General features: G+C 49.6%; 3 protein-coding genes, 1 long non-coding RNA gene and 1 pseudogene across 6 annotated transcripts in view; 3 read left to right on the forward strand and 2 right to left on the reverse strand.

The window, feature by feature from the left end:
* Positions 1-1682: 1682 nt before the first annotated feature.
* Positions 1683-43156, forward strand: LOC144173111 (uncharacterized). Of its 2 annotated transcripts, none has more exons than XM_077701618.1 (2): positions 1683-1977; positions 40072-43156. In XM_077701618.1, the coding sequence occupies exons 1-2, from the start codon at positions 1921-1923 to the stop codon at positions 40450-40452; spliced, it is 438 nt and encodes a 145-aa protein (XP_077557744.1). In that variant the 5' UTR covers positions 1683-1920; the 3' UTR covers positions 40453-43156. The 2 variants fall into 2 exon arrangements, with proteins under 2 accessions (XP_077557744.1, XP_077557745.1); XM_077701619.1 differs by lacking the exon at positions 1683-1977 and adding an exon at positions 16403-16537.
* A 6577-nt stretch (positions 43157-49733) lies between these two features.
* Positions 49734-97467, forward strand: LOC144173087 (uncharacterized). Of its 2 annotated transcripts, none has more exons than XM_077701601.1 (9): positions 49734-49881; positions 50359-50497; positions 52619-52761; positions 61522-61621; positions 63785-63942; positions 67767-67911; positions 69586-69725; positions 77784-77904; positions 97252-97467. In XM_077701601.1, the coding sequence occupies exons 1-9, from the start codon at positions 49812-49814 to the stop codon at positions 97412-97414; spliced, it is 1179 nt and encodes a 392-aa protein (XP_077557727.1). In that variant the 5' UTR covers positions 49734-49811; the 3' UTR covers positions 97415-97467. The 2 variants fall into 2 exon arrangements, with proteins under 2 accessions (XP_077557727.1, XP_077557729.1); XM_077701603.1 differs by having other exon boundaries at positions 49739-49881; positions 50362-50497.
* An 8150-nt stretch (positions 97468-105617) lies between these two features.
* LOC144173088 (uncharacterized) lies at positions 105618-106257 on the reverse strand (annotated as a pseudogene).
* Positions 106258-130386: 24129 nt separating this feature from the next.
* LOC144173089 (uncharacterized) lies at positions 130387-131731 on the reverse strand. The gene has a single exon (XM_077701604.1). The coding sequence runs from the start codon at positions 131697-131699 to the stop codon at positions 130572-130574; it is 1128 nt and encodes a 375-aa protein (XP_077557730.1). The 5' UTR covers positions 131700-131731; the 3' UTR covers positions 130387-130571.
* An 11542-nt stretch (positions 131732-143273) lies between these two features.
* The window catches only part of LOC144173090 (uncharacterized), a 3082-nt gene continuing 2760 nt past the window's right edge, over positions 143274-143595 (forward strand). Inside the window, exon 1 of the long non-coding RNA XR_013323151.1 lies at positions 143274-143595. This exon is cut by the window's right edge and continues 50 nt beyond it. This is a non-coding gene — a long non-coding RNA (uncharacterized LOC144173090).

Raw genomic sequence — 143595 nt, forward strand, 5'->3', positions numbered from 1 at the left:
GTCCAACAGAGGCTTCGAAAGCCAAGCGGTTTATACAGTAACTGTGTTGAAAACTCGCGAACCGCTGGCGCTTGTCATACATCTCCCCGTTGTTTAGCGCAAAGAAAACTGCAAACACATTTGAGGCAAAATATACGTGATTAACCGGCTGCGCCCGCGTTCTTGAAGTCAGGAACGCTCGTTGAGTTGGTTTTCTAATTTACAATAGTAAGCGAAAGAAAGGTGGCAGTGCAACGCCGGCGCGTGCGGGAGGAAAAGCAAGCACAAAAAGAACAGAACTCCCGCTAGAGCAGTTTCAGGCAGGAGGCGCGCGAGCACCGCAAAGGCGGAAAATTTGAATTGCATTGGGTGGTAGCAGTGAGCGGATAACGGCGCTACAGCCCATAATGGCGAATCACTGCTCTCTATGCACTTCTGTCAGCTTTTACGTTCAGTGGAACGGCTTTAATTTTTCCTCCCCCTTCCGCCTCCTGTAACACTTGGGTTCCGTGCACTGTTGCTGTGCGTATGCAAAAACGCCTTGCGGGAAAGTCAACATTACCGTGAACGCTGACCAAACAGTGGCTATAGCTAATATTTTATCAATACTTCGCCATAAACCATTGATGCCATTTGGCCGCTAAGATGACTTCATCATTTCTCTTAGTTCCGTTTGCTTTTCATAATTATTCCCAGTAAAGTTGTACACGCTACAGAATTCCCGTCTGCTGGCAATATATCGGGAAATATGGGAGGAGTACGCTTACAATAAACGGCTGTAACCCTTGTTTTATCGAAACTATCTTGGAACAGGCTTGGTAAAAACTCGCCGCTAAGACGCCTCTATTATTACGCCGAATTTCATTTAGTTGTCACAAGTAATTAATTTACTGTAACGTTGTTAACGGCGTCGGCTTTCAATACATAGCCTTCGACAGGAGAAAAACGCTCAGTTCCACGTTTCTGCTCTAGGATAAAACTTTAGTCCTTTCAAATTTCATCAGGTAGCAACAAAGCCGTAGTCACTAGCATTACGAAATGATAAAAAAATAGGTACGTGTTCATCCCCTAATATGTCAGTGATGTGCATTTTATGCAGCGTAGCTGGTCGTTCACCTTCCAAGATAGGAATGACTTCTTTGTTTGTCCAGAAATTTAATGTCATAATTGTGGACGGCGTCACGGTGTGCGTCACGGATAAAAATGGAGGCCTCCGCAGCAAAACCACCCACATGTTTACGGTCTCATCTGCTCGCGTAGTAAAATTCCATTACAGTGGAAGTCCTTCGCCACCGGCGCTTTCTTCTGGAGAAACAAAGGGAAAATCACGTTATCATACTATCGGTCCCGTTCGGGGTGAGCGCAAGGCGATGCGGCCGCGAGCGTCTTGAAAATACCAACGACGCGATAAGGAGCGCGTCGGCTGACTGTACTACTGCAGTACGCGTGCATACATTCCCGCAAAACAAAGATGCACGCCAAGCACTGTAAAGCGCGGCCGCGACCGACAAAGATTTCCACAGCCTTATCTGTTCAACCTTGCCTGTAAAGTACGGAAGCCAACAAAGACGGCAAACTCTCTCCCCACGGGTTCGACTCTGAACGAAGGCATCGTGTTTCCAGCGTAAGCTATTTTCAGGGGGCGTGCAACCAGGCTCGCTGAAGCGATAAAGAAAAATATTTGCGAGGCCCGCCAGTCTGCTGCGAGCAGAAATAAAGCGAGGCAATCCACCGCGATTTCAGTGTCAGAGCTTTTCCGGAAAAGAAAAAAAAAATGAATACCCAGCTGCGCTGGCGTGTCGTCGCCCGAAGTTGTTGATAAACCGGCGGCTCGCTGCAGATCTTTGCCTGCACTGCTAGTAGCACACAGCGCGCTAGGGTCCATGGGAGTGCGAGTGCCGTACAGTGCTCAGAGTATTGTAACCCCGGAGACATCCAACGATGGGTCGCTACTCCTACCGTTTGTCCCACAACGTCAGTGGGTATGCCGTGCAACAGGTAAGCGAATTAAATCAATAGATTTCAAAACATTTTTAATTTACATTTAAGGGACAGTTCCCGGCCCCTGATATTGTACGGTTGTTTGAGAGGCCGGAGGAGCTTATATTGAGACCACAGGCACGGAAAAGTTTACGCCTGCGTCGACAGTACGGTAAATGCCGCTGTCAGTGTCGAACAGTGCTAAGTTCCGGCTGTATTTTTACCGGATCTTGGCACTCAAACCCCAGTCAACGGTCAAAAAGAGATATTCCAGCTTACTCACAGCGCAGAGTGTCAAACGCAGCGACCAGGCAACTAAACTGTGGGCTATAGCAACTACAGGCAGTTAGTCGGTGTCAATCACGGAATATCGTGCGAGAGTACCACATATCCCCTGTTATAAACCGTTGCCCAACGACCCGCTGCGAGTAGTTGTGACTGACTGAATGATTGATTAATTGATTGCTTTTGTAAGTTTAAGGCACCGAATCTACACCTGGGCCATGATGCGCTCAGCATTAAGGCTCCGCATTAATTTCGACCACCTGGGGATCTATAACCTGGGCCAAATTCTCGACACACAGCAATGTTTGTTTTTCACATCCCTAAGAAAAGCAGCCGCCGTGTCCTGGATTGAACCCACGTCCTTGGGCTCAGCAGCACAACGCCCTAGCCACTGAGCCACCGCGGCGGCTAGTATACTGCGAAATTGTGGGTGATTTGCGACACTTTAGTAGGCTCCAGAGTTTCCAACGTTCTAGCCTTCATTTTTGCCAAAACGCCGTTGATGACAATGATGCCCTCGTTGGGCATTTTATCACTTCCTCTCGGATAGCATGTCTCTTGGCGTGTGACACACAGTAAACAGCGTGCAGGGCACGTCTCTTCACGAGGAGCGAATCTCCGGCGTTGATAGGATGGGAAAGAACAGAGGTCTGGCTGAAAGGATGGCCTGGTTAAACCGGCTTGCTCCAGATGGACTATCTTCGGAAATAGAACGGGTTTCAGCGCCGCATAGCTAAACGTGCCACGTGCGAAGTGCTCACGCTAAAATAGGCGGAATTTCTGCGTACCAGCAGTCGCGGCCACGGCCTGCTTTCTATGGAGGTAAGGCATGTTGAAACATTGTTCGGAAACAATTATAGTGGGGCTGTCAGCTTGGACGTTCGTACATGCAGGGAGTTTTAATTCAATTTTTATTATATTTCTTTTTGGCGCACTGGTTACACTGGCTCTGATTTTGATTACCAGTATCAAGCCGAGTGTCTATTTTTGTGGGCTCTTCATAGAATCCGCGTGCTCGCTTTGCCTGCCACGGATGTTATTGCATTGCTACTCTCAGTTTTTTTTTTTTTTTTTAGCGTGGTCTCGTCGGTAGGCAGTCGTAGCGCGGCACGTGTTCTACGCGCAACTATGAATCTTTGCTACTGTACGGAAAAATGAAACACGAACACGAAGATGTGAACTGGAACACGCAAAATTGAGGAATACTGTTCGGGGAGGCCCAATGACGTCGCGCTATTAATACATTTGGAAAGCCACATCTCCCAGATTTGTTTTCGTAACTAAACCAGGCGTTATTTGGACTTGCGTGGAGCGAAATCGCGCTATTTGTGGGTTGTGGTGCATATTTTCGTGTTCTCATTTCATTTCTGCATGACTGTACATAATAGTGTGCCCTCTATGTTTCGTTGTTGCGTCCCGATCTGAAATACCTGCAGCCGCACTTCGTACAGGCGCCGTCATAAGTAATTGGAACAAGGATTTGGTAATATCGCGAAATATCTGTCTTAATGGCTTTATGACAGCCAGTACTGATTTACGCGAAGCTTCGTCTAATAGGGAAGACTCCTTTAAGCGCACATCAATGGAGCCAGGAAGTTACGGGTAGAAGAGATTCCTGTAAATTTACAAGACCATGGTTCAATTACTTTTGACGGCACCTGTACATAATTTTCTTTCACGAACTTCCCGTTACTTGTAGCGAGTATTTACTGAATAAGAAACCTTATGAGCGTCCTCGACCAAACTGCTACAAGCGTAGCTCTTGTTTTAATTAAAAGGCCGCAGCTGCTTCCGGAACTTGTGTCTATGGTCCTCCCTTCTCTGAAAAAAAGAAACCTGCTTTTGCGCGGAATCCATGGGACTGCCACCCATGGAATGACCGTGTTTTACGTGTTTGTGCACAAACTCACAATTCCCTTAGTACCGCATCTCTCACGTGGATTGGTGGAGCTGCAAGCAAAAAGGAGCTCCCCAACGTAAGGGCTTAGATATTTGAGACAGATTTTTTATTCGCGAATGAACAGAAGTGGTCAGAAATAAAACAGGCTATTCAGGCAGATGGACGTATTACCATCCCGGTTTATTCATGCACATTGTACGTACAGCTAAGGCTCCGGTCTAGACTAACTGGTTAGCGCCCTGTGCCAGCATTCTCAGATCTCACTGCGAGAAAAGTGAAGCTGGCGCTATTGAGAGCTTAATGTAAGGCCATAAAACTATATGCGCCGTTTATACCCAACATTTTTTGCGCCTCTGTCTCAAATAGACTGTAGCTTCTTGAGCGCGTCGCTATACACAAAGAAAATAATCTATAAACGTGCGGTTCGGTCAGTTAGTCGCCCTCACCAACTCATACATGCTAACCCGCTCGAGCCCGTAAGCCCACAAAATTTGCTAGCGGAGCGTGTACTCCTGCGTCATAGGGAATCCGATGTCGCTGTTGTGGGGGAGTGTGTTGCAAGAGATGTTAAGGCAAGAATACATCTCCCCGGCCACTGCACGTCACACCTTCATCGAGGTGTGATGCTGCAGCATTAGAGAAATTCAGGATGGAGACAGCGTGGCAAATCATAAAGTAGCCCCCAAACGAATTTACGAACAGACACGTTCCGACCTTTGTAATGCTGGGCGCCAACACGCGTCGGTAGATATAGCGTCCTTTTTTTACCGTTTGTTTACTCCTGACCCGGACTCATAAAAATTACATGTACAACTGCTGCTACCGATCCAGAAGGGTACGTTGAAACACAAAAAGGATTCATTCACAGAATTATTGAAATAACTGGAGCCAACACAACACAAGAAGACTTCTTCTCTTTAGGCATCCCCTTGTCAATATAAAATATCCCAGCTGCATGTCTTAGAAATCCAATCCCAGATCCACATTCCGCACTCAAAATTGTTGAGAGGGTGCCAGCTGGGATACCGTACCGGGAGGCGGTTGCATTTACTTGCTTGTCTTAAAAAGAGAAAATGCTTCATTTTCTGGCGGCAGAACTCATCAAAGACGAACCAACACCACAAACAGCAGTGGAGACGCGCGACTAGACGCCTACGGTCAGCCTAGCACCTGAAAAAATGTGTCGAACTGACACCGCGCTGAGATGTGAGAACGCACGGTCGTTTGCGGTGACGGCGAAAAAAGCGAAGCGTAACTGTCCTTGCGAAGTGGTGTCGCGCCACACAAGCGAAACCTCAAGTGGGTGTTACGTTAGCCATCGGACGGCGCTGGCCGCTCCGTACATCATCATCATCACAACAAATTTTGTTTTTAGGGATCCCAGACGTTTTTGTAGCTTCTTGTTCCTTAAAGTAGTGCTAGTCTATATACGGTGGTTAGTGCGTTTCGCCAGCCAATTTTTTCATGAAAAGTTCAAAAAGCAATGACTGATCAGCTTAGCGAGTTCGTTACGTCTAGGTTAACCACCGGAACGCCTTCGCTATATGGAGGTCGTAAGCACATGGGCTTCAATGGGGGTGGAAATGGGGAATTGAACAATTTCCTTAAATCCAGGAATTCGTTACACAGACGTTCGTTACATCCAGGTTTAACTGTACTACAGTACTAGCTCAGGCAGGTGACCCTTTTGGCTCGACGTTGTTGCCTAAGGTTTGTTAAGAGGGTTACGTGGCCTTCCTTATTTTGAGAATATTTGTTGGATTTATCGTCCGTGGTGTAACACTTCGCACCAGAAGGACGCCGTTTGAGATCGTGTGGAAGATGTTGGAAATGATAACAAACCTGTGCAGAGTCCGTACCATCGATAGTCAGTTGTTGCGGAAATGGGGCCAATATCACTTCACCAAAAACAGGACCAGAAAGGGGTAAAAAAACACGCGAACCGTAGTCATGCCATCTCTGCTCCTAACGAGTCAGGATAGTCAAGAAGATGACGCCGCAACAAGGACTCCATAATATTACTGCAGGCACTTTAGTTAAGACAAAAGAGACAGCACTTGTCATGCGATGCTGTGGTCTTGTGAAGCTTTAATTAATACGAAAAGCTTGTGAATAAATGTGGCGTGTTGATATGCGCCTGTGTCCAGGCTATAAGTAGCCGGATCACGTTACTCAACCCGCTATCCCCTTTAAAACACGAGAACAGGCTGCCATCCAGGCACGTCACGCCGCAAGAGTAGTTGTGGGGGATTTCCACATTTCGTTGCGGCTGCACTTACAACGTCTGACAACACGCGCATCGTAATGTCGCTGAAGAAGACAGTTTTCAGAGACGCTCACGAGGATCGAGTTGCGCAGTCGCAGAGGACATACAACAGCAGACGCAACTACAGCGCCTTCGCGTGCTTTGCTTTATTTTCTCTTCGCGTAGCCTAAAAAGTGCCGGCTTGCCCTCTGTGGGAAAACAGCGCCATGTTCTGCACTGATGTGTTCCGAAACGCTGCTTCCCGTTATGACGAGTGGTAATGTCAAGTGAAACGTGTTGTATGCCCGATAACTTACTTCATAACTTGAAAATTTATACTGCTTTGTTTACAAGGCGAGTTAACCGGACATCAATACAATCGCAGAGAATGCTAATGTTGCGCTGAAAATTTGACTTGGGCAAACACAGAACCATGTTTTATTACCATTACCCGCGAGCGCGATTTGGAGATTACAAAATGTATGAGTGTCACCCAGGAGGCTGTACAAAAGGTCCCAAATGGCTGAAGGCCAAGGGACACGTCGAGTGTCATTGTCACGTTCACGTGCTGCGACTCCGGGACATGCCGGATCGCGTTATCGTGACGGCCGTAAACTGTCTGGGGCGCGCTATATGGGTCACAGGTTATCCTAACTGGCAAGTGTAACATGGGAGTACAGCCGCTGAAGAGAATATTTGCATTGTGACGTGATGGTTCTCGGAGGCTTGCACGGAATGATGGAGATCAGGATTTCCATTATTGGCTTAAACATTTCCCCAACCCAAGGGACTGCATCTGACCCTACGGGTGTAGAAAAGAGTTACGAGGGCACCTGCAGCACTCTGTGTCATGCACATAGCGAAAATGTTAGTTTCCAGTTGCGGAACCTGTCCTCTAATTATTATATTATAATTTTCGTCTCTTTTGAAGCGAAACTTTCTGTGGTCGCGCCATAGATCGTAACTCTAAAGTGGACTGCAGAAAACCCAACTTGGGCTTCCACAAAGGGCACATGGTGAACATAATGATGATGATAAAACGGGAAGCGCCTCAAGAAAAAAGCGCTTCCCGTGGTCGGAGTCGAACATGGTTCCCTAAGTGTTATGAAGCAGACGTCTCTCCGATGGCGCCATTCCGACACTGTCGAAGCAGTTTGGATGTTCGACTTAGACTCAGGTTGCGTGGCCTGGACTTGGACTCAAGCCATGCCTGCAGCGATCACCTAGAGTGCCCTCCGACGGGCTCCGAATATTTAAGACTAGGATAGCACCTCCAAAGCGTCTATTGGGGTGGAGCAGTTATGCGGCGCAAAGTGACACACCAGAATGGCTGCATCTGTTGGACGCGTGCGCCTGCTTGCCGGAGTTTTGACGGACGGCTTATTTAAACTGCAGTAAATTGCATCTTCTTGGATGACTGATAGTTTTTGTAGGCTGTAATAAGGGCAGTTTACCATGCAGTAAAGAAAAAAAAAGTCATTGAAACTTCCTGATCCCAGGGGCCGTGGTTCGAGACAGGATTTTGTCTCGTTTTTTTTTTTTCATCTTTAAATTGAACTAAAATTTTTATGGCTTAGGTTTGTTTTTGGCGTTTTAAATTACTTCTTTGTGTGCGTTAGGCCATGTTATGTTAGGTTATGTTAATGTTTAGGTTAGGTTGCCTAGCTTTACGTTATCTAGAGCAATGTAGGGCCTGACGCGGCAGTTGTGTTGCAAAACACCAGTGGACGCCGATATAGTGGAGTGCTTATATTACCGATGGACGTCAGTCTATACACAGCCTATTACGAATCTTGTTTGATTTTTTTCTTCTTCCCACCGTTACTACGACTCCCGTTACTATAACTCTTGATATATCCGTGTTTGAATCGACAAGCCAAAAGGACGTTTGGCGGGAACGCATCTTACTAATAGCCTAATTGGTCGTTTTGCAATTATCATGCTCAACATACTGATATACGTCTCGGTGCATTCTTTTATATCCCCTTTAATCTCAAGTTCCCAGTACTTATAGCAAGGTTTTTTTACATTTCATTTTGTTTCACGATACGTTTTTCTATTAAAAATACCGTCTAGCAATTTATTTCAACACGTTTTTCAGTAAGGTCGCGATGGCTTTGTTCTAGCTTTTCCGTCACATCGCTTCTGTCTGCACGGCCGTCACAGCTACACAGTAAACGTACTTCGTGGAATTCGTGAAAACACGTTGCTCTTCATATTTGGATCCCACAGCTTCCCCGCCGAAGGACGTTACCCTTCCTGTTATGTTAGGATATTCCGTGAGCGCGCTGGAACGGCCTAGGCTTACGTCAAAGAACATTTCGCAACACCTGTGCTGTTATTCGCATCAAGGCACCGGGCTCGCACGTGTTACAACACGAGGCCAAGCAGCTGCAGTGTTCAACCCCCTCCGCCCCTTCATCCGGGCTGTAATTCAGAGTGGCCTCGCACAATGCACAGTCTGGTATAGCTTCCCGATCACACGGATTTCACAGGAACCATTCGTACCAAGCAAAAAATTTGAATTTTGGGGATTTTACACACCGAAGTTACACCTGGGGTATTTTTTTTGCGTGTGCGAAGGATTGCCCTACGGCATAAGAAAATATTGTCATATCTACAACACTGCACCCGTAGCACGCAAAAATTCAAGAAGAGACTGGTGCTGGGGCCCCCATATCCAGCGCTTTAGATCTGAGGGTCTGCAAGGATGGAGCCCTGTGCCTGAGACGCGCTTTATTGGAGGACTCTGGGTTAATTTTGACCACCGGTAGCTTTTTAACGAGCTTATTAATCTCGCTCCACTGGCGTTTTTGTTTTTAGTCTTCATCAGGAAAAAAAGACCATTGCGGCGGGGATTAATTCAGCGTGCTTAGGCTCAGCAACACAGCGTTTTGCCACCGAGGAATCGCGGCAGGTCAAAAGAAGCACTTACTATGTAAAAAGAGCACCTAAACTGCGCGCTTTATGTTCTCCTTTGTGTTGTTATGCGGGGTCAAATTTAACGACATTGTAGTTATAACAAATGGACCTATATAATGTAGTTATTTGGTGAAAATGGAACATACAGACTATCCTCCTGGCGAAAACACTTAAATGTACGAGGTATCCACCATTGGATGGATTGATACATTTCTTTTATTTAAGAGGAGCACCGGAGGTCCCTGGTGATTTAAGAGCGGAACAGGGAACAGGGAACCCACTCAGTTTCTCGCGCCAGGCCGCTAGCAACGCCGAAGTGGGCTTATGTGCCAAGATGATGAGATTTTATGGCCTTATGCACAACCTGAAAATCAGGATGTTGAAAAATATTACGGTCAGGTCAAAAAGGATCAAACGGGGGGCAGATCCGGATGAGGCGTTGCATGTTCGCTTTCCACACCAAGTGACAGAAGGTGCATATTCGCGAGGCACATGTGTCAATGCCCGTTTTAAGCTCACCGAGGAGACCCGCCGCGGTGGCTCAGTAACTAAGGCGTTGCGCTGCTGAGCACGAGGTCGCGGGCTCGATTCCCGGCTGCGGCGTCTTCTGTTCTGATGGTGGCGGAAACCCAAACGCCCGTGTGTACGAGATTTCGGCACACGTTAAAGATACCCAGGTGGTCAAAATTAATCCGGAGCCCTCCACTACGGCGCGCCTCATCGCCGGCGTTCCGTCGGTGCATTAAATCCTACAATCAATCAAGCTCAGCGAGGGCTTCCTATTCGTGGACTGGGTAAGGTTTAGTGGCCGTGTTGGCAAGTACCTCGTTGACAAACATTTCCAGCAATCGTCTGAATGGTCAGAACTTAAACACGTATGGAGGGGAGATCGTTTCATTCTCTCGTTGTGTATAGGAAAAGTGTCAAAGTAAGCGTGCAAGAGCTGAAGCACTTGTAAATCAAGCCCAGTCTTGAAGGGAGCACTTCCCTTTAACAATGCAGGCAACGTACAGACACACTGCCAGCGGGAGTGCTTCAAGCATGCGCAGACCTGAGCGCTTGTGGTAACGACCGCATCACGTGTTTAGAACGAATGAATGCGAAATTGTTCAAAAGTATATAGAAATAAAGTATATTTTTAAAATAAAAGCTTATAGAAATAAATAGTTCCAATGGCTGCCTAATTCTCCCAAGTCGGTGAGCGGTTATTATGCCCCCTCATTGGAAGGCTACGGAGACATTCAGACCACCAGGGCATAGTTGACATTACTCGGCTTTGTGCATCGGGGCATTTTCACTACTCAACCTCCATCGAAAATAATAATGTCGGGCGGCAGGAGGGTCCTAAGTGCGGCGCAGGTCTCCAGTATTCAAGAGGAAGACGTCTCCGAGCTTGCCGCATCTTCCGCACCAAGATCAAGGACATTGTAATTATCAAGGACAAGTGTGAAAGGACATTCCGCGCTCGTTTCGTCTAGTTTGCAGAGGCTATAGTGTGCAGCGGCCGTAAAAAATCAAACAATCGAAACTGCTCAACACCTTTCCCACCTTTTGTGATGTTCGCTATTCTTAGCCCGCTCGTATGGTCTAATCACGTTCATCCACACGAACTACGAGTTCTGTCAATTTAGGCAGGGAAGAAAATGGGTGACCATCTTTCCTCCGAACTGTTTGCCTACACCTAGGCAACAGGGCCGCAGTGTCACGACGATGCGGCACTGGGATCAACTGGGCAAACATTTTCCGGCATGGAGGTCATTTTCGTGTCGCTCTGTCGAGCGATAGAAGAACAAAGAACGCAGAGTAGAGACAACGCAGGAAGAACCTTCGGATAGCTGGCCGCGTTGCCATAGAGACAGGTAGAAACGCGGAACGCCAACTGCCGGTTCCTCGACGGGTTTTGCAGTTCCCGCAACCGCTTGTGCCCGTCAAGAACGAGCGTGCGGCAAGTGGGGAGGAAAAAGGGAAGGGATGGGAAGGATGGGGACGAAATTCCGACACTGGTGGATGGCAAAAGGAAGCAGCAGGCAACCAATGGTACTGCTATCCACTGAGACGGTTAGAGCGCAAAGCACGGTTGGCATGGTGTACGAGGGACGAGCTAGAAACCTCGAGCTGCGGACTCGTGAAGCTGGAGCAAGGCGTCAGCTCAGGTAGAACATCAATGGGTCGTCAGCGCCTTGTGTCGTCGTTTCCTTGCCCCGTCTTTTTGCGCTGTTTTGAATTTCAGTATGCACCAACTAGCCGAAGCCACCGTTCTAACGCACACTCCAACCATAAGGTCATTATACTTGGGGACTTCAACACCCCCGGTATTCGCTGGAACAGTCTTTCTTTAAGTACAAAAACCATTATGTAGCACAGAAATGCAGCATCTTATTATATTTTCAATCTTTCACCTCCATGCAGCAGTTTTGCCGCATAGAAAACTCTTGTGGTAATGTTCTAGATGTATGCTTCTAAAACTTAAAAAACGTACAAGTGTGTGCCTCTGAAATTTCTCTTGTACACCCTGACAAGTTTCACCCCCTTCTTATTGACTCTGTCTCGGTCGCTGTGTCTCGGTTGTGTTACCACTGTGTCTCGGTTGTGTTAAGCAGCATGCAGATGATAGAAAAATACCTTGCCAGGGCGAAAGTCTCCCCGTTGGGGCTCAATACACCGTACGAATGGGAAAGCTGCGTTCAGAAATATCCGCGTCCGTGCTTCAGCACGCTACTGTGCGGTCCATTATGGGAAACCGGCGTGGAAAACTAACTTCCACGCGGGCAGGTTGGCTGCAGTGCCGGCGTACCGAGCGCTATATGCCAACTGTGCTGTTATGCCACCACTTCGTCGTAAATTGTTCCGTGGCTTTGCAACAGCGAAAACGGGATCGTACTTTGACGTCGTCCTGCAAATCTATTATTTTTATAGGTCGTTCGTCGCGCACCACCCGACCGCTGAAGATGTACATCGACCGAAGGAAGCAGTCGAGGCAAAACACGTGGCAGAGCACATGTGCAGGGAGCAACTTAATGCCATTCGCGATGGCCTGCAGGCTCTTGCATCGACTTTGACTACTGGGTACAAGCTGGAACTTTATACTGACTCAACGGCAGCGATTCGGGATTTGCGTCGCGTTGCGCGTTGTAAAAGCCTGGCCGCACGCATTCACGAGATTATGGACACTTATCCATGCCCTGTCCGCGTTTTGTGGATTGGCCGGGACATGCTTCCTGCCCACACAGCGGCGGATCGCTCCTGGCACAGGCACCTCCCACGGACACTACCACTCCTTCCGGTATCTACCATAGAAGAACTGCTGGTGGAAAAGGAAACCCTCCGTCGCGCCGCGCGTGCTTCACTTTCACCGAGTGAAACTGGCGTCCCCAGTGGGCTCGCTCGTTGGGAGGAGGTCGTGCTGCGGAGGCTTCGGGTTGGGGCGGCGAGCTTGGTCTGCCCGATATCACGTGCCGCTTCAACGCATATTTTAACTGTTAAAGATGCAATGGTGAAGTATCTTGCTTAACCCCAGACGGCAGAATAATCTCTACTGCGCACATGCGTGTTTGTGTATGCATGATATACAATAAATTTTCAATCCAGCTGTCCGTGGAACGCCAATTCAGTCCACGTGTGCACGCTTGGCACATAATTCCACAAGAACATTTCAAAGGGGCCCTGCAACACTTTTGATAAACGCTTTCACTCTTCCCTTCACGTCTGGAAACACTGCGAAAGCCACCCTTATCACCAGCACGGACCGGCACTGCGTGATTTGCTCGTCGCACCAGATATGCCTTCCGTTTCTGCTTTGTTTTTGTTATTTTATTTTTGAAGTTGCTATCGAAAAGCTTTCATTGCTGCAACTGAAGGAAAACCGGCCAACAGCCGCTACGTGGCTCCGGTGACGTCATTCGGGCCGTCGAAGAACGTCAAGACCGGGAAAGAGAGAAAAATCTTTTGAGCGAGTTTCCATGTTATCTGATGGGCATAGAGCAGTAGTTTTTGGCTGAGCTACTTTGCGACCCCCTAATCTAAGTACTGGATGTGTTGGGTGACTACGTTCTGCAAGCATTTAAGATTTCAAAAAAGTTGAAAAAAGTGTTGTAGGGTGCATTTCATAGATGAGTTAGCCTTTCATTCAGGCAGAAGAAGTTCGTACTACCAGCTTGTAAGTTTTCCGCTTGTGATGAACAGAAAATAACTATGTAAAGGAGCTGGTAAATAGAGATAGAGTTCTTACTCTCTTAAAGGTATTTAAAATGAAAAAAATAATTACACTCTTTGGCACACTAAAGCTCTAGCATGCGTACGCACGTGCGCACATGTGCACAAGTTGCCGAGCGCCCAGCGAGACGTTCGAAACATGTGTTCAGCAGTGGAACCATCCAAAAAGAGTAAAAGCCTTTGTCCCTACATGTGGGTGGCACATCCGCTATGCGTGTGTAAGCGCCCGCGTATGGCCGGGGGATACACGCACGCGTTAACATTTCACTAACCTTGAGGAACGCACAAAAGACACACATACAAAGCAATGAAACGAACACTCAGTGCTCCCGTTCTAATCCCGCGTGACGCAGTGCGTAGCGTACGGCACGTCCCGCTGCTAAAAATATGTTCACTGAATTTTAATGAGTAGCGTCAGAGTATGCGCTTATATCACCAAATCGGCAGCAGCTGATCCCCAATTCCAGGAAAGATAGTAAAACTCGTGGGAAACACTCATGCTTTTTTTAATTTTAACGTCCCTTCCCCACTAACCGAATTCGTTGTTTTTCGCATTTTTTGTTGTGTTTTTTGCCTCATTTCTAATAAAATCAGTTTTCGTGCACCGTCTTCAGGACAAAGTGAATGTGTTTTGTGTCCGTTATTGTGAACAGTCTCCAGCGCAACTTTTTTGAAATGATGTTCCAATAACTATATATATCTATAGCCTGAAAAAAATTGCTGTATTTAAGTTTATTGTTCATTCTTTTTTTATGCACGTCGAAATAGCCTCACCGCGAAATACGCCATAGTTATACCTCACATCACCCCCCCCCCTTTCCACGTGTTACGGGTTGTAAGGCACGACAACGGAAATACAGCCTGGGAGGAGATCACTTGTTTTTACACATTCCCACATGTTACGGGTTGTAAGGCACAACAGCGGAAACACAGCCTGGGAGAAGATCACTAGTGTTTACATAGAGCGCGAGGAGATAGCGAGCCATATTCTTACTCATGTGGCTCTCAAAAGTTGAAGGTAAATGTCGTTGCAGATACAGAAATACCTACAACATCGAAGCGATCGAGCTGGCGGATACGGCCTAGGTTGCAGCATTTGCGGGAGTTGCGACGTTACCCCGTTATAACATTGGGAAAATCTGCATTTTAGAGCAAGGGTTGTATAGCTAACCGTCTCGTGAGACATGGCCCCGGAAGTGGCTTTCGAGGTGCAGTTGGATACGTGAAGGGGAAAGCGGTATGGAAAGCGCGAGCGTCGTCGTGAAGAACCGGCATGCTGTCTTGGACCGGTTCTTCAAGAACCGCCGGTTCTTGAAGAACCGGCCTAAGACAGCGTTGAGCGAACGGGACCGAATATCCTCACACTACGCAGTACCCGATCCCCAACACCTGAATGCTACAAAGAGACTGACTGCACTCCGTAGTGATCTATCACACCTTCTTAGTGGAATATGAACGGCAGGCTATATATATGCGATATGAATCAAGGCGGCAAGTACTTGCTGCGATAGTTTCTGCATTGCTTTGAAGTAGACAAGGCAAATAAGACGAGGAATGGAAGCTCAGTAAAGACGCCTTTTTAACCAACCTCTGTGTGACATTGAAGTCGTTAGTAACACTAGTGCAGCAAACTAATCAAAAATTATATATGCCCCAGAACTGCCGGCGCGTGTTATTAGCCCTATTATCCCGTGAGGTAATCGCGTTACGCTGCTGCAACAAAACCGTATTTCGAAAGCGGGTTCACCGTTCTTGCACCATTATTTCTTGCTATCTGAATATCCTCTGGAGTGAAGGTGAACATTTTGACAGACTTCTGTCTGGTTGGGAAGTTACTAAACTGAAATTTAATTAGGCTCCAGTCTCTTCTGGAGTGATGTTCTATAGAAATCCCGTTAGCACAAGAGGGAGACTTAAGTCGTAGACCTTAACCGGCAGAAGCTGTGTGGCGCAGCGCCCTTTAAAAGTTTTCATCCGGTTCATCAGCAGGTCCTGATCTTGAAGCAAACGGCCATAGCGCATTTATGCAAGAGTTTAAATTCGTCCACTGATATAATTAGGGCAAAACCATCGACTCCCCGTTTCTTCTCAAACAGGGCGCAAGCTGGCGATGCGCACCTTTAGTCACGGCATCCGATTGGAGAGAGAGGGACAGAAACATTTATTGAAAAAAAGGGTTGCTGCCATTACTTCTTTCAATTTCAAGTATTAAGGCGTAGCATTCCTTGCCGAGTACCCCGACAGCCAGGACCGTGTAACGCCCTGCATTTCCACAAAAATGCAGATATCGCGGAAGTTCCACCAGTACTCGTTAAACTGTAGTAAACCGAGATAATTGGTTGCACGAAATATTGAAAAAATAGAAATACAAAAGAAAATACAGGAACTTGTGAACCGTGTAACGCCCTGCATTTCTACAATATTGCAGATTTCGCGATAGTTCCAAATTTAATCGTTATAATAGTGTAAATGGAGATAATTGCTCGGACAGGATTTAGAAAAACCAAAAATTGGCTGTAAAGAATTTACACTCTAGACAAGCGGAACAAGAATGATACGCATTATCAGACAATTCTCTGAATTTCTGCAGAATGTTTTGAATTTCAAACAATTACTTGCGTTCAAAATATTGTTCTTCTTGGCGTTCTACGGACCCTTCACTGGCGTTTTTTCAACGCAGCAGAGCAAATAGCGCTGAAGCTACGACTCCGCGATCTCTGCGCGGAGTAGAACCTGTACACTTCAGAAAGTGATTCCCCAGTGAACGCCCACGCGTTTAGCAGGTGCAAGGCAGGTGGGAACGCCAAGCGACGCTGCTGCAGTTCTTTTCGCTGACCTCAGCGCCAGTTTGTTCCGCGAGATGCTAGTGCAAACGAGCGAGCGGGAGCTCTGTGCGGTAGCTTTTTATGGGGGCACAATGGCATCGCCTTCCGCCTGTATCGCTTCGAGTCGTCGAGGAACTGGGTTTCGGTGCCTCCTCGTCCAATTGCGGCTAGATGAGTACAAGTCTGAGGGTAAGTCGCCCACCTTTTTAGCGCGTGATTACGTTTTACTGAATTTCTTTCGCCCTTCAGCCGTCGTGTCTGACAAGAATGGATAAAACAGCGCGAAGTGGACGGGACGAGACGGAGTTATAAAAGGACGACACACGTATTAACGGGAATGAAACAATGTCGGGCAACATCGTGCGTACTTATTCCAAACATTACAGCGCGATAAACACGACGACACGGGCAAATCATGACGGGACAAGCGCTCCGGTCACCTTTTTTTTTAACTTCGAGTTTTTGCCGCGCGGCATATGAGAGGCGGTAAAATATGGGAGGAGGGAAGAAAGTAGGAAGGAAAGACGAAGAGAAGAAAATAGGGACAGAGGGGCTTCCAAGAGCACAGAAGGTCACGAAACCGACAGGTTTTCAAGTCTACAGGTACGCATGCTGTACCGTCGAGCTTTGTCTATGTCGCCGTGCTTATCGCGCCCTACTTTTTAGAACCAACGTGCACCACTATTCCCCGTCTTTTGTCAAGGATGCTAGAAAAACAAACCAGCCTTCGTGTTGGTTAAGAGTGAAAAAGCCTCGGGGCTTGCAGCAATGTAATGACGAGTTTTATGCAGCATTTCTATATTGAGAGAGATAGCTTGTTCCAGGAGGCCGCGTTTATTAGATCGCTGGCTCACAACGAAGGTTCCGCGAAGGCAGACCGCACGCTGAGGAAGATTATACACAGATGATAATGACGATGGGCGGCTGGCTATGAGTGAACGAGGAGCGTACCCATTGGTTGCCACTACGGATATGCTAATGATGATGCCGTATTTACACGGAAATACCCCGAAAGCACATCGCTGATGCTCACAGTATCATAAAAACTCGCTGGCACGTTCGTGTTTGTGATAATATTACGGAGAACTGATCCATAAAGACAGTGCTTAGCGGTAAAAATACGCTGTTATGAGAGAGGGACAACTGTCAGCGCTCCTGTTGCCCGTACTTGCACGCATGTAGAGCGAAACCACAAAAATTTATCAGCAAATTAAGCCTTCTTACGCGATTTGAAGTTTTAATGCAGCAATTGCGAAAGACTCTGTTGCTGCTACATCGTTGGTTGGTGCCAATAAATCAATGGCGCGTACCCTTTCTGGGGGATTGACCAAGTCAGATGTGGTAAAAAGGTTAAGAATTCAAACTAAGGGGGAAATACAACTGAGGAGAATGTGAGGAACGTGATATTAACAATTTTGAGAACCAATGAAAACCAAAATAACTAAAGATACTGAATAATAATAGATACTACACGCACCTGAAAAAGAAAGTACGAGATGTGTTCTATTAACAGGGTAACCGACCTTACTCCGGAATAAAAGCGTGAAAGGCGCGACAAACAACCCCGTGGCAGAAACTTAACCCCGATGCCCCGAATGACAGTAAATTCTAAATAGACAAGGAAAGATCCAGGCGCCGGATGGGACCCTCCAGGTATCGTTTTCGTAGAGAGAAGAACCGCCGGCAACAAAGCAGGAAATGTTCAATTGTCTCCTCCTCTTGACAGAAATCACATAGGGCTGGACGGCTATTCGTGTGCGGTGAAGGTATAAATTCAAATTGGGCACTCGGCAGCGAAAGCTAGTCAGTGTGACCTCGCACAATCGAGACTACGCAACGTAAACGCTTCCAAGAGTACCGTAGGTGCCCAATTTCGGGGCAGTCTGAGATACTGTCTGGTGGAAAGCTGTCCAGCGAACTATACCTTCGAAACCCAGATGCAACAACTTGGGCTAAGGGGGGCGCAGCATCAACCAGCGAGGTTTCTTCAGTTTCGTTTCTTTGTCTTTCGACGCGAATTACTCCGACAGGCAGAGTGGCCGCAATTCACGTGGCAGCTTCCCCACATTCAGGTAGATTGTTGTTGTTGTTGTTCCTCGTCCTAGAGCGCATGCCCACGCGGGGGATTGGCCAGGAATCGGTCATGAATGGTGCTAATGCGCCCGCTTACAGCAACTGAAAAGTACACAACTAACCATTTACATCCAGAAACAGCACGTGATTTCAAGAGAAAATTGGTTAAAAATTGAAAGATGAGGTTCAATTTGGGAACACGTACACGTAATAATAAAACCTAACAGGGCAGACGCCTCGCCTCGGACATGTATGCATGAATGGCTGTAGCCACCACTCTGTGACAACATCCCAGTGATGTGGCTCCAAGCGAAAGCAGCACTGGCATTGAAATAGGAAATCCAATCCGTTGTAATGGCCTGGCAAGGTGACGTTGTCTGACCATTGAAAAACCACGATGATGTAATAGGAAGTGCTCTAGAATCTCGTGTTCACCGCAAATAGCCTATAGGGCGGAGGAGGCCCTACGTGCTATTTTCAATTAGGCTTTGAATGAGTGTGCTCTTCCAAATTTGTGATGACCCCTTACTGCGTTCTCGTTAGGCGTTGATACCTACGGAACTTTGCTCCTGCTACAATAACCGGAACAGGGCAAAAGTCAACTGCAGGACCATCCCAAGACGATCGCGCCAAGGGGTCAGCCTCTTCATTAAGGAGTAAACCTTTGGGCCCGGGAACCCTAATGAGGCAGATGTCCCTCAAATGGGAAGGCACCAGAAAGTTGAATGCACGGATCAGGGGTGAATTTTTGGATGATTTGAAAGCGGATCAGACCGATAGTGAGTCAGTTATTATAGCTATATTCAAATGCTGCGGATGTACTTCTTCTAAGGCCAGTACTACCGCTAGAAATTCGGCATGAACTTTTGGAGGGAAATCAGCTCCCCTTCACGTGCGCACTTGTAGAGTCACGTGTACCTGTCACGCGCAGGCGCCCGGCTAATCCTTATTGTATTCTGCCATGGTGGCGGTTTAGTCCACTTTCCATCTGCACCGATGACCCAAATTCAAATCCCAGGCGAACTCCAATGCGTTTTTTCAATACGGCAGTCTTCCTTGGGCTACTTAAACGCAAAACTTTCTAGGACTACTTAAACAGCGCCTCTTGAGTTAGGTGACATGTTCTTGTGCCCTGTCATTGACGCAACTGCAACCTCACTAATGACAACGTCATCCAGTCACCTTACATTTCATTGCTGCACTTGCCCCGATTTCACCGCGCGCATCACGAAATCGATGTTCTTTGGAAAAAACGGAATCGCCTCTTACGTGTAATTGTCGAGGAAGTGGCTATCGTCAAGAAATGTTCCACGTGCGTCAGCACAGCTTCTGTGGCTTTGAAAAAAAACAAAACAAATGGGCCTCTTTGGGGATCATCGTGCGCACTGATCTCGCAGGATGAAACAGTGCCACGCTTTGTCAACGTTGTGCAATGTTTCATGTATATATGTGCGATTTTTCATAAGTAAATTAGCAAACTCAGTAAAGAGTCAGCATTATGTCCGTGCTTCCTTCTAAAGGCCTGCTTTTTTCCTTCAAACTAAAGTATGCAGTCGAGTGTATTCTGGCTGATCAGTGCCCCATACAAGTCTTTTCCCATAAAAATCATTGGTCACTTATGCCAGTTTTTTGTTTGTTTGTTCGTAGTATGTACGCGTGTACGTACACAATTGAAGTAAATCAATGTAAACAACGATTGACAGCAAATCTAAACTTGGTGGAATGTTTCCGAAGGATTAATCCACGTATACTGGGTCTTACTGGGTACACTCCGTATACTGGGCATACTGCGTATACTGCGTATGCCGGGTCATTTTCGTTTGGCGGATGTATTGCACGCACCAACCACTGTGCATTTGAAATAGGTGCCTAATGGGGCTCGTTCAGTGTTTCTCTGCTCTGGTCTCGTCTACTGTGCTGTTTAAGTATGAAATGAGCCTTAGCTGGAGTTCGATGCTAGTCTAATATCAATCATATATGTGTACACTGACTCAATCATAGTATGGTTCAGTGATTCCGGCAAAACAAAAATTTCAGCTTAGTTCGGAATGGTTGTCTTAATCGAATCCTTTTGAATGAGGTGAAGAAACTGGGTGGGCAAAATTATAATATTATGCGGAAAGGCTTAAATAGGACAAATAATGTACTGTGTGTGGAGAACCATGTACATGAGCACGTGGGAACTGAGAAAAAACCTCCAGCACACATATTCGTGAGCCAAGAGTAGATGCCATCAAAATACCAGTTGTATGCTGTGAAGCCTGACAGCAGGTGAACTCCTGGTCATGCTACTACATACGAACCCGTACAGCTGGATACACGACCAACTTTTCTCAGTGTACTGCTTTTCAACTATAAAATCGAATTCATCCCAGGCCGTTCCGAAATACCGAAACTGGTGTGTAACGACTTCTTGGTATATTACAGTAGCTGCCCGGGTTATTTCCTTCTTGTACCGTCTTTGAACCAAATTTTCTCGCCGTTGATACATAGCGTGCACTGACGCCACTCTAGCTGCCATGTTGGTGAAAAGCGTGCACAGTTAAAGGCAGTAAACTTATCTGGCCGTTTAACTCGCGCATCGCTGACAAAACTGAGAGCAGTGCACCAGAAAGGGTGGTGATGACGTCGTGTGCAAGCCAAAAATATAGCAAAGTGCAAGTACAAATATATGGGCATCATAGCAAAGTGCAGCTAGAAATATATGGGCATCAAGCTGGTCGGGCATCGTGGCCTAGAACGAGAATACTTATCAGCTAAAATCGAACCGTTCCATCGAGATTTACTCATAACCCCAGGAGAAACGCCTGTTTCTACCTTTGCATAGGTATCAATAGAAAGGCTGCCCTTACGTCTAATCTATGCGTGCCGCGTACATTCTCTGTGATTGTCGCTGCAGTCCTTGGCCCACATGATAAGAGGGGACACCATTCCGAGAGCGTTTGGTGACACAGCATCTACCCTCCACTCTATTTCTGAGATAGTGAAAGGCGGTGGAAGATACGAGCATATACTACGCGGTGGCCGTACACTGGGCCCATTGTAGTAAAACGTGACAGATTCGCGGAAGCCTGACGATAAGATCGTGTATCACATGCTGAAGGTACAGTGTGTGTTCATCAACAAAGCGGGTGTGTTGTGCGGCTTGGGTATCTACGGGCCACAAGGGAACTGCTTATGGCGAAGACTATATTCAAAGGGTGTCATAGCTCCAAAGGGATATGCTGACTGCTTTCCGACAGAAGAATCGATTGGTCACGGGGAACATCTTGCTACCGCCTCCCCTTTGCTGTCTAAAACACGCCCACTCCAGCTGCTGAAATGCAGCTGGATCAAACACGACGGCAAACAAGAGGAAACGTTTGTTGTTGTTGTTCCTCTTGTAGTGGCACATACCCACGTGGGGGATTGGCCAAGAAACGGGGTGGCTTTTTGGGGCTAAAATGCCCACCTCATAGCCCTCACCACGTCAACAATCCGTTTCCAACAACTCGGGGTTCACAACACCCTTGAGGAGCTCATCGAGGCGCATCTCACCAGCCAAAAAGAACGCCTCCTCCTGACAGCCACCGGTCGCTCAATATTAAGTCGTCTCGGCTATCCGCTCCCCCACCGTAACATACTCTTCAACGCATTCCACCAGCTATCCGTCGTCACATCACTGTCTCCCCTATACCCCGCCATATGCACCCAACGTATAACCAAGGCCGCCGCAAGGCGCGGGCTGCCCACCTCTACGTCAAGTACGGATCTCGGGACGACACTCGATACGTGGATGCCTCTCCATACTCCTCTCACTCAGCCCACACGTCAGCCGTTGTCGACTCCACAGGAAGTCTTGTGAACTCAGCTACCACCCCTACCAACAACATAACAACAGCAGAAGAAATTGCAATCGCCTTGGCCGCCCACACCGATCTAGAGTACGTGACGATCCTGACAGACTCCCAGACCGCTTGCCGCCACTACCAAGCTGGACGAATCTCGGCCCTTGCCCTCCGCATTCTTACCCAACGATCAGCGCCAATTCCCGATATCCGCATCGTGTGGACACCGGGTTACACGGCTCTCCCTGGGAATGAGGCGGCCCACGCCTCTGCCCGCGCCCTCATACCCCGGGCACCCACGGGAGCCGACGACCCAAGTGCTTCTCCGCCCATACCCCTCCGCTACGCTGACATCTTTGCCCATTTACGCCGACAACGCCAGCACTTCTCTCCACCCCATCCGAACCTTCCCAAGACCGACGAGTGCATCTTACGACGGCTGCAAACCAACACCTTTCCCCATGGCAAACGCCTTCATGCTATGTATCCTGCACAGTACTCTCCAAAGTGCAAACACTGCCCATCCCCATGCACCCTATACCACATGGTGTGGGAGTGCCACCTAACCCCAACTCTACTCCCCCTTCCCAACCCAACCCCTGAGCAGTGGGAGGGCCAGCTGGCTAGCGGCGACCTGGGTGACCAGCAACAGCTGATATCCCGGGCGCAACTGGCCGCACGTGCCCAGGGCCTCCTGGACTGAGGACGCCCCCCACAAGAGAGGAACGGCTCAACTAACTCCGTTCCAGCTCAATAAAACGTTTTCACCACCACCATAGCCTTATATAGTCAGCCTGTAGGAATTGGGGAAATGATTACCGAATTATATAATAGATGTAGGGCAGAATCAGTGAATGGTGCCATTTTTGGGAGAAAAGGCTAAAAAAATTTGACCGGGTTTGTCGAAGAGGCGCGTGAACGATTAATACCAGCTCTGGTTCACGTTGGTATGGAAACATAGATGTGTTGATAGTGCTACAGTCACAGTGGCGGTAGTATGGTTCGTGATTCGCTAACACATCCTATTCTGCGTGAGTAGAGTAGCAGCTCGTGTTAGACGACGAAGGTCCGAGCGAAGTCTCATGCACGCACGAGCCGTTCGTGCGAAGTATGCCGACGCACATTGTACCCACTGTTCCGCTGCTTCGTAAAGTATGCTTGGCTTCTTTTTGTGGCGCATACTTCGCGAACCCCATAAGAATTTTTGTGGTTTGCTTTTGCCGTTGCCTTTTTTTAAAGCCGTTTCGGCGCCTATAGCGAAATCATATCTGCCATACAAACCATAAAGAACGTCAAGTGCATATATTTAACAATTTATTGAATTTAAAATTCCGGGGGCTTCTTGCAATGCACCCGCAGCCACAGCTGCGGCTCAGTGGCTAAGGCGTTATGGGGCTGAACCTAAAAACACGGATTCAATCGCGACTGAGGTAACTACATTTCAGATTGAGAAGAAAAGGTAAAACGCCCGTCTGTCGAGATTTCAAAGCACATTATTGACCATCAGGTGGTCCCAATTACTCTGTAGGCCTCCACTACGGGGCTCCTAGAGAGAGAGAGAAAGAGAAACATTTATTGCCCACTGACCGACCTAAGTCCAGGTGAGCTGAACGATGGAGGCTGAGGCGTCACGGTCTTCAAAGTGGTCCAGAATGTCCTCGGAGATCTTCTGGACTTGAAGGCAGAGAGCCTCCTGGGTGGCCCGAACGTCGCTTTCGAGCGGGGGAGCCGGCCAAGTGTCCTATGAGGTGATGCGGCAGAGGGAGGGGGGCAGCTCCAAGGGGTGCCAGTCCCAGTAGGAGTGGGGGATAGAGGGGTATGCGCTGCAAGAAGGGCAGGTTGGGGGACCGGCGCACCTACGAATGCGTTGTAGAATGTAGTGTTGCGGAGTTACCATTCCGGAATTGGAATGACTCCGGATTCATTCCACCTTTTCGAGATGCCGGAATGGAATGGGAATGGAATGAGGACAACGCTCGGAGGAATGGAATGGGAATGGAATTAGGCTCCTTTTGCCCGGAATGGAATGTGAATGGAATGGTGATTTTCAGACGACGGTGTTACCATCGCTGGAGCCTTCTGGCTACTTAAGTAGTCTGTGGCGACGACTGCGTTGGTATATCTCAAAGGGAGCAACGGCGACGAAAACGAGAACGCATACCCGGCATCTAAAAAAACTGAATCCGCGCAGCCTGCCTCACGCGTTTGAAAATGAACTTGCGAATCGCGCAAGTATAGTGCCTAGAAGTATATTTTAGGCACTATAGCGCAAGCGCGCATGGCCGGTGGCTCCGCTAGGTCGGCTCTTCGTGCTTCGGAAGGTTTTTTGAGGCATAGCTTTCTCTTTACAACACTCCGTGGCGCCAATGGCAGACCGGCCTCTCATTGGCAGGCGCACTGTGGCCAGGCCAGTAGGCGGGGAATAGCATCCAGAAGCAGAAGCCGCGGTGTTTCTCACCGCAAGCTGATGCTGCGAAATCCTGGAGCTAACAATACAAAGCGTTCGCGTATGAAACATGAAACAGCGAGTCTGCTTGGCGTTCTCCTTCCACCCTCCGTACCCAGCGCGCAGTGAGTAGCATTGCAGCTTGCAAGCCGACCTGGTAGGCATGTCGCGGGAATACGGGCCAAATTGTCGCCCGTCTGTCCGTGTGTTGCAATGGGGTCCCGGGGCTCCAGCAAATCAAAATAAATGCAGAAAAAAGTTGTGCGTGATGAATTTCCGTGTCCGGCACCAGCCAATGTGAACGTAAGAAGCGGGCTTCGGATATGTTACTGAGCTTTCTACCTCCAAGCTCTGGTAGTGGGCAGCTGGGATATACCACTACACTAGATATTTTTAGACAATGCATTGATTGATTGATTGATTGATTGATTGATTGATTGATTGATTGATTGATTGATTGATTGATTGATTGATTGATTGATTGATTGATTGATTGATTGATTGATTGATTGATTGATTGATTGATTGATTGATTGATTGATTGATTGTCAGGTTTAACGCGCTGACGCAACGCACGCGATGAGGCGCGCCGTAGCGGAGGGCTCCGGATTAATTTTGACCACCTGGGGATCTTCAACGTTTTCCGAAATCTCGTACACACGCGTGCGTTTTTGCTTTTCGCCTGCACCAGAAAACGGTCACCGCGGCCAGGAATCGAACCCGCGTCCTGGTGCTATAAGGCAATGCAGAACACACAGCTGCCGAAAGGCGTTTGTTTGAAATAGTTGCGGCTCCAATAGCGCCCCTATTTGCGAGTGCTTTGCCAGCTCTCAGCAGTGCAACACCGTGGTTTGCTTCAAAAGCAATGTGCGGCCCTCTCCTCCAGTCGTGCCAAACTTATTCATGGTTTGGTTGTTGTCCTTCTGTGCCCGTGCCCTTTACGCCTGGGTACAAACATACCTGATTACAGAAGCCTTAGTCGTCGGCTTGAAAGTTTGAGCATCACCACTATTTAGGCAGGACGATCTCATTTCAAAATTTTGATCAGGTCCTCGTGCATATTGGTTCCGCTTTCATGGACACAAACTGCCTGACTAGACTTCTTTATTTGACAGGGCTCCCGTCACGGTGTGGTTCACTCCCTTTAAATGAGGGGGTCATAAATAATGTCCCGTTTTGAGCGCATTGGTCTGAGATAGTTCAAGGACAATAAACAAGCGCAGTGGAGGTGAACGTGGAAGCGGTCGCGACTTTCGTACGGTGATTGCAAGAACTGTTAACGGTGTTCCGTGCCGCTGCCCTCCCGTCTCTCGCGTTGGTACAGTAGCATTAGTGCTCAAGGCTGTAAATTCACTTGAAATCATTCAAGTAAGCACTTTGAAAGAGTGTACATGTGAGCAAGCTCCGCGCAACATGACTGTGAGTTATCCCCAGCAGCGTTGCGCTGTTGAGCACGAGGTCGCGGGTTCAATTCCCGGCCGCGGCGGCCGCTTTTCTGGTGGAGTCGAAAAGCAAGAACGCCCGTGTGTACGAGATTTCTGGGCACGTTAAAGATCCCCAGGTGGTCAAAATTAATACGGAGCCCTACACTACGGCGCGCCTCATCGCCTGCGTTGCGTCGGCGCGTTAAACCCTACAATCAATCAGTTATCCACAGCATACTAATTACGCTGGTATGACGGTACGCAATGCACATAGCAAGATAGCACGCCAGAGACTGTGCAAGAAAACGCAAGATAACGTCCCGCAAGAACAAACCCTTAAAACATGCTAACATGCGAATACTATAATAAGTAGTGAGATCCCCGTTCTTATTATGCAAAAAGGAGCAGTGTGACACTACCCCTTTTTAAACCTACAGCTTTTTTAGTGGGGCAGATCGCATTCGGTCGGAAAACTTAATTCATTACCCTTTAGACTGGTTGCGCGACCGAAAAGCACTGACAAGGTCTCTGCACACACAGCGCGTGCGTGAAACCGGGGGCCACAGATTTAGTCTCTCTCTCGCTCTCGCTCAGAAAGTGTGCTTGCATTGTGTCAAAGTACTAACTTTAAAATCGCATAAACGAATGGTTCTAAATAAGACAACACATGCGTCGATCATGAAGGAGTATAAGAGTAATCCCTTATCTCATAAACCACGTAACGGTGTGCATTTAGATCGTTCGTAGCCGCGTTTACTTAGTGCGCAAAAAATCGTTGCATGGGTTCGTTCTTCGCTTGCGGTTTGGGTGTCTGATGATTTGACAATCGGTTAGGCGCACTTTCAGTGAAAGTTGGACGCACTTTTAGCTTTCGCGCTTCTCTCTGCTTTCGTTAGGAAGGGGCGCTAATTTTTTGCATTGGGTAGTTGTTCTGCACGAGATATGTAACCAACCTGCTACCACCTCTAAACTTCGGCGACAAGCGACACATTTTGCATACTTTTGCGGTATTCTACCCGTATGATAACATTAGATTCATGTTGCGTTCCTCTGCAGCTCGACAGAGCACCTGAGGTAGTTTTTACGTTGAGGAATTAAAGGAATGGAATTGAACTTCCTGTCAATTCCAGGAATGGGAATGGGGTAACTTCTGTCATTCCGAGGAATTAAAAAGAATGGAATTAAGAAAAGTTCTAATTCCTCGGAATGGAATTGGAATGGAATGGGGACGCCCATTCCGCAACACTGGTAGAATGTGATGAGATGGGACAGAGCGGGTATTATCCTGGCGGAGAAGAACGGTGTGGGCGCGAGTGAGCAGCGGGTATGGAGAAGGGTAGGCTTGGAGGGAGAGCCGATAGGAGGGTAAAGTGCATTTACGGGCCGCGCGACCGTGGGGACGAGTGAAAGGAGGATGGTATGAGGCTGGCCAGATCATATACGGATCCGGGGATAGATCTCATGAAAGCGTGTTTACTCTTGCGTTGCCATCCATGTTAGCGTGGTCAGGTGCCCATACCAGGACAAAGAGGGGAGAAGGATGACTGTTGAGAGTGTCAGTCACTAGGTTAGAAGAAAAGTGGTTGACGGTAAAACATAAATAATTTCTGATGGCGGATTGCGAATCTGTGAAGTGGGGTGTTCGGTGGAGGTTGTGAGAGCTGCGTGCTCTATGACAAGAGCGATGGAATGCTCCTCTAGGAAGGTGGCATCTGGCGGGAAGAGAAATGGCGTTTGTGCGGAAACCAGCGACGAGTGGCGTAAAAAGGCTGCGGTTCCTGTTTGCGATATAGAGGGAAAATGACTGCGTGTGTAAAATATACCACCGATCCCTGCTTTCCTAGCAAGGAGACACATTTGGTGAGTGCTTTGCAGCGTAGAAGGCGGTGGGTGGCATGCCTGGAAGGGGTCATATTCTTAGGCAGAGGTTCTATGCAAATACGAGGACAGTGGCGTAGACTTCTTATTCGTCCGGGGGGGGGCAGACCTGGAGTGCGTCTCGAAGCGGCGAAGGGAAGGGGGAGGAAGCAGTGGGGGGGGGGGTCCCTATGAGATGACACGTAATCACCCCACAACCCAGAGGCTACCACTAATCATCATCATCATCATCATCATCATAAGGGGCACCTGCAGCAGTGAGGGCCTTTTTTACATTGAGTCGGCTAACTACGAGGTGCCCCCAAATAAGACGTCCCGCAAATCTATGAACCGTGAACTTCAGTGGTTTGACGCATCCAGTAGAAATTTCTTTGCATACGTGTTTTACTGGTCACATTTATTCAAAAATATTGCATGACTGAACCATCAGCACAAAAAAAACGAGTCGATTTGTTTTTCTTTTAATGGGCAGTTCAGGGGTAAAAAGAAAGGGACACGAGAAAGGGACACGACAGGGGCGCTACGCGCTGCTATGTTCATTTCCGTTAAGAGCCCCCGAAACGGGTCTGACATTGACCACTCACTTTTGTATTCGTGTGTGTGTTGTGCCAGAGCGCCCGACACAAATTCGCTGCACCTGGCGGATGGCGGGGTTGATTCGGGCCTAGGTCAAACCACCCGCGTCAGACGTGCCGCGACTTGGCGGGAAAGGCGCTGCCGAGTCTGCTCTTCCTTTCCCATCGCGACGGTTGGACCAAATCATGCCTGGGACGAACTAATCGCCGCCGACACGCAGCAAGTAGCGCCTGGAGACTCCGCCGCAGAGTCGCCTTCCCTTTCCCGGTCGTGGCGGCTCGGCTGACGCAATCGCTTTGCCTCCATTTTCCAGATTCATAATGCAGCCAGTAATAGCTCCGACTGGAGACATTGGAACTGCACGCGGGTGCAACGGAACCCTGGAAGTATAAAACCAGCCCGGAAGCAGCGGTGGTGCGGCGGCATCTCATCGAAGGCCTTGAGTTGAGAAGTGCTATCGCGCTTGTCTTAGCCATGTAACGCTCTTGCTACCTTTGCATATATTGTATATAAATGCTGCTTCAAATAACCGTCATCTCGGGTACTTCGTCGCTATGGTCTGCGCCGCGTCGATAGCAGACTTGGCAGGGCAACGTCGCAACAGTAGTGACTGAGCTGGGATGGCCCAGTCTCAACAGTGTATGTGTATGTGTTTTGGAGGCTTGGAGCGGGTATCGCTCGCAGTCGACGGCCGCAGTGCACCCAGTTGCTGCCGGTGCTTGGCAGCCGTTACAGCACTGCCCTACTGCTCTGGCGTGCTTTGTTACCTAGAAAACAAAGATTGCAGACAAGCTTTTCGAAGGCGTGATAGCTTGCACTGACGTCACTGTATTCCCGTGTTGGTGCGTTGGTTGCACGGTGGAAATCTGCAGCTCTTGGTTCCAGAAGCGCTGATGAAGCTGAGAGCTATCGATAAAAAAGTGCGGTGGCATCGTTGTGGCCAAGCAACATGTTTTATGAAACGTTCCAAGAGCTAACGCTAAAAACCCAACGTCTGGCGTTGGCGTTCATCATATAAAACGGCCCTTTCACGAGGCCTTCCACAGTGCGAGCTTAAACTCGGCACAAGTTGCTGGCGAGGAGTGGTCGCCCCGCCAGTAAACAGCAGATGAAGGTAGGGGAAGAACAACCACCGAAATTCACCATCGTCGTCAGCTTCATCATTACACGGTGGCATAAACGAGAAGCAGCGCATCGGGTTGCCATTCGAAAGCAAAACGCTCCTCTAGCAGCAAGATGTCAGCGCTGTTCGACAAAATATGCGAGGCGAAACAAGGCGTCACACGCGTTCGACTGGGCATTACGATGACCGATTAACAACCCACAACCTGCATGGTGGGGCTATATTCTCACTTGTAAATGGACAGCACGAGGACATAGTCCTACGAAACCTGAGCAAAAAGTTTCAAAACGGGAGCCTAATAAAACCTTGTGGTTGATACAAACCGTGCAGTCAATTTGACGCGAATCACGTAAACTAACCGCGACTGTTTAAATAGGCGGTTCCGCTTACGAAACGACTCCAGAGCATGACATGCATCTATGAAAACTGCTTAAGAGCGGAAAAGAGCGACATCGGTGCGCGTAGTGTACGCATTGTGAGCAGCCAGCCCCCACCGCTTCCACTAAAACAATTTGAATGAAGCAAGCGGAACGAAACAGCTACGCGTTTCCCCGCATTTGTAAACAAAAATAACTGCTCCAATCAACAGGTACCGTAGAAACACAGCAACTGTGGCCGCGCTACTTACAGGGACCTGACCCCCTCGTGTTTCCCTTTTCACCGCGACCCCTTAGCGAGCGACCGCCGAAAAACGCTAACAGCGCCGAACAAGGACAGGCAAAGGAGGGAGGTGCAGTTTTCGTTGCCTGATTTTACCATCCTTGAGAGTTAAGCAGCACAGCGCCACCGCTAAATGTCTGAAACTCGTACACGTGTGTCCAGACTTCAGTTTGTGAGTGTTTTTTCACTGCTGTACTCACGAGTGCATGTACTCACGAGTGCAAGCACTCGAAAATACAATATTCTTGAGTATTGTAATCATTAATACTGTGTACTCATGAGTACCATACTCACCAGTTCTCATATTCATGAGTAGTGTACTCATGAGTTCTGTGCTCACGAGTAGTGGACTTACCCCTGTACTCAGTCGTCATCATACTCACTTTTTTAATCTGGGTGTGTACTCACTCATCATCGTACTCACTCGTGAGTTTGAGTACAAATGAGTACAAATGAGTGTACTCACGAGTGAGTGCGCCGACCTATGCTCCCGACAAAATGTCAATTTGCTGGCGTGCTGCTGAAGCCAAGCTATGGTGGCTAGAAGGGCCACCCTTCTAGCCACCATAGTTAAGCGCAGCGCTACATTGTTGTCAACAATCCGCACACTGAGCACATCTAACTCACCGTGAAGAAAAGCGACACGGCCCTGCGTTTCCCCCTGCCCATCGGGAGGACGGAACTGTCTTTCAAGATCCCAACCCCTATTGTAAACAATAGTTGGCAGACAGGACGGCCAACAGTCCGATGTCAGCGGGCGCAGCTAGAGCCGAGCCAAGCCCTTAAAAACATCCTCAGCCGGGGCCGGAGGGGGCTCTGCCCCCCCGTAAAGCCGTCCGGTGGGGGCACGAGCCCCACTGCCCCCCCGTAGTTGGCGCTTCTGCGAGGGAACGTGGTCCAAGGAGGGAGAGTTTTAGGGATTGGGGGAAGCGACATAGCAGGGAAGGTTATCGTCTGCAAAAGTGCCCGACCCTCGGGAGATGTCTAAAGGCGCTGATATTGGGCTTGTTTATGTGTCTGAATACGTTCTTCGATGGTGTTATATGTTCCGATCTCGATAAAATTGGTAGCATGAACGTAGTGGGGCACGCCGAGGGATATGTGGCAAGGCTTACGGAGAGATGTTTGGTTAATTGGGTGAGCGTGGGATGCAGTGTATACAGTATGCGGGTCATGGTAAGGGCATCTATAATGCATAGGAGGTATTGTTCGTGTAAGCCAGACTGGCGATTGGTGACGCGCTGCAGAAGATGAGTCATTTGCTCGATTTTAGAGTGTATAGTTCGAAGTGTAGGGTAGGAACTACCGGAGTAGCGATAAGACCGAGAATTTTTAGTGAGTCTGTTTTGGGAATCGGGGTGTTGTCAATGGAGATGTTGATGAGGTCACGATCAGGGTCTCTGCCTTTTTTGTTCACTATGATCATGAGGGCCGATTTGGAAGGGACGATAGAGAGACCTATGGGGCGAACATGGTTGTTTAATAATAACAACACATGCTTGTCGAACAGTTTCTTCGAGTTGGGCTTGGCTACCATTGGAGGTCCCCATTGAAATATCATCGGCGTAGATGGAGTAGGAGAGGTGGGGGATTGAGTCAAGGAGGGGAGGCAGTTGGGTCAGTACCAGGTTGAAAAGGGTTGGAGATAGGATTGAGCCCTGTGGGGTATCAGAGGTTAGATAAAAAGATGGATCCGACTATCCCGGAATGCATAAAGAGGCTGTGCGGTCTGGGAGAAAGGATTTGATATTGTTGTACATTCGGCTCCCTCAGTTTGTTTGGGCAAAGTTAGCGACGATGGCCTCGTGTGAAAATGCTTTGTGAATGTCGAGGGCGAGCGGGCCGCGAAGTTTGGAGGAGCTCGGGAATTCTTAAAGATCGAGAGAGATACGGAGCAGTATGTCATGAGTCGAAATGTCGTGACGGAAGCCGGTTTGTGTGTAGGGGAGGGGGCAGTGGTGTCCCATGTGCCATTCGAGGCAACGAGGCTACTCTCCAAGGTGAAGGCGTGTCTCCAGGGGGTGCTGTGGGCAGTCGCCGCCTTCCTGACAAGCCGTGGCCTGCAGCTGTCCGAGACGAAAACGCAGGCCATGATCTTCCACTCGAGGGGCTACAGAGCACGCAAGACGACACCGCCGCTCACCTTGAATGGTCAGACTCTTCCGTGGTGCACCAGCGCCAAGTATCTGGGGCTCCTGGTCGACTGCCAGTTGTCCTGGCTACCTGCGGTGAAGGCGCTTCGGAAACGCACAACGAGGGTCCACCAGGGCGTGCGGAGATTGCTGGCGCATGGACAGGGCTGCACACACACCGTGGCCCTGAAGGTGTTCCACGGGATGGCATCGTCCGCCGTCCTCTATGCTCTGCCTTTAGTGCAACTCAAGCCGCGCCGGTGGGAGGAGCTGGAGGTGGATCAGCGCCGGGCTATCCGCTTCTGCTTGGGCCTTCCGAGCACATCTCCGGTGGCGGCGACATACACGGAGGCAGGCTTCTGGCCCATCCAGATGCGGGCCCTGCATGTGGGTCTCCACCACATCCACCGCCTGCAGGGCACACCGGACGGCGCGGCGCTCCTCCAGCTCTACCGTAGCCGGTGCAACTCACGCATGGGCAATGCTGCTTTGTACCTACGAGAGCCACATCGCGTTACCGCAGCGGCCACGCCTGGAGCCACCACCCCCAGGCACGGGGCAGGCTCTACGCATTGTCACCACATTGCCGGGGGTCCGTAGTAAGAAGTCGACTCCACCCCAGGCCGTCCACCAAGAGGTGGCTGCCCTGCTGCAGGGCGACGCTGCCGGACATCTGCAAGTGTACACGGATGGATCTGTACAACAGCCGATGGGCAGAGCCGGAGCCGCCTGCACGGCCCTAGAACTCGGCACCAGCCAGGTGTGCAGCCTGCCCTTCCCTGCCTCATCCACCCACGCAGAGCTGGCTGGACTCCACTTGGCTGCAGATCTTCTTCTCAAGCAGGGCACCCAGGCCCGGGGGGCCATCATCCTGACTGACTCACGGTCTGCACTCCTCCGTCTGCGTGCCGCCGACCAGCCAGCCAGCTCTAGCGGCTACGTTGAGCGGTCGCTGGCGGCCAAGCTTCATGCGGTGGAAGCGCAGGGGTGTCCACTGCGACTTCACTGGCTGCCATCGCACGTGAACATCACGGGCAACGAGGTTGCAGACGCCTTGGCCAAAGGTGCTGCTCGCCAGGCAGGGGTTCCAGCCTCCCGGGATGTGGTGTCATTTGACGCTGCAAGGACTATCCTGGCACGAGTGGTGGAGGCCATGCATCCAGATGCCCGAGTAGTCAGTGGCCAGGCCCCACGGGTCTTGCCCGGACGCATTAGCAGAGACGCCCGGTCGCTCCTTCTTCGCCTGCGGCTCAATTGCTGCAACGTGGGAGCGCGCTTGCACCACCAAGGCCGCCGAGCATCCCCCACCTGCGCCGACTGCCCAGAGCCCGAGACGCTAGAGCACTTGCTCTGCTCTTGCCCGCAGCACGACACCGCAAGGGCACAACTCCGGGCCGAACTCCAGCGACTCGGTGCCCCAAGCCACAAGCTAGAAGACTTCCTGTTCCCCACGGGACCGGACGCCATCCAACGGGAGGTCTCCCAGCACCGAGTCAACTTCCTTGTTACAACAGGACTAGCGCTGCGTTTGTAGCCATCGAGTCATGGACTAAACGAACGCGATATAGACTATCTCCCACTCTCCTACCGCTTTTCTCTTCCCCCTTCTCTCTTCCTATTCTTTGAAGCCCCAATCCCCTCCCCTGGACTGGGTCGTATGAGGGTGAACTCCCCGTTGAGTTCAACAATATCCCCAGGCCTTTTCTCTTCCCTCCTTTGTTAATAAATCACCACCACCCGAGGCGGGTAAGCGCCATGCGCTCTTAAGAAGTTTACCTACGCACGAGGTAAGATCAATTGGTCTATGATTGTCTTTAGATTCGGGTTTTTCGGGTTTAGGGATAAGAACGATGTCAGAACGCTCCCAGGATGAGGGGATCGTGCCAGCGTTCAAGACATGGTTAAAGAGAATGAGAAGAGATAGTTGAGAGTCTAAGTTAAGATTTCTCAGGATCTTGTACGTGGTTTATCTTGTACGTGGTTTTATCCGGGGGTGGTGTTGCGGTGCAGAGAGTCTAATGCTCTTTGTAGCTCCTGAAAAGGGAAGGCAGTGTCCATGGGCGACGCTGGGAACGACTGCTCGTGAAGTCTGCTTGTAGGGTGATCTGCATTATTGCGGAAATAGTTGGCGAGATCGGCAGGGGGCTCCTATGTGGTAAGAGCTTCGGAATCGGATTCTGGCGTTGTGTTGGCTGAATGAGAGTTTTAAGGAGGGACGATTTGTGCTCATATGGGCGTTTAGTGAATCCCAGTGTCCAACAGTGCTTGCTGGCCTATCGATTAGCATATTCCTCTGTCTCCTGAGTGAGTAGGTTTATGCGGTGCCCAAGTAGGGGCATGGTTTTATTTCGGCGCCAGCACTGAATAAGAGATCGGTGAGAGTCCCATATGTGAAGTAAATGTGAGTCTACGTAGGGGGCTGCGAGTGAGGCGGGCAATGAGTTTACTGTTTTTTATAGTTTTCACGAAGGGAAGACAGCCAAGCGTCATGATTTTTGGGGTCAAAGGTGGAAGTGTCTTCGTCACGAAAATTTATCCAGTCAGTGAGCGAAATGCGGGCTTGTGAACGCGAGGCTGACTTATGAGAGGTGAGGGTGATTGAAACTATTGCACGGTCGCTCCCGAGGTTTTCATGTAAGTGCCCCCATATGGGTGTGAGAGTGCCCTGATAAAATGCAAGGTCAGGGTTTCTATCACACTCGAAAGAGTTGCCTATACGCGTAGGATAGGATGTGTCGTTGAGTCTAGAGTAGCTGCTAGGAAAAATGCGACTGAGCTTTCGACCCTGGCGGAGTATGGATGAGTAGCCACAAGAAATAGAAGGTGTTAAAATTTGAGGTGTCAAATGCCGTGTACGTGAGGTGTTTGGCTATTAAAGTGATAAGATGAAGGGAATGCCGGTCTTCAGAGTCACCTCTGTGATACGTGTTGTAGCCTGATACAGCGGGGCCGTGAAAGGCTTCCTGAGGGAGGAGGATTTCAGGGGTTTATCGTCAGCTTTGATATACGCTTTGAGGGAGTTAAGTTTCTTGCGGAGGCCGCGACAGTTCCATTGACAGATTATTAAAGGATTCCGCGTGTTCATGGTTTGTGCGATGTACAGGAGGAGCTTGCATTGCGAGCGCAGGGCCTCGCTGATAGGGAATGGGCGCGTTTGTTAGGGTTGCGGAAGGAGTGACCTTCTGCTTCTTCTATTGTGGCAACTCGGCGTTCGAAAGCATATAATTTGGTACTTATATAAAGGAAGAGATCCTGAATGGTGGGGGGGGATTGGTGCAGTGGGTTGGTTAGTTGTATTTGTCGCTAGACGTGGGGCAAGCCCATCGCGGTATGAAGCTGATGCAGTGATAGGAGTAGAGGCAGGATTCAGGCCTCGGGGAGGAGGCGTGGGGGAGAATGGCTGGCTCACGGCTTGACGTCGTGGGGCCTGTGCTGCTGGTGAATGCGCTGCGTCTTGGCGTTGGGTATAAGCCTGATCTTGTTGTTCTTCAGATTTTGTAATTAATGGTGGAATTTGATAGTGGGGCTTGGATGGCGATGGTGAGACCTGGATCTGGAACGATGGTTGTCGGGTGCTTGCGAAGCAGGAGATGCTTCTGTTTTGCGGGAAGCGAGTCATCAGCGGTACGCTTGTTGGGCGACCTTGGCGTCGGCTTTAGGTTTCTCGGGCACTCTATCCAGGTGCTGCGATGAGAGCCCTTGCAGTTGCGGCCGGTGGCGTAACAGTCATGCTCTTGGCCGGGCGAGCTTGGTAAGGTCTTGGAAGCACGTCTGGCATAGTTCCGTAGAAGGGAGCAAAGTGCAGACATCCTTGCGGTAGCCTATCTTATGGCACCGTTGGCAGAATTGAGCTTTCGGGCGTTCTGGGTGGCACCAGTATTTGGCCTGGTTGTACAGGATGTAGCGGTGGTGAAGGATCCAACGAAAGTGACTAGGGCTGTTTCCGTAGTGCCCATCGCGCGAGCCTTGATGGTTGCAGTCCCAGTGGAGATTAGATGAGATTCCATGAGTGGGATCAGCGGGGAGGTTGCAGCTGGGACGCCGTGAATGACACAAGACACCCCGGCAGGAGTCTGTGGGAGCCGCTTCGTACGTTGTGAAACGGACTTCTGTTGAGGCAAGGAGGAAGGAGCGAATGGCTAGGAGGTTCTATTGAGCTGATGGGCGGAATTTTTTGACGGCAATCAAATTTTTTAGTGGTCTTGGTTGAATAATTGAGTCGGTAATTTCACTTTAGATCATGCGGGCGGCGACCGCAAGGGCTTGCAAGAGTTCAGTGGATTTGATCTTCGCAAGTGGGATGCCCGAAGGGTGGATTATAATTGTTGCGAGGTTTTGGGTGTGTCGGCAGGAGTAGTATACGGTTTGCCAGCGCGAATCGGTCTCAGAGGACATGGCTGGTTGTTGTGGGAGGGCTGGGTGATCAAGCCAGGCGCACGCTACCGTTGCCATGGTGCTCGGTTCGCCGAAGCGTCGGTTGGGCCTTGCAGGCCGTGCCGGCGAGGTCGATGTTTGGGGTGACGTTCGTGAAAAACGGGGACTCACCGGAGGTTGAAACTTGGGCTGGAGGGTCCCTGCGGGTTTTGGTTTCGGTGGTCGTTCCTGTATTATTGCTGAGGGGTGAAGTGACGGTTGTAGAACACCATAGTTCAGCGGAGGTGCTACCATCGGCGTTAGAAGAGGCACGTGCTCGGGCGCTCCTAGTCAGTTCGGTACACTCGGCTCGTAAATGCCGAGAGAGAGAAACTTTATTAGTAACAGACGGGTTAAGGAGGCGGGGTCGCCACCAGACTGGTGGCGACTAAAGCCGCTCGTTCAACCAAGAGATCTTGGGTGGCCAGGTCGGAGCTGCCTAGCGCCTCCTCCCACTGCCCGCTGCTAGTGATTGGGGGAAAATATCTTGAGGGAGTTCCCACATGACATGGTTAAGTGATGCATACGCACCACAAAGGGGGCATTCAGGAGAGGGGAATTCTGATGGGTGAATGTGATGGAGAAGGGATCTGGCTCCCGTTTGAAGGAGTATGCATATTCGCATTTTGTGTTGTGGAAGAGATGCATGGGCTGGTGGGTAGAGACGACGGGAAAGACGGTAGTGCTTTGCGATATCGTAAAAAGTTATCAGCTTGTCTCTGGTGGACCTGGCACTGTGGTGGGAGAAGGGGCTTCATGCCGACCCGGTGTGTAAGCACTCGGGCCGCCATGTGTGCCACCTCATTCCCCTCTAGCCCTGCATGGGCAGGGGCCCAGACGAGTTCCACAGAGATGGTGGGTGGATTTTGTTAGAGAATTTGGAGCGCATCCGCGAAGATATTACCTCCTGCAAAATTTTGAATGGTCAGTTTTGAATCTGAGATTATGGTTCTAGGTTTTGGCCGAAAAGTAAGCGCCAGAGCGATTGCGTTCTTTGTCGCCGTAGTTGGGGAATCAACGCGGACGGTAGTAGGATTAACTGGGTTGAGTGCGGATGGTTGATAACTGCCACCGCGTAGGCATTTTGATGCATGAATTCTGCGGCATCTGCGTAGACGATATCGGATCGGATGGGTAGCTGTCGGGCGAGGGCTCGAGCCCTTGAGAGCCGTCGTGGTGCGTTGTAAACCGGATGCATACGCCTGGGAAGAGGCCGAAGGATAAGATGATCTCGGATATTTGTCGGGATGGAACATGCCTCCTGCACCAGGTCTGAGACAGGGATATTCTGCGCCTTAAGTATTTCTCGACCTGGTGGTGAGTGCTCTAGGCGTTCCCCCTGTGACGAGAGGTGCGCCTCGATGAGCTCCTCGGCAGTACTGTAGACCCCAAGATTATTAAGCCGGGCAGTAGAAGCATGCTGAGGTAGCTACAGAGACGCCCTATGTGCTTTCCGAATAAGAAAGTTGATTTTAGTGAGCTCCGTTTTGCTTGCGCGAACATAGGGCAAGGTATAAAGGAGCCTACTAATGAAAAATGCCAGCACGAGGCTCAGTCTGTCTTTGTCGCCCAGACCTCAGTTTCGATTGGACACCCTTCTGATGAGTGCTATCAGCTGGTCTACTTGGAAACTTAATTGCCTTACGAGTTCCGAATTCGTTCGATTTTGTTGAATAATGAGGCCTAACACCTTGAGTTTTGGGAGTTGAGGAACGGGGTGACCCGGTACCAGAATTTCGAACTTAGAGGATGCAGAGGCTGTCCTTTTGGGAGGGAAAATCAGAAACTCTGATGTTTTTGGGAGAGCACATGAGACCTGACTTAATAGCCCGAGTTGAGACCACGCCTGCGCCAGCCTGAAGGGTGCTTTTAATGTGCGCGTCGCTGCACCCCGTGACCCAGATGGTAATGTCGTCAGCTTACTAACTAAAACTGAGATTTTGAATTTGTTTCAATACGTGCTGAAGTTGGACTGTTTTATGGAACAGAAAGAACCCGAACTAAACATTTGGCGTATTCTAGTTTGCATGCTATACTGTTGTCACTTTTCGACGATGGATGGACATCGCTGTAGAAAAGCGCACCAAAACAAGACACGACGAGGAGAGAGAAAGAGCATAAACGTTTATTTAAATCAACAGGGGGATTGTACTGAAGCTTGAAGGAGGTGTCCTCAGTCCAGGATGCCTTGAGCGCGGGCAGCATCGACAGCCTTTTGAGCCAGCCGCAGCTGGTCGTCCAGGATGGTGCTTGCCAAGGCGCTCTCCTCGACAGTAGAAAGTTGCAGGTTGGGAGGAATCAGTGGGGATTGGTCACACCATCTGACAATATGGCGTAGCGTTCCGGGTTCTCCGCAAAATCGGCAAAGCGGGGAATCCTGTCGACTGAAAAGGTGAAGCAGGATAGGATGGGGGAATGTATTCGTATGGAGAGCACGAAAATGACGTTCTTGCTCTCGGGGAAGAGATTTCGGGGGGGGGGGCGAATGTCTGACGCAACAGCCTGTAGTGCTGCGTGATCTCTGCGTAAGAGGTCAAGGGCTGCATGCGCTCGGGTTAGGCAACGCTGCTCTCGGCGCCCGCTCGGTGGGTCAGTTCTCGAGCGATGGCGTTCGCCGCTTCGTTTCCAGGGATACCGTTATGGGCCGGAGCCCATAAAATCCTGGTTAGCCACTTCAGGGGCTCCTGCTGGATGATGCGTAGAGTTGTGTGCAGACAACCCCTAGCGAAATCCCGACAAGCCTGCTGCGAGTCCGTGACAATGACCGCTGCATTAGTTTGTATGACGGCGAGGGCGATTGCCACTTCATCTGCTTGTGTAGTATTGTCGTCGGAAAGCGAAAGGCAGGAAGATTGGCAACACAGGAGTGAATCTGGGTCGTGATTCCCCATCATTGTGTCCTGTTTTTAGCGCTCTTTTCTACAAGCTGTAATGAACCAACTACCGCAACATCACATTTTTATTTTTTTAAAAAGACAGCTGTCTGGGCTTTGCGTGAACAACCTAACAGATAGTACTGGCGTCAGTAAACTGCGCATTGGATTGTCATACTAGTTGAAGAAAATATTAAAGATGACCATAGTTTCGAACAGTGGAACCTAAATAAAAAACGCCCATTTTTTCTGTCGTTAAAACCTGTCTCACTTCACTGCCTGCGCCCTTTATTCCCAGGTTTACGTCAGAGACGGGGCAGCGATGACCAAGAGCCCGCCACTGCCGTCCGAGGTGGTCTTAGACTGTCGGTCGCTGCAGCAGCGGCCACAACAACACGGTAAAGACCAACCAGTGCTGCTGAAGGCGCTCTCCGATGACGGATACGCGCCCAGGAACCGCATGGTGGGCTGGTCGTACATCTTCCTGGCGATAGGCTGCTTCTTGGTGGGCAGCGGAAGCACCATGCTGGTGCTGGCGCTCACGCGGGAGGTCAACATGGTCGTGCTGACCGGCTTCTACAACATGCACACAACGCTGCTAGGTGCCGGACTGCTGGGATTAGGACTTGGCTGCTTCCTCTTCGCCCTCGTCAAGTGGCATCGGCACGGACACCCGTAACAAGAGAGTCTGAGAAGGGCTCGCTATCTGATCACAAAAGATGAATTTGGTGCTTGACCACGAAGCGGCGCCGCCCTAAGGATTGCGGACAGCAGGTCTTAACCAAGTGATATTTGAACAGAAGCTCGCGATCCTAGAACAATGCTCTAACGCAAAGGATTGTTGTGCAGAAGTGTCTAAAGGAACGGCTTAGTATATTTCAATCCTGTCCCGTACAAATTTGAGCTCCAACATTTCCAGTGGTTTTAAGTGGAGGCTGACGTTAATAGGAATTGACTAGGTGATCCTGTGGTAACGTGATATGAGGAGGAAATGTGGTAAGCACATCGAGCAACCGTGCAAAACTATAATTCACGTCCATTACACCCCATTAGCATTCTACCCCCAGTGTTACCATGTTTATCGCCCATGACTTTCAGTCCTACAATGCTTACCTCCATTACAAATGTTCTCCATATCTTGCCGCATGCTTCTCGCCGAATGTAACAGGCCTGTGAGGAGCTGTTTTGAAAGGGATACGGGAGACCTAAAAGCCCACCTTTCAGTAATTTCTAAAAAGAATGGGACAATCATGAACGTGACGCATCAAATATGTGTAGCAGTGTCATCACTCCATTCTACGCACATCAACGCTACACATTCCATATCACCGGCCGTGGTGGCTCACGTGGCTAGGGCGTTGTGCTGCTGAGCCTAAGGACGCGGGTTCGATTCCTGCTAGCGGTGGCCGCTTTTCTGAAGGAGGCGAAAAGCGAGAACGCCCGTGTGTCAGAAATTTCGGCGCATGTTAAAGATCCCCAGGTGGTCAAAATTAATTCGGAGCCCTCCCCTGCGGCGCGCCTTATCGCCTGTGTAGCGTCAGTGCTTTAAACCTCATAATCAATCGCACATTTCGTATCTTCAAGCATCTCGATGCAGCGACGGCTGAATGCCTGCAACGCTGTGAGCGTGATGAGCACATGCAAGGACATAGAGCACAAAGCGATGAATGGCCGTCTGACCTCGTCAGTTCGCCATACGGTTGAGATGTAATTAGTGTGGTGCTTTGTGTCCCGACAGCTCTGACGGAATTAGCCTCCTAGAGTCACAATATGCGGTCCGCGGCCTTTAGCCCATTTCTGGAACCGAGAGCCTGTGGTTGGTAGTTTCCCTTTCCTGAAGAGTTCATCATAGCACAACCAATGTATTTTTACAGGCTTTGTATTGCATATTTTCGCGCGTGAAAGACATGAGACGTCAGATGTACCCTTATGAAATCATGCTCATCGAGATTAAAAATTGGCTTTCTGTGGTGATCTGCCCAAAAAGCCACAAACATCAACGCCATTCTATGTCTTATTCTTGTGTCTGAATTCCGTTACACTCCTTGCCCTTTGAAGGCTCTTAAGAACAACGCAGTCCATTCAGGTGTAGCAGACTTGCAAATGTGTTTTAAATTAGTGACTTCTAAGACTCCAGCATTTTTCTGCACAAGCCTTTCGTCGAAGAATCCGACATGTGGCTTCGACTGCTCTGGTAATCTGCCCCATGATGCTCCTCAAAACCACGTGCTTCTTCGATGCGGTAAACCTTACTTTCCAGAAAGCGCCCAAACTTACAAGTTTCTTCCGTATTTCAGGCGCCGAGCTGTCTTTTACATGCTTTAAAAGATAAAAGCAGGCTGCACCGACACACGTTTGTTCAACGCAAGGTTGATGCACCGCGTGAAAGCAGAGCAAAAGCATTAGTGAAATACACGTACTCGAAAATGCCCAGCTTGTGTCGCATGTCGAACCTTTTCATCTTTTCTGCGCCCACAAAAGCAGCTGTTCAATGACTACAAGAAATTAAGTCAAGGTCGACTGTACTATACGCATAAATTGGCAGAGACAAGCTCCACTACACAAAAGAGACGGCATTTTCGTGGCTGCCAAAGTCCACGTGCAGGATAAATGTGCGTGGTGTACCTTGTGTGGCCATCTCTACCTGTAAATAGGTTAATTTCATGCCAACGGGAATTCTATCGCAAATGCAAAAAAGAGCGATAACTGACATATGCCTATCGTGACTATAGTCAAGCGCGTGTAAAACGGTGAAAATGCAGACGCAAAACATTCGAGCTTCAGCCACGTGCCCTTGACGTGTCGGAAGTCCGCAGCTGTCAGAGTGCACGTGTAGGGACAATATGCGGGCTGTGTTCTGCGTACTAGGCATCCTTCGTGAAATACACGTCCTCTGAATGCCCAGTTTCGAGCATAGACGAAACACCTTTGCATATTTTTAGCGCTCGAAAAACGCAATGCTTTGAAACTACAGGAAGCGAAGCCAAGGTTGCCAGCACTGGACGCATGAAGTTGGCAGACAGGAGCTACACGATACAAAATGCATTGCATGTTCGTAGCTGTCAAAGTGCACATTCAGAGAAGATGTGCGAGGTGCATTTTGTGTACTGAGAAGGGTTTGTGAAGCACACATACTCGAACATGCCCAGCTTGTGTCGAGTAGAAAGGAAACGCCTTGGCACGTTTTCTGCCCCTAGAAAAGCAGGTGTTGAGTAACTACGAGAAACAAAGTCAAGCTCGACTGTACTATACGCATAAATTGGAAGAAAAAAGCTACACCATACAGAGACGGCATGTTCGCAGCTGCCAAAGTCCCCGTGCAAGGGGGATGTGCGTGGTGTACCTTGTGTGCAACATTCTTGAAATACACGTGCTCAGTAATGCCCCCGTTTTCGTCGACTGCAAAGGAAACATTTTTGCATGTTTTTATCTCTTAAAAAACGAACTGCTTTGAAAATACAGGAAGCGAAGCCAAGGTTGTCAGCACTAGACGCATGAAGTTCGCATAAACAAACAAAATAGATCACATGTTCATATTGGCAGGCAATCCAACTTGTTTTGAAGCGTACAGCCTGTGTGGGGGGAAATTTTTGTGGGAAACGTTTTTTTAAAAGCTAGAGGTCACTGACTGCTCTTTCCGGTATGACAGGTGTGCCGTGATGTCGACAACAGATGTCACTGAACACAGCCCTAAACCCGCTTGGGAAAAAGGAAGGAGGGGTTCATCAGAGCGTTGCAGAAAGTGTGCGAAACTTATTTAATCACGTAAAATGTACTAACGGAGAAGGTGTTTTTTCGTTCTCTCTATATAAGCGGAATCTTTATGGTTCAGTTGCAAGTAGTGTAATTCCTAATCTTCTTTTGCACCTTTTTCTTCTTTTGCACCATCAGCCTCTTTTTATTCTTTTGCACCGAGCACATAGATGCGACATTCCCGGCAAAAAATGAGTGCCGTTTTAAAATGTCGAAAGTGGAATCTGTAACCGCGTGGGCCGAGTGACAACTTGCTACGTGCGTGTCTACGTGAATAAAAAAATTTTATTCACGTGCGTGAAGAAAAAAAGATGATCAGCGACGTTTTGGTGCGTTACGTTAGAGTCGTGTCAGCGCCTAATTGTCATATAGTTGGTTTAGGTATAGTTTCCACAAAACAACGGTTACAGACGTTTTCTGTGACAATGTTCCTTCTGTATATGGTCATGCACTGACAGTATAAAGTAAATATGTAACAGTTGCAACTTCAGTGTGAAATAATTATGACAAGTAATTAAAACTCGGCGCAACGGTAGCGTCATCTTAGCGGGTAATTTTAATATAATTTGTTTCAGGATACTTTCGACAATACAAGAGGGCTGTTGTCTCTAATCATACTCCCTTCTAGGTGGTCATGATTCACTGTGCAAAACGCAATGTTGAAAAGCCAGCTTACTAAGACCAACCTTACACCGATTCGCTTAAATTAGGCTTCACCTGCGAGTACAAATGCAATGCTGAGAAAACATTCTTTCAAGGGCAATATACGCTGCCCTATATGAACATATGGAAGTTCTTCGACTTTGCTTATTTTTTGCCGATATTTTTCATACTGCGAACCGGTTTTTGCGTGTCGGAAACACCTGCTCCAGAGAAAGCCTGGCACGAACCAGCAGAGATAGTCGTCAGGACCAGCCCTAGACCAGCTCCGCAGTTAGAACTCCACGAGGTAGGTGCAGTTTCTTAAACGTACAGTGAGGTCAGTTCATCGAAGGCCTTTTTGTTGCTGCATTGTGCAATTCAGCCCATGTACTCCACAATTCAGGGATATTCTAGAGGCAAAATTTAGCTGTAATGAACGGTAGAAGAGAAAACACCGTGTACCATTGGTAGCCGCCGCTCCAGCTACCGTAATAAAGTTTCCCTAATTCGCGATGCGTTCCCATGCTGCAGAGTAATTCGCAGTTTGATTTTCACACATTTTACAGTTAATATCCACTGTTCATTTTTCCAAGCACAGGTTTTAGTGGCTAAACCGCAAGCCATCCGCTGAACGCAACCTAGCGGATGTTTCAGTGTTTTGTACAAGCGGAAGAAACGCCACTTAAAAAAGCGCGACCATCGTACAAGGGTCGGGAAGACAAAATACGACCTTTTTCTGTTTCAAACAACTACCCTTGGTAACCCACTCGGCTCTAATCCAGCTACGAAATTAATTTTCTCACTGAAAAAAACAAGACCCCGAGTAACACCGAAAAACTCAAACTTACATTTCTCGTTACACGACGTCAGCGGTGACGTAATAAAGGAAACACTATAAAGATATTTACAAGTGCGTGGACTGCACGTTATCATTTATGTGACACTATAAAACGAAACCAGAGGCCTTTTTACACTTGCCAGTCACGTTTCTCAGGCGTGGTTGTGGCGCGGGGCCGTAAATCCCACGAACAAAATTCCGTGGCGTCATAGAGGTCTCGGCAGAAAGCGGCTGTGGAGTCGCCACTGCTTCGCCTGTTTTATTGATTGTCTAGGTTATTCGTTTGAAGTTTCTGATAAAATATGTGTCATTGTTGCTGAACAAAGCAGTCTTTTCAATGAACCAAACTTTCATTTTGTCGTCTCGGCCTAGGAATCACATCACATCACCACATTAATACCTTTAAAACATTAGGTACATAAGACAGAGAGGAGGAGCAGGAGGAAAATCTTTATTAAACAACAGGTGCAGTTAGGGCACCCGCCCGGTGGAGGGGATCCCTAGTCCGGGTTCCCTGGCTGCGGCTGGCTGCGCGGGCCCTTTGCACCAGGTCAAGCTGGAACGTGGGGTCCTTGCTGGTCAACCGCGCCGTCCACTGTTGTATCGAGGGGTTGGGAATTGGGTGCAGGTCCGGTGTCTTTTGGCACTCCCACACCTGATGGTATAGGGTACCGGGCGCTGGGCAGTAGTGGTAGGTGGCTGGATAGTCTGTCGGATAAATGGCATGAAGAAGGGTACGGTGTGGATACGTGTTAGTTTGAAGTCGTCTGAACGTTGTTGCTTCATCCCTTGTGAGTTGGTGGTGTGGAATGGGGAAAATTTGCCGTTTGTGTCGGTAGAAAGAGAACAAGCTTTAATGAAACTGGCGATGTCAGCCGAGCTAAGCTGCCTGTCTACGCCAGATGAATGCGATGACGATGACGATTATGATGATGGAGAGGAATACATATGATTTTAACTATTTACAACGTCTGATTAAGACATGTGTCTTTTAAGTACGCCAATAAGGCTTTAGTAGCACGATCTGCACGTTTAGAGGAGTTCCAAGGACCTAATACGTCCCTCAGTGCTAGTCCTACGGAGAGCGTCCGGTCCAGGGACACTGCGAGAAACACTCTTTGTGTACTAAAGCGGTAAAGACATAAGGTAAGGGCAGAAGGTAAAGACATAAGGTATTACATAAGGGTCATTACATAAGGAGTGGGAAGCAGATACAACAGATTCAATACATAGGCAGAGTAAAGTTTGGTTCGTTGGTGAAAGGTGGTTGGTGTCGTCGTGGAGGGTGGTGAAGGGCCCGAGGACGAGACGAGGCCAGTAAGTGATGAAGAAAAAGAAGTCTATTTCCACGTATTTACAAGCGACGACAAAGCATAACATAAGACAAGGAAAACTGGATTAAAATTAAAAGGCGCCGCAGCGCGCAAGGGGGTATCGCGGCACGATCCCTCGTGGGGGCCCGGAGGCCAAAAAGGTGCCAAACCACCGCACGGTTGGCTGGAAAGATGCGTGGGGTTCTGGCGCCCAGAAACCGCCACGGGAGCGAGTCTTCGTGCGACCGCTTGCAGTCGCAGCTCTCGACAAACTCGTCGAAGCATGCGCAAGCAGGGCGCGAGCAATGCCGCCTCCGCAACAGCAGCGAACATGCCAACAAGGGTTTTGACCTCCGCTCCCCCCCTGGCCGTCCCCGAAGGTCAGGATGAAAGGAAAGCCTACCCCGACGCCGCGTAAAAGCCGCCGGCGAGGCCCATACAAAGGGTTGCGACTGGCTGGCGTCGGCGGAGGCCGCCCCAACATTCCGCCACCGGATGGGGAGACACAACAATGCCCAGGGAAGGGAGGGGGGTCATCGTCAAGACGGGGTTCATCGGCGCTGCAATCATTACAGGCAGGATAGGTACAAATTGAAACAGGGACTATAACTTAGTGTGCGAAAAAGAGGAAAGCGAGAAAAAAAACATTGTGTAACTGCTGGTACGAACATGATGGTACAACTCAAGTACAAATGTTATGCTATGCACAAGGAGGACAAAAACACGCTTGAGTATTCAATGTTAAAAGAAACACGTGACATTTTGTGTAAATGTTGAGTAGCACATGATGGTGGCAAACTCAGCGGAAAAGGCATTCCAGTGGGAGGCTGCGCGAAAAAAGAATGAGGCGGCAGATGTCGCGGTATGGGCACGTGGCCGGGCGACTTGAAAAGAATGAGCGGTGCGGCGAGATACTCGTGCAGGAGGCGAGGTATCGGGTGGGCGACCGAGTGCACTGCGATAGAACTTGTGAAACAAAATGAGGCTGGCGATTTGGCGACGAGTATTAAGGCTTCAAAGACCAGATTGTTTTTTGAGGGGTAAAACCCTGACGTTGTACGAATATTAGGAATGAATTAATCTAGCTGCTCGATTCTGGACGGAATGGAAGGATTTAGACTATGACTTGCGTACTCTGATTTATTCTCGTTCGATAAAAATGCGAAGTTCGCAATCCACTTGAGTGCAACTTCAAACAATTTTTTCTGCGCATTTAGTTTTTCGAGTTGTCAGCGTTTATATACATAGCTTGTACATGACGTCATCACAGCTCTTGCTTGTGACGCACTTCCACCTTTTTAAAGTTCCCAGAGATAAGAGCATCACATAAACTCTGCAGGGGGGTCACAAACATAGCAGCTATGGTGACATCAGTGAAAGCCATCTGATGATGAATATTTGTACAACTCCAAGTTAGCCCAGCTGGTGTTCATTCGGCCTAATACAGCAGTCTGAAACACAACCGGACAGTAGAAAATGAGGCCAACTAGCCCACCTTCGCTCACTAGTGCTAGTACATAAAACTTCCCAAGGAATGTTTAGGGCAAAAGCCCTAAGTGCCCATTCTGCGAAAAATCGTCGTCGTTGTTGCCCGCTCAAGAAAGTGGCCGCCGGTGTAAAAGTAAATAAACAAAAAAACGTTTGATACGATGGGGTTTGAACCCGTGTTTCCACACTATCAGCCCAATTATCTACCACTGCGCAATCTGAGATGTTTTGCTTATTGCCTGCTTAGACATTTTTTTACAAAACCTAACAAGTCAGTGCGCAATGTTCCGCACGCTGTCAGCGGGGCAACAATATTTGTCGCTGTTCCTTTTTTCTTCCAATAAACCCAATTATGGATTGGCCAGGAATCGGGAGCCCTGGGGGTCTAATGTTCCCGCTTGACAAAATTCGCATAAATATGAATTGCAAAATTCAATGTTGTACAAAACTTCGCGTCGTAACACCTGACGTGATGCCGCGTGAGCAGAACAGGTGCACAGCAGCGGCACAGAACCCTGATTCTAGAAAACTGCGGTGCGTGCCAGTATCTTGATGACGTAGTTCGCACAAAGGCGAAGAAACGAAACAGTATAAAGAGACGCAAACAGGATGAAGCAGAAATAGAACCGATCGAAATAGCAGAATGGCTCTAGGCCGTGCTATTTTGTACATCGTCAATGGGGATCAGCCTGAATAAAAACGAACGCAAAGAGGGAGACACAGCAGTGTGTCGTGTATCTCCCTCTTCCTTTGTGTTCGTTTTTATTGAGGCTGATTTCCATCGACGATTAAAATAATTCGCGCGAAAAGACAAGAAACGATATCTAAGAAAAAGGTGCAAATACAAGGCAGCAGTCAAGAATTTGTAAATAAGTATCAACAGACTTTCGCCTTCTATGCAGGAGCATGCTTTAGTGTCCGAACGATTTTTTTTCTTGCTATGGACGTAGCATGAGGTGCTTGTGAAGACTGCGCTTCATGAAGAGGCTGACCAGGGTTCCTCTCCCCAACGAAGGCTTAGTAGTCCAGAGGAGGTAATCGCCCGACCACTGGAACCGAGTGACCATGTCGATGATGATGCGGCGTCACGTGTCTACTTCCGGACAAGGACAAATCTTTGCCTGCAGTCAGGCCTAGATCAGACTATTCTACATGAACACTATGCTTGCAAGGATGGGCGCAGGGTCCACTCATCGACAGTGATGATGGTGATGATGATGATTGTGAACCCAGGCGTTTGGTGATATCTAACGCCAGGTTGTTGGACGCTCTGAAGACGACGTGTCATGACCCAAAGTCAAATTCTTTGACTGACGAACAGCCCTCCGGAACACCGTAGGGTGATTTCAAATCACATCGAGCATGGCCTACTTTTCCGGCAGGTTCTAATTTGCCTCATGTTTTTATCTTTCAGGGTGGAGTACATGCGTAGACGCACTGAATACAAGTCATGGCTGTGCAGACTGAACTATTATATCGCTACGCACCGGCATTTCGATCTGTTAAGTTTCGTAGTCGTTTGGTTTCAAACGTTTCCTATCGTTACCTGACCCGCAGGTGATGATTTCGGGCGGACTCACGCTACCTCATATCTCGAACTAAGGTCAGTCCAGTTTGGATAGCCACAATTTTTGTCTGTTTTTGCCTCTGTAATTAATCCCAAACGTTGGATTTTTCCAAAAGCAAAAACGCTGTGCCATAAAATGATGCGCTACTGGAGCTGTGTACCTGCACTAAGTAATATGCTCATATTCTTCAGAACGTTTTAGAAATGAACAATATTCGGGCGGTCTTCGCTCTACTCAAGCTCCAAGCCTGTCTAGCGGTTTATTTGGAAAAGCTCTGGCTCTTTTTTATCTAATCTTCGCTAATTTATCTAATCGAGTATTCCGCCAAGCCATGTGATTCCACGCATGCAAGTTCAGATACGCGATATAATTCAATGGGCCAGATAAGCTTCCCCAGCAGGCTGTATTGAAAGCATGTCTAACTGACCGGGTTTGGATGGACGTCGGCAACAACATGCTGCACACCGGGCTGCCCCTACTCATCGTTCTCCTGGTAATCGTTACCGGTAAGCCTTCCTACTCCACCGTCACTCACAAAAGCCACGGCTGATAACGATGGTTCGTTCGAAATACCTTAATTCAAGTGCTTCAATTTTAGCGCTATCAAATTTAAACCGATTAATGTGAATAGAGAGCTGATGAGCCGATCCACTTACGGCGATGAAGTGCGATTCGCCTAATGTTTACCGCCCCTGAGCTTTGGGCATGTCCACTATGGAGACGAGTGCACTTCGGACCGATTGTACTCTTGGTAACACGTAGTGCTGCTTGTTCATGATTCCGATTTCGCTGTGGAGCCGGCCACAAGGCGAACAAGTCCTTCGTCGAGGATAGTGCTTAGCACTGAGCACGGCCGCTCGACGAATTGTGCACTGAGTAACGGTACCTGCTGTCAACGTGTGCGTCACCAGGCTCTCTCTCTCTCTCTCTCTCTCTCTCTCTCTCTCTCTCTCTCTCTCTCTCTCTCTCTCTCTCTCTCTCAGCAGTGGATTCAGCGGCGGCCGGGAAAGGAGTCTGCAATGTGGCGGAGGTGCAGCGCTGCTACCGGGACATCTTCGACAGCGTGCCTGCCTTCTTCTCTGCCAACGCCGAGAACTCGGATCCCGCGGGCGCCTTCTGCAGGTATACTACGCGCACGCGCCGCCATTTCGGTGAAGCATATTAAAGACTCAACGACGAGAGTTGTAAGACGAAGTCGGCCCGCAGCACTACTTTATCGGCCTTCGCTAAGCTTTAAATCAACCCCACGATCCGCAATATCCTCTTTTCAAACGAAATGTATTTTTTGGAGCAGGGGTCGTGAACTTACATCAGTGGGCGGGCCGCAGTCACGAAATATAGTCCCGCAGGAACCGAGACAGCGAAGAAGGCGTTGAAATGAAGAGGTGAGAGTAACAAAATCTCGGCTAACGGCGCCATTTCAAAGAAACGGGTCCTATCCCACATCTTGTAAATATAATGGGTCACTTCTGCATGGAATTTGGCGTCAGCATTGGAGAAACATGTCGATACCGATCTGGAGGATGACTAGAAACTGGACCCCGACTCTGAAATATAAAATATCTGTTCCACGGTGATGCTTCAACACATGGTGACCGCATTGAGTGATCTCTAAACCAACAAATTAAAATAAATAAACCAAGACATTCATGAGCGGGCCAGGCCGCAATCGAAAGGTCCGCGGGCCGCGTGTTTGAGACCTCTGCTTTAGAGCTTCGTTGTGTTTCCGTTGGCAGATTTTATAAAACGCTAGAAACCGTGTGCCTGCAGAAAAGTTTAAGCGGATATTTTAGTCATGGTGTGAACGTTTCAAAGCGTATTCTTGCGTTTGTAAGCCCGCTTATTTGTCTAGGATTCTGTGTATTTTGGTGTCCGCGTACAAAACATATCTACGCTTTACGTGTCCTTGAAGCGCGAGGCCTTCTGTAACGCCAGAGGTTTAAAAACGAACACTGAGGTTTTTGTGATTTTAACACGCGACCACCGCGAAATTAGCACGCCGTTCGAAACAGGCTTTGAATCGCGAGATTGTACGCCTCGTGACTTAAAAAGGCACTAAATGGTGAATTAAATTTTGTTTTAACTGAAAGATCATACCTTTCGTAGCTCTCTCGGCTTTTGTTCGACCAGCAACTATGCGTTTTTTGCTGGGAAATAAACCAACAAAGCAGGCATTTCTCTCACCCGCTTCCCTTTAATTTTTCAGTGACGTCGCCATTGCGTCACAAACCATGAGCGAACAAGCGTGAGGGAAGCGGCCTGTCTCGCATTGTATAAAACTTGTAGTCTGCGTTTTTAAAATTACGTCAGCTAACGGGAAGCCTTAATTTACATTTCTTTCGCGTGTTCAACCACTTCGGAACTACTTATTTTAGCCAAAACATCTGTAGATGCTTCTCCAATCAGCTCTCGGCGTGCACAAATATTGTGATGTCACAAACCGTAGTACCCGAAAGCGTGCGGGGCGTCGGCCCCTGTTTTCACGTTTATGGCACTTTGTGCCTTATTAAACAACTGCTAGTTGCGAGAATTGAGAATTTGGTTTCTCGGCACCTTATTCTATCGATACAGGCGAACTTCTTTCCACCCTTTAGTGTCCCTTTAAGTAAGCATTTTGAGTACATTATTTAAAAAATAGCAGTATCCTCAAGAACAGGGAAGACAAAATAAAAGTGCGCGCGTTATGTGTGCGTCTTCCTTAGGAATGATCGCCGTCGACATTCAAGAGGAATAAATATTGCTAATAACTTCCACCTAGATTGTTAGTTACCTCTATGCCGCATTCCAAAAGGTTTCGCTAGTCATCCACCGTTATAGAGTGGAATGGCTCACAGTTTTGTTCCTTTCGAATGGTTCGGTCTTTTTCTTACCTTGCTGACTGCTGCACATACCGCCACGGGCTGCCTTCCGGTTGCTTCTTCACATCTACGGGGACAAGAAACGACAACAAGTTATCCACGTACTCTTTCAGGCGATGCTTCGTGGCGCAGTACTCTTCGTACACTCATTAAAATAAGTTAGCATCGCTCGGTCAGCTTAGCCGTTTCCTACGATTTAAAACAGCCTTCTGATGTGTCTTCACCGGCTACTGATGAAACATAACCCTGAACGAAAGTTGCGCTGTCGAAGGCGCAATTTTTTTTCTGTGTGAGCCCTAATTCATGGCTCCAGTCAGTGGGGAAATCGCGTGCTGCACAGCGATTGGGCTGAGATGACCTTAGGGGCGCTTTCATGTATACGCAGGCAGTACTGGGAGTACTCGTCATGCGCAGGCAAGGCTGCGACCAAGGCCTGTCGAGGAGAGGAACTGGTGGAGAGAATGGAGGGCTTCTACAAGGAAGTCAGCGCGGAGCTCTGCGGTGACCCTCAGCTGAGACTGCTCAAAAGTAAGCACGTTATGCAGTTTCCCCCCCAAAAATATCCTCGAGGCTCCAAAAAATGTCAGCACGGGCCGGCCGAGCGGGGCCAGCAAAACACTTAGCAATCATTAGCTCGTTGTTGTTGTTGTTGTTGTCGTTGTCGTTGTTGTTGTTGGTGATGATGATGAGGTTGTTGATGATGTTGTTGTTGTAGGTGGTGGTGGTGGTGGGGGTTTAACTGGTTTATTGAGTGGACAGGTTGGAAGCGGATCTGCTCCCGGCTACTCCATTTCACCAATTCAGGGTCATAGACCCGGCTATACTACTCCACTGTGCACCACACTTTCGTGAGTACTAAGAGTTGTCTGGGTGGTGGTGATGGTGGTGGTGTCGTTGTTTCTGTTGCTGCTGTTGTTGGTGTTGTTATTGTTGGTGGTGGTGTTGCTGCTGTTGCTGGTGGTGTTGCTGTTGAGGGCGTCAAAGCATTCGGGTTGCTATTTTCTGCCTGAATGTGTTCCTCGCGAAACACATTTTACAACGGACCACAACTTCACTTTTTTGCATGCGAAGCAAACCTCACAGAACCATCTAATCTTACGTTCTGTCTTTCTTTGAGGCGTGTGGCCCGATTTTCTCGACCGCTTTAAATTATTGGTACATAACAGGTACTTTGGAATCCACAATACTATGTGTTGCCGCATTGGGAACACAGTACGTGTACAAGTTGCACATGGATATATGTTTACTAAGTGCATCGTGTATGAAGTTGTAAGCCGTTTCGTCCGCTTTCTGTTTCAAACTTATGAACCTCTAGGTCTATAATATGTCTTTCAAAATAGTTGAAAACCCCGCTACAAGACAAAAAATGTCATGTCGGGCGAACAAGCGGCTCTAGAACTTCACGGAGTGCAGTGTGCTTTTCGATAAATGTCGGCTCGTAACTCAAAGCGACAAAACATAAGTACGGGACAAGCATGAGGATATGACATTAGAGATTAGCTGTAATTGTTTTGCAAATTGGTACCTTTGCAGCACACGGCTATGCGTTCTTTTCCGCGTGCTACGTCACCTTATTGCGCCCATGAATAGCTACATGAACTTGGCGTCGAGGATCTTCGCGATGAAACCTTTTCCTCGAATCAGGGGCCGTGAAGACAAAATTGAAGCTGATTCCTTGAACGGAATTTCGCGTGGCTACAATAGCCGCGCCAATTTTAACGCAAGCTTGCAACCTCTTGAGCTTGATAACAAGAAAAAAATCCCAGGCGATCTCCACTTGCGTTAAGCTTGGGGAAAGACGAAGCATGCAGTGCATAAGGGTACTCTTGGAGTATTAGCATTTTTGCCCACGGAGATGAACCCATGTGGGGTAGAGGTGTAGAGCTTTGCTGTATAGGTCTCGTGTCTTTGAAGCACGAGGCGGTCTAGCGTGAGGCGTTGGGAAACGAGTGTCCCGCTGAGTTCTTTTAGTACGCGGTACGTTGTAGCGCGAGGCATTGGAAAACGAGTATCCCGGTGTTTTAGTGCCATGACTACATGATACGACAACGACGACTACAGGAGACGCCGACAGCCCGAGCCCCTCAGGGGCTTCGCCCCTAAAACACCAAGGCAGCGGTGACTCACTAGCCATTCGCAAGCATTGCCCCTATGTCATCAACTGGCCTGGTTTGTGCGATTGGAGGCCACTGACAAAAGATTCCGCGAAAACACATTATAACGCGGTTTTACTGGTACATCTGGTTTTAGTAATGGCGCTGTTTGAAGGGCAGCATAAAGTTGGCCCACAAATTTCAATGTTTCAGCGCCTCCGCCAATGGCACCAGTGCTGAAGTTATGTAGCGGGGCTTTGAAAGTTTGTCAATGTTGGTTCTCTTCAGGGAAAACAACGTCCTCCGGGAATGGACTTGAGGTGAGGGGCTTATCGGAGGCTAGATCTAGCAAATGTCTTCATGATTCCCGATTACGGCTATGCTGCCTCTGCCTCACGAACGCTCCGCCGCTGCTGCAACGCGGCTCTCTTATTCGGTCTGCCGCAACTTGCATCGCGCAGGCATCACAGCTATCTTCGGGTACAAGTTGCATGTTGTGTATCCTTAAAGGAGCCATGAAGAGAAAACCTAAGTTTGTTTTATTCGAAAGATTAGGTGTTTCATAGTACCCCAAGCGCTTTCCCGGAAGCAAATGATGCTTTATTCACTGAGAAATAAGGCAATTTAAGCCAAAATTTTAAATCTCCCGCTAAAATTGCACATTTGGTGACGTGAACAATGGCGTTATACGAGCCGGTCCATGAAACAGATACTTAGTATGTCGACTCCATATAGCACCCACACGCGGGAGTCAGACAGGAACCGAAACTCGTGCCGAAACCGAGACAGCGGCCATTTTAAAAATACTAGTAAAACCTAGTGCACCCGCAGCCCTAGTCATGGAATCGCCTGATCCGGAGAACAAAACACTCGCCGAGGAGCTAAGGCTTGCATTTAACAACCTCACACCACTTGAACGCTCAATGCTTCTAAGTGCACGAGCGGCAGGAGTTGTGGGATACGCGGTGGACGGGAAAGCGACCATTCCGCGATAGCCACAACAGACGAACGCCCTGCCGTCGGCACCGTTGCCTCGTCAGCCCCGTCGCGAAGGACGAATACAGACTGGTACGTATGTGCCGTATTTTTATTACGGTTAATAATAGTTCAATTTCAGTAGCAGTATCGCTTATGCCAGTTGGCCGGTGCCGTGTATGGAAAGCCGTTCACGCGAGCTCTCTGCTCCGACCAGAAAGATACGAGCGTCAATGCGCGCGGTGTGTACGGCATTTTTCCCCCAAGGTCAGAGCGCTTTGACGGCGATTTGACGAAGTCGGCGACGAGCGCCAGCATGTCCCAGGAGTGAGCTAACGTAAGGGTCCCTGCCGTAATCACTTCGTCGGAAATGAAGCGAGCACACTCGTACTTCCTTTAGCTCCCTTTCTCCTCCGTTTGCAAAGTTCACAAAACGTAGCCACTTGCTTCGCCACGGTTCGTCGTTTGGCAGCACATGAAAGGAGATCTTTTCACCGGCGGGGATGTCGCACTCCCTCGACTATTTGCCCGTACTACATGGGCATTTCAAAACGCAGCAACGAAATTTCGTTGTAAAGTACTCGAACAAACTGAAGTTTTCAGTGGTTGTAAACTGGAAACGAGCTCGTAACGACAGCAGCAAGCCAACACCATTCGAAACTTATGCGACGACTGGCACTATCTCGTCGCTTCTTGCTGTTCCTTACTCCCCTCGTTTCTATTTTTACCTTTGCTGGTTGGCGATATGACGGCCAACCTCCTGTCAAGGGATTAAGATACCAACCAAGGTCGCGGCTGTACAGCCGGTAAAACGCTTGTCTATAACAGCGATTTCAACTTCAACCAACTACATTCGAAAACTGCTGAAACATACTCGTTCCAAACATGTCGGAGGCAAAAGCGAAGGGCTAAGACTTCAGAATTCCGCAGTAGTTTTATTCATATCCCGCTCCGGCGGGGCAGGATAGGGCTGAGAGTACGAACGCTGTGTTATAGACAAGCCTTTTACCGGCTGTACGTGCTGGAGCGGTTCGTTGGCCCCTAAGAGCTTCGAACCGAAAATTCGTCTGCGCGACGGCGAGATGTCGAGCTCAGCCGGCGGTAGTTTCGTACGCATTGGCGCACACGCTTGCGTGTTCGTTCGGAACTTCAACCGTTTACTCCACCGTTCTTTGTCATAAAAAGAATGTGCAGTATGTTTCACGGGCATGTAGATCGCTATGCAAACTGTAAGCCCTGCCTAACATGCGTTTGCTTTTGCCGGCCTCCGCCAATCGCAGAGCATTCTCGAGTGACATCATAGGTTCTGTTGCGGAAAATGAGCTGATGAGTCGCATGGTCATTTCCTTTTTTCCTAATTATGTAGCTTATTTGAGCGAAGTTTGCGTTATAAGTGGTGTCGTTATGGTTCTAACGAGGCAACATTTCGAATGAACCAAACTTGTGTTTTCTCTTCATGGCTCCTTTAAGTAAAGAAGAAAACGTGGCGCAAACTAGACGTGGACGAAGAAAAGAAGGTAAGACACGGGCGCCAACTTCCAACTGTTTATTCATAGGAAACCACATGAATTTATTCAAAACGTATCTAAACAGAAACAACAGCATAAAATAACAACCAAGGTATACTCATGCTGACAACTGTAGAAGGTAGTGATAATAGCTACAATGAATAAGTACAACACCCCTGGAAGTATGAGAACACATCTACTTGCACCTTGGGACCTTGCACCCCTACCGCCAATCGAAAACATCCTCAGAAGCGCTTAGTCATCATTGGACAACCGACTGCACATTACAACACAGGGCCAAGACACCTTGCTTTGGGACATCCGACGCGTCTGTACACAAGCCCGGGTTACTCCAGGAAAAACAACATCCTTGAGTTTCTCTACCCTGAACCCCTCCAAGACTAACGCGCCCCCCGAAAATGGACCCACTTCAACCAGGGCGCACGTCTCTAATAGGCACAATCAGCACAACGTCAATGCAGTATTTACTGACGCCGCTGTCGATGGATTTCGCCTGGCCTTGGCCTGGTACAAGCCCTCGACTAGAGAAGCCAGTCGTTACGTCTGCACACTGGACCACGCAACACCTGCACAAGCAGAACGTTTGGCTATCTGGACGGCTCTAAGGGTCAACACCAGGCCTTGCGTCATATATAGACTTATTTGAAGCACTAGATAGCATTGAGGACCCAAAAACAGAGGAATACACTGCTCAACGCATCCTACAGATACTCCAGCACAAGCAGAGGAACGACGTTGACGCTAGGGTCACCTGGACGCCGGGGCACGTCGGGGATCGCGGGAGTGGTAACGAGGTGGCACATGGTCTTGCCACCTCACACCTGTTCATCTCCAGCCTCTCCTTCTCGGATCTCCCGACCTCCGCGACCACCCGTCCGCGGACTCGCTGCCAGGCGGTCACTTCGAAATGGCGTGAGCACGACGGTACGTCCGGTTTCTTCACCGCGCTAAATTAAAAGAATCACCCCTCCCCACATCTTTACCCCTTAGCCGATCTCAAGAAATATTTATCAACAAAGTACTTGCCAACACGGCCGCTACACCTCATATCGTCCATAAATAAAGTACTTGCCAACACGGCCGCTACACCTCATATCGTCCATAAATAGCCGACACTTTCTGACCGGAAGAAGGGCATTAGCATCTTCATAGACTAAACCATAGTGTCGAAATTTAGATGTACAAGCATTGCATAGGGACATACTTGAACATCCTCAACACCTGGTGCCTTAGCCCAGTCTTGCGTTGCCAGTGGCCTGGCGAGCGTGATTTAGTGGACGTCTACCTCCCTCCCTATTCCCCCTCTTCCCCCTCCAGCGACCTTCGGTCCTCCCATTCCTAAAATAAAAGAATTTATCATCATCATACCTGGATGCAACCTTCTTGACGTTCTGCGAAAGCCTGTGGATGTACGGTATTACGTGCGTTTTCATTTTGTATTTCTCCTCCTGCACTTTTTTACCGTTTTTTATCTTCTGCAGGATGCTTTCACACACACTTGTGATAACGGTGGGAGTAAATCGGGTTGCTTAAAAAGGCTGATCCGATTGCTAAAACTTTCAATCAGATTGTGCTCGCAAGATTTCGTTAAAGCCGAATTAAGGCATGTTGTTGATTTTCCCCTGTTTATCAGCTTGGAATGCGCGCTGTCGTATGGAAAAAGCTTTTTTCGTTCTTGGGTTGTACATCCAACACGTATGGTCCTTTGCGAAGGTGAGTTTGAGGTCCAAAAATTGTAACGAATTCCCCTGAGGCACCTCCCAGGTGAACTCTCGTTCGCCAGATTCAGACAAAAAGGTATTAGTCCTATCTGCCACTGTGACGTCAAGGTTAGAATTAGTCAAGTTTAAAAGCACAAGGTAGTCGCCCATATATCTAAGAATTCTAACCACATTAAAATTGGCGACTTTTTGCGTCAATGCTCTTGTCAATGTATGCTAGGTAAATGTCACACAAAACCGAGGCTACAGAGGAACCAATGTAAATACCATCTTTTTGAACATAGAATGAATCGTTAAAACACACGATGGTGGACTTGAGGTACGCACTTATAAAATCTCTAAAACTGCTCTGTCATCATGCCAGCATTGTTCTGGAACTCAACTTCATCCGACGCCTCTATTTCACGCACAGCTCTAAACAAGCCCTGCTGGGGTACAGAATAAAATAGATCTTGCACATCAATCGAAAAAAATATTATTTGCAGACGCCAACTCGCCTTCTGAAGGAGCTTCCACAAATTCGGTCGAGCTACGTACCAATAAAATGTCCTGCAGGGTAAGCTCGCTGATAATGCGCTGAATATACGTGCTGACCTCGTTTTGCCAGGAACCTCTCTCAGATAGAATCACTCTCAGTGGGCACCCTGGCTTATGCGTCTTGCCCGTAAAGAAAACTACCAGATTACTCTACTTTGCCTTTCGGAGTTGCTCTCGGTTTTTTAGCAAACGGAGGACCCCAGCCTCTTGCTTCTTCGGTATGTCGTGGGGGGATTTGAAGTTCTTCTGTATCGCCTCGTTGGCCTTAGCAACTGCGGCATTACCACAACCCTCCCTCCCCCCCCCTACCTTGTCGGCTTCAACAATAGATAACCCAAGCTAACAATTTTCTTCTTTCTTCTACCAACTAGCTCTGCAACAAGTTTTGTTGTGTATCCCTCCGCAGGAGCAATACGGCGGTAACGTCAACTCGGCCCACTTTTGAAAGGCGATTGTGCTTAGTGAGTGACACATGGGGCTTTTCTCGCTAAATTTACCGGTAAGAATTTATTCTCCCAAGAAAAGGAGGTTCACTGGTTTTCTACTTTTGCTCTTCGCAAAATACTGTGGACACAATACGGTTACTTCCACCTCCTCTGCGCGAAATACTCACCGTAACGATCTCTGCCCCGTACGGAGGAACAGCTGGTACGCTGATAAGGCGCAGGGGTAACTTCCGTTGTCGTTCTAAGCACGAGGACACGGGTTCGATTCCCGGCCGCGGCGGCCGCTTTTCTGATGGAGGCGAAAAGCAAAAACGCTCCTGTGTACAAGATTTCGGCGCACGTTAAAGATCCCCAGCTGGTCAAAATTATTCCGCAGCCCTCCACTACGGCGCGCCTAATGCCTGCGTTGCGTCGGTGCGTTATATAAACCCTACAATCAATCAACCATCAATCGATTGTCGTTTTTAACTTGTGAAGGCGTATAGTGTGGCAGGGATTGGCAGGATGTTTTCTGCTCACGAGACATGCCCTTTTTTCTTATTTATTTATCGGCCGCGGTGGCTCAGTGGCTGAGGCGTTGTGCTGCTGAGCACAAGGACATGGGTGCGATTCCCGGCCGCGGCGCCCGCTTTTCTGATGGAGGCGAAAAGCGAAAGCGCCCGCGTGTTCTAGATTGCGGAACACGTTACAGATTCCCAGGTGATAAAAATTAATCCGGAGCCCTCCACTACGGCGCGCCTCTTCGCCTGTGTAGCGTCGGCGCGTTGAACACCACAATCAATCAATCTTTTGCTTACTTGTAGCGTGCCACTATAGTGTATAGTACCATTTCAACAGATGGCGTTAATGAATGGTGCAGCTGGTGCAGCTGGTGCAGCTGGTGCATTCGGGGCAGCTGGTGCGACGCAAACCGATTTGGACTGGCCGTCTCTTGGTCACTTGGCGAGCAAGAAATGACGGTATATAAGTGGTGGGCATTAGGAAACGTGCACCTTACCACTCGCAACTGTCAAACGCTCGGGAGTGCCCCGCCCCTTGTTGTGCTCTTGTAAATGAATTGGCTTTTGGTGGAGCAGATGCCATGAAACGGCCGCCACAATAGCTTTTTGTGTTGAAGCCCTTATCGGTCAAGACTTTATGGTATTTCAGATACTGGTAAAAGCTGCAAGAAACAGTACGGTGGTCTTTAACACACCCAATCGTGTCGGTACTTGTGAATGTACAATTAATTACGCTCTTAGGCTGTTTTAGCAGACGGGCGTAGGGTTGGTTTACTCAGTCGAATGATATGAGGCATTCGATACCTGTAGCTGGGGGCGTTGTTTATTTCAAACAGCTTCGTCGGTACTGTTAGGTTTTGTGCGTGCGTACGTGTGTATGTGTGTGTGGGGGGGGGGGGTGGAAAGGCGGCGGGGCAGAAGCAGGCCATTTCCGATGCATGTGTGTAGTAGGCAGCTTGTAGGGATCTTATAACCTACAGGCACAGTGGTCGCTTACCAGCTATCTCAGCCGTCGTGTCCTATTATACTGGGGGCGACTTAAGAACGACAACGGAAGTGGCCCCTGCGCCTCGCCAGAGCAGTCAGCTGTTGCTCCGCGCGGTGAAAAAAAATGCCTTACTGCGAGTATTTAGAACGCGACGCGAGTCATTTCCGTGATTTCACGCCCTTAATCTGCTTGTAAACTATTGCAGCGACGACGAAAAAAAACTCGGTGAGAAAAAGCAGATGTTACGCATTACGCACAGTCGCTGTTCAAAACGCGCGCCTGCGTTGACATCCGGGTCCGTCGCTTCGGCGGAGTGATACACTACGTGAGCTATTGCCGTTCTTAACTTGTACCTGAGTATAGCATCTCATGGCTCTCATAAAAAAATGCGTATAAACTCCCACAAGTCTGCAGGTGCACCGGCGCAGTCAGTGGACGCAGCAAAGAATCAACCTCACACATGCGAAGAATCAGGACTCATGGCGCCTCCTTTTTGCAGGTTTCGCCGTTGTCGACGACTGCAGCCCCCTGGATAGGATCTGGCAGTGCATGGCGCGCCCACTGAGGACGTTCAGAACAGGCACTGAGGAAGGTTGTAGGTGAGCCACGAAATCGCAGCGTCCTTCGACGTGAGCGCTTCACACACGGTGGTAGCGAAAATGTAGTTATCTGAAAAAAAAGTGAAGCGCCTGTCATGTGACAAGGCCAGCGCCCCGTGTGGCTAATGCCTGTGAAAGAGTTCGCTGATCGGCGCTTACACGTTGTCTTGGAAGGAAACAACGCATTAAAATCAATAACATTTATTGGGGTCAACATGAAAAGTTGGCACGGATTAAAATACACAGGCACGTTTTGAACTCAAACTCAGTTGGGCGGTTCCCTCTATAGCTTACCCGACCGCATTCTTTTCTTTCACCCGCTTCTGCTGGAATAGAGTACAAGAAGAGACAACTCCTGAGTACATTCAGCAAACCCGAGAAAGAGAGAGAACTTTATTTATACAGGGTCCTCTCAGGCAAGGCGGCTTTCCAGCAGCGGCTGCTGCTCAGCGGCTTGGACTGCTCTGTCCGTCAAGGTTTGTTCCGCCGCCAGGTCAGAGCAGCCCAGCGCCGCCTCCTACACTCTAAAAAAAGGTTGTGACATTTACTAACAGAACACTACCAATTATCTTGTCCCAGTATACACTAGGTACTTAGTAACTGGAGGTAGTAAATGCAGCACTAGTCAGGGTTACTTATTGATGCAGGCAGTAAGCACCACTACCTTCACTAGTAAAGTCGCAGCGATAACAGCCTCCTGAGCTACACGCGTTTACTAACTGGCCATGCATAATCAAGTCATAAGCACGACCATTATCTAGTGTATACTACTTCCTCCACCCAGCTCAGAAGGGTGTTATCGCTGCGACTTTATCAGTGAAGGTAGTGGTGCTTACTGCCTGCATCAGTAAGTAACCCTGACTAGTGCTGCATTTACTACCTCCAGTTACTAAGTACCTAGTGTATACTGGGACAAGATAATTGGTAGTGTTCCGTTAGTAAATGTCACATGGATAGGAAATAAACTGTAATAAGGTAATAATGGATAATGGATAGGAAAAAAACTTACTACCCCGCTGTACGGTACGTATACGTACCGTACAGCGGGGTAGTAAGGTTCGTAAGGACTTAGTAAATACGGCCGTTACTACCATTTTACCTTTTGGTTAAGAGTTGAAGTTGAAGTTGAAGTTTATTAGAAATTTGCAAGTAATACAGTACAGCCGGTAAAACGCTTGTCTATAACAGCGATTTCAACTTCAACCAGCTACATCCGAAAACTGCCGAAACATACTCGTTCCAAACATGTCGGAGGCAAAAGTGAAGGGCTAAGACTTCTGAATTCCGCAGTAGTTTTACTCAAATCCCGCTCCGGCGGGGCAGGACAGGGCTGAGAGTACGAACGCTGTGTTATAGACAAGCCTTTTACCGGCTGTACATACCTTGATAAAGAATACAGAAACAGGCACCATAGTTAATCACTGTGGGGGGACCTCTCGTTAAAAAGTACATAAAGAATAAGTCAGAATAGTCAGACGGAATAAGCAGAAATATAATGTATATTTATACACAAATGAATTGGACACGGAAGATGAACAAAGTGCGATGATCGTTCAATACTGATTACGCCAAAAATTCAGAGTGGTCGTTAAAAAAAACAGACTGGTCACTGGCATCAACAATATCGAAATATAGAACAAAAGAGTTTAATTGCAGCATAATAGCCTTGGCTGATTTGTTTCACCACACCTGAGTGTAGCTCCGGTGTCGTAATTGGGGGTAGGGGGCTGTCGGGCAGGCCCACATGTGGTGCTGTACGGTGGCCTTCATGCCGTGTGATGTGCAGTTGGGAGAGGAGCAACCTTGAATAATAAAATTTCTTTCCTCAATTGAGGGGAAAAACGAAGCACCGCCAGCTGTTTCGGCGGCGTTATCTTTAGTAGCCTCCTCAATTAAAATTGACGACTCCCACGCATCGGTGGGAATCGACGTGAGTCCATGCTTCTTTAATTCGTCCTTCACAAAGTGCTTTTCGAAGCGTCTCTCTGGGCCAACAAATGACACCCGCTGCTCTCGCAAGGCCTCTAGACGCTTCCGTCAGCCTTACGACACCGCACGAAGTGCTCTTTGACCTTGGGTGCTCTTAAAAGTCAGAGGTACGCTACCAGGCGTCTTCTGGTTTGTATGTGGACTAACAACCTTCGCTGCAAACTTGCACCGCAGCACACTGGAACGGGACCTGAGACGCTGCCTGTCCGACCCGGCTAGCATATGCAGCAGTCCTGTTGACCATGCTGGGCTAGCCAAGCGTTCGACAGCAGCGTTTCTCAAGTGGCATGGCTGCCAAACTACGACGTCAACTCCAACCACCGCCCGACCCCGTAAGTATCAGTTAACTTTTTTCAGTCCGTGGAGGGCCTTGAAACGTCTTCACAAGGTATCTACGGGAGGGGGGGGGGGGGGGGGGGGGGGGGGTATGTGTGACTATATCCACTTGTTTTGGTCGAATGCAAATATTTTTAAAGGTGCAACTTATCGTTCTAGGTGCTTCTATCAGCATTGTTTAAAAGTGAACATTTACGTACCTGCTACCGTTCGAAACTGGACGAGCGATGAGGCTTGCTGGTCTTACCGATGAGGCGAGAAGTGACCTAATTATTGGTTTTCATGCCTTCTCGTTTACGATCGACTTTAGTCGTGCCACATGTGCAGTGGGAGAAATGGGCATATAGACATACGCAAAACGTTACAAAGCGTGATACTGCAAATTTCGGTAAATTTCTTTTCTGCAAGAGTTCAGCCCATTGATTGCTTTTGTTGTTGTTGTTGCTGTTGTTGTTGTTGCGTGAGATAGGCTATTTAAATCGTAAATCCTGTGAGGAACATCCCCAATACTTCCCGGGCAGACATGTATGAGAAACATTGCCAAAATAACAGTTGTGTTCCCTGACATTCACATGCTCATGCACGTGAGATGTTGTGTGTAAAAAGAAGAAAGGAAAGAACGAAATATGACATAAACCGCTGACGTCTGGCCGGAACAACCTGCTGTGGTTCGCAGATTTATGCGACTGTTCGGAACTATTTATCCTGCTAATTACAGAAGATGCGACGCTGACGGCTTGCAGTTTTTTGCATTGTTGCTTTTTCCGTTCTTTTGTGCGACACATTTTAATCGATTGTTCTACAGTGTTATGCCCACTAATCGGGTGGTACTGCGAGAGTGTATTGGTCACCACAAAGATAATCCTACTTCGAAACGTGTAGGTATTGTTTGCGAAGTCACAGTTTTGCTAGTTTGCGAGCGTGTGCAGTTCAGCGAGTTGACCAACCAAGCGCTCAACTTCTTTCTTGTTTCGCGTGTTTCAAACTAATGCACAATACGCGTCGTTCACCGAAGGGCTGCGCCATCTTTTTTTAAAGGTTCAGCCGCTTCATGGATTTGTGTTATTGAGTTATGAAAGTAAGTACGATAACAACGCCCAGGCTTCTGCCGAGGCATGTAGCCGGTGAAGGGGAGGAGGAGTAATACGCATTAAGCCCGGCTACTTGCCGGGTTTGGCTAGATAGGACTGGTGTGGCATCTTGGCGAAAAATTACACCATCTTCCCGTGAGGAACCATGGGAAGGATGCGAAGCATCATAGGGGTTCCGTGTAGGTTCCATTGTGTTGCCGTTATGTTGTTTCATTTATCGAAGCACGAATGGGAACGTAGTGTGAACCCCCATATAGAGACAGAGAAGTGTAGAGAAACGTGGAGACAGCGCAAAGACCAACACCGGCGTTACCTGATCGAACACCTCCTGGTTCTCGTCTTTCTTTATTGCGTGCTCACGCTCCTACCCCGCTGACCGCCCTCTCCGTCCTCTTCTCTGGTTGAGCTACAAGGCGCGTGGCGCTTCCCGCCACAGCTTTCCCATGGGAAATTCAACATCCTCCTCTAAAGTTTCCAGTTCGTCGTTTCCCTTGACGTTCAGCTTCGCGTGCCTTTGTTGCATCAGTAGCTTCTTGGCGTAGTTTGAATGAGTCAAGGACATAAGGCGCGTTCGTAGCACTTGCTTCTGTCTCGATTTTGTAGCGCAGTGGGAAGAGCGCCAAGTACCTCCCGTTGCGGCCAGAAAGTCGTGGGATCGAAATCAGGCACCGCTAACTATATCTTTTTTATAGTGTAGGGGGAGAGGTGTGGACGCCGGACGATGGAGGGTCGACTAAGAGATGCTTTGCATCTAAAAAAATGTCAAAAGAGCAATGGGGCAAACCTTATACACATAGGTCGCCTTGGCTCCGCATAAAGGGGAATTCACTGCTGCTGCTGCTACATTATCAACACAAGACGATGTGCAGGCATGATGGTAGCAGATGAACGATAGCCAGGCAGCCTTGCCTTTGTCGCGAATCACATCGCCCTCTACTGATAAGGCCCCGTTCTGTTCGCGAAGTTTCCCTCCCCTCTGTATTTGGCAGCGAGATCGCACTTCGCCCGATTGTTACAACATGTCTTAAAAGTGTGCACACGCATCCTTAGCTCAATCACAGCTTGATATCGGCATTTCCTGCCTGCCTATATACGGGCGTACCTGGCGCCAACATTGTGCTTAGTGTATCAAGGTTCGCTTGTAGCCAAAAGAGGTTCAACACGCCACAAGTTGCGTGTCCTGCACAGCGTATGTCCTCGTTACGTCGATGACCTCCCGACTTCGCAAAACATACCTTAGTTTGTTATTTTGCAGCGTTTTTTTTGTAGGAGTTTTGCAGATATCAGGTTGCCTTCGTGCGTAAACGCTTCGCTGTCAAAAGCGCTATCATTTAGTCGAAATGATGAAAGCACAGGGATCAGCAGTACTAATATACTGCGGGAAAAGCGGTATTTTTTTTTTTGCTACTGACGTCAGCGTTCAACTCGCACAACAGACCCACCTTTGTTGCTCAGTGACTAAGCTTGGGGATGACAACTCAGAAATGGCGCGAGTCAACATTTATGTACGACAACCTACTCAGGCAGCAGAATGAGCATTGTTGAAGCTATTAAAAATTAAATACATAATAAGCCATAAAAACGGAAAACTGCATAAAAATCAATTTGTGGAGTCACGGTAAGTGAAGACGAACACTGCTGGAAGGTGGTAAGCATATTTATTGGCTTGGTGTTTACGGAGAGGAATGCGGCGGGGGCACGTGAACGGCGGCTCTCAAAATATGGCTCATTGATCATGCGCATGAGCGCCGAGGGACGATCTCTGGCTCCGTTGTTTCCGGCCTATCGGCTATCCACGATACAAGGCACGCACACCTCACTGGGAGATTGCTCAAAGCACGGAGAGGAGTGGTAGCAGTGGTACCACCACGGCGGCGCACAAGCCCTTTCAGAAGGCCAAACAAAGACGTTTTGATGCAATAGTACTATATATACCTGCGTTCATCAAAAATCTGGCATTCGTAGCACAGTAAATGGCTTACGAATGGGTCATGAAATGATCGACTGCTGAAAGATTAACAAGCGGGTCACAAATGCCTGAAGTGACGCCACGTTTCTCAGAGAAACTCTTATAAACAAAGTAATTTGAGTTAGAAAGTAAATTTGGTAATATTTTGCGCTGGGTAACATTCGGACCCGGGTCCACCGCATTGTGAGGAGAGCTGTACCCTGTGCCACCGTAGGTCTACAATTCTGGTTGACTAGAGCTGAATCTAGTGAATGGGCTGTGGCTTTCGATTTAAAAACGTTGGTTTACCGCTAAGCAGAACTTTGAGCATGTTAGTTACACGAGTAGTAATTAGGTGATTACCAAAGCATGATTCCGCAAATACAGTGAATATACAGGGCTACCAAAGGCGACTGGCCAAGCGTCTCGGTCATAGTAACCGAAAGAGAAAAATTAACTTCGCAAAGGGAAAAGGATGATGATAATGAATAAAAGTGCATGCACATTACTGGACACGCGCCACTGTAGGCAGCACGCCGCAGAATCAAAGTGCTGCATTCCACGGCACATTTGTTCCACAAATTTTATCGGTGCGCTTTATACGGCCATGGACTCGGAACCGTCTATATTGACAGCAGCTGTGCAACATGGTGGCACGCTCAATATCGGAAAGACTATTGCACAATTCAACACTAATATGCTTTCGTATTCACTGGATTATGAGTGTTTAGGTGTCCAACAATCTAGTTTCTCCCCTCTCCCTTTCCGGTCTGCTGTGAAGGACCAGTGGACCCGTTCCTGGAAGAGTGCCCCTTCCAGCTGCACGAGATGTGCCTGCAGCAGAGCGTGGACACCATGCGGGCCACTCTCATTGCGTACGGCAGGACCAAAGGGCGCATTCACCGCTTCTACAAGGATTACTGCGAGTAAGTATGCGGTGCGCTTCCCTTTATGGTTCCAACAGGAGCTTCGAACAATGAACTGACACTCGCGGCCTTTTAAAGATTGGAATATCAAGGTTAGCTCAACAGTAACGGGAGGTCACCATTGAGCTGAGCATTCTGGTGATCACTTGAGTAAATAAACCATCGCCCAAAAAAGAAAAATAAGTTATGGAGAAAGTTATTTTATTCGTTGATGCTCCTTGCGTTGTTTGATAACGCAGCGTAACGGATCTACCACGTAGTGTTGCAAGGAGGCAATTAAATTTCTTGAACGTTTAAAGAACATGCTTTCGGCATAGGATTGTGATTTATTCTGGAACAAAATAGTTATTATAAACTGCAGAGATAAGTCAGTACGAAATATGTTTCTGAAAGGTTTCATTCACACGCAATAAGTTACTTGATTCGCGCCAATGTTAATATATGCTTGTTTTGGGAAGCGCTGCTTTCTATTCAGCCGTATTCAGCACCGCCCCTTCCTATCATTCAAATTCTGAAAAAAGGAACAATTCAAAGTTTTCTTACCCAATGTCTGCAAACTACCGCTTGGACGTCAATTAAATACCTTAACGCAACACTTTCTCTTTCTTGGCATGTGCATCACTATAACATGCATCCTGAGCCTGTACAAATATAAAATTTCCCCTTATAGCCTTAGTAATTTCCAATCGTTAAAATCGCTTTCGCCAATGAAGCAAACACGCCCGTGCGAGTGCTGGGGGTTGGCGTCGCAAGATATCGACGCTGTTAAGCGCTAATTACTTAGAGTGGCAGGGGGCCTACTACTTATTTCGGCACCGCCGCTCCCCCTCCGCGGAAGCGACGGTGTAAACACAAGCGTCCGCAGCGAGCGTCACTGCGGCGAAGACAGCGGGGACAAATAAGCCCGCTCGGTCTTGAACACACAAAATGAACAGAAAAAGAAGACAGACCCTCAGGCTGCACTCTGTAAACGGTGGGTTTACAGGTCTAGTATTAAAACAAAGTGAGTGCTCTGCACCATGCAGTACTCGTCAGTTGTCTTGGTCTGTTCCCAGATGCGGCTGCTCAAGATTGTGTCGGCGTGTATGAACAGCGGTAATCTTTAAACTTAAAAACCTCATTTGGACAGGTAGGACCAGTGATATTTCCGCCATTGTCTGGTTTCCAGGCATTTCTTACATATACATAAGCATTGCTACCAGTCAGTGCATGCTTGCCCCTTACCCCACAGGCGTTCACTCACTTTTCCTTTCATTTCTTTTTTACAACTGCTTTGTAGCATTTGGTAATGCTCGGTCTGGGTCACCCTCTAGTCGAGGCAATGCTTTCAACATTTGAGGCGAATTTGCGCGTAACGGATGGTCTTGGGTAGTGTTGCATGGAAATTGGTTTATCCAAATCACACAATCGAAATCAAGTTTCATAATTAATGGTTCGATGCTCTTAGAGCACAAAGCGGCGATTTCATGTGGGCCTTTTCACTGAATGGGGCAGTTTCTTCACTGTCGATTCAAAGCCTCCGGTAGCAGCTTTCACCTGGAAACTTCAGCTTGCGGGTAAAAAAACCAAGGATAGTAGAAAAGAAAACACGGGCACGGTGCGGGTCGTCATTTCCAGCCTACGAACCAACCCGCCCAATCCAAAGCAGTTTCTCTTCCGCTTTCCCGAATGCAGCACCGCCGTCGAGCCGTGCCGTCCGGAGGACAGCCTGGACAAATGTACGACGCAGCAGCGAGACACGATGCAGCGCTTCCACCAGGCCACGGCGGCCGCTCAGCAGACTCTTTGCGCCGCCCAGCCAGAGCTGCTGGCCAGTGAGTGGTTTCTTCACATTTCGCGGACGCCGCAAGGACGACCCTATGCGTGGAATACCGCCTGTTTTTTTTTTTTTTTTCTTTTTTTCAGCGAAGTTGTTGACCTCTCGTTGATGCAAAAATTTCGTGTCGTAAACAAAAAGCCCAGGCAGGACCGAGCAGTTCTCGCCCAAGACGCCGAGCGCATGCCTCAGTCTTATCAGGCGTGCAACATAGAGCTCAGTATTCGTGGACAGAAAGAAACCACAAAACAAGCCTCGAAACCGCATGATGCGTGATAAGGCGACACTGAACAATGGCACCTTCGTCCTCCCCATCCCGTGTATTCTGGTAAAGATTAAGTTTGCAGCTGCTCTCGAAAGAAGAGGGGGTTAACGTCCTTCGATGGCTAGCACATGGGTCAGGCTACCTATAGGCAGGACCCAGCATTTTCGGCCAGAGAAGCCAAGTGCAAGCGACAATCCCGCCCAGACAACGAGGAGCATTTCATACCCTCCCCATCAGCATGTGTATTGGTTCCCAACAGCTTCACTGGACATCCACTTTCGCAGGACGGGATGGAGCCCTTTTTCTTCGAGCAGCCATGCTTGCCGTTTGAAGTGTTGCTTCCAGTTAGGCTTGCCCTCTGGCACGCAGCTCCGCGTTAGAGACCATGAGTCCGCCGTGCAGTTGTTGGCGCGCTGTTCTTTTTAGATGCGACTGCATCTCATTCACTCGCCTTGTCCCTCCATACGGCGTTGTTGTTGTCCGTCCACACCCTTCCCCATTCTCCTCGTCGCGCGACCTGCGCTCTCCGCCGCTCACCTCCTCTCCTCTCCGATAGCGAACACTCTCTCGCGAGGGGCATTGGATTGGATTCGATTGGATTGGCTTGGCTTGGCTTGGATTTGGATGGGATTGGATTAAAGTGGATTGTGTTGGATTGTGTTGCGTCATAGCCGCGGCAGGGGGTTCACGGCACGTTTCACGCGATGGGACAATCAACCTAACGGAAACAACAGCGGAACCCCCTATGCGTCGCATCTACAAAGGGGTTCCCGCGAGGGGAGGTGGGAGTAATTTTTATATATTTATTGGTTATACCTCAAAAGTTATTGACACTTCTTTGTCGCCTCCGGCCTCTACCTTTCACGCCCGCCGCGGTGCTTCATTGGCTAAGGTGTTGTGCTGTTGAGCGCAAGGACGCGGGTTCGATTACGGCCGCGGTGGCTGCTTTTCTGATGGAGGCGAAAACTGAAAACGCCCGTGTGTTGAGATTTCGGCACACGTTGAACATTCCCAGGTGGTCAAAACAAATACAGCCCTCCAATACGGTTCGCCTCACAGCCCAAATGTTGCTTCGGCGCCGCTAAACCGCCAAAATGTGAACAAAAATACACTTTTGACATTAAATAGGCATACCTCAGGGCATACACAGTTAAATTTCGCCTCTCCATCTTCTTGGCGAACTGATGGAGGCGAAATAGGGATGTTCTTTTGATGCGCGAGCCGAGAGGACGATCTCGACTCGCTCCGATGACCGACGACCGATGCTTGGAGCGGGTGAGGGATGAGGACTGCCTTCCTTGCTCGATACTAGGTTTATTTACATTATTTACATTACTCCAACTTTACAACAGGTCAGAGTGACGGTTACATTGTCACTCTGACAGCAGCAGCCTGTTCGGCCGAGATCTATACTGAACTAGATCCCCTCTCGACCGACCCCCGACAAAACCCAACACTCCGGTTTTGATAGCAAAAACCCCGCCTCCAAAAAGGGGGCGTTCAAGAAAGAGAGAAAAACCTTTCAAAACAATTATTACAAACCATTGATTGGCCACAGTAACCAGCCAATCACACACATGTCCTCACCTGCGGTCACGTGACCTAACCCTCTCTCTTATGCACTCAAAGTGCGTTTCCTACGCCCGCTGTTACACCCGGCCAGAAAGTACAGGACATCTGCGGCCTTAAGTGAACCATCCATTACGTTAAGCGGGCGGCCTCTGCACAAACAACAGCCAAGCCGAGGGCCCGAAGCGGTCCTCGCGCGGCGCCTCCCGCGACACCCCCATTGTCCCGCGACGCGCGGGCAATGAGGGTTGCTAATTCCCTCCCAGACGAAGGGGCGCCGCCGCCCACCTGGACAGACCACGGGGAGAGACGCTGCCAGCCGAGGCGACCATGGTCGAGGCGAACGACCCGTCGACGAAGAGCGCCCGCCGCCGGAGTCGAAGATTTTCCAAACTTACACGGCGCGCGCTTTCAACACTAAGAGATACGATCATCTGGCCTCCCGTCAGCTTGTTATGCCGAATGACCCAGCCACCTCCGGCGCGACAGAGGTACTCAGGCTAAGCACCCCCGTCCTTTGACACACAAAAGGACGGGCACAACACACGCTCTCCGCGGCTCCGAACTTGGCGTCCGTGCGGCTACATGAAAGGGACACGGGAAAGTAGCTACCAGCGGAGGCGACGCCAATACATGGGCCACCGGCGGCCTTCATTAATTACATGCGGAGCCCGAACTTAACACCTCCGCACTAAGAATGTTGTCCGTACACTAGCTGTACGTACAACATTAACTCTCACTATTTGTTATGTCTTGCTGCAGAGCAAGAACTAAACAAAACGCGCTCAAGCCGTTACGCGAGTACACTACAAAATACAATACAATACAACAATAAAAAAATTAACCCGGTACACACCAACCCAACCAGCACAACGCGCCGGCCAACTGCACCAAAAACGGACACAACACGGCATACTCAGTGCCTTTGCCTAGCCATGGCTTGCGCGACATCAAACAATAAACGAAGACGCTCAACTACAGGGCCCGTGAGAACAAACTCGTGGCACCCTCTACCATTAAAGGCAACAAACCCCCACGAAGGGTATAAATGTTCGAACTTGACAACTGAATGAATGACACCATCCATTCTTAAACGTTAAGCGCATGCAGGAACATTCTTTCCCTCTAAGGAAAGAAACATACACCCAAACAAACCCAAACACAAAAAAAATGAGGGTAGTCCTGTACCGATAACAAAACGTAAGTTCAGCGTTTCTTCACGCACTCGCGGACGCCGGTTCTTTCGGAATGCGACACAGATTGTTCGTCCCGGTTGCGGTTCACTCGCTGTCCACATGCGATGTACTGAAAGTTCACTTTTCAGTACTTCAGACACTAGTTCGCACACAAGCGCCACAAGTGGGCCCTACCTGCACATTCCATGGCCCACCATGACCACATGCCAACGAGCGCAAGTAAAGAAAGGCACTCGCCATTGTACCCAGAGGTAAACTCCCTACCGTGCTGTAACAGCGGCTCTAGTCCTCAAGAAGACAGTTAAACCCGCCAAGCTGCGCTACCCGTAAATCACACGCCTTACGACAGCTGAACACAACCAACACATGCTCAAAAAAAAAACTAACAACAAGGGGAAGAATACAATACAGGTAAAACTAACAATAACGCTCGTCTGGGCGAACCTTACACATAAAAAAAAACAACAGAAAAAAAACGCAAAACGTTAACAACTAAGTGTGCGGCAAACAACGCTGAACTGTTCTATCTAGCACTGTACACTATTCAGCGCAAACGCCCCTTTCCACGGCGGCACACACCGACCGTCGCACGGAAGCTGGTTCCGTTTCATGCACCACCAGCTGATTCTAAGCAAACCCTGGTGTGGCTCGCCGTGTCCCGTGCTCCCGGGAGAAAAGGAACAGCCTACGCGGCGGTAACGCGTACGACGTTGTCGCACCTGCGCCGTCACACCTGCCGCCGCCTTCCGCGTTCTCGGGCCTGTCGGAATCGACCTACGCGCACGACGCCGCGGACCGCCTGCGCATTCATGCTTCCCACACGCAAGCTCCATAATTAGGCGCGCCTTGCATGGCCCCTGCACTTCCTCTGACTCCTCTGAGATTAGCATGCTTTCTGCAGCTTCTCTCGATCTGTGCACTGGCTCATCCACGCGGGGCTCCTCGCGGTCGGCCGCGGAATCTATGTCAGCGCATGGGGCGGTGCTACTCTCGACACCTCCCTGCGCGGCCACGGCAACATTGCCCGCCGCCACAGAAAGAATCGCTGCAGCTAAGACATTTGTCTCACGCGATTCCAAGATCTCATCTACAACAGTGGGAACGCCAACGTGTTGCCCAACAACTGGGGTGGCTTCTGCCACCTCCACGACATTCCCACTCTCCTTCTCCCGTGGCGCTCGAAGCGCCCACGAGGGAACAAACACCGTGAAAAGATTGGCGTCCTCTTCGAGTTCGCCGATCCTGCGGAGCTTCGCTTTCTCGTAAGCGATCTCCGCCCTCCCTTGGGCTAGTTGAGCACTGAGCTCCTCAGCCGTCCATACGGACGGGCTATCCGCGCCCCGGCTACCCGCTAGCCTAGCTTTTTCCAAAGCGTGCTGGGCATTTTTGAGAGCTAATTCAGCTCTCAACTCCTCGATCTCGAGCACAATGGCACTAACCTTCCGGTCGGTGCCGCGACATCCCGTTAGCATAGTGGCCATGGTGAACCCGGAGAAAACAAATCAGGGCCCACCTGTGCTCGCTCCGGGTTCGGTCGGGTCGCAGTATCGCTGGCGCAGCAGCTCGTGGACCCGATGCGCCGCTCTCGCCGCTGGGATGGGGCCGTGCTCCCTGGGCCAGAGCCCACGAGGCCTCCCGCTGAGGTGTCGCCCCGTTGAACCGCGGCTTACGCCGCCCTGGGCCGAAGCCCCCGAGGCCTCCCGCTGAGGTGTCGCCCCGTTGAACCGCGGCTTACGCCGCCCTGGGCCGAAGCCCCCGAGGCCTCCCGCTGAGGTGTCGCCCCGTTGAACCGCGGCTTACGCCGCCCTGGGCCGAAGCCCCCGAGGCCTCCCGCTGAGGTGTCGCCCCGTTGAACCGCGGCTTACGCCGCCCTGGGCCAGAGCCCACGAGGCCTCCCGCTGAGGTGTCGCCCCGTTGAACCGCGGCTTACGCCGCCCTGGGCCGAAGCCCCCGAGGCCTCCCGCTGAGGTGTCGCCCCGTTGCCGTTGAATCGCGGCTGCTGCCGCACTGAGCCGAAACTCACGAGGCCTCCCGCTGAGGTGTCGCCCCGTCGATGCTTGGAGTCTGGCTCGTCGCTGGTCGGAGCCGAACCTTGCGTTGAAGGAGTCTCTCCGCAATTCCCCACCAGCTCCAGCCGATGGTCGTGGTCATCCTGCCGACTGCGCCAGTTAAATTTCGCCTCTCCATCTTCTTGGCGAACTGATGGAGGCGAAATAGGGATGTTCTTTTGATGCGCGAGCCGAGAGGACGATCTCGACTCGCTCCGATGACCGACGACCGATGCTTGGAGCGGGTGAGGGATGAGGACTGCCTTCCTTGCTCGATACTAGGTTTATTTACATTATTTACATTACTCCAACTTTACAACAGGTCAGAGTGACGGTTACATTGTCACTCTGACAGCAGCAGCCTGTTCGGCCGAGATCTATACTGAACTAGATCCCCTCTCGACCGACCCTCGACAAAACCCAACACTCCGGTTTTGATACGAAAAACCCCGCCTCCAAGAAGGGGGCGTACAAGAAAGAGAGAAAAAACCTTTCAAATAATTAAAAGAAACCATTGATTGGCCAGAGGAACCAGCCAATCACACACATGTCCCCACCTGCGGTCACGTGACCTAACACTCTCTCTTACACACTCATAGTGCGTTTCCTACGCACGCTGTTGCACCCGGCCAGAAAATACAGGCCATCTGCGGCCTAAAGTGAACCATCCATTACGTTCAGCCGGCGGCATCCGCACAAACAACAGCCAAGCCGAGGGCCCGGAGCGGTCCCCGCGCGGCTGACCTCCCTCCGTGCGACGCCTCCCACGACGTGGGGCGTCTGCACGCGCGGCGTGACAATGAGGATTGCTAATTCCCTCCCAGACTAAAGGGGCGCCGCCGGCCACCTGAACAGACCACGGGGAGAGACGCTGCCAGCCGAGGCGACCATCGTCGAGGCGAACGACCCGTCGACGAAGAGCGCCCGCCGCCGGAGTCGAAGATTTTCCAAACTTACACCGCGCGCGCTTCCAACACTAAGAGATACGATCATCTGGCCGCCCGTCAGCTTGTTATGCCGAATGATCCTGCCACCCTCGACGCGACAGAGGCACTCAGGCTAATCGCCCCCATCCTTTGACACACAAAAGGACGGGCACAACAGCTCTCCGCGGCTCCGAACTTGGCGTCCGCGCGGCTACATGAAAGGGGCACGGGAAAGTAGCCACCAGCGGAGGCGACGCCAATACATGGGCCACCGGCGGCCTTCATTAATTACATGCGGAGCCCGAACTTAACATACACTTCAACAACATTTTAGCTAGCGTGGAAGCGTTTCTAGGCTATTTTCACGGAAGCACTTACGGAGTTAGCGTACGTGAAAGGCACCCACAAAAGCGGTGTCCGGAAGGCACGTGACCTCTGCCACTGGTACCGAAGCCAGCGCAAACACCTGCAGCAGAGACACTTGACGCGCGTTCGCGACGCCATTTGTTGTGCGCGCATCAGAAAGAAAACTCTGCAGAAATTCAGAGAATTAGCTACTAATGCGTAGCATTCCTATGCCGCCTGTCATGAGTGTGAGTTTTTTACAGCCAAATTTTTTAGGTTTTTTTTTCTAAATCCTGTCCGACCATTTATCTCCAATTGCGCTATTATAATGATTAAAGGTGAAACTTTCGTGAAATCCTCAATATTGTTGAAATGCCATGCGTTATACGTTTCGCCATTTATTGTGATTTTTATATTTTCGTTATTTTTTAGTTTTCCAAAATTTCGTTCAACCAATTATCTTCATTTACGCAATTATAACGATTTCAGGTGAAACTTTCGCGAAACCTACATTGATGTGTAAATGCCATGCGGTATACGTTTTGAAATTTTTCGTAATTTTTCTATTTTTGTTACTTTTAGTTGTTTTTTTCGTTCGACCAATTACCTTCATTTACGCTATTCTAACGATTTCAGGTGAAACTTTCGTGAAATCTGCATTATTGTGGAAATGCAGGGCGTTACACGCTTTTGGCCTTGGGCGTACTCGGCAAACAATGCTACGCATTAATAAAACACAATCAAAATGTTCGCGCCCATTGGCTGCGAAGCGCTCCATAGCGCGTGCATCAGAAAAGAAACGATGCGTCGCCACCAACGTCGCCTCTACAAAGGCTCTGACCCGCAGTCTCACTTTTCCTTCGTCATCTACGAAGGCAGTGTCGCAGCAGCGTAGATTCCTCAGGAATGATTCTGTAAAAAATGCGATGTCCATGCTGTATGCTTTGCGTTAACAAGCTCGTAAAAGTCTCGTCGATAAGCATATCCAAAAGAAAAAAGAACGCTTTCGCTTTCTTATCATATACAAATATGCTTACGAATCCACGGTCTCATTTTTGTTTGATTGATTGATTGTGGGGTTTAACGCGCCGACGCAACGCAGGCGATGAGGCGCGCCGTAGTGGAGGGCTCCGGATTAATTTTGACCACCTGGGGATCTTTAACGTGCGCCGAAATCTCGTACACACGGGCGTTTTTGCTTTTCGCCTCCATAAGAAAAGCGGCCACCGCGGCCGGGAATCGAACCCGCGACTTCGTGCTCAGCAGCGCAACGCCTTAGCCACTGAGCCACCGTGGCGGGTGGTCTCATTTTTGCCTTTCGCCGCATGGTAGGTCATTCTGTTAATGTACAGACCCGTTTTGTGGCATAAAGTAAATTTCATATCGCATTTGGCCAAGACAAACTTGGTAAATGAAAAGTAGCAGGATTCAGGTCTCTTGCTGAGGTCTTCCCACACACAATTCACATTACGGCGTTTGCGCGAGCGTGCTACCGTATGTATTGTATTGTAAGTTCCAGAAGCCAGGGTATACTCTTCAAACAATCACTTCTGGCCTCCATGCTTCCGTGCACTCTGTAACAAAGGACTGCTGTTTATTTCACTACGAATGACGCAGGAACCGGCGAGCTGAGATTTTTTCCGCTCACGGGAACGGCGGCCCAGAAGCTGGGACCGCATTCAATGTAATTTTAAAACTGCCACGCAGACTTGACGGCGACGCACACCTGCTGGGATGAAAAGCTGTTCCGCGAGTGCGCGCTCGGCGACGCTACGAAGCCTCTCGGTCGACACCTGCTCGGAGTAGCACGGACAGGCGATCAGTGCAGGTGAGCATTCCCTTGCTGTTCAGAGTACAAGTACACCTGGATGTAACGAACCTCTATGCGAATAATTCCTGGATTTAACGAAGTTTTAACACGACAGTGTTTTATTAAGGGATTCACGAAGATTTCGTTGACGTCATATCCGTCACGGAAGTGACGCTAGTACAACGAAGCAAGCGGCCTGTACAGGGTGCACCCCTGCACACATTGTCTTCTTGCGAGGAAGCAACCTTTAGTACCAAAGAGTACGTTATACTTCGGGTTTATCTTTATCGGTTTTTTTTTATTTTAACACGAACGTGTTTTATGCCAGGAAACACCAAGATTTCACTGACGTCATATCCATCACGGAAATGACGCCAGTGCACCTTTCCCGAAACGACTCGCCACCAGGACGTCGCTCGCCAAGCACACCCACAAGACAGCAGACGACCCGCAAATCATGCTCAGCTGCAGATTTCGCTGCACATTTCACTTTCGTGTTAAACCGATCCCTATGACAGAAGAATCAACCCAAATTTTTTTTAGTTCTCCATTGCCACCCCCATTGAATTTCATGCGTTTGTGAACTCTCTGTAACGAAGGCGTTGCGACAGTTAACCTTGATGTAATGAATTCACTACACTGATGAGTCATTGTTGTTTGCACCTTTTCTAAAAAAATCACTGGAGGAATCTACTAATTTTTCCCGCACATCAAACTACCGTGCGTTTCCACGTGTGAGTTCAGGGTCGGTTAAGAGGTAAGCATGCCTGAGTCTTCACTGCTATCTGTAGTGTTGTTTCGTCGGTGACGAGTTCTGCTGCCAGAATACGGAAAGTGTTGTCTTTTCAAGAGAAGATCGCAATTTTAAAGGCCATCTCCGCCATCGAAAACGAAGAATGTCGCCCCCCGATGCAGTATCCCAGGTTGCACGCTCTCAAAAAATTGTAAAAGAGCATCAAGTGCGCAAAAAGGCGCCCTTTCAACATAAATGTGTTTCTTTAGACGCGTTAAGGCACCGAATCGTGTCAAAAGGTACAAGTGATACTTACCTTACGTTTGTGAACACTGACGTAAGTAACCTTGTTTCTCTGAAGTGCCGTGTAAAGCCTAAGCTCGCGGAATTGCAGAAGGCGCAAATCACAGTTTTCCACTGTGGAAGAAATCCTTGAAGAGTGAGTTCACCGTCACTTAATTTTGGTATTGTTTCTGCTTCATTCACGCGACTCAGAACGTGAATGTAACAGAAACCTGCATGTAGCAAAAAATTGTGAATTTTTATCAACTTCGTTATATCCAGGTTTGGCTGTAGCAAACTCTGGCCATAATCGGGCTCGAAGCCTTGTCAGCAAAAATACACGTACAGTCATGGACAAATGAAACGTGAACACGAAAGTATGAACCAGAACACACAAATAGCGCGATTTCTTTCCGCGCAAGTGACATTTTCGCGTGGCTCTATTACAGTAAGAAATATTGGGAATGGGTCTCGTTCCAAATACAGTTGAACCTCTATTTAACGAAGTCACCGGGACCCGCGAATTGTTTCGTTGAATAGGGAACGTCGTAAAATCGAGAGAACGACAAATTTATTGCCTAGTGCAAAAGCTCGTGATTTTCGTCTGCGCGCTTCGTGAACATCGGGAGCACGCACTTCTCGTAGCTGGCCAGCGATGTCAAAGCGTCCTCGGCACCCTCGTGTGCCCCAGCAAACCGCCTCAGAAGGTCGACGGGGTCCATCACCTGGCTTGGTGTGGGCACGGCAGCTTCGGCAGTCCAGATCATTCGCATCTTCAGACTCCTTTTGTGCGCCGGAAACAAGCTGCACTATCTCCTCGTCATTGACAACTTCTGTTGTGTCAGCGTCCGGGTCTGCATCAGCGTTCACTAAGTCGTCGAAGTTCTGGTCCGTGGCCACCTCGTCACGCCGACGAAGCTCTTCCCAACAAGTGGGCGATGCCTCTTTCTGCTCATGTTGCGGGCTTGTGGAGCCCGGCGTAGCCTCGGAAGTAGAAGTCTGGAAGCTCATTTGAAAGTGTGGAGGCAGTCTGCAACCACTTCTGCGCTGGCAGCACACTGCCAGACGTTCTAGACGCCATAAATTTGGAAAAACCTCTTTTTTCCGTATCTTTTTTTCCCGGATTGCTTCGTTAAATCGGGTTTGGCGGCGGAGTTTGTTTCGTTATTTCGAGTCCGTAAAAGCATTAGGCCTACGGGCAACTGCAGGGGGAATCCGAATTTGTTCGTTAATTCGGGAAATTCGTCAAATCGGGTTTCATAAAATCGAGTTTCAACTGTATACCACTAGCGAGTCATTATTTCACCACCACTATCCGTATTCATTTGATTTTGTGTGTTCTGATTCATATTTTCGTGTTCACATTTCATTTGTGCGGGACTGTACAACAGGCACAAACATTGCAAACGCGCAAAGAAACGAAAATAGGGCAGAAAAAAAATTCGCCGTGTTGCGCCGTCACTGCACGTGATATAGTATCAGAACGAGGCGCCAAGCTGCTTCACTGCTTCACCTTCGTCCATTTGGGCCAAGATTATTATGACCCGGAACTTGTAATTTTTGTTCTGACACGTTGCTGTTGCCCTTCTGATAGTTCTAAGCTCTCATACACGCTTCCAAGACTTAAATCACGAAACTTCTTCATCTTTGGTCCCAACAGAAGTGCAACAAAACTCGGGTCGACAGCCGCGGCTGATAAGCGTTACATTTGCACTTCTTGTTTAACACCAACTCACCCAAGTTTCAGCTTTGCCGTGTTATCGACTACGCTGATTTGACTGCAAGGAATTTTGCTACGACAATAGCGGAATAAGATAATTGTTCACGATTAAAAATGGCGTAGGTAAAGCCAATTAGAGCGCATAAAATGCTTAGCTGTAAATATGGCGGAATATGCTGTTGTATTACCGCCTCAGCCTTCGCATTAACCAGCATGAGAATGAGGAGAGGAGAGCAGACTTTATTACCTTTGAAGTTAATTGGACTAGTGTAAATGCCTATGTGATATTAAAAGCGCGTCTTTTATAGCCATACTCATTGTACGTTGCAAGATCAACTTCTCGCTGATTGAAGACACGGCAGAGACTGTGCCACAATTAAGGCCCTGGCGGAGGAAGCCAGAAACAGACTGGCAGGGGTCGGCCGGTCTGCTCCGCGGTGACCCTTCTGCTAGAGTGAACTTATTCTAGTTCACTCTACTTCTGCTGTCTTCTGTTGTAACTGAGTCAGTGCAGTGAAAGCATACGACCGGGTTTTACCCCACGGAGAAAACAAAATACAGTACGTTTTACAAGTGCAACTGTCGGGCAAACCATAACATGAAGGGTGAAATTTCTGTTTCTATCGACACACGCCAACCCCGAAACAGGAGTGAACAAATCAGGAGCTGTCCGCCACGGCGCCATGCAGAAACGCCCCGTTCTTTCCCCCGTCGCAGTCACACCAGGCATTCACACCCCCGGGGACGACAGCCTGCTGGCACGCCAAATCCAGAGATCGCCTTGTCATATTACTCCGACGACGATACAAACACACCGACCGAGCGAGAGTTGCCGTAGTATGACAGGGTCGTTGACCAAGGCGGCCAGTCGGCCCCGACAAGATTCGGGCCGCGATGAAATGTGCCTATATTTTGTACGTTCACAGAGCATAATAACCTTCGTAAGGCCAACGAACCGAAATTACCGTTATACAGATTATGCGTTCCGTATTTCGTGGCTACCGAAGCTTCTCTGACTTCGCTAAACTGAAGCTGCATATGCGTGCACAGCTGGCAAGCCTGTAGAAAATGTAAGGAATGTTAAGTCCACACGAAGAGTTACTCAACTTATTCTAGGAAACGAATAATCAAAATCAACCAATGTTTTCATCGTAAAGCGCAAACCAAATGTACAAAGAGCACATTTTTTTCGATGGGTGGACTCGCGATCTGCTTGCGAGCTAAAATTTGCGATCGTATTTCCTGGCTTAATAAGTAACGCAGGCAGTCTCTGTGTATCAAGTATTCGAAGGGGGGGGGGGGGGGGTCTATAGACTTTTAGTGGAAAAGCGCTATTCAAATACTGATCAGTTTCTGTGCCCGGAATACCCTACAAAAACTTTTTTCAGAGAGGTGCAACACATAATATAAGGTAAGCTTCAGGAAACAAAAATTGAAAGTGAACGGGCGACAGATAGCGTGGTGCATATTTTTTGTGATAGGTTTGAAGTGTGCGTGAGTCACGCGGTAGGGAATTCCGCAGGCTGTTGTTTATTGTTGCGGAAGTCTTTTAACATGATAGTTCAAAATGTGGTGTCTTGTGTTGTGGGGCGCTTTGTCGTATGTGATTTCTTGTCGGGAGACAAAGAGTTCAGAGCGATTTGTGTGTACGCCCCAACAAAGTCTAAGTGCCGCAGGTACTTCTTTGTTGAATAGACAAAGTTTTTTTTAATGTAAAAGAAGCATTATAGTAATGGGTGACTTTAATTGTGTATATCGTACTTGTGACAGGGCCAATCCGAACGCGCCAGCAGATGCAAGTGCGCAGTTGCTAGGGGCGTAGATCAATGAGCAGAGCCTACACGACGCAAACAGTATTCTGAGTGGTACAGGGACCCCGGTTTTCACACACTTTCAGGGGTCCAGCCATGCGCGTCTGGACCGCATATACGCGTCGTCAGAGCTTGTACCAGTATGTCATAATTATGATGTAGAACCACAGTCATTCAGCGACCATTGTCTGGTTACGTTGTCGATGGGTTCTGAAAGAAAGCAAAAGTCAAATTTTAATTGCGAGCTGTGGAAACTGAATGCCAAACTGCTTCAGGATGGTTTATTTGCAGAGAGTTAGGGAATGTTTGATGCGCGATAATTATGACAAGGCCAGCGAAAATTGTTTCGAAGCGTGGGAACGTTTCAAGCAGAACGTCAAGACGACAGCTATCGAACGCTCTAGTCAGGTCTGCCGCGAAGAGAGAAAGGAGGAAATCGAGCTCCGAAACCTCTTTGCCCAGCTCACCAAGGAAGAAAATAAGATGCCCGAAAGCTTCAATTCGGACGTCAAAAGTGTCAAAATCGAAATAGGATTCCTAGAAGTACAAAGGAGCGGTAATAAGGGCGAGAGGGGAAAAGTTATTGGCGGGGGAGCAGCCCACTAAACGCGCACTGGCAGATGAGAAGAGTTACGCACGCAAGCAAGAGATAAGCCAGATAGTATATCGTGGTGCGATAAAGAAAGAACCAAAGGCTATCATGAATGCATTCACCGAACACTACATGGAACTTTTTGGGAACAAAGAGCCACCAAAGGGTGGATTCGAGACGGAATTCTTAAAGTTTTTACCTCAACTGAACAATGACACTACGGAAAAACTACAAGTACAAATCAGTCAGGCAGAGATCGAGCTAGCGATAGACGAACTAAACGACAGTAAATCGCCTGGACCAGATGGATTGGGCGCTCGTTTCTATAAAATGTTCAAAACCGAACTTTCGGGGCTGCTGCAAGTAGTCTTTGAAGGCAATTTACAGAGAGGCGTTCTGCCACCGCCTTTTTATCGAGCGCACATGGTCTGATACGAGTCGGGAAAGCCGATCTTCAGGGTTTATTGGCGCCGTGGAGAGAGCGACGCAAAGCCGTGCATGGTCGTTCAAGCGCAGCGTTCCGAACTCGATCACGAGCGAACGTGCCAGCACGCATCGCGAGGCGCGTGAACGTGCCACTTCGTTGTCAGCGTCTCTACAATCATCATCATTGTCCATGTTGGCGGCAGATTAGAAATCCGCAACATCCTCCGCGCCCACCAAACTGCGACTACGTCCCTCGGCAGCGCTGTGGTCGCAGTTGCTTGCTGCATGGAAAGTGAACACAATTCACAACGTCCGAAAACTTCATGCTTTGTCGGCCTGTAGCCTCCCCGTCACTCTCACGTATTTCAGCGAGAGCGTTGCCGACTCCACAGTGAAAAAGTCGCATATGAGCGTTGCCAATGGAGTGGTTACAACGGTCATCTCCAGGTTCCAGTAGCCGGCGTTTCTTTTCTTGTGAGGAGCAGTTGAGATTCATTCGTTTTTCAATGTGGCCCTTCACAACTTTTTCTGCGTGGTCAGCGCTCTTGCCTTGCTTCAAAGCATTATCGTAGGCTCTTACGTCGTCTTCATTTGCAGAAAGTTGTCGAGGTAACCTATGAGGTCTGGAAAGGGCATTCTTGCGGTTGTCGACCGTAGACTCTTCAAACCTGCGCAATGCATCTTCATCTGGATGGGGAATCGAAGTGTTCTTTAGACCAACAGTATCTACCTTCCGAAACCGCCGAAAAGAGCAAGGTCGGTCCTCATTGTCGTGCGTGTCTGTGCGGAGAACACAGACGAGGGTGCTGCCTTTGCATCTATTGCTCTCTCGCAGAGATAACGGTCCTTGTAAGGTCCATCCCAGTCTTGTGCTGACGGCGACCAAAGCAGGATTCGTTTCTTCCCACTGTACTTGGCTCGTTTTTGGCGCGAACTTCCAGATCTGGTCGGATCCAATTAGAAGGCTTACTACTTGCTTGCACTCCATACCTGGGAAAGCAATGGTGTCGGCCAGAAGCTTCCCCTCGGAGACCAGGCGTTGCAAAAGCGTGTTGCCCTTTGGTGCTTCAGCCACGTCTTCACAAATGAAAGGCACGACGATGGCGTCGACCTCAGCAGACGTGCTGTCATGTTGACTGCGAAGGGTCGCTCTGACGACTTTAAACTTCTTCTTGGGACCTCCAGATCGGCCGAAAGCACTGATGGCTAGATCGACTTCGCCAGTCGCCTTTAACTTCAGCTTAGCGACGACGTCTTCTCTGATGAATGTCCGCTGGCTACCATTGTCAAACACTCCGCGGACGTAGCAGCAATGCGACGAAGTTGTCATCCATGCCCTAAACGTCTGTAGTAGGACGTCGCTGATGAGTCGCGGGACGGCTGATTTGCGTGTGGCGATGTGCATCGCTGCCTGTCGCGTTTTTCCAGCCGATTCCGACGAAGGTCTCTTAGCGCTGCGGTAGGCGCACATCGTGGTGGCATGTCGGCGCTTACATGATTGACATTGGACCTTTCTTCGGCAACTCCGTACGATATGTCCCTTTCCGGTGCACCTGAAGCATCGGCCGTCACTTGACAGGCGAGTTCGCTTGTCAGCTAATTCAATGTCGCCAGAACATTCTTCAGTCGTGTGATCCGTAGCGGCGCAGAAGAAACAAGCAGAGGTCTCTGCCTTGTTGTGGAGAACCGCAGCGGCCGGAATAAACGGCTGCTTCTTAGATGCGCGTTCGGCGTCATGACTTCGCGGTGGCTTGCTGATTTGACAGCTTCTTTCTCGGCACTCTACTTCCACTCGCAGAAAAGACAGCAGATGTTCAATCTCCTGTTCCGACGAAGCTTGACTGCTCGTAGGAGATGTGCTCGCAGCAAGGCTCTGTCGTTTCAAGTAGTCCACGACAATGTCGCTAGGTATGACCTTCAAAAGCACTTCATTCAGCATAGCCGCGTATGATGACATGCCGATTCCCAGGCTTTCTAGTCCTCTCCGGTTTATCTGCACGGAATCGTAAAGCTTCCGCAAAGCGGCCACGTTACTAGATAAATCGACAGGCCTGAGCATCCGCAGGTTTTCTAAGTGCTTTTGCTCAATCAGCTTTGCGTTTCCAAAACGATTTTTTAGGACATCTAGGGCGTCTGAGTACGAGGACTCGGTAATTTGAATGCCCGCAACGGCTTCCGCAGCAGCTCCGTCGAGAAGCGAAACTAAGTAGTGGAAGCGGTCGGTGTTGGACAGCCTGGGGTTTTCATGTACCAAATGTCGGAACATTTCCCAGAAGGGTTGCCACCGCGTTATAGCTCCGTCGAAGCGCAACAGTTCTAGTTTCGGGAGACGTGCTCCAAACTCACGAGTAGTTTGCATGGGTTGTCCGGTAGACGTCGCAGCCCGGCGGTCTCCGCTGGCGTCTTCCAGAGGAGGAGCAGTCTGGAGCGTAGAAGATGACCTCAATACCTCCATGTGATGCTCGAGTAAAGCCAGTGCGCTGGTCGCTGCGTCGTCATACTCCATGACCGAAGCGTAGTCTTCGGCTGCCTGGTCGTCGGTCAGGTGGGCTTCGAGTTCGGCGTTGAGCGCAGACAATGCTGAATTGCTTGCTCGGAGACGTCCGTGAATGACACGAAGGGCGGAAAGGTCCAACTGCTGAGACTGTAGCAGCTGGTCCACCTCGCTGATAATCTTCGTGTTCATAGCCCGCCGTGACGCGCGCTTGTTCTTGATACGTTCCATGCCGGTCGTAGCTGAAGAAAAGGCTCACCCAGCTCGTAAAAGGAAGGCTCGCCGCGATGCTGGCTTGCTTCCCGAGTTTTCGGCACCAATGATACGAGTCGGGAAAGCCGATCTTCAGGGTTTATTGGCGCCGTGGAGAGAGCGACGCAAAGCCGTGCATGGTCGTTCAAGCGCAGCGTTCCGAACTCGATCACGAGCGAACGTGCCAGCACGCATCGCGAGGCGCGTGAACGTGCCACTTCGTTGTCAGCGTCTCTACAATCATCATCATTGTCCATGTTGGCGGCAGATTAGAAATCCGCAACATGGTCCTCATACCAAAGAGCAGACAGACAAACAGACATTGAACTTTATTAGGTCCGGAAGGTCAAACCTAGCGGCCCAGAGGACCGTCTAGAGTAGACGCGGGCCGCACCTGCGCGGGTGGCGGCAGGTTTAGGATCTCCGCTCTAACGCAGGCCTTCTGGACAGCCCGGAGTTGTGTGTAGTAATCTTCGCTGTGGAGCGCCATGGTCCATTCTTCCTCTGTGATGAGTTCGGCGTCCTCTTGTAACGCCGGGCACTGCCATAGCATATGGTCTAAGTTACAGTAAGCTGCGTCGCAGAGAGGACAGTGAGGGTCAATTTCCGGGTGAAATAAGCTAAACCGGCTCCTGGTTGGGAAGGAACCGGTCTGAAGCATTCTAAAGGCTGCTGACTGTGGGCGTGTGAGAGCAGGGTGGGCCAGCGGGAGTGTTCTTCGCGTAAGTTGGTAGTGTGTGACTACCTCGTTGAACGTGAGTAATAAAGAGCTAGAACAACTGACAAAGGTGACGGGGTATCGCCCCATAACATTATTGACCATCGATTATAAGGTGCTAATGAAAGTCTTGGCAAAACAAGTGCAGTCGGTAGTTCAAGAGTTGGTAGGCCCACATCAAACGTGTGGCATAAAAGGAAGAAGTATTTACACGAACATTCACACAAACCGGAGCGTTCTTGAGTGTTGCGATGCTGACGACCGGAATGTGGCAATGTTACAAATCGATATGGAAAAAGCGTTTGACAAAGTTAACCACAACATTCTTTTTGCTGTTTTGGAACACGTGAAATTGGGCTCGGTTATAACAGAAGGAATCAGAGTAGCGTATAAGCATTGCACAACGAATTTCATAGTAATAAACAGATATCAGAACGAATACAAGTTACGTCGTCAGTCACACAGGGTTGTCCCATTTCCCCACTGTTGTTCGCGTTATACCTAGAACCACTGTGTGCAAAAATTATTCGGAGCGAGCAAATACGTGGATTCCGACTAGGTGCATGTGAGGTGAAGGTGTTGTTGTACGCGGATGATGTGGCCGTATTTTGTGCCGATCGGGAGAGTGTGGGTAATGTGCTATCCGTCACGAAGGAATTTTGCGAAACCATAGGCGGTAATGTAAATTTGAATAAATGCATAGGGACGTGGCACGGCAAATGGCAAAATACGGCCAGCGTGTTCGAAGAGGTCGAGTGGACAACCACGCCCACTAAGTATCTGGGCGTACCGCTCGATAGTTACCGCGAGAACACGCTTTATTGGCAAGGGAGAGCGCGTGAAATTAAGGCGCAAGCGGAAGTGTGGACCGGCCGGCATGCATCGATCTTCGCCCGAGCGACAATTTGCAACACGTTTCTGATAGCAAAGTTATGGTATGTCATGCAAGCGCTGTATTGTACACGGGCTACCATCCAAAAGTTTCATAGGTTGCTTGCCATGTTCGTGTGGCAATCATGCTTCGAGCGAACGAAACGCAGCAACTTGTTTCGCAGGTTAAAAGGGGGCGGGCTGGGGTTGTCGAACCTGTTAGACAATTGGTGGCGAGATTTTTGTATTTGCGCGACGAGACAAACCCATTTCTTCGAACGTACATGCAGATCAGATTGTGTTCTGCGATGTCCAATTTCATAGTAACTACGACAGATATGAAGAGATACGCAGTGAGTGGTTTTTTGCGCGAGGTGGTAATGTCGTTCATGTTTTTAAGCGAGCGATTTTCTGTTGAGTACTTGTCAAACGTTACGCGTAAACGGTTATCCTGTAATGGGGTAGAACTCCTGTGTCCCGAACCAGTGTATAGAATGAAATACTTCAAAGGTCATAAGCATGACGTGCCTAACCTTGAACGCGATTCCAACGAACGTAACTTGTCACGATCTAGTCCCGCGTTCGTGAACCTGGGAGGGTAGGGGTACCCTCCTGCCGAGAGACGACATGCAGCGTGCTGGTGGTGACGGTGACTGACCCCCGAGCAGCCGTGCTCGGCGGTGTTTATTGCCCGGCCACACACAAGGTTGCCCACCGAGCGTGGTGGGGCCACTGAACTTAGCGGCCAACGAATATCAGGGATGGGAGGCGCCACACACTTGTCACACCCCTCACCCCCAAGTTTGTTTGTCCTACACAAACACAAAGCACCTGTCCCCCCGGCCAGTACCGGTCCGGAGGTCTCTGCAGTCTCTCACTCCGCCGGAGCACAGGTGTCGAGGCCGTTGTGGAAGCATTAGGTGCTGCCTGTGTCACACTCGCACCGGCTGTCAGCCTTCCCGGTGTCGAAGGACTTGCGCGTGGTGCCGCAGTGGCGCGAGTAGCACCAGCCCCTGGTGCTGTGCTGGCAGCGGTCGGTGAAGCTGGCTCCCCTTGAAGGAGTCCAGGCTGAGGCAGTGCAGCGGGCCCGTGGCCAGGCAGCCCGGCTGCGCCAGCAGGGGCGCCAGCACCTACTCGGGCGCGTACGGGTCCCCGCACAGCATGCACAGCATCAGCCGCATGTCCAGCCGGGGCCCCGCGACCGCGGACAGCGCCTGGTAGATGTGCAGCCGCTCGATGCTCTCCACCAGCGCGCACAGCGCCTGCTCCAGCCCCGGCTGGCTGGCGTACACGCACAGGCAGCCGTGGGGCAGGGGCTCCGTGCGGAACGAGTTGTGCGGCAGGCCCACGTCGCCGTCGATGATCCCGAAGAAACCCTGCGGGAGCACCTGCTGCATAGCCTGCGCCACCTGTTGGGCACTGGCCCTGACACCCAGCACCACCAGGTGCAGCAGGCGGCCGTTCGTGCCCAGCACCCCGCCGCCGTTGGTGCCGGCCTCTCGCCGGTGTAGCAGCTGCTCGATGACGCCGTGCATGCAGTCGGGCTGGACGGGGCAGTGCTCCCTCTGGCACCTGAATGCTTGCCGCCGTGCCGGTGAATGTCCCCACCTCAGGCTGGAACAGGGCCTCGAACTTGGTCAGGAGGCTCGGGCCGTCTTCCACCGCACGCACTGCTTCCTCGTACTCCGGCAGCCTCACGCCCAAAGCCTGGATCCAGTTCCGGCCCAGCAGCGTCGGTGACGGCCCCTTGGTCAGGTACAGGGGAAGGGTGGCCTCCCTGTCGCCAAGGCGGACGCTGACCTGGGCTTTACCCTCGACTTGGGCGAGCTGTCCGGAGTAGCTGCGCAGCATGACGCCCGACGCCTCGACGGCCACGCCAGGGAAGGTGCGTCTGAATACTTTCCCGGCCATGACAGACACACTGGCCCCTGTATCCAGCTCCATGGAGATGGGGCGCCCGCAGACTTCGACGGTCAGCCAGTATGGTGGCACCGGCGGCTGCACTGTGGCCGCGTGCCACATGTCGAAAATCTGCGGGTCTTCGGCCATGACGTGAAGCCTAGCCGTTGCACCCGAAGCTGCTGCCGCACGCCCCCGCCGCCTACCCTTGCGCCGACTCTCTTGGCCGTGGGCTGGCGCGGAACCTGTGCTCGACGCCGGCTGCTGCTTCCGTCCGTCTGCCGTCGTCCCCCCTCGGCACGCCCGAGCAATGTGCCCAGTTCTTCCGCACGCAAAGCACTCCGCTTGCGCGAACTGGCACAGGGAGGGGGGGTGGTCACCACCGCAGCGAACGCACCTGCCATGCCGTGCCGCCATCTTGTTCACCGCCGCCTCCGCCGACGGTGAGCCGGCCGCACGTGCTAGCTCGCCCGCGTCCTTGGCCGCAGCCTCCATCGCCAGCGCTGCCTTCACGGCGTCGTCCAGCGAGGGGTCGGGAAGCTCCAGGAGTCGCGTCTGCATGGCGGGGTCGTTGATGCCGCAGACGAAACGGTCCCGGAGCAGCGAGTCGAGCTGCTCCCCGAAGGCGCAGCCGCTCGCCAACCCTCGCAGCGCTGCGACGAACTGCCCGAACGTCTCTCCGTCTCGGCGGCTCCGGTTATTGAAGCGAAAACGCTCCATTAGCGTCGACGGAGCCGGGCTGTAGTGCGAGCGTAGCGTCGCGAGCAGCTCACCCAGCGACTTCTCGTGCGGCGTGGCCGGTTTGAGCAGGTCGAGCAGGAGAGCGAAGACGCGGGTCCCGCAGCTGGCCAGGAAGATGTCGCGCTGTTTCGCCTCGGGTGTGTCGTTCGCCCAAAAAAACACGCCGACTTGCTCCTCGTAGACCGGCCAGGCGGACCCTTCACCCTCGAACGGCTCGAGCCTCCCGTACAGCGGCATGGCGTAATGGCGGCTGGCTTGAGGGGGCGGTGTCTCGGCGTTCTCGGTGGCGGCTTTCACGGTGGCTTCGGTCGGTCCGCGGGCTTCTTCCCTCGTCGCCAGTGTCACGATTTAGTCCCGCGTTCGTGAACCTGGGAGGGTAGGGGTACCCTCCTGCCGAGAGACGACATGCAGCGTGCTGGTGGTGACGGTGACTGACCCCCGAGCAGCCGTGCTCGGCGGTGTCAGGGATGGGGGGCGCCACACACTTGTCACAGAACTCCTGTGGTAGAACTCCTGTGTCCCGAACCAGTGTATAGAATGAAATACTTCAAAAGTCATAAGCATGACGTGCCTAACCTTGAACGCGATTCCAACGAACGTAACTGTCGTGCTTTCCTGAACCGTGGCTTGTTTGTCGCAGGACAAACGGTTCTGCTATTTTGTATATGACGTATGGCCGTGGTATTAATTCGCGTATAAGTCATTAAAAAGAAACATGTAGGTAAGGCCACAAAAACAGCGCACAATGAAATTGCACGTGAGAAAACAACAGGGAAGCACGCGTCATAATACACAAGTGACTAAACGCGTCAAGAAAATGATCTTACCCGCAGGAGTAAAAACATTCTTTTTTAAATTGCACACTGAGACCTTACCAGTCCTAACGTGGCTTGACGAAAGGGGGTTGTTTTTGCCTTGGGGTAAAGATTGTCGTCTGTGTAAAAAGCCAGAAAGCGTGGAACATGTTTTTGTCAATTGCTGGGACGCCGTCTTCTTCTGAGACGTCCTCCAGAGGACTCTAAAAAAGGACCTCCCGCTGACACCGAAAGGCATAGGTTTCCTTGAAGTTGAATGTGATCAGGCCCTTTACGGTGTATTCTTCCTCCTCAGCCTACATGCTATATGGCGTAGCAGAATGGCTGTCAGAAACAGTGATGAGAATGCCAGGCCAGTGGATTCTTACTTTGCAGAAAATGTTAGCAAACTGAAGGAAGTGTACGCCAAACAAGAATATGATGATGAGGTTTTGTCGCTTATGAGTGCATTAAGCGTAATTAAAGTCCACAAATATTAACTACCAACTAAAGGTTCGGCAGCGTTGTTGGGCCAACATAAAGAGTTTTTGCGGTGTGTGAGACCAAACCAGGCGCAGAAAGAAAATGTGAGAGTAAGAGTTGTGTACGACTGTTACTACTAGCAGTTGTGAAAACAAGCACAAGGCCAAGCCGGAGTTACGGTTGGCCGCCTTATGCATTGTATGTTTTGTACCAGGTTTCGTTGTTGGTACCTTAATCTTGTCTGTACCATGAGTATTTATTTATAAATGACCGGCAATAAAGAAGAAAAAAAGCTCCGCCGTGGCCGAGTGGTCTAGGGCGTCGGACACAGCGCACCGCTCGAATGTGGTGGTTCGAATCCTGTTGGGGTGTCTTTTTTTATTTTTGTCCTGCAATGCCCGCGGAAAGTGATTTTTTTCGTTGTAATCTGCATACAGCCCTTCAATGCTTGGAAATGCATTGATCAAATGACGAGGAGCGTGCGATTTCAGTAGAAATGTAGTTCCTGAGCACCATTTTTTAAAGCAAAGCTTTTTACCTCTACCCCCCAAGGGTTCTTTCGCGACCGTTGGTGTCACCAGAAAACTCCAGCGAACAAATAAAAGAATTTACTGGCACCGCCGGGGATCGAGCCTGGAACTAATAGACTAATACAGCGAGAGCCCGTTGTCTAACCGATTTAGCTACGAGCACATGCGAAGACTGGGAAGACAGGTGGTGTACTCACCAAGCACATCTACGGGTTTACCCCCTGCGTTCTCGCTGAATGCCATGTGAAAGCGTCACGCGACCAATCACGCCCGTCTAGCGGCCCTGTGCGCACCTTGCTCACGTGCTAAGAGTTACAAAAATTAAAAGAAGCTCACACCAATGCATGGCATCTCACTTCTAGTACGCCAATGGGCTAAAGCCTGTGGCCTCCAGTGTTCACGTAAACAATTACAGCTCCTTGTCGTCCGCCCTCACGCCAAAGCAAGGAATACATTCAAATACTCTTTAATGGCCAGGCCATCACTCCAAGCCCCGGCATCAAGATCCTGGGCCTAAATCTCGAGGCTAACACCAAGAGTGACGTCTCCTTGCAGCGCCTCAAAAACAGCAATAATCAAATCATACACATGATCAGGCGAGTTGCCACCAAGAAGCGAGGCCTAAGGGAATCCGGTGCCTTTCGATTAATTGAAGCTTTTGTCCTCTCGAGAGTTACTTACGTCAACCCCCTGTCTTCTTCTCGACAAGGAAGACATAGAGATGCTTTATATAATGACTAGAAAGGCGGTGGAGCAGGCCATTGGTCTCCTCATGAGTGCGTCCACACAGATGCTGCTTAGCACAGGGTTCCACAACACGGTGGAAGAGCTGATAGAAGGCCATCTTTCTAACCAGAAGGTCCGACTCGGAACTGCGATGGGTAACCGCATGCTTCACCAGATTGGCTGGGCAGCCCAGAATGTCACTCCGCTTGACCTACTCCCAGACTCTTGGCGACTAAAACTAAAGATGCTCCCTTTGCTTAGAAATATGAACCCCTCACATGACGAAGGTCACCGAAAAGCACGGGCTCAAGAGCTAAACACCACCCTCGGTGGGTATCATGCAGTTATCTACACAGACGCCTCCAAACATAGAGGGCAGCAATACGCCATCATCGTGGCTACCTCCAGAACCAACCTCCTTGCGTGTAGCTCGCTTAGGACCCAAGAAATTAAGGCAGCAGAAGAGGCAGCCATCACCTTGGCTCTCGCTCAACCAGGGGTTCGGAGGATAGTCATCGATTCCCAGCAAGCCTACTGGAATTACCAGTAGGGTTGGGTGTCCTGACCTGCACTGCGCGTGCTAAAAAACCACTCCCCAAACGGTTCCATTCAGCTCATCTGGACACCCCCTCACGCTTCAATGGAGGGCAACAAATACGCCCACCCAACAAGCCTGCGCTTTTACCTCCCGTGCTATGGAGCTGCACGAGGACAGTCACCCGCTTGTCACGTTCAGGGAGATAACCCAGCATTATCGCCTTCTGAGACAGACCGTACCTTCGCCTTACCCTGAACTTTCCGGAGAACAACAAACTACCCTACGGCTCATACAATCCGGGCTCCTTCCCACAGCCTACGCGTCTTCACTTACTGTATCCGAATCGCTACGACGCTGAATGTAAATTTTGCTCAGAAGAGGAACACTCCGCCCCGTAATCGGGGTGTGCGACTTTAGCCCTGAGCACCCTCCTCTTTTTCCGTCAACTACTCAACAAGAGCAATGGGAGATGCTGCTGTCCAGGCCCTCTCTACCTACCCGGCTTCAGCGGGTGGACAGAACACAGCCGCGCGGACTGCATATCGGCCCCACAGAAGAAGGAATCACTCCCCAGGGCTGCACTTTGGGCCGTTCAGAAATCTGAACAGAAGTATTCCTTCCTCATCCTCCTTCTCTACCGCAAATCTCGTCGCCTCTGCCCGCGGCACACAGACGGAGAAGACAGATCGTCTAACACCGGGTTGGAGCTTACTTTAATTTTATAAAAGAGATTTCCACTTTTGTGCTACACCAATACAACTCAATCAAGCACCGTTCATGCTTCATGCATTGATTTAACCTTAACAAGAATATCTCTTTGAAGTAATAAATGGGGTGGTTGAGTGCATTTCACTTCTCTCTGGTTTTGCTATTTGTAGAGCGATGTGAGCAAATTTAAGTGACGTCACATGGGTAATCGTTATGGGTGCCGTTTGCAGCTTTGCTTAACAACCACATTCACGGGCTGGATTGGCGCGATTTTTTTCGCCGGTGATATTGCCGCTGCTAAAAAGGAATGAACCAATGCCAACTTTCCAAACTGACAGGTCTTCTAAAGAAGAAAGTGTAATCTAATGTGTAATCTAAAGTGTAATCTAATGAACTACGGTTACGAATAGAAATGCACCACAAAAAGCAATTTTCTGAGATACGTCGGGACTTCGGTTGCTTTGGACTTGGCTTGCTTCGGTCAAAACGCTCGCAAAAGTAATTTTCACATGCATTTATGCTCGTTATGATAAGAAACAGAGAAGAAAAAAGAACAGAACAGCCACGTATAATTTTTTTTCCTTCGCTGAAATCCTCATACCAGCATCAAGCAATGACTTTTATAAAAGCCACATTAGGTACGTGCGTGCTGATGTCCCCCCCTTTCTCTTTTAATAGCCAGAAAGCAAAGAGCAACAAATGGCGTGAGACTATCGCTTCCACAGCCTCAGACAGCCACCTTCCGGTACTGACACTTGCGGAACCGCTGCAAAAAGAAACGAGCGTCGCTCGCTTGTTCAGATGTTTGTTCAGGCTGGCTATACAATTCACGCAAAACAAATAAACACCAGCAAAGCAGCCCTGATTCTCCTTCCGCTGCAGTGGCGGCCCACTTGCCCCCCCTGCCATATCGCTTTTAGGCGGTGCCACCAGAGGTTGCCACAGAACAATGAAAAAAATTCACAGCATATCCACGGCGTGAATGATGATGAGTGGGCGAAGCTCCTGAGGGGAAATCATCGGTAAAACCGTGACTCTTCAGTGAAAGTTCGCCCACTACATCTGTGACCGAACGTAACGTCTAGAAAGCCTCGCTTAAACCGCGCGTCGGCACCTTGGGGCTGAGCTCGCCTGATGCGTTTTGCAGACGCCTCACGAGCTCTCACTGCATCGGGGTCTGCCTGCCGATACGCGCGCTTTCTCGCCGCTTCCCGTTCTCTGACGTTTTGGAGATCCTCTTCGCGCCGCAGCCGTGCCGCTTCGCGTACGGCAGGGTCCTCGCGCCGTTGCCGTGACGCTTGGGCCTCTCGTTCTCGAACGCTGGGATCTTGGCGGCGGCGTCGCGCAGCCAGACGACACGCTTCGGCCTCCCGCTCTCGTACGGCAGGATCTTGGCGGCGGCGTCGCGCAGCTTCACGGAGCGCTTCTGCCTCGCGGGCTCGCACATCTGCAGCCTTATCCATCGGGCGACTCCGAGCGCGCGCCAACAGCGAACGGATTTTATTACAACGCTCCCCGCCATCTAGTAAACAATCCAAGAACTAAACTAGAGGTAGCCACGTCATCTAGTAAACAATCCAAGCGCATCTTTTCATCATATACAAGTACCGCCATCTAGTAAACAATCCAAGAACTAAACTAGAGGTAGCCACGCCATCTAGTAAACAATCCAAGAACTAAACTAGAGGTGGCTACATACATACGTCGAGGATGGACAGCCCCACGCCTTAAGGAGCTTCGCCCCTAAAAGGCGGATTGCTTGGGATTTGGCGAGTTGATTCATATCGACTGCAAACTTCTCGGTTCAGCATTGTGCCTGCGTTTCCCTTTTACCGTCCTTGTGCTTGTTTGTTTGTTTGTTTGTTTGTTTGATTGATTGATTGATTGATTGATTGATTGATTGATTGATTGATTGATTGATTGATTGATTGATTGATTGATTGATTGATTTTTCTTCAAGCTTGAATTTGCAGCTGCAGTTGCTACCACCAAGAAGCAGCGGCTGACAAGCTGCAATGGCTGACAAGCTGCAGCTGACAAGTTGCAACGAAATACCGTTGCAACTTGCTTAAAGAAGAGACGAAAACAATGTGTACTAATGGCAATTTCTGGTCGTGTGTTGCCATTTTACCCTCTTCTCGAGTGCGGTGCGAAACGGTAAATAATTGCAGCGTTCTGAGCCTAACCTTGAACGCGATTCCTACGAACGTAACTGTCGTGCCTTCCTGAACCGTTGCTTGTTTGTCGCAGGACAAACGGTTCTGCTATTTGTATATGACGTATGGCCGTGGTATTAATTCGCGTATAAGTCATTAAAAAGAAACATGTAGGTAAGGGCACAAAAACAGCGCACAATGAAATTTCACGTGAGAAAACAACAGGGAAGCACGCGTCATAATACACAAGTGACTAAACAGTATGGCCGCCAGGGCAGCCCACATCAGTGTACTGCACGTCAGGGCAGCATGACGACAAAACTGCGGAACCTTCGAATACTACGAGGACAAAACAGACACGGACAAAATAGAACGTATATCTACAAGAGCCTCATGAAGCTGGGAGAAAACTGGCTCTGTTTTTTTTTTTTTTTTTTTTGTACTGAACGGCTTGTGTTGGTCCTCGCGGAACAGCCATTGCAGCCTTTTGCAAATACACTTAGCACGTATACCTTTGTGCAAGAAGAGAGCTTAAGCTTGCACTTCCGTTGAGATCGGAAAACAGATAGAGCGTAGCTAATTAGTCCAAAATGACTCAATGAGGTTATCTGACCTGCTAAATAACCCACCGCCACGGCTGAGTTGCTAAGGCACTGTGCTGCGCAAAACGAAGTTGAGGAATCGATTCCCTGCCGCAACGGCCTTTTTTTTTTTTTTTTTTGGATGGAGACGAAAAAGAGAAGCGCCCCCGTGTGCGCAGGATCTGAGCGCTCGTCAAACACCCGACGTGTTCCAAACTATTTCCTAGTCGTGCCCTGCGGCTTTCCTAATATATCCCGAGTGTAACATGCGTAAAAGCTCAATTTAAAGTGATGTTCCGATAAACCTGCAGGCAGCTACGCTCCAGCTGGTCCGAGTGCCTGCGGCGAAGCTACGGCCGCCTGCGCCGCTGCGAGGAGACGCCAGACGTTGAAGGCGCCCGAACTCTGCTCCTCGACTTCCTCGACAGGCTGCAGTCTTGTGGGACCCCAAACGGGGACGACAACGCGCACTGAATGGCTTTTTCATTTGTTTTGTTGCACACGAAGTAAAGCGAAATATAATCTCTTGGCGTTTCCTTTTACTGCGCAAACCCCAGGGGCGTCCACCACAGAAAATCTGTGCGTTCTGAAGCCTGTGCGCGCACACTGAAGGCTAGAGAAAAAAGTGAGGCCCAGCACACTGTTGCATACTCACAGAGTAGGCACGTAGCCGCCAAGGTGCATTAGACAATCCTGCAAAGCTGCGTTTTGTGCTAAATGTGACGCGCATACGTTACATAGGACAAACAAGATTTATTTCGGGACGCTATGACCAAATGAGCAGAGCAGGACTTATCAAGAACTAATATGGACCAGTCTTTGCTCGTTTGAGAAACCAAGACTGGGGCTGCGATAGCATTTATGTATTGCCGGAGAATGCATCCTTCCTGAGCGATCTCGTGCTCCCGCCACACTGACATTCATCTCCCTCAGTTGGTACTTCTTTAATGCCTATTTAAAATGTTTACATAGAATGTCTTTTACGTATCACCGAGGCCTTGCTCTTAGAAAACGTGGCGCCTACCCTGAAGACCTGAAATGGCTCCTTCTGCGGCAGCAGCCGCTTTTCTTGGTCCTTTGACAGAAGAATTAAGGCTTCACTGGTCCCAATGGGTGCCTCCTGCTCTTCAGGTTGCAATAGGGGGCATAACACCTGCCTGCCCTCTCCAACTTTTTTCTGTCTTCTCGACGTTCATTTCGTTTCTGTTTTTAACGGCGAAGCTGTTTAGCAAATGGTAATTTTTTTCGGGTCCGCAGTAAAAAATACCAAGAAATCGGTGAGCGGGCGCACGCGAGCGGGCGCACGTGAGCGCAGGCCACGCAACGACCGCCCAGCGTCCTCTGGGCACGTTTGTCAAGTCAAGCATACCCCCTTGGGGAGGTTGGCCAAGATTGGAAAAAAAACTCTCCAGCGTTAACCTTAATCGTGGCAACAGTTGCTCGGAACGAGAAAGACTCCAGCGTACGCCGCAATCGTGACAACGCTTGAGAAAGACACGTCATAGCGTACGCCCCTCCAAGATGATGTCCAATCATTATCACTTCCAAAAATATGAATGAAGCTTCATCTTATAGCAACAATGTAGGAGTAAAGGTCGTTGCGCTAGTCTTACGTGTCAGTGTGAGCTTCCTTAATTTTGTTGTAGCTGACGAACGCGAACGCCGAGCCACGACCTAATCAGAGGGACGCAGGCACGCCAGTCGTACCCACAGAAAAAGCCCCTTTGTTCGTTTTACACAGCATATATAGCCGAGCTGTGGTTCCGCGGGTTACGATGAGGGCGGGAGTTACTCACCTTAACCTAGTACGGCACCTTTGGCATGATCACGAACTTAGTCACGTGACAAAATCCCCTCCTTTGAAAAGCAGCAGCGCACCGTTACCGAGATATCTCGTATTGTGCGAACCACGCAGGCTTGCGTCGGCCTCTTCTGGGTCGTCGAGGAACCTCGCTTCCAGCATTTCCCTTAGTCGCGCCAGTACCATCGCTTAACACATTCTTCGGTACAGTTGCACCTGTCGCATCAACAAAACTCTGCCGAGGACAATACGGTAGAATGTTTATGGATGCCCGTTCTACAACTACTCAGGTTCTCGATGTCAGCAACACGCAAAGTCTCTGCAAACAATGTGCACACTGAAGGTAATGTTTTCCTACCAGAATATGTCAAACAGGCTCTGAATTTGGGTCCAAAGTACTCTGTGGAACCTAGAATGTCGGCACCAGAACTCTTAAACATGGTCCGAACTGTAGCTGAGAGAGCTGCTGATGTTGGAAGTTCTCGTTGTGTCTCAGCGGGTGTGGATGTTTGGTTACGGAATAAGCAAGTATAAAGCAGTGTGTCTGTAAAGCGGGTCGCTAGCTTTATAAAAGAAATAAACTTATGTGCCCTACCTGCAGGTAAAGAGGGTGGTTTAACGGACCTTCCGGCTGACATTTTCGATCGAAAAGCTCAGGAAACCGTAAAAAGCGTGTTCATCTGCCGTAACGATGTATCACTTTCCAAGGTGAGATCTGCGGCCAAGAAACTGTGCAATTAGCTCTACCTGAATAACCTACCAAGTCGGTTGAAAAGAGTAAAGGTTGATGTTTGCAAATGCTTTTTTCGGCCAAAACTCACAAAGTTGGCAGGCCTCTCCGAGTCATAGTCTCTGAGGAGGGTACCTGGCAGCAATCCATTGCGCGCTTTCTTCAAGAGAGGCTCGCAATGCTGTATGTGGATGACCCGTTTCTGACGAAGGGATCAGAGGAGGTAGCTGACTTCTTAAAGGACAACCATGAGCAGACGTTCACAGCTTTTTCCGTCGACATAAGTTTACCGCACGACCAATTGTTAGTGCATAGAAGAAAGCATTGATCGGTACGGGGTTGTCGAGTTTCGAAATGCTGCTGGTCTGACCACTGAGGGGTTCATTAAAGTGATTGCACTCTACTTAAAGTCGACCTTCGTGAACTGGAATGATAGCGTTTATCTGCAAACGAGTGGTGGGTTCATCGCGTCTTGTGTGGTCGCACTTCTCAGTGATTTATTCTTGGGCCGTTTGGACCGGATACTGCCACCGTTACAGCAAAGCCTAAACATTGTTAGGATTTTTCGCTTTGTAGATGATAATCTTGTTGTTTTTAATGGTGCCGTTTCCTATCAACCCCGTGTGTCTGCCACACTGACTGCTTTCACTCAACAGTTGCGTCCTCTTAGATTAAACCATGAACTTTTGCAGGATGATTTCATAAAATTCCTAGACCTAAAACTACAGTTCTCTGATAGCCGTACCTGTTGGCAATACGAGCCTTGGGCATGCAAGCCATTAGTTCTTTTCTCTTCAGGGCACTCCAAGGTAGTAAAGCGAGGTGTCACCAAGTAATGTTTTATAAATAGCCTCAAAAAATCTTGTCCACACAAAATGGATGACAGCCTGGGAGCACAAATAATCCGACTCGAACAAGCAGGGTTCCCTAAGCATCTGCTGACAAGAGTTGCGCATGATGTGCTCAAACAATGTAAGCAGGGCTTTGGCGTACGGCAACAGGAAATAAAGAGCAAAAAGAAATATGCCGTCATTCCCTAGAAGCACGGTGTTTCCCACCGTCTGGAAAAGATTGCGGAAAATGCAGACGTCAACGTTATCTTTTCAGCGCCACACAAACCTGCCACTCTCTGCAACAAGAGTTATCGTACCACTGCCAAACGTGAATGTGGTAATAAACACAAGGCCAAGTTCTTTGACTGCAGTGACAGTGTAGTCTGTCATCCCATTGGATTATGGCAAGAGCTATATTGGGCAGACTGAGCGTTGCCTCAACGAACGAATGCTTGAGCCCGCCAACAACGTCCGTAATGGCACAACTGGACATTTGGCCGCCCACTGTCGTGACCATGGTTGTAGGCCTTTGTTTCATAAGAGCAGCATTATCGCCAAACACAGGAGTCAACGGACTCGTGAGATTGTTGAGACACATGAGATCACACGTGCCGGTGATAACTGTTTGAGTATGCTCTCCCTCACGCTCACCGAGAAAGAAGTGTACTTTTTAAGTTAAGGTGATGCTTTGTTATGACTGAACAGACTGAACACGTTCCCCAGCAGTGTCGTGTGGAAGATTTTGTAAGGTGACGTGATTATTTGGTGTATGTATAAACACGTTTCTTCCTAATAAAGTTAGTTTCAAGTTTGTGCATTGTCCGCCCTCTTACTTCGTCTTCCTGTAGTTTGCGCACTGAACGTTCAAGTAGGGTATACCAACTCGCCCAAACCTATACCTTGTTAAGCACATAGCTCTGTTCTTCTGTTTCTTTTCAGTGATAGGGGATGTACACCACTATGTAATGTGTTGCCCAGAGCATGATCTCGAGCGGACTGCAAAGCTTTCAGCGATTCGAAAGTTGGCAGCCCCACACAACACCCTGGACCACATCGTCTTCCCAAGGGGACATTGGATGCTGTGCAGAGACGTGTCGCGCCTTCTACTAAGCTTTCTTCAGGAGACGGAACTTCCAACCTGGTGGTGAAAGGACCCTAACATTAACTAATTGGGAAGAGCTTGGGCGGAGCAATTGCCGGCATATCCATCCAGGCTAACCCCGCCTGATCTCACGCAACAACCATCACCATCAGTTTCGTTTTCATTTTTTCACGCTGTCCTTGTCTTTTGCTGTGAATCTTAACACTTTTTTGTGCAACAGAATGTTGCAATAATCTTGGTACTTGCTTTGTAAGTTCCTTCTGTTGTGATTTCGTATCATTTATTTACAAGAGGTTCCGCCGCAGTGCCACATTTTAGGATTTCTTTATGTAATATCAATGATCATGCACTGCACCTTCAGAATCTGTATAATAAATTGAAATTGAAACTGAAACTGATGACAGCGGTGGCGATGACGGCGATGACGACGGTGCTGATGAAGGACAAAAAGATGGTGATCTTTTGGGTTCACGGAAATCTCGCATGCATATTCAAGGTAAATGGCGAAGAAGTGTAATCAACGAATTAATTTAAATAAAACGAATACAAGGAAGAAAAGGAAAGGACTTACTCTCGATGGCAAAAGAAGGGAAAATGGGAGACGCGTGGAAAAGGGGGAACCTTGCAGCATGAAGAAGAAAGTGGGCAGTCAGAGTTGAGGGAAAAAAGCGGCATACACGAAAACGCAAAGCAAATATCGCAGGCTATGTGGGGAAGGCGATACCTGAGTTTGTTACGATTGACATCACTTTAAGGAGTCGGGAACATGCATTTTCTTCGGTTAATTTGAATTCATATACCTTCCAAACGTGTACCTGATACAACAAGAGGCACATCCACAAGCAGTTTAGCAAATAGATCTGAGATAAAAACAAATTTACAAGTAGAAACCTGTCATGAAATGAGGAAAGAGCTGCTTCGGGCATGAAAGCAAAATCACGGGGACAAAGAAAGACAAACACAGGCGCTGACTATCAAGTAAAATGTATTCAAAGGAAAACAACACCTATATACACATACATCTGGTCATGTGCATTGACTCCGTGCATCGATAGAAACAGCTGCAAGATGTTTATACACGGTAACAATAGCTGCAAGATTGTTCGTTCTCCCTTTCCCTCTCACAACCCTGACACCAGCAAACTGTAGCAGTAACGAAAGTCGAGCTAGTTGGTACGGTTGCATTCTTCTAGCAGCGCTAAACAGCGCTGTGGCAGCCTAGCCACAGGTTCCTTATCACATTATCGTCAAGACAGGTGTGCAGCAGGTGCAGAGAACACCTATCCGTAATACCCGACCAAATTAAGTGAATGCAAAGCACTGAACAAAAGCCGATGCAAACACTTCCCAGAATTGTTCAGACAAAACATTCATCATCCTGCTATTTAGCCGACGACCCAAAGTTTCGTAACCGCGTGAGTGAACGAAGCAGCAAATGTAGAAAGAAAACGGAGTGGAGCGCTGGAGAAGGCTGAGGAGGTGGGCGGCACGCACAGCTACGGCGTCATCTCTCCCACTGCCTCCCCCTCACACTTTCTCCATGCAGAGAGAGAGAGAGAAAACATTTTATTGAGTATCTCCTTAGGCCAGAGGATACTCGTGGCCTCAGGCATGAGCCGAGCGGCGACGTCGGTAGCTCGGGCGACCAGGGTGGTTTGCACGCCTGGGTCCGGGCTACGCAGCGCCTCCTCCTACTGCTCCTCGGATGTGATGAAGGGAAAGCTATTTTGAGGGCAGGCCCATATTATGTGAGGTAGATTGGCTGGGGCGCAGCATAGGGGCAATCAGGTGTGGGGTATAGGGACGGGTGACTGTGTGTGAGGCTTGCGGGGTTTGGGAAGGTGTTTTTTGTAGGAGGCGTGAGATGTGTGCTTTCTCGTTAGGTTTTTTTCCGCCGGAGGTTAGACCCGGCGGCAGAGGCAGTAATGTTGCGTGATGTCATTGCAAGACACTAGTCTGTCCCTTGCAGATCTGGCTCCGTGGTTTGCATGCAGAAGGGCTTGCGTTCGGGCTAGTTAGTATTCCATAACGTTCATCTTAGGCGCATAAAAAATGCGTCGCCACTAAGGAGCGTCCTCCCCCTGACACTCTCCCCAGACGCTGTTCCGTTCACCTCTAATACGAACCATGTGAAATGTACGCAGAAGGTTCAAACACGATTTGCAACGCGCTGGCCGTCGGCGGCGGCGCGCTTCCAGATAGCAGCAGAGTAGCACGCACACGCCCCACCGTGCTTTTGCTGATCACGCGATGACTTCCTGAGACGCAGCAGATATGCGCCGTGACCGAGAAGACTGCGGTTTGCGCAGCGCAAAAATTGCACTATCTTCCCGTGGGGGACCATGAGGAGGATGCGAAGCATCATAGGAGTTCCATGTAGGTTTCATTGTGTTGCCGTTATGTTGTTTCATTTATCGGAGCACGAATGGGAACGTAGAGTGAACCCCCATGTAGAGACAGCGAAGAGACCGACACCGGCATTACCTGATCGAACACCTCCTGGTTTCCGTCTTTCTTTATTGCGTGCTCACGCTCCTACCCCGCTGCCCGCCCTCTTCGTCCTCTTGTCTGGTTGAGCTGCAAGGCGCGTGGCGCTTCCCGCCACAGCTTTCCCACGGGAAATTCAACATCCTCCTCTAAAGTTTTCGGTTCGTTGTTTCCGTTGACGTTCACCTTCGCGTGCCTTCGTTGTATCAGTAGCTTCTTGACGTAGTTTGAATGAGTCAATGACATAAGGCGCGTTCGTAGCACTTGCTCCTGTCTCGGTTTTGTAGCGCAGTGTAAGTTGCATCGTATTTTTGCTGTCTTTATTTGGAATTTAACATGGGAACGCACGAGCCGAAGTTCTCTTTTTCAAAGAGTGAAGCTGGGAGGGCTCGGGCTATCGCATATATACGTAAGACTAATTGTTAATCGTTTTATGTTCTTCAGAGACTCAAACGACCCTTCCTAGCGAAATTTTTTTCAAGTTGCACTTGCCAATGCTTTACCGCAGTTCATCGTTTCTTCATGCCGCGAGGAATGGTCTACAATTACAGGTTATCTGAAAGAAGTAGTTCACGCAGTTAGATTCCTTTCTGTGCGGTTTTCATTGGATAATCTTTCAAATGTTTTTAGGAAGGGTTTGAAAAAAGATCTGAAAGAAATTCTCTTTCCTGTACCTCTGTACCGAGCAGTGTACTCTGCAGGCCGAAGAAAGGATGTTTTGTCCAGGGTGAAAGCTATGGTAATCCCAGCCTCTGTGGAAACCTTTTTTAAATTGCATACCAACACACTCCCTGTGAAAACATGGATGGAAGAGCGAGATCTTTTTGTTGCTTGGAACAACTTGTGCGTTCTTTGTCAAAACCTGAAACTACAGAACATGTGTTTATAGACTGTTGGAATGCCATTTTCTTCTGGGACGTCCTCATGAAAACCCTAAAGAAGGAGCATCCGGTGACACCCTATGGAATCAGGTTCCTCAGTGTAAACAATGAAGACGATGTACCGCATGATATGATTATGCTTTTAGGATTGTATAGTATCTGGCGGTCTCGAATGGCGGTGCGCCATGCGGATGTCAATGCGCAAACTGTGAGCGCATATTTCATGGGAAAAATGAACTATCTGTGCGAGTTGTACAAAGTGGAAAATCCTGACGCGGGAATTTTGCCAGTGCTTCAAAAATTGACATCATTTGATGTTTATAATAGTTTCTGCCAACCAAAACATGGCAGGCGCTTTTTATTAGATCGTTGACTTGTGAAAATGTAAATAAAATAAATAAAGACAAAAAACGTTTTGTAGCGCAGTGGGAAGAGCGCCACGTACCTCCCGTCGCGGCCAAAGAGTCGTGGGATCGAAACCGGGCGCCGCTAACTATTAGAGAGTTTTAGCAGTCCGTATGCTCCGGCCGTTCCGTTCGTTACGTTACTACCGGGTTTACCGGGACCCGACTGCGCATGCGCCATTTGTTCCGTACGCTGCCGGCGTCTCTCCCGGCGCTCTGCTTCCGTGTTACCGTATCCGGAGCCCGCAACCGGCTTGCGTTGCTCTGGTCGGCTCGGGTGTTGGGAACTTTAGGCTTAGCGTCCTGGCGAATATTTGGTCGCCGCAATCTGTGCAACTGCGAATGACAATCCGTAACACAACTTTTCACCACACTATCAACCCCTTTCTCGCATGTGAAACTTTATACTGAACTAGCATTTATTCTCTGCATCTCAGTAAATCGTTGCGGTGCGCTATCGACGCTCATGCAACGCTAGTTGCGAAGGGCCTCCCTGTCCTTAAAGCCGTAGTCTGCATAGTCCGACGGCTTCGTCCTGTCGGCAGGCCTGGGCCAGTCGGGGTCGCCGGGCAGCGAGACGGGCCGTGAAAACCGGAACACAAGCCCGCTGTGACGTTTCCAGCTGTGCTGATTGTACTTGTAGTTGTACATCAGAACCAGGCCGCCCACGTATATGAACAGCACCTTGGGGACGACCCAGCGCAGTGCGGGGGTCGCCGTGGGACCCAGAAACGGTTCGAGGCGGCCGAGAATGTAATCCATCGGGAAGCGGTAGAACCTGCGAAACGTAAGGTCCCTAAAATTACTTAGCGAAACGGATTCTTCAGCGCCCTCTCTAACTCGGGCACGTGACGGGGCTCGTTGGGTGACAAGTGCTGGTCCTCAAGCCACTTTTTACGCCAGGCGCGGTCGGCATCGGTGAACTCTCCGCACAGACGGGTCCTCTCGTCGGCGAACCGTCCCTCGATGCTCATGGGCCGCACGCCACCCGTGTGGGAGTGCGGCAGCTTGCTCTCGTCCATGGCGGCGGCTTCGATGGCCGGGACGCCGACCTTGCCTGTCCGTGAAAACAAGCGCAACCGCAATGAAAACAAGCGCTCAAACTGCCGTTTGAGCGATCGATGACCGAGACATCTGCGTAGCCTGTTTCGATGCTTCCGCGCAGGTATCGCAATCTCTCGGCCGCTCGGCGCACCGCGCGCCGCGGCATCCACGTCCGGTCAGCATAGGCTTGCATCGCGGCAGATATCTGATCGCCGCTTTTAAAATAAGCCCCGAGAACAATCCCTAGCACAATTTTTCACCACACTAACACCTACTTTCTCGCAGGTGGAACTTCGTTTTAGCGATCACATTGATTCGGAAGAGCAGCGACAAGCGGTTGCTACCGTGGTCTGCGCCGGTTCGAGCCGCTGAGTGTGCCGAGCTGGCAGGCGCGACCGGCGTGTACGCGGACTGCTTCCGATGCAGAAAACGCTTCCCGATTGCCTGCTTTATCCATTTCTTGCGTACAAACGCGCGGAATCTACAAATTCAGCTCAGCGATCGTTGTAGTTGACCATGGAGCAAAAACAGTGGGCGGAGCTAGCGGCGCCGACGAGGCATCGCACACCCGCATCGGGCCATGTGTCTCAAATTCACGTATACGACTAGTCGTGGTGACAGTCGTAACGATCAGCCGCATACGAATCGCGTGTACCAATCGTACATGTGTCTCGCGCTTCAATCGGGCAAGGCCAAGGCCATTCCTCCACGTGAACGGCGCGCGACCATGTCGTCACCTGCGCTCGCTCTGGTGCCGTCGCCGTCGCCGCCGCCGCAGCCCCTGCCTCACAATGCGTCCGGCCGAGCGCGATTTTAGATTTGCAATGCTTTAGGGGAAACTGCGTTGTTTATTTACGTATTTTTAGCGTGTGGATTTTTGCAACAACTCGGCTAATCAGCCGTCACACGGAACGAACGGTACGACGCTACGGAGTGCTAAAACACGTTTTCCGTCTCACTACACGGAAAGAACCCGGTACGTGCGCGCGCATGCGCAGTCGGGTCCCGGAGAACCCGGTAGCAACGTAACGAACGGAACGGCCGGAGCATACGGACTGCTAAAACTCTCTATTATTTCGTTTTATAGTGTAGGGGGAGAGGTGTGGACGGACGGACGACGGAAGACAGAAGCGAGAGCAAGAGATGCTTCGTATCTAAAATTTCGCATTAGGAAGTATAGTCATCGTTGTGATTTTTTTTGGCAGAAACTTATTTCTTCGAGCTGATGTCATATCTCCCATAACCACAACCTGGCCGTATACACCAGCCAACTTCTCGGTCTTTTAAGCCATCTCACTTTTGCTTAATTACCTGTTCAAGTTTACTGGTTACTTTGTCCCCACATTTATTCAAATTATATACGGCCCTCTCTCCCTTCGTTACCGCTGTGCCCTTAGATAAATACAAATCATAATCGTGATTTCAAGCTGTAGATACGGGTTTACATCGCAAGACTGCAAAGCGAAACGTTAGGTCTAAGCTACGGAGCTCCGGAACGTGCCCATCAGTTTCTGCTGTAAAAAGGGCCATGAAGACAAAATACAAGTTTGGTTCATTGAAGAGAGAGAGAGAGAGAGAGAAAACATTTTAATGAGCTCAAATGTGAGAGTGGAACCCTAGTCCGGGAATCCATGCGTTGCCCTCGCCGTCTTGGCCCGTGTCACCAGGAGAGTCTGGTCCTCCGGTTGACAGCTGGTCAACAGTGTCTCCCACAGCTCAGGAAAGGAACAGGTGGAGAGGGGTGGTAGGGCTGGGTTGTGAGCGCATTCAACAATTATATGCTGGAGGGTACCTAGCTGTGGACAAAACTTGCATAGCGCGGTGTACTGCGTGGGAAACAATAAATTCATTCGAACAGGGTGAACGTATACGTGCCTGCTTGTAATTGTCGGAGTGTTATTTCCTGAGTTTTGCTGACAATGCTGCCAATTTTATCGCAAACTTCAGACAGCTAGTTCAGGCATAAAAGAAAGCGTATGGCATCGCAGAATTTTGTTTGTGCGATTGACGACCGCCTGCCAACATGACTGGGCGATTGCAGTGGGGCTCGTATTTCTGCGTGACGCCATCATTTGAATTCTAACGCGCAGTTAACGCTCCTATAACCATGTTTTCAGTGCTGGCCCCGATGACGTCACTGTAGCGCGAAATATGGAAGTTTTTTAATGTCTTACGTTTTTCTTTTAGTTAAAGAGCCATGTTTTGTAGCTGGAATGTCGCTGAATGAGTTGCCAAGGGCTAGTTCTTTCAAAGTAAACAAGGTTCCATTTTTTTGCATGGCCCCTTTACACTATCTAAGTTCTGCCCACCCACAGCGCTCCTCATACCCACATTTTGGTATTTCACAACTCTTTATGAACGGAAATTCGTAATGCAACAGGAAGCACTGCAAGGTCATGCGCCAAGCTTTCAATCAGTGAAACAATCAAGCAAACACTATGAGCGTTGACCACAAGAAATCCACGCCCATACCCTGAAGCCTGTGTACGGGCTCTGAATCTTAGCGAATGGATACACAGAGCAGACAACCCCTTTATCAACAGGAATGTATGCTGATTTGGCGCGGAATTATCTGGCTGGCGCCGCCAAACCGTTTATTCAACGCGTTTATGGATTATTTGATGCGCTTGCGCGTTGACCGCGTTGACAAAGTAGAACATCACTCTTCACTCTTTCCCGTAAGTGTGTGAAATGAAGATATTGTTTGATGGCGCATTCTGCGCAAAACACGATTGTTATCAGCCGCGAAGTGACGCTGGAAATACACAAGGCCTAAATTAAAGGCAACGGCTTATTTGGAACGTGGGACCAAGATTTCAAGCATGCTTATTCGATGAGGGAAATCGGTGTGCTGCCACATGCGCCGACTGCTAATCTGTCGCGTTACTTCTTGCGACGTTGGCATAACGAAGTTAAAAAGCTGAGTTGAGGCGCAGATAGGCTTGTGATCTTTCTACGGCACGGCCACACTTTATACCGGGTATGTCTTCAGTTTGAGCGACGACCGCAACAACCCACGTAGACGAACTATACGGCGACTTCTGAAGCTTCGAAGCTGCACCCGACACCTTTGGGAAGCTTGTACTGTTACATTAAGACCGTAGTGACCCTAGAACCACCCCCCTAGAGTAAATCCGCAGGCCAAGCGTCATCATGTCGGAAGAAGACAAAGGTAGGAAACCACCATCCGAGAGCGAAGAGCCCGAATATGGGTCAACTGGAGACGACGGCGCACGTCATGCGGATCCTCAAGCTCGCCATCAGCCCGGCGCACCTGGCTCTACCACGGGACCACCGACGCAAGGCAGCCCCGCTCCCAGCACGTCGCCCGGGAGTCCTGGACGAGCAGCCACAGCCAGCTTTAAGTCACCCACAGCACGGCCGAGCAGGAGGCTTGTCTCCCTGTTCGAAAGGTCACCTTCTCCAAGGCCTCTCGCCATCAGGGGTTCGCCGGAAAAGAGACGGGCGCCGCGAGAGCTGTGCGCAGCCGAGGGAGGCACCTCGCCGAGAAAACGCGGCATCGAACCGCCGCCATTGCGGCCGCACATTAGCCCATCCCACCACTCTTCGCCTGGCTCGGGCCGCAGCGTTCGTATCTACCCGTCCCCGAAGAAGTGCGGCTCCTTTGCCGAGGAGGGCAGCGCGGAGGAGAGCTTCGTGCCCGAAATGCGGCCCTTCCGAGTGGCGACGTTGGCTACTTCGGATGTCCTGCCATCGCCCACCGAGGAATCCCAGGAGCTGGAAGCGGGGGCAGCAGCGTCGCCGAGCTCTCAGGTGACCACAGCAGAACCACCAGAACCACCGCGACGTTCGCCGCCGCCTGCACCGCTTCCGCCGCAGCCGCCTCCACAGCCCGTGCCGCCACCGCCACCACCACCAGGGCCCATACCGGACGCAGGAACCGGCCGACGGTGAACAGAAGCGCAGGGCTCGTCGCAGAGGTGTGCTCAAGCGATGAGCGATCAAGTTTCTTGAGGGGGTCCCTCTGCCCCTTGAGGGCCGTGTATCTTGAGCGAGTCTGGCAGTATCACCTGATCGTTCCGTGCGTTCCGATTCCACTCTTGCCTTTCCTTGTGCGACGTTTCTTCTTTTTCGTGCTGACTTTCTACTAGTACTAACCGCAGGCCATCACTGCCCCGGAATTGTTTCTTGGAAATTAACGTGAACGGTTTCCCTCGCATATTTCCTATTTTGTTGGACAATGCGAACTGAAGTGTTGCTGTGAGAACTTTTCGTTCCGTGAATATGCAAAGTGGTTTCGCGTTCTTCCATTTATGGCATGCGACGTGTATCGCTGAATTTTGTGATTACGGTCATGAGTTGCATGTTTTGTGCAGCCCGTCTACAAGCTCTCCCTTTGTTTTTGTCTTGCGGATAAACATCGTTTTGCATCAAATTTCAGCCTGTCGGTGCATTCCTTCGTACATTTATGCAACCTGGTTAGTCTTACTTTGCTTACTTAATGGATAAAAACGCCCTGGGATAGGCGTAAATCCGCTGAGGCACTTAGGACTTAAAACAATTGCCGAGGATGAACGCGGTTAACCCAAGTTTGTCAAGCAATACCTCGGTTTTTGCGCCGAGAGCGCCAAGTGAGCGCACACATGCGCCCAATTGCACAGCAAGACAAAGCACGGACGATGCTCCGCGCAGTCGACCGTCCACGCGCAAACGCTCAGTGAATTTGGACGCTTCCACGGCTGTTCTTTGCATCATCATTCTGATAGTAGGCGTCCTTACCCGTTCCCCACCCCCTCTCCCCATTTCTCCCATTGTAACGGAGTGCCTCCAGCAAGCGTTAACAGACTTAACAGATTCCCATTTATACAAATTTAATCTAGTTAGCTCAGTAAGTTTGAGAATTGCGAGAGAGCTGAGGGAACTTTTATAATTCCAATTTATCAAAACCTGTTGCTACTTTCGCCTTTTGTAATTACTCTTAAAACACAACCGAATTGGTAATAACTAATTTAGGAAACGCAGTGCTATTCGTAGCAAGCAGTGCGCAAAAGGTAGCGTTTGTCTAGCGGCCAGATGTCTGTACGTGGTTTGTACATTTTGTGTTCCCGCCCTGCAAACCAATATTTAGCGTATCTTTGCCGTACGGCCACTTAATTTCGTTCGGTCCAGGTTACCGATGAGGCGCTGTAGAACACGTTAATCAAACCGTGCGACGGAAGCGCGCAATGGAAGCGAAGCTGCGTTAAAACAGGCCCAAAACAAGCGTCGCTAAAGCAGACGACAAAGCCGACAATGATCCCGCCGACGCGCCCGTGGGGTGAACACCTGGGGAACGCTGCGTACTAGCGCCCATTCGGCGCGCCATCTACACTGGGCTCCGCGCCCTGTGAAAAGTGCCCTCCCCTCCCCAGACGCGTTGAGAGTTCCTTGTCGCGCACGTCACGACGAAACCGTTGGCTCGTAGAGGTAGAACGCTTTGCTTGAAAAACGCAAGGACGGTACGGACGAAAGGCAGCGGCAGCGAACTTTCAGAGCCCAGGTATCGGTGCAGCAGATGCATGGCGGGAAGAGACGTCGTGCTCTTTCCTGGAAACGAATGAATGCAATGACAGTGGGGTTGTTTATGGAAAGCCCTTGTTTTAAGAGCCGTATCGCTCTAACGACGTGAACTCGGACTCGCAGCCGCGTTGCCCCAACACGTTCGTGCCAGACCTCCCGAACCTCACAACTTACGTGCGAAAGGGCATGGCGCGAAAGGCGTGGTGACAGGTGACTGAAGGACGCTATGAGAAAGACAGCTGCGCAGGCTGCTTGACCCGGGCCGGACATCTCAGGTCGAATAATACCACTTTCAGGCTGAGGGAAAGCTTGGCATTACGACTGGACAAGTAGTGTTTTTTTTCTGCTTTGAAGTGTTTAAAACGTCGTGTATATAGCATGTGAAGTAAGTAGAACATGCAATATATCTACTCTGCTGAAATGAATTCGAAGCTGTCGTCTTTCCAACGCGGCAGCAGAAGGACATTGTGGACGCAGGCAAAACTGTTTTTTCAATAAAGAAATAAAAAGTGTATTCTTTCTCTCTCTCCCGGTTATTGTCAGATACTACTGAATGCCGTTGCTCGCATAACATAACATCCACAGTGAACACCCTGGCCCTGCAAGGAGCTCCGATCCTGAACTAGACAAGTGTGCGAGGTACACCCCCAACTACAAGAAAGAATGGGAGAAGCAGCCAGACATGAAACGTAATATATTTTTGTCTTTAATGCTTACTGTGAGCACTGTTAGTAACGTTACAGCGCATGCGCAAAATTGGATGAAAATGGTTGTTAAAAAGGGTTGAGAGCCAGCAGCATGTATTCCTTGCTGCCAGTCGCGCAAGTTACTTTGCACCTGCATCGTTCGCCCTTCCACCACTCCCACCCCCTATGAGTATAAATAAATAAGGAACCTAATTATGGCGTCAACAGCAGTACAATGCAACATTTGGTTTTCGGTTTCGCTAGTTACCGACGCTGCGCGGCTAACAGCTTCTACGGCGTGCCGAGCAAAGAGCGCTTTCAAGGTAAAAACAGAAGTTCCTTAAAGTTTCTTAAAGGAACGTTTGCACATTATATTTGCGCTTTCATTAGTAGTAACGATCCATGACCTAGTTATAATTTGTATGGCTTATCTTTCTTTTTAACGCGATCGCGTTATCAGGCTCATTTCTCGATTTTGCCGTGCCCGCTAACCGTCCGCTATCAGCCGTGCTCATCAAGTCTCCACGGAAATACGTCACCACTGCCAACCTGAAACTACGACTGTGGCAGCCAGAGGCAAAAGTTAAGTGAAGGGTGGGAAGGAGGGCAATGACGCTACGGCGGGTGCTATGATAGAAGTGGTGCGGGGTTCATAAAGCGTCGCGTCAGCGCAGTGAGTTCGTTCTCCCACCATTGGTGCATGCGCCGATGAGCCGCTGTTGACGCAATACCGTTACTGGGCTCATTCAGCGACCTTCCGTAAAGGCTAACTGTCAGCCGTGCTCATGAAGCGACCACTGAAGACAATGTCCCCGTCAACTGGGAAGGTACATCTTCCCGCCCAAAAGAAAGCTCACGCTTGAAGCTGTAATCGTTGGTGGCTGCTTAAAACCGAATCTGGAAAGGAGAAGGTGGGCCGGCAGGCTTGCCGACAATAAAACTGCTGCGCAGAAGACACAAAGGATACGTGGTTTCGTCAATTGCCGCTTCTTCGCAGTGAAGCTCCTTCTCCCACATAAAACCGTTGTTCCTAGTTTCGTTAGCTCGGACAGCATGAATGTCGAATGCTGCAGCTCCGTTCTAAGCTCTCCCTTGACGATAAAGTAATGCTATCGCGTCTTACATCTTAGACATAAACGTAGATGTCCCCTGCAACTTTTTTCGTTGAAACTTACGCATGTCGCTATAGCGAAGTTTTAAGAGTACGCATGCTAGATGTTTTGAGGGGACCAGAACCTTTTCATTCATGCGTAAAATTAAATGTGAGGCCATATAAGTGAACAGTGAGGTATTTTCACTGTCGAGGTGCTCCCTCTGCGCAGGAAAATTTGACTGCGATACGATGAAATAGTCTTAAACTGGAGCTACAATTACGTCATGAAGCGCTACCGTCCGTGCACGTGCAGACTAGCTGTCGTCGTCTGATGGCTTTTTGCCAGCGCGCTCGTAAAACACGCCTGTTTCGGCCAGAGCCCCCGATGCAGATGTCACCAGCATAGACCAAAATTTCAACAGTGTGTGGCACGCACTTTTCAATGGTTATGAGGGTAATATTAAATAGTGTTGGGCTTAAAATACCACCCTGTGGCACTCTTCGCGTGACATTGTTAGTAGCTGTTTCGCCGTCCTTCGTAGACATGCAGACAGTTCGGCCGAAAAGGTATCCGATATCCATGTATGCATGCGGCCTCCGACGCCTATCGATTCAAGCGGAAAGTTGGGCGAGTTGGTTACTAACTTATGAACTCATCCTGCTAGCGAGCGTAACACTGAATGACGAAACAAAAGGAAAGACGAAACACACGCTAGCTTCGTCTTTTCTTGCCTTTCTCCGTCCAGTATCACGCGCGCTAGCAGTATGAATTCGTTACCTACCGATTATATTGCAGATCTTATCGCTTCGTGTACCTCACAGTAAAAGGCTGCTCTTATGTCAATGGACAGTGCTATAGTTATGCGACGCTGGGCTTTCGCACTCTTTATGGGGTTGACAAGGACAAGCTCGTTGTCGATGTTGCCATCTGTGAGGTTTGTCGTTTTGTCCAGTCACAGTCTAGGCGAACAGGGAACATTTTCTCCGTCAACTTCCCCACGCAGCTCAATAGTGCACTTGGCCGATAAGCGCGAATTTTCATAGGAATTTTTCCGTGTTTGAGTCCAGGAACAAGGCGACCGAGGAGGCCCGCTCCCCAGCTGTGGGAATATTTGTAGAGGAGGAAGCACTTATCGTGTTCTCAAAGGTGCGACATAGCTGCGGAAGATACGGAAGATAGGTCAGCAAGTATATCTGCCATTGCGAAGGGCTCGTCTCTGGCGGTCACATTTGCAGAGGGCGAGGAGACAGCTGGCACGGCGACCGGTAAGATGGGAGCCGATCAGGCAGTGACTTTGGTGCACAAATTCTCGGCTACGCCTCGGTCACGGCTGTTCTGCCGCAGAGCAATAGAGCAGAAAGGGTGCAGCGCTGTAGGCGGTGCCCGCAGGCTACGTACTATAAGCTCTAAATCCTCGTGTGAGGTTTTTGGGGGTGTAGTTTTGAGCAGAACTGCCACGCCCGCTGGGCCAGTTTTATTATATGTCGCTGATTGCGCCTCTGTGCACGTATCGTGGCTCGTATGATTGCAACAAATACCTCCGGCATTATGGACCGAAAACATTACGAAAACATAATAAACTAACCGGCGCCGTGCAATACCCGGTGGCCGATACCATTCCCGCCAACTCCAAGCTGTTTGCGATTCGGCGGCATTACCTGCACTTTCCCTACTTCGTGTACCAGCATGAAGAAGATGAAGAAGGTGATGATCGTGATGATTGTTGGGTTTTTTTGATGAAGTAGGAGAATACCTATCTGCAGTGGCACCCCGCGCTTAAATTGGAAGCAGCGCGCCGTGGTCATCCCCCAAATATATATTTACGGCATAGAGTTTCATAGAAATATATACTAGAGGTAAATCTGGCGCAGCATTAGCGGGACGCCGTGGGCGGCGTCATTGCAGCTAGCGACGTTCCTCGCCTCCTTGGCTTGGTTAGCCACATGGCTTCTTTTTCGTCTTGAAGCCAAAATCAATTAAACGGGTAACAGTGCTTTTTGTTCATTTTGCATGAAGCTTCTAAATAATTCCTGACAAGTACATCTTTGTGGAGCTTTAATTTTATAATAATGAAATAAATTCTATTATTCTTCTGCAGTAAAATTGTTGCTTTTTTGCAGCCAGGGGCAACTCTTCATCCTGTTCGTGAGCCATGCCAAGGACAAGTGGAACGTGCCTGCCCGGTACATGACGGCACGCTCGCTGAAGCGCGGCTCCCCTAGACAGTGGCGCCAGATTTCCCTCTTGTGTATATTAGTATGAAACTCTATGATTTACGGGGCAAACACTATCCCACCTCGAGGATTGGCAGACGCTTGATCGAAGGGGGCAATTACGTCAACACTTTCTACCTTCCAAATAAAATAAGGGCTGGGAAGCAAAGGTACTTTCCTCCGACGGTGATTATCGCCAAAAAAAAAAAAAGGCTCGCGGAATGTCTTTTGCTTTGTTTTTGTTTTTGAACACGAAAGTGTTTTATGCCCGGGTACACCAAGGTTTCACCGGTGACATACCCATCACGGAAATGACATCGCCAGAAAAAGTTCCATTGACACGGCTGAGCCTGGATTATAGCCACGAAGTCTCTCGCCGCAACGTGAGGTACATGGCGCTCTGCCTATTGGGCTATGATTTCAAGCGCAAGAAGGTCTATGAACGCGCCTTTTATCTTTCCCACTACCCTCTTCATTCAGATGGTGCTGCCGTCTAGGAGAGGCGAAGCGAAGTAGTTCATCATGACGCTAATGAATGCCAACAGTTGGCGCCTCGATGCCAGCATCTTTAGAGTGCTTCGATTTACGCGTCCGCCGTAAAGGGTGGACACACGTATACGTTGGCGCCGCCATTTTGGATCACTCGGTCGCCGCCGAAACAAGACAGTGTATCAAAACTGCGCTAAAATTATCGCCGCAACACGGTTTACTGCCGAAGCCTGAATTATCTTATCTGTTTCGCGTTGCTAGGTCTTGTGGCAAACGAAAACAACAACGCGTTGAGCACTTTGGTCCAATAGCGGCGGCACGGGACCGTTCAAAGGGTGTCTTCACCCTGTACGGCGGTGCTATCATCGAGGCACCCTAAGCATCTTCGTGTACGCGGGACGCGGGTGAATTGAGGCACCCTCCGCCACCTACTGCTTTCGGTTTCGGTTCGATTTCGTTCGCACGGTTTTCAAGGGGCTGTGGTTTCAGTCGGATTTACGTAATGTTCCGGCGCGTGCAATTAAGTGTCTAACGTTGATGCGACTAACGGTGTCGTATCGACGTAATATGAACAGCGATGTGCAAATACCTAAGGATGCACATTAAACATTCAAATTCTCCTGTGAAGGCAAATTTCATTTTCGTGTTTTACTGATTCCTACGAAAGAGGCATCAACCACAAGCTTTCCGCCATGACTGGCTATCCAATATCAATAGCAAAAGATAGCGGCGGGGATTGCATACACCCGTATATCCAGACGCTCCTGATTCTAATGGTTCAAAGAACAGGACCGACGGAGCCACTAGGATGCGCCGCAGTTGTGGCTTCCGGACATCGACGGCGCAGCTAGGGAAGTCGCAACCAAGTTCTCCACCTTTGAAATCGCCGTTGGCTACCAACGCCAGCACCTGTGCTTTTTATAAAGCTGGGGCCCTATTGTCGACTTCACAAATTGCCGGCAATTCGCCATGGTTGCCAACAATTTGCAGGAAGTCTTTTCTGATTGGCTTTCAATTTTGGTCACGTGCTTCCGGCTGACAAAGCGGTTGTGTGTGCTGTCGTCATGTTGACGTTTTATGACGTTTACGGGCACCAGTTCTAAAGTTTGCCTTATTTCTCTTTACTGAAAGCGCATAATTCTTGGCCGGCAATGAAAAACCAGACAAAAAGCACTAGACATGACAACGTAGGCCGGTCTTTGCTATTCAACAACAACAATGCTTGTAATACACGCCGTCTCTGTGATTGGCTGAGACGGCATGACGTAATTTAAACAGTTGGCGGGAATGATTACGTCTTGCATTGGCAACTTCAGCCTGTGTAAAATTGACGTAATGCTACGTAACAGCTTGAAAATGGCGGCTAATTTTGTCGCAAAATTCAAGCAAAATAGGGCAAAAAATTACCACTAGCACCACTAGCACCACCGCGCGGCACAAGCGCAGACACCGAAACAATTTGGCATGTGAGCTTAGTGATTCCCACTTAAACCGATTTAAGCTAGTTAACTTTCCTTCGGAGAAACTTACTCCACATTGGGGATTTCCCCTAAATGTGGTCGATTAAACTAGTTAGTTCAGTAAGTTTGAGAATTGCGAGAAAGCTGAAGGATTTCTTATAATCGCTATTTATCAGATGCACTTGCTCCTTTCGCATTCGTAATACCTCTTAAAACACAACCGAATTGGTATTCACTAATTTAGAAAATGGAGAGAGAGAGAGAGAGAACCACTTTATTTTACGGCTGGGTTAGGGGGAGGAGGTGGCGGTGGCCCAAAGGGTTTCCGCGACCTGTTGGGCCCTGGAGACGAGGGTGGTCTGGGTCTCCAGGGTCGAGCTCCGCAGGGCCTGCTCCCAGTGGGTGGGTGTGGGGAAAGGGGGAAAAGGGGAGCGCGGGCAGTCACAGAGAGAGTGTAATTGAGAGTCCCGGGCGCCGCAGAGTGGGCAGAGTGAGGAGGGGAACAGGGAAGGGTGTGAGTGGGAGAGGGAGGCTCTGCAGTGGAAGGAGTGCGTTTGGAGGAGGCGCCAGGTTCTAGCCTCCTCCTGTGTGAGGCTGGGGTGCGGGGGGGGGGGGGGGGCATGGCCAGGATTTCGGGACACGGCGTCGAGTTTCGAAAAACTGACACCACGTGGCGTCGCGACCTGAAGACACAATTCCTTCTCTCTTGTTCTCTCCCCCGCGGTGCGAGAAGCAGGGCCTTCACACAGGGTCTAGCCGCTCGCGACGGTTTCCCAAACAGGCCAGCTTTTCGCCTTTGAAATTCGCCGAACCAGGAAGGAAAAAAAAAAAAAAACAAGAGGGGAGCCCTCACAAAACGACCCCGCATGGGCTGCGGTTCCCCCGTGTGTAGACTGCCTCGATGCGCCCCCGCTCTGCGGGCGCGCATCGAGGCACCCTACCCGTGTGGACGGGGAGGGCTCGCCCCGCTCGGACGCCTGCTTTTTTCGTGGCGCTCGTGCTGCATTTCTCACTCGAAGGAAAGAGCCCGGTAAAATTTTCTTTCGACTTGTGAAACAATGTGCGTTAGTACGTATCGAGCAGGCTCGGGTCAACTGCAGCGTCGCTAATGAGTCAACTTTTGCCAGTGTCGTCTTGTCTGCTACGGACGCATCGTCTGCTCACCGCGCCGCTCGACCAGCCCGGTGTCCTGGCTATTTCACGGAATGAAACGTGTTGTTGGGGGACGTCGGTTCCGAAAGCCTTTCAGGTCCCATGGGTCACCTTTTCGACATTAAGGGGTCATCTGTTCAATTTGTCACAGGGCATTTTTATTTCCTTCCGCTTGAATGATACTTGTTCGCACTTGGCACATCCCGAACTTTTTTTTTTTTTGCTGTTGAACAACTTGCACAAATTGTGTTGGTACATTGATTCGTACATTAGAATTAATCAGGTGTCTGATATGTGGGCGTCTTTTGAAGACGCATGCAATTAAACGAAACGAGCTTTTCTTTTTCTGCTCGCTTTTAATTTCTACGCGCGAACATTCACACCCGAATTCAGGAAAATAATTTTTCCTATGCTAATATCTGCATTGACAAATAATTTGCAGCACAAAAACATTTTGCGTTATTGTTGCAAAGCACAAGCGGTAGAGCAAGATCATAATCTATTATTTCGGGGTTCATAAAAAACCAAAAATCAAATGCCTCAACCCTTACCTACTTTGCGTTAAGGTTGAGGTGCAAGTATACTAACATTATGAGTAACGGAAAACAAAGAAATACGCAATTAACGCGACAGTGCCAAAACAAGCAGATGAGCATATGCAAGTCTTCGGCAAGTAAAAGAAAAACACGTTATGAATGTTTTCTATTGCGTGGGACGCGTCCGCTCAACGGGCTTTCCGGTGCCTCCAAAGCTAAAAAAGACGCACGCCGGCCCGACGAGAACGCTTCTGAAAAGAGCACGTGCTGGATCGACTTGCACGCGCTAGCCCCTGAGGCAGCTTTGCTCAAGAAGAGAAAGGTGCTACTGATTGCGGGTAGGTTCTTCTTTTCTTTTAGACGTACACTAAAATATTTTAATACTCCCCGCCCCAACCACCGGCTAGTGTGCGACATGATCAGTGAACAATATTCTTGGACTAGCGCTCTTACGTGAAACGCCCTGTCCGTCATACTACCTGAAATGGGGTATGCTATACGTTCCCCGGGTATGTGCCGAGTCATAGACACGAGGAGAAGATAAGAAATTGGCTGCGTATCTGGTTGCTTCGCTGCAAATGTATACCATAGCCTTCGGCCGCCCCCGCCTCGTAACATCCTCCCCTCTCCCCCTCACGCTGTTCTTCCCCCCCTGCCTCCCCCATAATTAATGCAATTGAAGTTTGATGAATTAGATTCAATTTTCCCTCGTTTTCTTGGTTCGCGCGCCACCTGTTGGGACCTTTTCTTTCAATTGTTCTTGGAACAGCGCCTCAAAAACCTCACCCCGCCTGGGTTCCTGGCTTCTCTACCTACGCTTCCAAGAGCTGCTGAGGTATTCGTGAACAAGTGCCACTCCCTAACCAAAGCTGATCTGCACCACCTCATTTGGTTTTGCCCCAAATTAACTCGCTATAGAAATTTCTCTGCCCCCACCAACGATCCCGCGATAGCCATAGACCCTCACTCAGTGGGCACTCCCATCCTTCACAAGATTGCTGTATTCGCAGTCACAAGCGGTCTAGCACGAGCTGTATAGAACGGCCGGTCTGCTCCCCTTCCTTACCCATTCCTTTGATCCTATTCCCCCAACAGGCCTAGGGCCAGCCTTGCCCCAAATAAAGGTTTCTCTCTCTCACTCTTGAGGAGACATCTTTCTTTTATTATATTTACTTCTATCTGGCCTGTTTTTGACACCGTCTTTTACCGCATTTTTATTAAAAACAATCGCACGTCTATTTTTGAATAAAAGAACGCTGCTGCGGCCAGTTATGCACTAATGTTTTGCCTCAATTATGCCTAATGCTTTTTTAAAGACGATAGTCTTTCTTGGGCTACTTAAACGCGATTGATTGATTGATATATCTTTATTTGGCGAGCATGAAGCGCAGATGTTAGGGCGCCCGCCCGGTGGACGGCACCGATTCAGCCACCGGTTCAAAAGTTATAAATATTATTAAACAAGACGCTTATATACGCAAAACCGTTCCAAACTTCTAAAACTGCCAAGATTTGTCATACATGTCCCAATAATATGGCGCGAAGGAAACCCCAGGTACATTTGAGGCAAAATGTAAGCACATAACCGGGATTACGCGCGTTCTTTTAAATAAGCATAGACATGGCCTTGGTTTTCACGATAGCAATTTAAAAAAGAGGCGTTAAAACAATGGTTTGACCAAAAAATACGAAAAGAAGCTGGCGCCCGAGCCTCGAGCTCGAGCGCAACCCTAAGCCGAACAGTAGCAAAGGTTCCAACAGATGGCGTGCGAGCTCTGCAGCGCGGGAAAGTGGATTTAATTTAGCTAACCTCCATCGCGTCAGGCGCGCGAGGAGTGAGAGAGGGGGGGGGGGAGAATGTATGAGACGGCAGGGGCTGCAGAAGACTATCGCCTTTCGACGACATTTGCAGCGAAGCGAGCAGATACGCGGCCAAGTTTTTCTTCTGAACAATATTGACACATAGAAATATATGCACTCCGCCAGGTTCAGTAGCTTGGGACGGTTTTGCCTATATATACTCCTTGTTCCAGCATTGTTTCATGTTTGGCCCAGCGGCTGAATCGAGTGACAGACGGACAGATAGACAGACAGAAAAGAAAAAAGGACGATTGAGAGTGCACGTTCGGCAACTGGACACTAATGCTTTCTCAATCACTGTATCATAAAAAAGTGCTTAGGTGTCCTCGGAATTTACACCTAGGAAAGAGAGCTGCAATTATTGTGTGTGGCACCGAAGGGTGCACAGAAAAGGCACAGTTCAGAAGCTTGGTGCGCAAGCTTAGCAATAGACGTCTTTTTTTGGAAGTGCCTACGTTCAGTGAGCCAGTTTTATTTGTTACAAGTCTTAATGAAAACCGTTTCTTCAGCTCATTTACACAAAGTTTCATGAACGACAGCATAAAGCTTTAAGAGCTGCATAATTTGTCCCTTTCGACGTCAGTGTAACATTATATGTGCCGTAACATCGTTAAATATCTCTTTTTGCGCAGATGCAAGGCGCCACACAAGGCGGCAAGAAGCTGCTCTTTTTGTGACTTTCTGAACCCTCGCCCGCGCCCCTAGAAAAAAATAAGATACATAATAATTGGTATTGCCTAAAGGAGTTATTAAATAAAGCTCTAAAAAATCTCAAATTCTGACCGAAAACTTTCAAAGTATAAACACAAACGATGCAATCAGTGCGCAGACAGTCATCCATAACCTAATACCTACGCAAATAATAAGTTGCCGAAAGTTTCACACAAATAAGCACACAAATCCGTTCGCAGAAAAGTTGGCGTACGAAAATGTCGGTGCACCGGAATGCTTGCACCGTAACATCCCGCATTGAAATGTTCCAGTACATCGAAATGTCCTAGACCCGTCTAAAATGGGCCGTTCATAGGCGTCTAAATAGTAGTAACTTGGAATCCCAAACATCAATGCTCAACATTGGGGTTAATTTCAGGTGCAGCACTACCATTGCGTTCGTATAATTCACGACACTTTAACTGTAACAGTGTGCTGTAAATGTATAATTGCTTCCATTTCGGTTAAGCGCCATTGACTTTTTCACGTATATGCATGCTTCTTACGGCGTCGTTTATACTTTTTATAACCGTTTTTAACGCATATCAGTTTTTAACTGGTGCTGTTCTGATGGAAGCGCCTTGGAAGCAGTGGAGCGCGGCCACAATTTTAATATTTACAATTAACAAAATATCAAACACATTCTCTAGAGCGCACACAAGAATGAGAAAATTCGCAAAGCTTAAAGGCAACAAATATTGAACAAAAAGCTGCGGGAAAAAAACTGCGAAACTACGGCAATATACTGGGAATTTTTCAAAAGGATGAAAAACAATTAATTAAAGTTGAACACACCTCTAATTAATATATTCCCTCTGGTAAAAAGCGTTTAAATAGCATTGGGATGAATGGTACATAAATTGAATAAAATAACAATTTAAACGAAAAAAACCAACGAACATTGGTGAATCTATAAACCGGCATTCGAGAAAACGATTTTTGATAAAACGGACGCCGCTTCGATATAATAGCGTTAAAAAAGCGGCGCTCGTTCAGCTCTTGGCAACCCCCCTTGCGCCATAATTTCAGTCTCAGAAACTTGAAGAAAGTGCTTTATTTTTATTTATTTACTATTTATTTCATACTTCCAGCCTGAGTGCCAGGCCTTAGGCATGTGTGGGAATAGATATATACAGTAACAAGGACGGCATGATTACCTGTATACATAAGAAAAACACAATACAGCAAAAGAAAAGAAAACGCTAAACAGATTACAAATACATTCATACTAATCCGTATGTAAAAAAAGACAAAATGGCATACCTGCGCGCAAACATATACGTTTTACACCATTTAACGCATCACTGCAGGAAACCGTGCGGATAACTTATTTTCACATTTGACACCCTACTAACATAGCGTTATTTGCCACCTCAGAAAAAAGAAAGAAAACGAAGAAGCAAAAACTGTACACAGTAGCGCGTGTGGACACGTCGTAGGTCCTTCAGGCACAGTTCTTGTGCTGGAAAGTCTCCCCCCCCCCCCTCCCCCCCTCCCCCCCCCCCTTCCCCCCCCCGCGCGAAAAAACCAGGGGAGCACGCTTTGTTTGCTCTGCGCAAACTAAAAATGAGGAGGGGGGACAGTCAAGTCAGCCAAACCTTTTCAGTGGCAGCAATTATCTCCGCCACTTCCTTGGGATAAACCAGGGGAGCAGGCCTTGTTCGTCCTCGTGCACACTACCGACTGCCTCTTTGTTACTCTCAGCGACAACAGATGGGAACCCTCCCTGGTTCCGCTGAGGAGAGGCGAGTGTTCGGCTGGAGACGGTCCTCCTCTCCACTCCTTCCAGGAAAAAGGAGGGGGACGGGGGCGCCACGTAGCGTCAGTTTTTCGAAGTTTGTGGCGATACGCCTCACCCCGGGCATGAAAAGTGTTGCAGGGAACCTACACAAACAACGTTGCAAAAAATCTACAATAACAGGTTTGTAGCCCACAACCTGAAGTACTCAAACCCGGGAGTCATTTTTTCTATCTGTTTTCTGAGCGCCACAATGTTGTGTTAACTAGTGCGGAACGACCTGAAATCCAGCCTGTTCTCATAGGCCGCAGCAGAAAAATTTTAGACGGCCCGGGAACCTCGTGAGTTAGTCGTACAAGCCCAATATTTTGCCACGGCATGCCGCTAGAGCCGTGCTACGGATATCCCGGAGTCGATTTTTCTAGCTGTCTTCGTTATTAAACGGCGGCCGTTTCTTTTTTCTGCCCCATTCAGTTACGCCCCGGACGGGCGAAGCGCCGGGAGAGGGGCGCAGTCAGGTTTCCGCGGCGCGTGTCCCTCAATCCTGGGGGAGGCGATAATGTTGTGTGATTTCCCTGTACGAGATGAGAATGTCCCGGGAGCTGGGAAGGCCGTGGTTGGTCTCCAACGAAGGGCCTGCTCGGGTGGTCATAGCTCGAGCTTCTCGGTTGGCCGCCTCGTTGGCACCTATTCCTGTATGAGCGGGGACCCACAACAAGACCACGGGGTGAGGAGGGGGTTTTCGGGGTAGAATTTGGAGGGCAATTTTGGATATCCGGCCAGCTTGGAAATTTCTGATTGCGGATTGTGAATCTGACAGGATGGTGTCTGGACAGGGGTCTTGGGCTAGGGCGAGGGATATGGCCGCCGCTGTGGCTGAACTCGTGAGGACAGTGAGGGAGTCCTGAGGTGTGCTATCCTCGGAGAGCGCTACTATGGAGAATGCAGATCGGGAGGGGTAGCTAGCAGCGTCTACGTAGATGGTATGAGGTGAGGGGGGGTGCAGGCGTTGCAGGTTCGCTGCGCGTGCAGCACGTCTGGCCGCATGTAATGTGAGGTGAGAGTTGCGAGGTAGTGGCTTAATTCTTATGAGTTGGCGAAATTCTCTAGGGATGGGGACGGAGGATGGGGGGAGGATAGGGGTTGAGATGGAAAGTCGAGCGAATATGGAACGCCCAGTGTGGGTGCGGGCCAGTCGGTGGATTTGGGCCGTGCGGTGGGCTTCGATGAGTTCAGACGTGGTGTTATGTACACCAAGCTGAAGGAGGCGGTCGGTAGGGGCATTTGGTGGAAGTAAAAGAGCAGCCCTATAGACTTTGCGGAGAAGGCAGTCCGATTTGGCTTTGTCTGATACGGTGAGCCTGCAGTATGGGAGGTGGTACGTGAACCTGCTAATTACGAAAGCATGGAGCAGCCGAAGTCGCTCGGGCTCCGTGAGGCCGTGGTGCCGAGATGTAATACGTCTGAGGAGTCCTATGGTCTGAAGTGTGTGTGAGCGGAGTCGTTGAAAGGTGAGCGTATTGCCGCGGTTAGCTTGTATAGTGATGCCAAGTATACGTATGGAGGGGACGATAGGCACTCGTGTGTTGTCAATCCAGACGGTGATGGGGGGCGCAGTGGGTGGGCGTGGGCGGGTGGGATGTAGGATGAGAAGTTCTGATTTGTGCGGTGAACATGATAGACCGATTGTGCGGGCGACTGTACTCACAGTTTCTGCTCCTAGCTGCAGCGTCTCTTCGATGTGTGCATCACTGCCACTGGTCATCCAGAGGGTGATGTCATCGGCGTATACAGAAGTGTGTAGGTTGGGGATAGTTATTAGGGCGGTGGCCACAGGGATCATAGCGAGGTTAAAGAGAAGGGGGGATATAACCGAACCCTGAGGTGTGCCGACTGGTGGTAGGGGGAAGAGGTCTGAGGTAAGGGGCCCTAGGCGAAGGGTTGCTGTGCGGTTACTGAGAAAGGAGGCGACATAGTAGTAAGTGCGAGATCCCAGGTTGAGGGAATTTAGAGACCGTAGGATGGCTGCGTGAGAGACGTTGTCGAATGCTTTGTGCAAGTCGAGGGCTAGGATAGCCGCACTGTCGCTCTTGGATGGGGAAAGAAGTAGGTCATTGTGCAGTTGAAGGTGGGTGTCCTGAGTGGAGAGGCCGGGGCGGAAGCCGGTGAGGTTGTGTGGGAGAAGGTCATGATCTTCTAGGTAGGTTGTGAGGCGGCTTGTGATAATGTGCTCAAGGAGTTTTCCTAGACACGACGTGAGGGATATCGGTCTGAGGTGTTCGATTTTGACGGGTTTATTGGGCTTCGGTATCAGGGAGATGTCGGCATGGCGCCAGGAATTGGGGAGGGTGCCAGATCGCCAGTGGTGGTTGAACAGGTTCAAGATGGTGTCTAGGGTGCATCCGTCTAGGTTACGTAGGAGTTTATTAGTTATGTTATCTGCTCCGGGGGCTGTTTGGCGCCGAAGTTCTGTGATGGCATGTTCGATCTCTGCGATGGTGATGTCGGCGTCGAGGGTGGTGTTAGGCAAGCCCGCGTATGTACCCGTAGGAGTACAGGTGGTACTGATGGGGATGTATTGGGACCGGAGTTCGGAGATCAGCTGGGCTGCGGTACCAGGGTATGTGTGGATAAGGGAATGAATGCGGGATGATGTGCATTCTTTGGTAGTGGTGGGGTCGAGTAAATGTCGTAGTAGCGCCCACGTGCGTTTCATGGAGAGCCCACCGCGCATATCGTCGCATATTTGGTACCAGTGAGCTCGGGTGAGTGCTGCTGCGTGTTCTTGAATTTGTGTTTGGAGGTACGCAAGCTTGCGGCGCAGGACACGTCTGTGTTTGCGGGTGAGCCACCTACGCTCGATGCTACGATATGCTTCCAAAAGATGCGTCATTTGGGTGTCGGCAAGGGCAGGGGGTATTTCGGGGTCGACGGGGGTGTCATAAGAAGTCTTGACGCGGATTATTTTTGCGAGCCAGCCGTTTAAGTCCGATTCAGAAAAGGTTTCGGGAGGTGGCAGTTCGGCACATTCGGCGCGAAAGGCGTCCCAGTCCGTGACGTGGTGAGGGGTGATCGGAGATGATAGCCGATGAGAAAGCTGAAGTGTCGTTTGGATGATGCAGTGGTCGCTTCCCAGATTGTTGGGGGTGGGTAGCCAGGTGGTGTGTGGGAGGTGGCTGGTGAGTGTTAGGTCTGGGGTCGTGTCTCGTTGGGCGCTGTTGCCGATGCTGGTGGGGGTGTGTGGGTCGGTTTTGAGGGTGAGGCGGAGGGATTGGATTGCTTCCCAAAGTAGGCGTCGCTATCGTGGCAAGCAGTACGCAAAAATAGCGTTTCTCTAGCGGCCACTTGTCTGTATGTAGTCTCTATATTTTGTTTTCCCGCCCTGCAAACCAATCCTTAACGTATCTTTGCTGTACGCTCACTTAAAGAAGCCATGAAGACAAAATACAAGTTTGTGTTATTCGAAATATTTTGTGTTTTGTAGTGCCCCCAGCGCTTGTTCGAATGCAAACGCTGCTTTATTCACTGAGAAATTAATCAATTTATGTTAAAATTTTGATTTTCCCGCTAAATCGTGGGTTTTCGTAGCTGCAATGACATCACAGACCGCTCTGCAGCCTAGGATCCTTTGATTCACACGTCCGCTGTACAGAGTAGAGACACGTACAAGCTGGGACCGCCATTTTGGATCGCTCGCTCGCCGCCGAAGCAAGTCATTGTATCAAAATCGCGCTAAACGTATCGCCGCAATGCGGTTAACTGGTGAAGTTTGAATCAACATATCTGTTCCGCGTTGCTGGGTCGCGTCGAAAACGAAACGAACAACGCGCTGAGCACGTTGACCCAATCGCAGCGGCACGGGACCGTTCAAAGGGTGTCTCCACCCTGTACGGCAGAGCTGGTATCGAGGTATTCGCGCGTTTGTTTACGTTACTGCACCTAGATGGCGCCACCATACCGTGGCGTGTCGTTTTCTGCCTTTTTTTTCGTTCTGGGAGAAATTCGTTTCGTGAAACTTACTGCTCGCTCGACAAATATGTTCACGTAAGACACCGTCGCGTCAATCAATCGGCCAGTGTAGTCTGAGGCAACCCCAAAGCCCCGCAGTCCTGTGCAGCTAAACAAGAATAGCGCGCGCAGTACCAACAACAGCAACACGCAGCGAAACTTCTATGTTTACATGTGCTTTCGTAACTTACACTTAGCACCATTATTACGGTTTTAAAAAGAATGTGCCCTAAATTTAAGGCAAATAGATCATTCGGCAGGCTTATACTCTGCCTAATTTTCGTTTGCTTTTGCCGCCCTCCGCCAATCGCAGAGCTGTCTCGTGTGACATCATAGGTTCTATTGCGGGAAATGAGCTAGTGGGTCGCATGGCCATTCCCTTTTTTCCTAATTATGTGGCTTATTTGAGCGAAGTTTACGTTAAAAGTGGTTTCAGTATGATTCTAACGAGGCAATCTTTTGAATGAACCAAACTTGTGTTTTCTCTTCATGGCTCCTTTAATTACGTCGGGTCCGGGTTACCCAGCAGGTGCTGTCAAAAAAGTTAATCTAGCTGTGCGAAGAAAGCGCGCAATGGACGCGAAGCAGCGAAAACAGGCCCAAAACAACTGTCGCTAAAGCAGACGACAAAGCCGTCCCGCCGACCTGCCCACCGGTGCGAGCAGTCACTTGCGTGCGGGGAATGCTAGGTAATAGTGCCCTATCGCTGCGCCATCTACACTGTGCTACACTGCGCCATCTATAGTATACACTAAAACCGCCTTCCCCATCCCCGGCCGCGTTGGGAGCTTCTTGTCCCACACGCCACGAAAGAACCGTTGGCTGGTAGAGGTAGAAAGCTCTGCTTTAAAAACGTACAATGCTTACCTTGAACCGGCTCGCAGAAGCGGAACAACTTTGTTTTCAACGACCAGCCACTCTCCGTTTGCGGCCACTGCATTCAGTCCTCGTGTTAGTTCGCTGGCGTCGCACGTTTATCCAGGTTGGCTCCACAATTTTCACAACGAGCGCCTGTTGGCGGGAGGCACCTCGCATCCCTTCGTGCGGCCGCAAATTCACATCAGCACAAAGATTTTGGCCACGCTAGAACTCACATGACACACGACACCAACTGGCAGCCATTTTGTAAGGAGGCATAGAAAAGGAAGCGGTGGAGGAGGAGGAGCAGAAGATGAGGCGAGGGAGTTTTCTACACTCCCATTAGGACGAACCTAGTATTCACAGCCAGATACTGCGTTTTAAGGTGAGGTACAATCTGGGTAAATGCGCCTATTTACGACGGCTCTTGGCCACCGAAATGAACTGGTAGTTTTCCGCCACCGAACGTGGATGCGAGCCTCCTTCCGAGAGGACTTTTAAAGGCATATTTCAGCCACAAAACTCCCATTCAAGCTAATTTGTGCTCTGTGTGTACCGCGTTACCCCAGGTGCAATGGTGGTGCCATTCGGTGTCGCACATCCAAGCCACAGCAGCGTTTCCGGCGCAACTGGTTCGCGTTTTTCTTTTTTTCGACTCGCATGGTTTGGCGTCTCGCCCTCGATTAAGCTGCTTTCAAATGCAAAGCTGCGTTTGCATGCCTTACTGTTGTTGTGGACATAATTCCTAATGTGATGCGCTCGCGTTGACATGCACTTCGAAAGTCTACTTAGGCGTCTAAATCCACCCCTGTCTGGCGCACTAATGTGACGCGCTCTCCTAGGGCATTAACCCCGTTTACGTGGATGCGATGCGCTAGAAAGTTGATGCGATGCACCACTAGTAGCATTCATTAAAACGCGGCTCATACGCCAAATTATGGTTCCTAAATATACCATGCACTTTGTTTGGAAGCCCTAACGTCACTAAATAGGTTTAGTGAGGCTAGGAAGCCCCGCAACGTGGCGCCGTTACGCGCGAGCGGTGTCAGAAACGAAGTCACGTAGGCTTGGAAAAAATGACGAAGCCAGCATCGCTCTAAAACTCCGCACCCTTCATTGGTAGCCGGCCACTCTTGCACGGCACGATCCTGCGTAAGGCAGATAACGCGCCCTGTGACTGGCTGGTACTCCGTACGGCTTGGGAATGACTTACGATCCAAGAAAACGCCAGGGTATACTTCGTGCGAAATTGTGGTCGTGATACACGACCACAATTAAGGACGCTCTCCCTTAATACGTGCCCGACGAAGCTAGAAGCACACATTCTCCGCCGCTGAGATCATTTGATGGAAACTTCCGGAGGCGGCAAAGACACGACCATGGCGACCTGCGCTTCTACAGTCCGATAATAACAGCCACAATGGCACCGCCCGCTGCGCAACTGCCGGGCACCGTGGCAAGGAGGACAACTCCTTACGCCATGCCTCAGGACTCTACTTCACTATGCGTCTACTGTATAGCGGTAAGGACCGTAAATGTAACGACATTATCCCTGTAAACCTGTGAAGGACAGAGGTTCAGGCATGGTGATGCAGATACTTTGTATCACTTTTCTTCTCACAGACACCGCCTGAGTCCTCCTACTGCAAAGTATGTTATGGTAATGATTTTTGAGATGTCTGTGAAAGCTGTCTCAAGCCGCATATGCGCACGTCAAAATATGCAGATTGGTGAAGTTCTCCTGAAGGCATCGTGTGCTAAAAGTCGCAGTCCTTTCATTTGCGAGGAATAGAAAGTAATACAAATTATGAGGCTATCAGGTTTCACCTAAAAGTGTGATTAGAACTGTAATTCAAGAATGTTGGACGTCATGTGAACCAATGGGCGAGTTTAATCATTTTGGCGATTGTTAACGGCCGGCATCACTTCATATCGGAGCGATTGTTCATGTCATCGCTTCGTGTCGGAGTGGCGGCACCTTCCGTCTCGCCGCCCATTTTAGCCAGCTGCTACGCGCCCACCGTTCAGAACGTGTAGAAGGCTGGAAGCAGGTGCGACTGCAGATCCTCCCAGTTGAGGTCGTCCTGGGGCCCAGTCATGTGTTTGCACTTTTTCGCGACGCCCGGGCCGCCCCTTCCGAACGCGTACAGGCTCTCGTCCTGCGCAGATATGCCCTTGTCCTCGATGTTGACGGTGACCGAAGGCAGGTTGGCGTAGCGCGAGTCGTCGTAGCGCGCGCCGCTCGTCTCGATGGTCGGCTGGGTGACGCCGTCGCCGCCGATGAGCGTCGCCGACACGGCGCGGTCCACCATGATGGCCGTCGGGCGGGTGTAGGTGCCGCGCCGCTTGCGCAGCTGACCCACGTACAGCAGAGTGACGAGGTGCTCCTGCTTCACCTCGGACATGAGCCACTGCAGCTGCCGGTTGCGCACGTTCAGCAGCGCGTTCTCGTACATGAGCCGCAGGGCATGCATCTCGGGCAGGGCGTTGATGCCTTCGAGGCCCTTGTCCTCGCCCATCCTGCCGGCGTCGCCCTGCGGCTGCTGGCTGCCTTCCCGCTGGCTGCCAGAGCCTTCCTTCGGAGTTACGCCGGCGTCCACGTCTTGGGTGCCTTCCTGGAAAGCCGCTTCGACCTTCTGCTCGACTTCCTTGACCACCTCTGCGGTTTTCTCGGCGCTCCTCTCGGTCTTATCGCCGCTCTTCTCGCCGCCGCTCGTTCTTTCGCCGCTCGTTTTTTCCCCGCTCTTCTCGGGGCTCTTGCTCCCGCTTTTGCTTCCGGTCTTGCTTCCGCTTTGGCTGCCGCTCTTGTCTCCCGTCTTGTCGCCGCTCTTGTCTCCCGTCTTGTCGCCGCTCTTGTCTCCCGACTTTTCTCCGCTCTTATCTCCCGACTTGTCGATCTTGCTTCCGGACATTTCTTGGCTCTTTTCTCTCGACTTTTCGCCACTCTTCTCGATCTTGCTGCCTGTCTTTTCATGGCTCTGTTCTTCAGACTTGTCGCTGCCTCCGCTGTGATCCTTGCTTTTGGAATGAGTTTTGCTGGTGCTCCTGTCCTCGCTGCCGCTACCTGATTTCTCCGTGCCCGCCTGATCATCGGGGGCCTTGTCCTTCTTGTCTGACGACTGTGAGCCCTTGTCGGGTGCCGGCGCTGACATCCTGGCGGCGGTCCGCTCTTTACGTTCGGCCGGGAGATGGACCTCACTTGGCTGCGCTCGCCATTGCTTCTTGGTGCGTGGCGGGGTGGTTCACGGCGCCTGCACACGGCCGAGCGCTTACGGTCAGCCCGGCACCACGGTGCTCCTACCGCGTTATGTGATGAGTTTATGTACAGGATGTGGATGATGTGAAATGGTGAACGGGGCATACAGGGAGCACCGCTGCGTTGGTGATGATGACGATGACATGGTGACGATGATTGCAGATTAAATGATGATGATGACTGTATGATCAACAAAAAAGGCGCATGCCCTCTTGGAGTGCCTGGCCAAGAAGGGCTTGGTTTATACAGCGAATCCGATTATGGTCTAGACGACGGGGCGGCATGCCAAGATGATGGGATGGTCCACTAAGGCGTCGCAGGCGTGGGACAGTGAATATAGTTACCCTGATTACTACCCACCTCGTTTTGAGCTAACACTCGCGACATCACTTCAGTTGAATTTTTCCCGTTACAGGTGGCAGACAGGTGGCCGTTTGGCGTTACGTCACAACAACTCTTTTAAGTGCAATGCACTTCTTAAGCGACCCTGAACCTGCGTCCACCGGCGATGTCCGCGCACGTGGAGATGGGCGCGCGCAGCCTGGCCGCTGACATAGCACATACCCACGTGGGGGATTGGCCAGGAATCTCCTCGTCTTCCTTGGCAACGGGGGGAGATGGGCGCGCGCTGCCTGGCCGCTGACATGGCACATACCCACGTGGGGGATTGGCCAAGAATCGGGCGTGAGAAGGGCTAATGCACCTGCTTAAAGGAGTACTGACACGAAATTTCAAAGCTGAGATCCGCTCTAGCAATCAAGTACAACGACAACACAAATAGGTGTCTGTGAATAAATGCATCTTTCTTTCTTTGTAGTTGTGTGTGTGTGTGTGATCTCTCTTTCGCGAACATCACCGAACCGCGCAAATGTAACTCGTGCATTCGCACTTTCACATTCTTCCCCTCGGGGAAATGCGGGGAATTTTTGAATCGTCCTTCCATTTTCTTCCTTTTTCACTTAGGGTAAGAGAGGAAGCCTCTGAGCTCAAGGTCCCCTTTTTAGACATTCACAAGACACCCATCACTGATTTTATACCACCATGCAATCTGCGCCCTGTGTTCTTTGACCTGCCTTTTACGCAGCTTGATCAGAACAGGGAACCAAGAATCGCGATTCTCCAGCATTTCTTGTTTCTCCAGGATAAATACCGGTGTGCAGAATTTTATAGTGACGCGTAAAAGTCTGCTACCGCTGTGCCTTTTGCTGCACACGGACAGAACTTTTGTGTCTGTCAAACGATGAATGTCCAGAACAGTATATTCACGGCAAAAGCATACGGCATCTTAATGGTTGTATTTGTCCAACACAAAATTCCAAAGCCCATCGTGCTCAGGACTCCCTCAGCGTTGTACGTACACTGTCTTCTAACAAACGATCTAAAAACTATGCAGTTAATCTCATTTTTAAAGATATTCTATCCGCGTGCCCTGCAAACCTTGATATAACTATATGTTGGGTTCCAGGCAATCTTGGGCAGTAACTAGTTACTAGTAACGCGTTACCGGTAACTAGTTACTTTTTTCAGTAACTTGTAACTGTAACTAGTTACTTTTACGTTAGAGGAACTTGTAACTGTAACACTGTTACTTTTTTGTGGAGTAACTGTAACGAGAAATATCGTTACAGTTACTTTATTTCTATAAAAAAATTATCCAACAGCAAAACTCATTAACGACCGATGTACAGTTTGCGCGTTTCACTTTTTCGGCCTTTCTTCCGCAGAACCTTCGTCTACTTCACCTATGCCAGCTCACTCCCTTCTCATGGGTGAAAAACATCTGGACTAGAAATGCTAAGGCGTGCACGTGTGCGTGGTGTCCCACGCGATCTACTAAGGGCTCGAGGTTTTTAAGTCTAAGCTGCAGTATTTTCCTCAGCAGCGCGACATCGCTCTGATTCCGAGTCAAGAGGTCCAATGAGTCAAGAGGTCCAACGCGTCAAAAGGTCCAATATTGGATCTCTCGACTCGTTGGACCTGCTGTCTCGTTGGACCTCTTGACTCCCCGTGGACCTCTTGACGCGGCTGAGGCGAGTCAGAAGGCCCAACGAGTCGAGAGGTCCAAGCTGTAACAAATCACCGCTACAAATCACTGCCACGTTTCGGTTTCAAGTCGCGGTGTTATTAAGAAAAGTTTAAAGTATAACTTGTCTGTGTATTAAAGTTTTGTATGTATATAATTGTGTATAGGTTGTGTATATATTGCCGCGAGCATGTCTTGCCTTTCCTTTTACCAGCGCCTGGCCGCGCCAGGCTATTTTATCTTTTTAGAGCTGAGCCGAGGCTTCCTCTGTTTATTGTGCGCCGCGCCGGGCGACCTTGTTGAATATGAATATGGTTTCCCCCTTTCGATACTTTTGTCTATCATACGTCTATTTGATGAACAATGTTTCCCACCCAATTCGATTGTTCGGGATATAATAATGATGAAAACCAGATGCTCACTGGGAAAACATCGCTACATTTTCGTCGACGACGTTCGACCGTCCACGTCACTTTGTAGGGAGCTTCTTCAACGTTTTTGTTACTTGATTGTTGCGGCCATGTCATTCCATTTTAATTTATTTCAACTGTTCAATAAATGGTTCCTGTAACTGTGAGTTTCTGTTTCAATAAACATTCCTCATTACACCTTTCTCGAGTAAAATAATTAGCATGACACTTAGAGTAGATAATTGACAGGGTGTGTCGGCGTTGGCACCTTGCTAGATGGAAGCTGAATTATTTTACTTTTCAGGGACGAAGAAACGCGTATATCGTGCTACGCGTTGAAAGAAGATTAATTCGGGTCGGGGACAACAGCCTTCGGTAACCTTTCAGAGGAGCCCCGATTGCTAGTCACGATTAATAAAAACAGAACACACGAGAACCCAGGACTGGTCAAAGTTACGCAAGGAAGTACTGACGATTAAGAGTACTGAGATACTAAAAGGGAAGGCTATACGTAAGATGCTGAAGTTCATTTCTATAGAATTGGTATAGTATGTGTCATAGAACGCGTAGACTGGAACCCCGACCCTAAATTCTAAAAGTCCAATATATGTCACTCAAGCAGTCGGTAACCGTCACCAGGAGCCGTTATAGCAATATAACCGCGCAATCTGGAAAACAGCCTGTCTACTTTTCGCCAATAACCATATAGTAGTCATGTAGTACAGAATCGTCAAAATAGCTAGAACAGTCAGTAACTATCACCAACAGCCATTAATCGCATTGTAGACCAGCATAACTCAAAGGAGTACTGACGCGAAATTTTCGTGTTACGTTTTTTTTTCCTGCTATGGGTACCTATTAGCCCACATTAGACGGTCGATAGCAGCCTAAACAATCATTTACGGCGTCGTGTCAGTTTCGTTTTCACAGTCAGTTTTTTTCGTGTCAGTTTCGGTTTCACAAAACAATCGACGAGTGGCCGCCTTGACAGGAAATAGCACTTGGCGTCACCATTCTTGTCGCACCGCTGCGGGTCTGGACGCGCGCGCGAGCAACCGCACGCGCTTCCAGACCCGCAGCGGTGCGACAAGAATGGTGACGCCAAGTGCTATTTCCTGTCAAGGCGGCCACTCGTCGATTGTTTTGTGAAACCGAAACTGACCAGAACCGAAACCGAAACCAGACCGGCCGAGGTCTTCATCATCTCCGCGCGCCCGGGCAGTACGACCAGTGATGCCAATTTAGCGGATTTTCCGCTAAATCTGGCGGATTTCATTTTATTCTGACGGGTAAAAAATTAGTCTAGCGGCTAGTGGATTTTTTGACGGGCCATTTTTATACATAGCGGATTTCTGGCGGATACCTCACGCAGTGCACCGATTCAAAATCGCCCTGCAAGAAACCATTTCCGTGTCCTCTAAAAATGCAGAAATTGCTTAACTTCAGGTGCTCCGCCTATCTCAGACAAACAAATCCGTGAGGTTTCAAAACGGCTCTGAGACAATCGAAAAAATTCAAAATCAGTGGAGCAAAATCACCCTCCTGGACTGGAATCAAATATCGTCCACGCAGTCGTTCTGGTGTTAAGTTCACTTCTATAAGGACGCCTGCGGCGAAAACCCGTTCGCCGAGATGGCCGGATTTGCCATGTCGACGCTCGGGCTGCCGTATTTAAATGCCGAAGTAGGGATGAGGTTTAGTCAGCTTAACATAGTAAAATCCAAGATGAGGAACAAGCCGAAGCCCGAAACAACAAACTCCATCCTCGTCGTAAGAGCGGGACTGAAGTGACACCAGAAAAGTTGTTTTGATTATGAACTTCCCGCAGCAGCTGTTAGTGCGATCGGGACATCTGCAACGTATGTGCAACCAAGTCACCTTTCTGGTCCCTCAACGAGTACCAGCGGTCCTGTGGAGATGGTGTCAGACGACGACAGCGGCGACGAAGACCTCGATGTGTTTTTCGTTGACCTGCGATTTCTTTTTTTTTTTTATCAGTGTGAACATTTATAACTTTTAGCCTCTTCTGTGATGAGGTTGACCAATGACGACCACCGCAGCACTAAAACCTGAAGTGTTCTCTTAGACTCCTTGGAAGACTCTTTTATATATTATTTCAGCTCTCGTAGTTTTGGGGAGCTTTTAAGAATGATAAAGGTATTTATCATACGAAATCGCACTGTTATTTTAAATAAAATAGGCCCTAGCGGGAAATTTAGCGGATATGTTTTGGAATCTAGCGGAATCTGGCGGATTTCTCATTGCTTTTTAGCGGATGTCTGACGCCCAGCGATGGCAGCACTGAGTACGACGTCGGTCCCAAAACCAAACTATGGCGTGTACACATGGTGTAGCAGCGCGCGCCAAACGCCGGCAGCGCGTCGGCTACGTCACGGCAGCCCCGACGTCGGCAGTTTGGGGCAAGTAGCAGATGATGTCATGCTGGCCCGCTCTGGGCTTTCTCGTGCGGGTAGAGATTAAAATGGATTTAAAATGTGTTATACGGAACGGCTACTGTTGGAACTTGCTGGGAGATGTCTCCTGATAAAAAAAGCATTTTACATAGTTATCTCAGCTTTGATATTTCGTGTCCCTACTCCTTTTAACGACCAAATATTACTACGAGATTTTATTGCATCTAGCCATTTTATAAAATGAGCTGAAGGGGTTAATGTATTAAGAACGGCCGAGGGGAAATTATAAATGGAGAAGACAAAAAAAGCAAGGCTCATTGGACCTCCTCACCCGTTGGACCTCTTGACGCGTTAGACCTTTCGACGCGTTGGACCTCTTGACGCGTTGTACCTCTTGACCCAAATTGGACCTTTTGACTCGTTGTACCTCTTGACTCGGCTGTCACGTGACTATTGGACCTCTTGTCTCGTTGGACCTCTTGACTCATTGGACCTCTTGACCAGAAGCGCATCGCTCTCACCCAGGCCATAGATAACGCTGCGACATGCGCCTAAGCGCACTTGGATGCATGTTGATGCGCCACAACCGACGCGCGGCTGCACCATTTCCGCCACATCTGGAGTGCAGTGAAAGTGTTTGACACAAAGGCGAACAGGAAAACAAACACCCACAAACGCCTCACAACGCACTGAAACCTTTTCACTTTCGCGGAAGCCTGGAAAACTCCGGTCAGGGTGTCGCTTTCTCATTAGCGACGTGCAGCCCCGTTTCCAGGGTCATAAAACGCCGCGGGGAGTCTCTCGGCGGCCTCACGCTTGTCCAGCCCTGTGCGCACTGTGTGTTCGATTCACAAGTCGCAGTTGCTTGCGACCATTGTTCGCTTTAGAGACCCCTGGCCGTATTTGGGGGGCATTCGTTTGGGAGCCCTGGTCTAGAGGCTTCATCGAGCTGTACCAAGTGCTCGACCGAGGTCGAGGAAGTAATAAATGTCATGCTCCTCCACACATACGACGACCCCAACGATGGTGGCCCCTGAGTGCCCTTGGCTGGCAGACGTCTGACCACACTGCCACTCCACGAAGAAATGTTCTTCGAAAGCCTCGCGACTTCGTTTCGAGGGCTGTGGCCGAAACGAAAACAGTAGCTACATCTGCTTTTGAATGTTGGGTGCAAGGAATACTTGGGCGAGCTTCGTTAGGCCTACGCCTCAAAGAAAACGACGGCAGGGGTTCCCGGGATCGGCGACATGATTGCTGGGGAAGGCTGGGATCGTGAGAGCAGTTTTTTCTCGTCGAGACGGCAAAATCCGCCTTTGTGAGGACGGGGGGAGAGTAAGGGGAGGGGGAAAACAGTAAAGCGTTCATTACAGTTTCTATTCCCTTTGGAAACATATTGTCTCATTCCTGGAATGGGGGTGGCTGGAGGTTGGGGCGGGAGAACGACTCCGAGGGCCCACGGACAAACGTCGCTTCGGCAATGGCTCAAATTGGTCTCCGTCCTACCACAAGTAGGAAATAAAAAGTTAACGAAGCGCTTTTTTTAGTATCTTTCAAAAACACCTCGAGAACCGATGTACTTCCACGTCCGTTTTTAAATGCAGAGCATTTCTTAGCCTCGCCTGTTCCTGCGTCGGACGGTGTGAACAGTTTCGCGTCCGCAGCAGGTGCGCCTCTCCTTCCCTCCTCTCTCTCAACAGCAGCTGGCGCGCGCATGCGTCATAGTCAGCCCGTTCGCCCGTCGCGGTCTCGGCCTAACAGTTGCGTGATAGCAGCGCGGTGGGTCGTGGAAGGGCGCGCGCTGCTTGCGCATGCGCGCTCTCCCCCCCGTACTGCTCTCCCTCTACTGCGCGCGCTGCAGCGGTCGCTCGTGCTTCAGTCACTGCGTTGCTCCTTCCTTCCTTGGTTGACGCTCGTGCCCGCGTTTACTCGTGTCTGCTACTCCGGCATCACGGAAGAAGCGATGGAAGCAACACTTCCTTCAATCAGTACTGAGGCCCCAATGCTCTGCATTTACTCGTGTTCCCCTCGCGGGAAGGCGCGGGAATTTTTATAGACTATAGACTTTCTTGGGCTACCTAAACGCAGAATTTTTTTCTTTCCTACAAGGGCCTTCCGTCGATCCGTCTCCTCCGCCCCCTTTTTCCCATTCTCTCTCACTACGCGGGGCGGTCAAGAGACGGCATTGTAGGCGAAAATAAATTAAATTGACATTGAAAGATTGTTTCGGCTGTGTTGTCCTCCAGCTCGGTATAGTTCGGCCTCTCTGATTTCAACTTTGAAAAACAACTCATTCTATGCTACAATGATGTTTGCAAATAAATTTCTTGCAGTGAGAGTGCAGCAACCAAAAAATAAAGTTCCTTATGATGGATAACAAAACTTCCGTAATAAAAAAGTGAGGCGTAAACAACGATTGTTTGTTTTGGCATGAGGGTGCACCATTTTAGGTTCCCCTCGTGTATAGCTTTACTACGTGTAATTTTTACTACCTGCATGCCTTCGTACATTTTAAGTGCGAATGCACTTTATAAGCGACCCCAAACCATCCACCGCCGGCGGCGGCGGCGGCGGCGGCGTCCGAAGTGCTCCTCTATATTTAAAAAAGAAAGAGCATCCGGCGCCAGGTTTCGATCCGAGGACTTTGCGGCAGCAGCGCGACGCTCTACCGACCAAGCCACGGACGCGACGGTGATATCAGTGTTAGTGACGCGCCTTATATCTTTAACGCATTCAAACTACGTCGTCAGCGGCGTGCGTTGGCGACTCAGCGGCGTTATAGCGGCTTGATAACTGCGTGGTGTACACGTGATACTACAAACCCGATGGAAGAGATGGAAGAGAAGGCGGCGAGGCGGTGGGCTGCGGGGGCCGAGCGCAAGCGCCGCAAGCGGGCCGACAACCGTACATTCGCACTTTCACATTCTCCCCCTCGGGGAAATGCGGGGGAATTTTTTATTTAATAAGCCAAATCTTTTTAGCTATTACTTAGTTTTATACAGTAACGGAAAAGTAACGACGTTACTTTTTTGCAGTAACTGTAATTGTAACTAGTTACTTTTGAAAAATCCGTAACTGTAACTGTAACAGAGTTACTTTTTGGGTTAGGTAACTGTAACTGTAACACTGTTACTTTTTTTTTGGTAACGTGCCGATGACTGGTTCCAGGCCACTGTGGGATCGTCGGGATTGAGGTTGCTGATGAAATGGCTGCCGGTGCTGCGCTACACGGCACAGCTGATATAACAACAGTACCGTACACTGGCATGAAGCGACACATTGGACACCTACTTCGTAAAACATGGCAAGCAGACCGGAGTGAACAGATAGACAACAAGTTACACGTAATTAAACCACACGTGAGACCATAGACCACCGACGCACGCAATAGATACACAGAGGTCGCTTTGGCTACGGATAGGGCACACACATGTCACACACTCGTATCTGCTCACGGGATCTTCAACACCCCTGTGCGGCAGGTGCGGAGAGGCCCTATCCGTTGTCCACATACTCATTCAATGCAAGGCACTTGACACAACACGACACAAACACTTTCCCCAACTCTACCGACAACAGATCCCACTCCACCCATTGTTGTTTTTGGGTGACGATACCATGGTCCCTGTCAAATGTGTTTTTAAGTATTTGTCAGATATAAAGTTGTTAAACCTCATTTCCTATCATGTGTAATCAAAATTGGCCCTATACACCAGCCACCACCATTGTCTTCAACTGTTTTAAGAGCGAATGCTCTTTATAAGCGACCCCAAACCATCCACCGCCGGCGTCGGCGGCGGCGGCGGCGGCGTCGGCGGCGTCCGCAGTGCTCCTCTATAAAGAAAAACAGCATCCGGCGCCAGGTTTCGATCCGCGGACTTTGCGGCCGCAGCGCGACGCTCTACCGATCAAGCCACGGACGCGACGGTGATATCAGTGTTGACGCGCCTTATATCTTTAACGCATTCAAACTACGTCGTCAGCGGCGTGCGTTGGCGACTCAGCGGCGTTATAGCGGCTTGATAACTGCGTGGTGTACACGTGATACTACAAACCCGATGGAAGAGATGGAAGAGAAGGCAGCGAGGCGGTGGGCTGCGGGGGCCGAGCGCAAGCGCCGCAAGCGGGCCGACAACCGTGCATTCGCACTTTCACATTCTCCCCCTCGGGGAAATGCGGGGGAATTTTTGTTTACTCTTGGTCTTATTGAGCGATTTTAGTGTTTACATCTTCACTGCTCCTACATAACCAATGATTTGGCGCTCTTTGCCCTAGTTGGCCTTGCGCCGTAAAAATCCAACCATCATCATCATTGGCGTTACCTCTCCTCCCCGCTTTTGCTCCACCAGTTTTCCAATCTCCCGCAAGGCACCTTGATATATTTCTAGCTTACTTTATTTTCAAATTTAAACCCTGATGCTTCAGAAAGAAGACACTTTTGCCACATAGTTTTAATAGCCCATGCACAATCTAACAGGGTGTGTCGAATCGTGTCTGTTTCTTGTCTACAGAAAAAAGCCAGGGTGAAAATTTTGGATAAACTTCCTCTTAGATCTTTAATTTGCTACCCACATGATGTACCCAAGGGTTCGAGGAAGGCTCTTCTCGTCAGCAATCGTCGAAAAAAACAGCAAACGGCCACTGATCAACTCAAAAAAGCAAAACACGTTTCGAAACTCGTACGGGTTCCTTTTTAAGAATCAGGCGCGAAAGGACAAGCAGTTGAAATTCAAATTCGAAGCTCGTGGCGCAATGATCGCAGTAGCTCAGCGACAACGTCCCTCGCTTTCGGTTTACGGTATCGGGAGTTTGTTGGAATGAGCGATGACTCGAGCAAAACGCGTGATGTTAGGTTACGTTCTTTGGACACAACTGCAGCGTTGTCATCCGATGTCATCATCCTGCTCGTGCGCATGCTCGGAAATTGGTTTAGAAACTTCTTTTTGGTTTCAAGTGAAGCTTACATCGCTCGGGTTCCATGTATTGCTAATGTCCGAGAAGAAGGGGGATTCAAAGGGAGACAAAGGGGGCTGTAGCTCTTGTGAATCTTCTGCTTTCAGCAGCTTCGAAGCGTGTTTTTGAAGCGCAAGGCGTTGCAGAACGAACGCTTCAGTGCGCGTGCGTTGTAAGCACACTGTCACCACCGCAATTCCCACGCCGTGCAAAAGATGATTTGGGCTAGAGCTTATGCTTCGCCTCCCTTGAATATAGAGCCTGTGTAGATCAGTTAATCACAGGCACTATTTCCAAGGTGAAAATATGACTTACACTTCAGTTTTACGCCTTTCACCACTTGCTTATGTAGGATCGGTAAATTAGTTATCAATAGGCACAATCTTTATTTCAACATCAACAACTACGTCAGCTCTCGATGGCGAATGGGGGGGGGGGGCACAATCAGAAAGCCGTAGCTCGGCTTGACTGGCAGAGTGCCCCGTATACTAGGCAAGAAGTAGTGAACGCATGAGACGCATAAATGTGCGTAAATTTCACGCAACTATTCAAATTACACACAACTACGTAAATAAACGTAAAGAAATTAGTGCCCTTCCACTCTGTAAAGAAGGATGACCTGCAAAGACGCAGTCCATGGAGCGCACGAAACAAAGCACGTTTTTTTGTAATTTGCGATGGAGCATACTTGTTAGCTAATTTGCTGAATGAACCTCTGAAGGATCCAAGCTTTGTTCTTGCAGACAAACATGGAGCTGCCTGTCCCCCCCCCCCCACCAAACCCCCCCCCCCCCCCCCCGCTTAGTAAGCATCTTACTGTTTCTGTAACACACAAACCCAATCCGCTCTACCACTAAAGACTCCGCACAGGTCCCATCGGGCCGTTTAACGTTGTGGGCATAATGGGTCTAGCTACGGGACAACAAACGACCCCGGCTAGCTTCGTTAGAGACGTTGAGCGACGATGTCAGCTCGACGCCCGGAAATGACCCATCCAAAATGCCCCAGAGAGGTCCGCGGCGTCCACAAGGGAGACGCCGCGACGGGTTCGACTCACCGACACAGGCGACGACAGGCTCCAAAGGGCCGGGACGAACCAAGGGGGTTTATTGGCCCAGTTGTACAGTGCATAATAACGCCAAGACCGGGTTAAGAACTACACTGTACCGACACTCGTCCTACGGCGTCGCCCAAACAGGCGACCATGGCCGAGGTTGCACGCGGGCCGCTCGCAAGGTGACCAGAGGCCTACCCTGCGCGTCCGATCAGGGCCAAACAGCGCCCGACCGGCCGGCGCGGCGGGGAGGAGACGAGCCAGCCGGGGACAAGGAGCGCCCCGGTATCCGACTCCCATCTCCTCCATTCCCCCATCTCCCCTATCCATGGGGCCGGAGCCGGAGCAAGAGCCCCGAGCAAAAGCAAGAGCAAGAGAGCGCGAAGCGCACGCGCCGCGCTTATAAGGAGCGGGGGAGAGGAGGCAGGTTCCCGGGCGAGGAGGAGCGACAGCGGCGGCAGGACGGTCGGTGCCCGCCGGCGCGTCGGCCCGCGAGGTGACGTCACGTGCGCGGGAAAGCGCGCTCGTTCGAACATCGCGCTCGCGGGAGGAGGAAAGGGGATCAAGCGGATCCCCACATCCCCCCCTCCTCAAGACCGAGCCCGGTCTGAAGCGAAGCGGCTAAAAGGAGGAAAGAAATCCTTGGGTCACGTGATCAAATCGTGACGTCACTTGACTTGTTTTTGAGCGCCTAGGGACAACGCCGAAGTAGGCGCAGCATTTCCCTGGGTCCCCCGAGTGAACGATTTGCGCTGTCACTACCCAGCGTGTGTTTGTGTTGAATGCTACCAAATGAAGCTGCAGATGCGTGAATATACCGTGAATGCTAGTATTGGTGCGATCTCCCTATCCGACATACCTACTGCGACATTTCAAGAGAGACTTGCAGCCTGAGCTCAGCGTAGATCAGCCATGCCGGTCTCAGGCGTTTGCTGTCACAG

This window comes from Haemaphysalis longicornis, unplaced genomic scaffold (assembly GCF_048455015.1).
Source record: "Haemaphysalis longicornis isolate Haplotype H1 unplaced genomic scaffold, Haemaphysalis longicornis Haplotype H1 scaffold_29, whole genome shotgun sequence".
NCBI classification, from domain to species: Eukaryota; Metazoa; Arthropoda; class Arachnida; order Ixodida; family Ixodidae; genus Haemaphysalis; species Haemaphysalis longicornis.

Coding starts and splice junctions, on each gene's coding strand:
- LOC144173111 (XM_077701618.1), top strand. CDS start 1,921: ATGGGTCGCTACTCCTACCGTTTGTCCCACAACGTCAGTGGGTATGCC. Junction 1,978..40,071: donor GTGGGTATGCCGTGCAACAG/GTAAGCGAATTA, acceptor CTTTATTCCCAG/GTTTACGTCAGAGACGGGGC.
- LOC144173087 (XM_077701601.1), top strand. CDS start 49,812: ATGGACGTCGGCAACAACATGCTGCACACCGGGCTGCCCCTACTCATC. Junction 50,498..52,618: donor CCCGCGGGCGCCTTCTGCAG/GTATACTACGCG, acceptor ATGTATACGCAG/GCAGTACTGGGAGTACTCGT. Junction 67,912..69,585: donor TTCTACAAGGATTACTGCGA/GTAAGTATGCGG, acceptor TCCCGAATGCAG/CACCGCCGTCGAGCCGTGCC.
- LOC144173089 (XM_077701604.1), bottom strand. CDS start 131,699: ATGTCAGCGCCGGCACCCGACAAGGGCTCACAGTCGTCAGACAAGAAG.